Source organism: Phodopus roborovskii, unplaced genomic scaffold (assembly GCF_943737965.1).
Source record: "Phodopus roborovskii unplaced genomic scaffold, PHOROB, whole genome shotgun sequence".
Classification (NCBI taxonomy): domain Eukaryota; kingdom Metazoa; phylum Chordata; class Mammalia; order Rodentia; family Cricetidae; genus Phodopus; species Phodopus roborovskii.
This window is the reverse complement of record NW_026126418.1, coordinates 15,879,313-15,994,261: the sequence shown is the minus strand read 5'-3', so window position 1 is coordinate 15,994,261 and position 114,949 is coordinate 15,879,313. Positions and strand designations below refer to the sequence as shown.

Here is a 114,949-nt window from a genome sequence, read left to right as displayed (position 1 = left end):
AGCTCAGTGGGTTGATGGAAGCTGTCTGTCTAGACAGGATCACAATGATCATCATCGGTGACCTCTCCAGGCTCCAGAAGCTAGTGTCATGGCATGTATACCATGAATCTTCTACTTCTGTTTTCATTCATTAAGGTCTCCTATGCCATAGAACTTGACTTTGCTTTGCAATGATGGTGACCAGCAAAAGTGTCCAACACAGTGTGAGAAATCCCAGAACAGGACTGGCTGTCTCCAGCACCACACATACAAAGACTCCAGTTTTTAAAAAGCTACATTCTTCCAGGCATGGTGATGTACACCTTTGATCCCAGCACTCGAAGGCAGAGTCAAGTGGATCTCTGTGAGTTCAAGTCCAGCCTGCTTTACAGAGCTAGTTCTCAGGACAGCCAAAGCTACATAGAAAAACCCTATCTTGAAAAACCAAAAACCAATTTACCCACTGTATGTCAAAGCTGGAAGAAGACACTCAGGAGCCTATCTCAAGTTCTCTGAGCAGATTATTCCTGTGAAAAGTAGGAAATTTTCTAGTCCTAATGCTATGTACATGTAGAGAGTTTCAAGATTCAATGTTTGATTTTCTAAAGCCTAGACAACATCAATAATTAGGTACCACCCATACCTAAACCACAGTCTCATGGTGTGGAGTTGAGCAGCACCTACATCCCAACCCCCTACCACCTACATCCCAAAAGAACAAGTAGAAGAAAAATGAAAAAATTAAGGACATTGTGTTTAATTGACAAGAGATCTGGATCTAAACCACAATGTATAATTTTCCGTGTTTGGGCAGTGGGTAGGGGTACCAGAAAAAAAAACTTGATGAACTAGTTCAAGGACAACTAAACACTTTCTCCCCCAACATTCTTTAAAAAGAAAACAAAATCCCATAACAAGAATAGAAGGATCTTAGACTCTTAAGGATGAGAGGAGGGTTGAGAATTCCTTGTCCAGTTCCCCAGATACAAAAGCCTGAACCCTTTACTGGCAGAAGATGAGTCTGATCCTAACAAACTATGACTAGGGGTGCAGTTGAGTAAGTAAAGGCCTTGCTTTCCTATGGGGCATGGTGGGCATGGTGGCAGATGTGGTAGCCCGTTCTAGTGAGTTCAAGGCTAGCCAGGGCTACATAATGAGACCCTATTTAAAAAGTGTGTGGGGGGGAGCAAGAATGATGGCATACATTTGAAATCCCAGCACTGGAGAGATATTCATAGGTAATCCTGGGGGCTTATTGGCCAGACAGCCAGGCCTAGTTGGCAAATTGCAGGACAATAAGAACACCCCCCCCCCGTGTGTGTGTGTGTGTGTGTGTGTGTGTGTGTGTGTGTGTGTGTGTTACCTGGATAGCTCATCCTCATTTAGGGTTGACACCCAAGGTTGCCTTTTGGCCTCCATGTATACACATAAACACATACCACAGAATTCTAATAAACTAGACTAGTGGTGGCATGTGTGCCTGTGATCCCAGCATTCTGGAGGCTGAGTCAGGAACATTCTGAGTTTGAGGCCAGCCTGGGCTAGTGAGACTTGTCTTCAAAAATGAACAAAACCGGTTGGAGAGATGGCTCTGCCATTAAGACCACTTCCTACTCTTGTAGAGGACCTGGGTTTAATTCTCTATACACACATTATGACCCACACCATCTATAACTTCAGTTCTAAGGGATTTGACACCCCTCTTCTGGTCTCCATGAGGGCCAGGCACACTTGTGGTGTAGGTAGGCAAAATATCTACCTTATACATATATAATAAAAGTAAATATATATTATTTAATCTCCAAAATGGATTTGACAAATAGCCTAGCTGTTAAGGGTCCTTATTACGCCTGCAGAGGGTCTAGGTTCAGGTTCCAACACCCACATGGTAGCTCACAACCACTGTAACTAGTTCCAAGGAATCTAGCTCTGGCCTCTTTGGGCCAGAAAGTATAGGGTGCACATATTGACACATATATGTTTTAAAATACATATATTAAAAAAATAAAACAAACCTTAACTACATTTTTGCAAATTACATTCAAAATGAAGTCACTGCCTTTCAGTACTATAAGAACAAATGGTGGCGCCTGAGATGAAAAAGTCTGTAGCCTATAGTACATTCCAATGAAGAGAATGTTTATATTGATTTCTTTGTGTATATGTGTGTGTATACAGATGACATTGCCCACATGTATGTGGCAGTCAGAGGACAACCTATGGGAATCAGTTCTGTGACCTGTGAACTCAGGCCATCAGTCCTGGCAGGAAGCAGCTCTACCCATTGAACCACCTCTCAGACCCTGATAAGAAGGTCTTTGTGACAGGAACTGACACTTACCCAAACCTAGGCATAAAGAAAGCTGAAAAGCAGTGAGGAGGGTGAGGAGCATTTGCAAGAGCTAAGGGCGAAAAGAGTACTGACATTTGAAGAGTTCTTGGCCTTCTATTTATGGACATAATTAAAAAGGAAATGTGGTCAACGATCTGGGGGTGTAGCTTAGTGATAGGCCTCTCATCTATAGTGTTCACAAAGGCCTGAGCTGCTCCCTCAACACTGCCACCAAACAGGGGAAGAACAATTGAGTCCTTTTCTGTTTTTTCAAAGTCTATGGCTTTTCCTCACACAGAATGACTTGAGTGTTCAGCCAGTCTCTGTTTCAAAACATTCCCTCACTTGCCTATTTATTTGTCTTCTAGATAATTTTCCTGCTTCAATAGGGGACAGTTTTATTTCCAGTTAAGCCCAAGGTTAAGTTAGTTACTAAGCTAACTGATCTGCTTGTTTCACTCTGTTGGACATAAAGAGCCAAGAGTTCACATAGCCTGCCCTTCCCTGTGGTTTAAGAGCTGGTTGATGGCTAATGAGACTTCTATCTTTCCCTCTGCCTCCTTCCTCTTTTATGAGACTGATGTTTCTGTGGTCAAAGTTCATTGGAATAGTCCACATTTTGGAGGCTGGAAAAATGGGCTATAAGAAAAGGAAAGACATTGTTTAAAAGGTTATTTTTTTCCCTTCATTTAACCAGTACCTATTAACTGACAGAGCATAAGCTCATGATCTTGGAGACCAGTTAAAGCACAAATCCCATAGCCACTTGAGATGTGTATTAGTGTCACCATTATCTCCAGAGGATTATTCAGGAGCACATCGACTGAAGGCAAAAGGAATTCAATCATTGAAGCTATTCCTCTTAGGCTGGAAATAAGAGTCTACATCCCAGGCTTGGGATACTTCAATCAGAATACACTTTGTGATTATAAACAGAATGAGCACCTGCTCCAGTCCTAATGGAGTTTTTAGAAATGCCTAACAGTTACTCAGCAGCCACAGTACTTGACATGAATTTCCTGTTTCTGGTTCCAAGAATACAATGTTCACTTTAATCCCTGATATGAACTGTGCTTTGCTACTCTTGTGGAGGACCATTGGGAGGTCCCTGGGATGAAGTCACAAATAACTCTAATAAGTACACATTTAAGTGTTAGTTAATGGGTTGCCACAGGTAATTTTGGCCAAACACTGAGCACCTGCTATGGGCAAGATACTATATAGGCTTCTACAAGACCTTAAGAGGCCCTGCCACTCCCTTTCCTCCACTATCTGTCAGATTCATCTCCCTCCCCTTCCTATTCATCTGCTCCAGCTATACTGGCCTCCCTGCTGCTCAAACCTGCTTTTGTGTAGCTGTTCCCTCTGCCTGACTCTTACATATAAGCACGACTAACTCCATTACCTTTAAGTCAGCTCTAGTATCATCTCAATAAAAACATAAACAAACAAACAAAAACAACTGTCCTAGGCAGGCTGTGGTGGTGTGTACTTTTAATCCCAGCATCCAGGAGGCAGTGGCAAGCAGATCTCTGTGAGTTCAAGGCCAGCTGCATCTACACAGCAAAGTCCAGGCTAGCCACAGTTGCATAGTCTTTAAGGGGAGCTGGGGAGATTCCTCAAGTCAGTAAAGGGCCCTGAGTTCGATCATTCGTACCGACACCCACGTAAAAAGCTGGGTATGGTAATACATGCTTACAATCCCAGTGCTGGAGACTTGAAGATAAGAGGATCCCTGGGGCTTGCTAGCCATCGAGTCTAGCCAAATTGGTGGGCTCCAGGTTCAGTAAGAGACAATGTATTTAAAAAAATTTAAATTTTGTGGAAAGCAATTGAAGAAGACACTTGATGTCTACTTCTGGTCTCTACAAGCACGCACATACACATGTGTATATAAAATTACAGTGTAAGAACATACTGCATAATTTATTTGTGTTGATTATGTCTCCTCACTATAACAAGAGCTCTTTGAGTGAAGGGAATTTTTGTGTGTGTCTATTTTGTTCATTGACTATTCCAAATGCCTAAAACGGTCCCTCCCCATACTAGGTATTCAATAAATATTTGTCAAATGAGTAAGTGAATGGATTCCAACATCTTAGATGCACACCTTCAACATAATGTTGAAGACAAAAAGATCTTCCCATCTTGTTCTAAAACTCTTCAGAACCCATACGACACAATCCTTTATTGAGCAAATTTGAGGTAACTCTCAACCTTTCTTCTTCAGATTATTTTGATAATTTTTAAATGAACTATATATGTTTATGTATATAAACCAATGACCAATGCCTGAAGAAGACTGTTTCTGCATATTCCTTATCCATTTTCCAAAGGTTACTGTTTGCTTTGACTAGTTCCTCTCCTTCCTTACATGTAATTCTATTCTTACCTTTTACTCCTTCCACTCTCTTCCCCCTGTAGTCTCATTCACTCTATAGAAAGCAATTTCCAAATCAATACCACTTAAGACTTGGTCTTGTCTCCCAGCTTCCATTTGGTATTTCTTAGCCTTCTTAGATGATTCCATTTGAATATCTCATTGGTATAGGAGAGTAAACAAGCATAAAACTAAATTCTCTTTCTTTCCCTTGGGGCAGGCCTCTCCCCACTTCCCACTTCCATTTGGGCAATAATAGTCCTCCCTGTTTCTGGGCTCTAATCCTAGCACTTTGGACTCATTTTTCTAAATAGGATCCACTCTTGCCTTTGCACCTAATCTAATTGGCTGCCAAATCTCTCATTCCTCTTGAATCTAGTCTTATCCTTTTCACTGCTGTTGTATTAGATTCCAAACCAGGATACCAACCCTTACTCAGAAGCTAACTTTCTTAAACTCCTGACTTTTGTCACTCTCTTATTCAGAAACTTCCAATAGTTCCCTATCACCTACTTTATAACATACTCCTTAGCCTGGTTTTCAAGCCCCTCCATGAATTGTTCCTAATTTTCTTAGTCCCATTACTTCCCAACAGAAATATTTTCTTAAAATCAAATTCCTGGACTGGAGAGATGCCTCAGAGTTTAAGAGGACTTGCTGTTCTTGCAGAAGAGCTGGATTCAATTCTTAGCATCCACACAGTGACTCATAACCATCCCACTCCAGTTCTAGGGGATCCAAAGCCCTCTTCTGACTTCCTTGGTCACCATATATATACATGCAGACAAAACATTCATACACATAAAAGGAATAAATCTACTAGGTGGTGGTGGTGCACGCCTTTAATCCTAGCACTTGAGAAGCAGAGATAAGTGGATCTCTGAGTTCAAGGCCAGCCTGGTCTACAGAGTGTGAGTGCCAGGACAGCCAGGACTACACAGAAAAACTCTGTTTCAAAAACAAAACAAAAAAAGAAAAGGTGTAAAATTAAAGACAAAAACAAACAAAACTCTCAAATTCCTAAGTTCAGTCCCATATATACAATGTACTTCTTGTCTCTGTGCCTGCTGATTGACATTCTCCTTGCCCCTTGCCCCATTCATATCACTGGTAAAGTACTAATTTCCCTCCCTTCCATTTCCACTTATATTAAGCTTCTTATGATTCCAGGGATACTATAAACATCTTTAGGCATATACACACTCATACCCATACACTGATAGTTATATTTAAAAAAAAAATCACTTTATGCAACTTTCCTTAAATTTGTCTTTTATAAATTACTAATAAAATTTCTCTTCTACTCCAACAAATATAATCAAATTCTTTTCTGAGAGTATACATGTGTGTCTACCATATGTATGTGTGTGCATCTGTGTGTGAGTGCAATTGTTCCTATTGTGTCTATGTGGAGGTCAGATGTCTGGTGTTTTACTCATTGCTTTTCACCCTTTTTGTTTTCCTTTTTTTTTAAAGATTTTATTATTTTATGTATATGAGTGTTTTATCTGCATGTGTGCCTGGTACACAGAAGAGGGTATTGGCTCTCCTGGAACTAGAGTTATAGATGGTTTTGAGCTGCCATGTAGGTACTGGGAATCCAACCCAGGTCTCTGCAAGAGCAGCAAGTGCTTTTACCGCTGAGCCGACTCTCCAGCTCTCCGCCCTATTTTGAAGCAAGGTCTCTTGGTTCTCATTGTTTAGACTGGCCAGCCAGTGAGCCCTCCGGGTCCACATGTCCCTGCCCCCAGGGCTGGGGTTACAGCTGTACACTGCCACCCCTGGCTTTGACACAAGTCCTGGGAATCACAAGTACTTGCACTTACTGTACCGTCCTCCCCAGCCCAATCCATTGAATTATTTTTGAACAACTGTACAGTGTTCTGTTGATATTCTGTAATTTATGTAAAAGGTTTCATTTTGATGGCCCTATGATTTTCAGATTTATTTTCTAACTTCCGTGTGGCTCAGTAACATTTTTACACATTTTTATTTGTATATTTGTATAATAACATAAATGCTCCTTAATAGCATTACTGGGCCAGAGAATCTGTAGAGCCCAAAAGTGTCCTCCTAAAAATTTACACTCAAATTTAACAATGAGTTTGAGCATTTACGTCTTTATTCTGAGACAGTCTCCTGAAGTCCTGGCTGGTTTCCAGCAGACTACATAGCTGAGGCCTGCCTTGAATTCCATTCTCAGTCAATCCATACAGTGCTAAGAACTGCCATACTCACATCTTCTTCACCTTTTTTCTTTTCTTTTCTTTTTTTTTCGGAGACAGGGTTGTCCTGGAACTCTCTTTGTGGTCTTGAACTCAGAGATCTGCCTGCCTCTGCCTTGTCATAATAAATCCTCATGATAAATTTGTAAGGGAAAAATCAATATTATATTATAACTTAATATTCATAGAATGCTGGATATTTATTCAGGAAATAATTTTAGCTGGGTATGGTGTTGCATATGCTGTAATTCCAGTACTTGCAAGGTGGAGATGGGGTGATGTCACAAATTTGAGGCAGCCTGATCTATAGTGCCAGTTCTAGGCTAGCCTGGGTTATAGAGTGGGCCCCTGTCTCAAAAAAGTAAATAAATAAATAAATAAATAAAATAGAGCAGTTAAGACGGCTCAGGGGGCTAGAGGTGTTTGCTGTCAAGTCTGGGGAACTGAATTTGAGCTCTAGAAACTATATGATGGAAGCAGAGAACCACTCCTAGCAAGTTGTCCTCCGACTGACAGGCACCACTATCCCTCCATAAGACAAATAAATAAATTGTAATAAAATCGAATTTTGATGATCATATTTCATAAAATAAAGCCTCTTGTCTTCATAAAAATAAGAATTTGCAGAAGGTATTGCAGTTCATTAAGGCCATTGCTTGTTGTATTAAATCCTCACATTAAATTTGTGAGGAAAACATAATTATTACATTTTCCACAGGTAGAAACTGAGGTCCAGATTAACTGAGAAAAGCGATTTGTTCAAAAGAAGTCCAGGAGTGTAATTTAGTATCCTGCCTCCATTCGAGGCTCCTTCTACTACATCCCAGTTGCCTCGTTTCCCTCTCAGCACAGAACTGCACAATCAATATTTTCGAATGCAAGCTCTCAAAAAACAAAACAAAACAAAACAAAAGGCAGAGACGTTGACAGTAGTTTAAACATCTGTAGTTAGGTAAAAGCAACGTGATGATGGCTAGGAATGCATCGATTTCCACGCACCTTTCGCTCTTCATTCTGAAGTCGTTGGTAGCCATTGGCTGCCCTCCTGATGTGTAGCCCAAAGAAAAGCATTTGCGCGCTGCCCCTTTAAGGCCGCAGGCGGCGCGTGCCCACAGTCCTTTCAAACGGACCAATGAAAGGGCGATAGGCGGTCTTCCGAAGACCAATAAACAACGAGGACACTGCGGGGTGTGCGGCGGCCCAAGCGGTTTTAAACGGCTTAGAGCAGGCCCCTCGGTTCTGACCCGGCGGAGGTGAGTGGGCGGTAGGCCTCACCTATTAGCCCGGACCCCGAGGGCCCGGCGTCGCGCGCGCCAGGAGACCCACGTCCACGGGTGAGGCCCTCGGCGGAAGCGCGCCGCCGCGGTCTCGCGAACCCGGCAGGGTCTGAGGCGGCGAAGCGGGGCGGAGGCCCGGGAGCCCGCGGCTGGCAGGGCGGGGGGCGTGGGCGCTCGCTTGTGCTAGAGACCCGGGCTGGGATTCAGGTGAGCAGAGCGCGCGGCCCGGCGCTACGGCAGCGCCTGAGGTTGGCGGGCGGCGCCGGGCCGCGCCTGGAGGCTGAGGTTTCCGAGACCGGGGCGGGGGCCCTGCGAGCAGGCCCTTGGTGGAGTGCGCCTCGCGGAATTATCAAATGAATGAACAAGACCACGGGAGGGCTGTGGTGGGTGTGAAGGGCCTAGTCGCCTCAGAGCCGGACCAGAGCGTGGTGTCCGGGCCTGTCTTCCATACCTGCATCCCCTACCTGCTATGGTTTTTCTTTTTAACGATTCTGATCATTCACCGCCCCGCCCTTAGTTTTCTCCCTCAGAAAGTGTCACCAGAGTTTAGGTATTTTGCAGCTGTGTAGGTTTCGGGGACCAATACAATAGCAATCAGTGTAGGTTACCTAGGCCTTGTTACTTTAAGGCTAGGTGAATGCGATTCTCACTTTTAGCAGATCGTTGCTGTTGTTGAGAGCTACCCGAAGTCGTGGTAATTGCCAGGCAAGATCGAATGCATCACATTTTGTTTCTTGCGTAGGAAATGATGACAGAGATGTTGCCAGAGTGGCTGCTGTGTGTTAGAGAATGTATTCGTGTTGATGAATCTTAACAATGAGTTTCTGATTCAGCATCAATAGAGGTTTTGCAGAACTTGCCCCAAATTTTTGCACGGCTCCAATTCTCCTAGGGACCAAGACATTAAACCTTGGCCCAGATAGGATGTTTGTCTTACATTATGCATAATTATAGAACTGAAAACTCAATTTTAGAAAGGTGAAATCCTTTTCTTCTCCATTTCCATAACCCTGAAAAGCCCTTCTATGACCTAAAGAACAAGAATATAAATGAAGCAGTCATTTGAGACTTCTGAAGGGACTGATCAAACTGTATAGAGAAAATCAAAATCAATTTAGTTGCCAACATAAGTAAAATCGAGTTAGAAAACCTATAGTGAAAAAATTTTACTCAACGTTTTTGTTTAAAAATTTTTTTTTTTTTAAATCATGGGTCTAGAGAAATGGCTCAGTACTTTATGGCAGTGATTGCTCTTCCAGTGGTCCTGGCGGGGAGAGCACCCATATGACCCTACTCACAGCTATCTGTAACTCCAGTTCCAGGTAGTCCAACGCCCTCTTCTGGTGTCCATGGGCACTGCATACATGCTGCACACAGACTTATACACAGGCAAAGCATCTATACACATAAATATTTTTAAAGATCTTTTGCATTTATTTTTTGTGTGTGGGGAGTGGGTACACATGCCTGATGGCAGACAACTTGCTAGAGTTTTCTCTTTCCATTGTTGTGTTCTGGGGAACAAACCTCAGTTGTCCGGCTTGGCAGAAAACAACTTTTAAGCCACGTCTCTGGTCCCAAAATTTTACACAACTTTTTAATCCTGTTCGTTTAAGGAGGTGGAAAGCAAAGGTATTCCATGGTAATATGCCATGTACTTTCCTCTCTATTTTAAAGTTTGGATCATTAAGTTTGATGTATGAAAAATGGTGTGTGGTAATTCAGTTTTAGTGATGGATAGATGAATACATTAATATTATGAACCCTTGGGTTTAGAGAAAGCAATTAAAAATAATTAACTTCTGGGCTGGGGAGATGGCTCAGCAGATAAGAGCACTGAATGCTCTTTCAGAGAACCCAGGTTCAATTCCCAGCATCTACATGGCAGCTCATAACTGTCTGTAACTCCAGGATCCTCACAGACATACATGCAGTCAAAACACTTGTGTACACAAAATAAAAATAAATTATATGAAAAAAACTTCTTTAACAGTACCTTTGGATAGTGTTAAAATCTTTTTTAAAAAAGATTTATTTATGTGTATGAATGTTCTGTCTATATGTATGTATGTAGCTGCCCCACAGACTTCAGAAGAAGACAATGGATCCCCTGGAACTGGAGTTACAGATGATTTATAAGCATTTTGTGGGTGCCAGGAACCAAACTTAGGTCCTCTGCAAGAGCAACAAGTACATTTAACTTGGAGCTGTTTCTCCAGCTCCTGGTCATAAAATTCTTGATGAATATGAAAGTTTTTATGGTGGTTCACACCTCTGATTCCAATATTTGGGAGGCTGAAGCAGGAGGATTGCTATGAGCATGAAAGCAGCCTGAGCTGCATAGTGAGCTTCAGGCCAAAGTGGGTTATAGGGTGAGACTCTGTCTCAAAAACAGCAGCAAAAAACAAAGAACAAATGAAAACTTTATGTTCTTATAAAGCAAGGCTATCTTGTTCTCTACTGAGATTGATGTCTGTTGGATGTTAAATATCTTCTAGATGTTAAACTTCTATATTCAAGGAACGCATTTGTGAGCCAGGAAAAAAACCACCCAAGGGAGTTTAACAGATATATCTTTCAAACAATTTACTATAGCAGATTATAGTTTCTATGTCCCTGTGGTTCAGCGCTGGGCCTTGAAGAAAGTAAATTCTCAAGTACATTTACTAGCAGTAGCTAATATTTAATGGATAATCTCTGTGTGTCACATTTTATCTTTTTTAACTTTCAGAATTTTACCCATGAGGGAACTAAGAAAGATTATGCAACTTGCTCAGAGTCATATGACTTATAGAACCTGAATTTAAATCCATAAATCCAGTTTAGTAGCCAGGGTCTATGCTCTTATGGTCGTCTATATAAAGTAATGACTTAAAAAGATTCGAGATTTAAAGTAGAGCCCTCTGCCCTCTTTGGTATATCTACCAAAGATAGGAAATATGGATGACAGGAATGGTTATATTTTAGGGAGTCAGTTGAAAATACAATGTTTACCTTATGGGCACCTGTGAGTATGAGATAAAAATGGCAGTTGTGTATTGTTTTGAGATAGAATCTTGCTATGTAGCCCTGGGTGGCCTGAAATTCACTATGTAGATTAGGATGACCTTGAAGTTTTAATAAACCTAACTTTGCCACCTCCATGCTGGAATTTACAGACGTACCAGCTTTAAAATGAAGATATTGAGATGTTAATCTAATTGTGATTGTTTCTTGGTGGTCAGTGTTAGAGAGGTTTGAAGTTTTAAATGATTCTCATGTTCTTATGTCTTGATCTCAAAGTGTTACTTAGGTTCTTTTTTTTTTAATGTTTAGATTTATTTATTTTATGTATGTGTGTTGCTTGCTTGTATGCATGTATGCATCTCCTGTGTACATGGTGCCACAGAGGTTAGAAGATTGTGTTAGGTCCCCTGGAACTGAACTTTTAGGTGATTGTGAGCCACCCTATAGGTGCTGGAAACAGAACTGGGGTCCTATGCAAGAGCAGTAAGTACTCTTAACTGAGCCATCCCTCCAGCCCTACTTTGGTTATCAGTGCACTTACCCTACCTACTTAATAAACTTTGAAGTTGTAGGTTTCTCCTTTTGGCCTTGACTTTTCCTGTTCTCTGCCTAGAACTTCCCACTCTAATGTGCCTTTATCTCAAGCCTGTGATAATCCACATCTCAATTCATATGGCAACTCCTCAAAGAAGCATTTTTCTAAGTTCCTAATTACAATAGCTGTCTTCTTGCCTTTTACCTCATTTTCCTCTATTTCATTTATAGGTTGATTTTTGTTTGTGTCAGAATTCCTCACAGAAATGAAATAATATTAGTAGGTCAGTTAGGCATGGTGGGACACACCTGCCAGTGCTTAGGTGGCAGAGGCAGGAGGAGCAGGAGCTCAAGGTTATTCTTGACTGTTTAGCAAGTTTGAAGATAGTCTGGGCTACATGCCCCTTGTCTAAGAATAACAAAACCAGGGTGGTAAGGTGTCCCAGTGGGTCAAAGTGCTTGCCACCAAGACTTAGGACCCGAGTTCTATCCTCAGGACCCACATGATGGAAGGATCTCCACACGCATGCTGTAATGGTGTACTCATATACACATATATGCTAAATAAATGGTTTTTTGAGTGTTGTTTCTTAATCCTTTTTATCTTTAAAGCAGTACCAAAAAGCAAGTAAATGGCAAAAAAAAAAAAAAGGTCTATTGGACATATTGAACAAAAGTACTCTAAATTGACATATCTTCTGCATGTAATAAAGTTAAACAATGACAGTGTGTAACTGTGTGTCTGTTCTGCATCCTTGGATGTAAACAGTACAGTATCTCAACAGATTAGCTCAGAAGTCTTCCACTAAGAAAACCAAAAATTCTTGGATTTATATTTGTGTTACTTGTGTAGCTGTGCCTAGGCCCTTGTAATAAAGGCCTTTACCACTGTGAGAACAGAAGGACTGTTATGACCCCAAACTGCTATGTGCATGGGGCATGTGATCTCTTGTGCTGTTGGTACATAGCCACTTGGGTCACGATTTAAAAAAAAAAAAAAGTAAAGAATAGTTTTACTGCCTTAAAGTTTTACTCGGCATTTCATTTATTCTTTTCTCATACTGTCTTTGTAGTTTTCCTCTTTCAGAATGTCGTATATCATTAGAATCGTTATCCCGTAACACTGTGTTCAGACTGACTTATTTAACTTCACTATAAGATTTAGGTTCATATAGATTTTTTTTGTTGTTGTTGTTTATTTTTCGAGACAGTCTTATGTAATCTAGGCTGGAACTGAACTTACTATGTTACTAAAATTCACGTTCAATGTGATGCTCCTGCCTCTGCCCCTGAAGTGCTAAAATTACAGGTGTTCAACATCATACTGGACCTTGGGAACTTATACAGCTTGATAGCTAATTTATTTTCATTGATGAGTGATACTTTTTTTTCTGAATATGCCACATTTACTCACCTTGGGAAGAATTGTAGTCACTTCTGGTTTTTAGCAGTTATGAAAAAAGCTGCTAATAAACATTTTCTGGGCTATATATGAACCTAGTTTTTACATCATTTGGGTAAATAAATTTGTTGCATCATATAGTAAAACTGTGTTTAGGTCAAACTGTCAAACTGTCTTCCAAAGTGACTATATTGCTTTGCAGTCTCATCAACAGTGAGTGGGGTTTCCTGTTGCTCCACATTCTTGACTGCACTTAGCTTTAACAGTGTCTTTCATTACTTATTTATTTTCTAACTATTCTAGTAGTGATGTAGTGCTTCTGCTTTTAAAAATGTTTTGTTTTTTATGAAATTATGTTTTAAGAGTGACAGTTTAAAGGAAACTTAAAAATTAATTTTTCATTTTAAATTTAAGCAAAAATTGCAAAACTGCTGCATAGAGTTAAGTTTCTTTTGTCTACTTTCTTGTTAACATCTTACATGGTACATTTGTCAAGGTAAGAAACGAACAATATATTTTATTATTTTTTTATTTTTGTTTTGTTTTTTGAGACAAGATCTCTACATAGCTCTGGCTATTGTGGAATTTACTTTGTAGACAAGGCTAGCCTTTATCAAACTCACAGATCTGATTGTCTCTGCTTCCCTAATGCTAGGTTTAAAGACATGTGCCGCTATGCCCTGCTATTTTTATTACTTTAATTTCAAGGGTATGGGTTAGTCAGCAGTTCTCAACCTATGGGTCACGACCCCTTTGGTGGTTGAATGATCCTTTCATTGTGGGCCACATATCAGATTTTCCTGCATATCAAGTATTTCCATTATGATTTATAACAGTAATAAAATTATAACTATGGAGTAACAATGAAATAATTTTATGGTTGTGGTCATGTAACATGAGGAGCTGTAAAGGGTCGAAACATTAGGAAGGTTGAGGACCACTGCTCCGTGTATTTGGGTATACACACTATAACGTGCAAGTGGAAGTCAGAGGACAGACTTCAGAGTCAGTTCTGTCTTGTGTCAAGGTGATAACTGGGATTGAATTTGTGTCATCAGCTGTGTTGTCAGGTTCCTTCACTTACTGAGCCATCTCTCTGAATTTCAGCAGGGTGCATACCCTTAATGCCAGCAATTAGGTGGCAGAGGCAGGTGAATCTATGAGTTTCAGGACAGCCTAATTTACAGAGTAAATTCCAGGACTGCCAGGGCCCTATCTTGAAAAGCAAACAAACTAAAAGCAAAACAAACAAAAAACCATAAAAACAAAAATCGCTGAATTTCATTTGGATTTCAACAGATTTTCTATTCATACTCTGGTTGTATTTCAGGATCCAGTCCAGGGCAACACATTACATTTAGTGGTTATCTCTCCTTGGTACCTCTGGTCTTTGGCAGTTTCTCAGTCTTCCCTTCTTCCTCAGGATCTTGATGATTTTAAAGAAACTTCTGTGTTGTTTTTCAAGACAGAGTTTTTCTGTGTTAACAATTCTGGCTGTCCTGGAACTAGCTCTGTAGACCAAGCTGACTTGGAACTCACAGAGATCCACCTGCTTCCGCCTCTCAAGTGCTGGAATTAAAGGCTTGTGCCACCAATGCCCATCAAGAAAAGTTTTCTAAAGTTTCTTTGTAGAATTCTATTTCCTCTGTGTTTGATGTTTTTCTCATGATTAGGTTAGGATTATATATATTATTGAAAGGATACCATCATATCAGTGGTACCATCCATGTGGCATTGTTATTGGTCCACTAAGTAGAGTTCTTTTGGCTCTACTGGATAGACAGCGTGGGTAAGCAAGGAGAAATTTTACCTCTGACAGTTTTTGTATCTCTAGGTGTTTGACAGCAGCAGAAGGCAGCTGCTTGTAGACAAGAGTACAGTAGGTAGTACAGACTGGCCTTAGTAATTAGGACCTTACTATAAAGTTTACCAAGGCTTTAAAAAAAGATAGAAACTGAAACATTCCTAGTTAGGGTTGCATCTTCAGTGGTTAGCGAAACAGCTGTTGATTATCATGTAGTTTCTTCAAAATGTGTTCATGCCTGGTGCTAGTATAGGGGTTGTAGTCACCTACCTGTTTGACTGTTTTGTTTGTTTGTTTGGTTGGTTTGTTTTTCGAGACAGGATTTCTCTGTGTAGCTTTGGAGCCTGTCCTGAAACTCACTCTGTAGACCAGGCTGGCTTCAAACTCACAGAGATCCTAGCACTCAGGGCAGAGGCAGGAGGATCTCTGAGTTGAGGCCAACATGGTCCAGGACAGTTAGGATTACACAGAGAAACCCTGTCTTGAAAAAGGTTATAATGGTTCATTTGCCATCACTTTTATACCGAAAATGTATAACCATTTTAAAAGAATGCAACTCTAGACCAAGGAGACAGAGGCATGTGGATCTGAGTTCAAGGCCAGTCTGGTCTACAGAGCTAGTTCCAGGGGCAGCTAAGGTTGTTACAGAGAAACCCTGTCTGGGGGCAGGGAGGGGGGGTTTAAATGGTTTTTTTTGTTTTATTTTATGGGTATAGTTGCATGGCTTTAATTCCCAGCTCTTGGAAGGCAGAGGCAAGCAGATCTTTGTGAACTCAAGGCTAGTGTGATCTACATACTGAGTCACAGGATAGCCAGGGCTATGTAGAGACTCTGTTTGAAAACAAAATTACTATTTATTTGTATGGGTGATATGCCTGAATGTGTGTCTGTGTACCGTGTGATAATTGTGGAGGACAGAAGAGAGGGTCAGATCCTCTGGAACTGGAGTTACAGATGATAAGTTGCCATGTGGGTGCTGGGAACTGGACCTGGGTCTTGTGAAAGGACAAATGCTTTTAACTGCTTAGCCATTTCTCCAGTAAGTTTCCTGCCTCTTCTATGCTGAGCTTCTAGCATGGCCTCTTTTTTTTTTTTTTTTTTTTTTAACTACAGATGAATATGCCTCTAGATACATTTTTTTGGGCTTCTATTGCTGTACCATATATTAAGCAATTAATGCCCCCCCCCACTGTGGATTGTTACTAATAGCTATTTTTCTGGCTGTCCTCAGTGGTAGAATATCCTCAGTGTGTATGCCATGGTTTTTTAAAAATTGTCTCCTGTTAGTAAACTATTAAAGTATAATTTCTTGTACCATAAAACTTATTTTGTGGCTTTTAGCATTCATAAAATATGTTAACTATCACTGTCTAATTCCAAAATGTGTTTATCACTCCACCAGAAAAAAATTCTGTACCTATTAGCAGTCACTTCTCATTCCCTAGCAAATCACTTTATAACGCTTCATAACAGTGGCATCATACAACATATGTCCTTTTGTATCTTACATCTGTCACTTTGAATAATATGTGGGGTTCATACATGTTGTAGCATGTATCATTGCTCTCATTACTCTATTCCTTTTTGTTTGTTTGTTTTTTTAGAGCAGGATTTCTCTGTATTCCTGGCTGTCCTGAAACTTGCTCTGTAGACTGACTAGGTGTAGACTAGGCTGGCCTCAAACTCACAGAGATCTGCCTGCTTCTGCCTCCCCAGTGCTGGGATTAAAGGTGTGTGCCACTATTGCCAGGCTGATCTGGTTTTTGTTCTTGTTGTTATTCTGGGTATAGAACCCAGGGAGTCAGACATGATGAGCAAGAGCTCTGCCATTGAGCCACAACCCCAAAGTTCAGGAACCAATTGGTGGTTACCTAGGAGTGAGGAAAGGCATTAACTATAAAGACCACAAGGGAAATTTTGGGGCTGTTGGAGCTCTTGTTTGTGGTAATGGCTATGTAGCTCTGAATAAATTTTACTGTTGATTATATTTTTATAATATTTTTATGATATTTTACTGTAGATTGTATTTCAGCAAGCCTGACTTAAATAAAAGATTTTATCTCAGGATATAGTCTCTTGGCCTTTCTGGACACCAGTCATGAATGTGGTGCATATAAACTCACAGATATACATACATACACATAAATAGTAAAAGTAAATCTTTTTAAGAATCAGCTGAGGAAAACTAAAATACAAACCCTTAGAACAACGTTAACTTCATGGGTATATAATGAAGTCTTGATTACTTAATTCAGGAATGTCAGTAAATGTATTCTAGAACCATCTTGGCTGTTTAGTCAGTTTCTCTTCAATTCTCTTAAAACCTTCAGATTAAGGGTAACCTGAGTCTACTCTCAGTCTTCATGCTTGTCCTCTAAGTCTAAATTTCTATTTGAACTCCTATTCACATTGGAGATGTTAGTTTATAAGTAGACATTGCTTCTCACACTAATTTGATGGCTTTGTAGGGTGTTTTTTATTTAAATTATATTGTGGGCCCAGTGTGCAAATCTGTAATCTAGCTATTGGAGACTGAACCAGTAGGATTACAAATTCAAAACCTGCCTAGAATTCATGGAACACTTGCAGTTTATTTTATTTTTTCAAAATATAAAGTAAGTTTTTAAGAAGGGAAGACACGGAGCTCCAAAGAGTGGTTTTGGCAAACATTTATAAAGACCCTTTGTTCAATCCCTAGTGCTGCAAAATTAAAATAATTCAATGTTGTAATGTCTTTCTCATTCAGTGTAAAGAAAATTGATAATCTTTGAAGATCTCAAAGACCATGTATTTATTCCCTGAGTTTATTTTAATTATGTGCATTAAGGGTGGGGTGCACATGCCATGGTATTGTTTGGAGGTCAGAGGACTTTAAAGAGTTCTCTCCTTCAATCTCTATGTGGTTTCCAGAGATTGAACTCAGGTTGCTAGGTTTGTTCAGTAAATATCCTTAGCTGCTGAACCATCACTCTGGCTTAGTCCCTGAGATAGTAATACAGTTTCCCTACAAACTTATCAAGAACTTCCTTTTAAACTAAATTATTGTATATCCCAATTATATTTGTATGCACTATTCCTTTGCGTAGACTTGTAGTGAAGTCTTGGTGAATTTTTGGAAGGACATCTTTTATTTACAAAAGGGGGAAGTTATTTTGCTTTTTGTCTCCTGTTAACCTTCCTACCTATCTGATATCCTTACGGAGGAACCTTCCCTTTGCTGCTAAGAAAGTCTGTGAAAGGGCAAGAGGAAGCATTGAAAGCTGCTGGAATTTCTTTGGTTTTGTGCCGCAGTTTGAAGAATTGCTGATTCTAAGAGAGGTTAATGGGAAAAAGCAGCTTCCATGATGGTATCTGAATATTCTGATTTGACAAGTAATTTTTTTTAACACCCTTCAAAGACTTAGAATTATGTTATTGAAAACTAGTCATCTCCTTTATTTCCTTGACATTTTCTGTATTACTGCCAAACCATAGATCCACTTCCAAGTTGATACATCATTTACATGCTTTGGAAAACCTTTGAGAGGGAAGTAGCACCCTGGGACTGCAGACCTCTTGGTGAAGGGCGCAGCGGTCCCTTTAAGCATTCTGTGGGCGTGCAGAGGGTCACTGAGGGTGGGGCAGGCACTCTTGACTGCCGTGCTTCTGTCCCCGCCCCCAGAGGAGGCGGTTCCCAGCAGCTGACTTGCCAATGCGGCTGCCTCCCGCCTGCTACCTGGTATTCCTGCTGGCCTGACCTCTCCCCGCTAGGGTAGCGTAAGTGTCAAGACTACCGAAAGGGGGCAAGCATTCCATGCTGGGCCGGAAGTCCTAATGGACAGACAGTTCAGGGGGACTTAACCTGCCTTTCAGAGTCTGTCCGGGAATGAAAACAATGCCGGCTGCAGTGTGCTAAAGCCGGGATATCCGCTCTACCTCTGGGTGGTGCCAGCAGACCTAGAGTGTTTGTTTGGATGTGTTGTGTTTAAGTCATGCCGATGACCTGACTTTTCCCAGCCTAGTTCCTGCTTGGGGTGAAGAAAGGATTGATTTTTACCAGAGTTTAACCTTGTAGGGCAGAATGGGTGGAGCTGAATCTAGTGCTCTGGGCCTTGGGTTATTAGACTGGGATTTAGAGACCTGGCTAGCCTCCCGCAAGAATAAGCTTTAGGTTTTCAGTCTCCTTGGTAGTGTTGAGCAGTAATTCTCAAAGTTGACCTAATTCTCAGCGGCTTTAGATTTCCATCTCCCCAGAAGCCTATGTTGGTGTCTAGTACCCCTTTTGGAAACATTGACAGTGACCATCTCTCAGGGAGAGTACAGCTAACCCTCTTTCCTGCTGATAGAATAGTACAATGTAAATGATATAGCTCTTTACCTGTTTCAGTTTCTTAGGGAATATATGAAAGGTCATGATCCCAGAACAAGGAAAGCAACCATTGCTGAAGTTTGATGAGATAACTTGCTAGAGAACAGTTCAAATTTCTACCCAGAGTACACAAGCAATGCTTGTTCTTGTTAATGGTGACATTTGGAGGCAGTGAAGGTGTTTTCTTGTTTGTTAGAAGGAAAGTGTCATTGTCTTTGTGATTTCCACATAGGTGAGATTTTTTTGGGGCCTTGGATAAGTAATAATAATCTTAAATATTCTATGACAGTTAAATAATCTTTCTCTTTTTTTAGTCCATGTCCCTTCCTAGATGTGGTTTGAGTAAAGATATCTAGACACATATATTCATAATTTTGTTTTATAATTGCTATCTTTTTTATAAGATGAGATCATTGCATATCAGCGATCATTTAAAAGGTTTGATTTTTTTTTTAATTTCTGGAGCATTTATGTATTTAAATGGAGCTGTGGACATGTGGATGTCACAATCTATATGTGGATACCAGAGGACAGGTTGCAGGAGTTGGTTCTTTCCTTACATCATGTGGATCCCAGGGATTGAATCAGGCTTGACAACAAGTACTTTTACACATTGAGCCATCTTGCTGGTCTGGTTTATGTTTGTTTGAGATTGGTGACACTGGTGTGATACCCAGGCTGGCTCCCAAACCTTTGGAGTCAAGTTATCCTCTTGTTTTAACCTTCCAAATAGCTGGAATTACAGGTGTGAAGGTTAGGGGTTGTGTTTTGAGTAGGCAGAATCTTCCCTCAAGCTTCTCAGACCCGTACTGTAATTCTGCAGTAGCATTTTCTTAGCCAGAGAGAGCGTCCAGGAATGGTAATCAAATTCAGAACTCTTGTATTGTGATAGTGAAGAGCTTTGTAGGTCAAGAGCTTGGAAATTTGCCATAGAAGAGTTGAACTGCCAACAATTCTTTCCAAGTAAAATGCAAAACCAAACTGTTTACTAGCTCTCTGGTCATTCTATACTGTCAAAACACAGGAATTTAAAATAAAAGGATACTACATTTGGGTAGTTGGGAAAGAGTAATAAATATACTGTAAAGTAGGAGACAAGTTCTAAGCACATCTCTAACATTATTATATAATCTCTTCACCTTAGTTTTAGGTGGTTGAATAATAGGAATACTAGATTGCTGAGGTCTGTGTTTTATGATTGGGTTTTATGTTCTCTCTCTCTCACACACACACACACAAGAAAATTTGTTATTTAAACACTAAGCTGAAAAATGGGAATGTTTGAGATTTCTTCTAAGTTCTGCCTTTATGTATAATCTTAAACATTTCTTAATTTCAGATCTAAAAACAAGCAATTATGTACAAACCTTTACTAGCAACAGTACAGACTGTGTCATATTTGAGGTCTTCAGAGACATTAGATATGTCAGGATTATAAGATGAATAATTCTCTGATAGAACAAAATTCTTTTCATTGACCTCTTTGCCTTAGTTATAGTTAATGGTAAAAATCTCTTAAGAACATCGAACCACTTGAAATTTCTGAATATTTTTATAGATAGGAGCCACAGTATCATATATCTTTCAGAAGAGTTGTATTAATATTTAAAACAAAACATCAAACTGTTACTTATTAAACATCTTCATGTTTTTTTGTATATAAAATCCAGAGTCCTCTGTTCAACCCTGGTGTTAAATTTTTAGTCACTTGAATGTGTTCCTGTCTTTTTATTTATTTGTTTGTTTGTTTGTTTTTTGTTTATTATTTGGAGAGAGAATTTCTTTCTCTGTGTAACTTTGTAGATCAGGCTGGCCTCCAACTCATAGATTTGCCTGCCTCTGGGTGCAGGGATTAAAGACGTGTGCCCCATCCCCCTTGAAGATCATTTCTGTAGTCTAAAACCAGACTCCTATTTCTAGCTTCTCTTTCACTCCTCCAAAAACAAATAACTCAAAACCCATGTTTTTCTCTCATTGGTACCTTTTTTTTTTTTTTTCCCCTATCTTAGATACTGAAGCCTCCCTCTCTGCATTAGACTTTTCCCTCAGCTTTCACCTCCTTCAGCTGTAAAGACTTGCTGGTTCTTTCTCTTTAATACAACTCCTTCAGTATCCCTGCTCACTCTTTCCATTCCTGTTGATAGGATCTTTAATCCTGGCTCCTGGAGGGTTATTATAATAATTTCCTATCAAAACTCTACTTTTATTGTGTATGGTGACGCAGCCTGTAATTCTACTACTTTGGAGGTATAGAGACAGAGTTGGGAAATGAAAACCAGACTGATATATAGAAAATAAGCCACTCCCCAAATGAAACCTCTGCTTTCTCTTTATTTGTTCTACTAAGTGTCTTTTTTTTTTTTTTTTTTTTTTTTTTTTTTTTTTTGCTTTGCTTTGTTTTGTTTTTGAGATAGGGTTTCTCTGTGACTTTGGAGGCTGTCCTGAAACTTGCTCTGTACACCAGGCTGGCCTCAAACTCACAGAGATTCACCTGCCTCTGCCTCCCGAGTACTGGGATCAAAGGCATGCACCACCAACACCTGGCTTATACTGAGTGTCTTTTAAAGTATTAATTGATACCTGCATGCTCTGACCTTAATCTCTCTGACTTTACTCTTAGGGGGTCTCTGTAAATGTGATTAGTACTTTCCTGTCTCTAAGGCTTTGCCTTTAATGTTTTCCTAAATATAGAATTATTTCTTTTTTACCTGTTCCTCCTCTTTTTTGAGACAGAATCTTTGTAGCCCATGCTGGCCTCAAACTCACAATCCTCTTTGCCTCAGTTTCTCAAATGTTGAAATCACAAGAATTTACCACTATTCCCTGCTAGTACTCATTTAATTTTTTTTTTTTAATTTACTATTCATCATTGAGTTCAAATGCCATAAGGTTGTAACTGAGAGTTTCTGAATTCTTGTATTTGCCCTTGTTTATGGCACTTTCCACATATAGTATATTTTATTTTATAGTATAGCTGTTTGTTTATATATGTTTCTTGTGCTGTTCTAAACTTGAGGACATCATGGTTTTTATCCTCTCAAGACTTTTGCTAGTAAGCTTGATCAGTTTTTATGTAGCTATCACCACAGTTTAAGAACATTGCCATTACTTTCAAAAGAGGCTAAGGGATATAACTCAGTGGTAGAGTGCTTGCCTAATATATTCAACCAACACCCCCCACCACCACCACCACCCTCAAGAAAGCCAAAAAATACCTTGGAAACTTTTGTTATCTCCAAAAGAAACTCTTACACACACACACACACACACACACACACACACACACACACACGAAACTTTCAAATATTCATGTTCTAGGCATTTACTAATTTCACTTAAAAAACAAAATAAAACTGTTTGGACATTTTATAAAAATGGAATCATACTATATAGTCCTGTGATTTAGCATAATGTTGTCAAGGTTTATCCATGCTATAAGCTTTATCCATATTTTGTTTCCCTGTATTCCTAATATTTCACTGTATTAGTTTACCACATTTTAGTTATCTGTTTAACAAAGTATGGCTTTCCTATAGTTGCTTTAATGGCAAATAAATAACAGTTAGATGTGGTGGCACACACCTATAATCCCAGAAAATGAGAAGCTGAGTCAGGAAAATTGTGAATTTGGAGGCTAGCATGAGCTGTCTGGTGAGACTGTCTAAAAAGGGGGCATGGAACTGGTTTTATTTCTTTATTTAGCCAATGCACCAGTAAAAATAAAGAAAGTAGCCTAGTAGTGGTGATACATGCCTTTGATCACAGAACTTGGGAGGCAGAGGCAGATGAATCCCTGAGTTCAAAGTCAAGCTTGGTCTCTAGAGCTAGTTCCAGGACAGCCAAGGCTACACAAAGAAACCCTGTCTTGAAAAACAAAAACGAAAATAAAATGACTATAAAACTATTAAGGGGTCTTATGTGTAGCATACTTTGTTTTTCAGATGTTCAGTTTGATTTATTTGTTAAAGTATCACAAGCAAAATTTTTTAAAACTAAATTCACTTTGCGTGTTTGAATTCTACAAAATTATAAATTAAAGTCAAATAAAATTTGGAGTGAAATAATTACTTTCAAATTGTGAGTGGCAGATGATAACAAATTTTACTTTTGAGCCTTTGGGCTAGATGCTAAGTATTTTATCTCCAGGAGTTTTGTGTAAACTAACTCATACAATCCACACAATAATGGCAAAGTATTATTATTCTTACTTTTCTACTTATGTTACTAACTCAGCATGTTTCAACTTATGTTTCTTATTCAGCATGTTACCTAAGAAACTTATCCCTGTAAAACTTTTCAGGTTTACAGTGGTTTTGAAAATAACAGAATAGTTTTTAAATTTAGATTCCAAGACAAAATAGAAGATCATAAAAATTTTCTCAAGAACAAAAGCTAAAATTTGATGAATTACTATTTTGGGGTTGAGTGTGTGTGTGTGTGTGTGTGTGTGTGTGTGTGTGTGTGTGTGTGTGTGTGAGATATATATATATATATATATATATATATATATTTTTTTTTTTTTTCTCCCTTAGCTAATGTTTATTGGTTGTATGTGCTAGGCAGCACTGTACATGGTGAACTGTAGGGCTCATTGGTTGTATGTGCTAGGCAGCACTGTACATGGTGAACTGTAGGGCTCATTTTCTGGATTTTGTTGTTGTTGGACCTGGAGGGTTGTTCCTTTTTGTTTGTTGAAATAGGATTTGTAGTCTCAAACTTACAGTTTTATTGCTTCTGCCTCCTGAGTCCTGGGAGTATAGGCATGCAATACCAAGACTATCTGCTAAATGGCTAATTTAACCTTGGTCTTTTCACTATGTACTCATCCTCAGTGTTGGAATTCACTCTCCTTGTTTTAGTTACATATGTCTTTGACCCTCCTACTTTTGATTCTCTGGCTCATATGTCTCTGTGGTGCTCCAAGCTTGAATCCCCCAACTGCTGCCTACATCTATACTGCCATATCTCCTAATAGTGCCATTCCCTGAGATTATGGAATTATGGGATTATGAGGGCCAATTATATTCAAACTACCACAACATGTATGCCTTTTAAATAAACCTGCTACAGTAAAAGAAGTTAGAATTAATGCTACACAAGTTTCTAATTGTTTATTTCCATGTCTGCTTATCTCTTAGTTTGTAGACATCTGCTTATCTCTTAGTTTGTAGACAAGCACATGACTCTGAACTATACTTTGTTTTCAGGGCTGAGAAAGAACACAGGGCTCAAACATACTAGACAAGCACTCTAATACTGATCTATACCCAACCTTTGAATCAAAGTTTGACTAGCATATATAAATTATACAAACAAAATGGAGAGATACCAGCTCATAGACTCGATGAGTTCAGTCTATGAACATTAATAGGAGTTTGTTACATAGATTGTGATTGAACTAGGTAGGGCATAGAGGTGCAAACCTTTAATCCCAGCACTTGGGAAACAGGCAGGAGGATCTCTGTAAGTTTGAGGCCAGCTTGTTCTACATTCAAGTTCCAGGCCAACCAGAGCTGCATGATTTATGAGACCCTGACTCAGAAGAAGAAAGGATACAGATTTAACCTGGGTGTGGTGGTGCATGCCCTTAATCCAAACTGTTACCCTAGTTCACTGTTGTCGAATTTGAGTTTCTACAAATTCTGTATAAAGATTTAACTTCTGTTACAAAATATTGCCGTTTCCCCCAGACATGGAGATTTGGGAAAGAAGTCTTACATATAGCTCTACTTATTCTAGGAAACTATTATGATCTAGTCTTTGTTTTTAAGCTTTTCTTTTTCTTTTTTTCCTGGGGTGTTTCCTTCTGTTTGATGGGAAGGAATAAAGTGTAAAGAAAAAAGACTGAGTGTAGTCCCACTATGTACCAGTTTTGTTGTTTTGGCACATAACCTAATCTTTGTGTATCTAGTATATAAGGGGGGGGGAATACATTTTTTTCCCTCACACAGTTGGTGTAAACACAGATGGATTAATACGCTTTAAGGACTTTGAGAGGCTACAGAGGAGTCTCAGTAGTTAAAAGCTTAGTAAGATTACTGATTGTGGTGTTTTTACAGAATGAAATGCCATGTGGGTGTTGAGTTATATTCTCAAAAAGATAAATATTTGCATTTGCAAAAAAAGGCCTTACCTGGGCATAGTGGCATGTACCTAAAATGTCAGCATTTGAGAGGTGGAGACTGAAGGATCAGGATTTTAAGATTATCCTCAACTACATAGTGAGTTTAGGGGCAAACTAGGCCAAAAACAAATAACAGAAGATTAAAAGGAGTATCCTTGTTTTTTTCATGTGATTTATATACTGTGCTCATTTTAATTACTAACTGGTAGAAGTTTTCATTTTAATACTTTATGTATTTTGTATAGTAAATGGTAAAGATTCTTCAGAAACATATTTTCACAATCAGAAAGAAAGGTGTTTCCTTAATGGAAAGCATGAAATTGTTAAAGGTATATTGACTATAAGCCTTGCTAAAAATTGGTTAAAATACGAGGCCAGAGAGATGTTTCAGTGACACGGCTCTTCCAGAGGGCCTGATTTCAGCTCCCAGCACCAATGTCAGGCAGTTCACAGCTGCCTGTAACTCCAACTCTAGGGAATCTGACTCCTTCTTCTGATCGCCACAGAGACACACACATCCACAACACAGACTCATAAATAAAAATAAATGTTTTTAAAATGGTTTAAGCTACACGTGGTGGCTCACACTTTTAGTCCTAGCACTTATGAGATAGAAGGCAACTGAATCTTTGTGAGTTGTAGGCCAGCCTGTCTATGTGCTTGCCAAGGCTACATTGTGAGATCGTTTTAAAAACAACAGCAGAAAAGGTTTAAATATATAGAATATTTACAAGGGAATAAGTCATTTATGGATTTAATCATTTACTAGTTTGTATAAGCTCAGGTTAGATTTGTATTTAACAGGACTAGGTAGAAAGCTAGGTAGTATTGAGATTTATCTGTAATGATATTGCCCACCCTCTCTCCCTGCTTCTCTCTTTCCTTTCTAGAAGTCTCAGTCTAGTACAGTCTGTTTTCAAACTCACTCTATAGCCCAAGCTGGCCTTTATATTTCAGTGATTCTCCTGCTTCAGCATCACAGGTGGTAGGATTACAGGCTTGAGCCACCATATCCAGGTTCTGCTTTAGTCTGTTGTTTTGTATCATTTTAAGACAAAGTCACATACCTCAGATTCCCGAGGGCTAGGATTACAAGTGTGTATACCATGCCTGGCTCATATAATAAATAAATAAATAAATTTAGGAGCTGGGTGGTAGTAGTGCATGCCTTTAGTCCCAGCACTCAGGAAACAGAGGCAGATGATCTCTTGAGTTTCAGGACAGCCAGGGCTACACGGAGAAACTCTGTCTCTAAAAACCAAAAATGAAAAAGAGAGAAAATGTCTTTATATTTAAAAGCATATGAAACCAATAATAGACAAATTATCAATAAGGAATATGTATTTCTTAAATGATAAGAAATTTTTATAGAATTCTAAATTATAGAAAGGAATAGAGTTTTGACATTTTCAAGGAAGAGAGGAGGAATGCATAATAAATAAATGCTTGATTGATTACACAAATAAAGTCAGATAAACTGTCCTCTGAAGAATAGATGACAACTGTGACAATCTGTGTGTGGCCCAAGTGTGGAACACTAGTCTCCTCTATGAGAAAATCCAGTATCCTGTTTTGGGCAGAGATGGGGACCTCCAAAGGTGAACAAATTCCTCTGTTTGTTTGCTAATGTAGGCTTCCTCCGTGGATGGAGATTTCTTTTATAAAAAGATGGCAGCTTTTCAGAGCTGTTATATGTCTGAACCTTTTTTTAGTAACTGAATAGAAATGTGCCAAAGAAGTTGATATGGGGGTTGATATTTTGGTCTTCCATATAATAATAAGAGCTATGTGTAGCTTGCTCCTTCTTTCCTTCCTTCTTTCCTTCCTTCCTTCCTACCTTCCTTCCTTCCTTCCTTCCTTCCTTCCTTCCTTCCTTCCGATTCTTGGTCATATATTTCTCACTTGAAAAAAATTAAGTGGCTCTTTTTTATTGTTGTTGTTTTTTGAGACATGTCTCAGGTAACTCAGGGTGCTCTCAAACTCACCAAATTTAGCTGAGACTGATCTTGAACTTTGGACCTTCTACATCTACCTTCTATTTTTTATCATTAAGAAAATGTCTGTGCTGGTTAGTGGTGGTACATGCCTTTAATCCCAGCATTCAGGAGGCAAGGCAGGCAGATCTCTGAATTTCAGGTCCCAGCCAACTCTAGATTGAGTTCCAAGACAACCAGAGCTACACAGAGAAATACTATCTCAAAACAAAACAAAACAAAAACAAACAAACAAAAACCACACAGGTTTGATGGCATATGCCTTTAATTCTAGCTAACAGGAGGCAGAGGCAGGTAGATCTTTGAATTTGAGAATGGCTAGACATAGTTTAGTTAGATCCTGTCTTGCACTGCCCCTCCCTCCCAAAAAAGAGGAAGAAAGTGTTCTATTAATAGAATTGAGTAGTAGGCATCTGATCAAAGAAACTTTAACTCTTATTTATAAATGCATGATAATAACCCATGAAAAACGATTTTTGTTTTAAGAGACTACTTGGTTATTAGAGTTAATGAGTATCTACTATCTACTTTTACCTGACTAGGAACTACTTTTAACTCCGAGAAAAAACTAGAAGCACAATGGGAGATGACAGTGAATGGTTGAAACTACCAGTTGATCAGAAATGTGAACACAAGGTAAGACTTCTAGAACTTAAATTTTATTGTCATTAACTTGTTTTGTCGGCAGTTATATTATTACCTTACTTAGAATGTATAACATTGATGACATGTTATTTTATGTCATTAGAAATAGGAGTCTCCTACGTAAGTGTGGTGGTGTACACCTGTAATCCTAGTACTTGAGAGGTGGAGGCAGGAGAATCAGGAGTTCAAGGCCAGTCTTGGTTAGTTACATAGCAAATGCTCGTCCAGCCTTGGCTACATGATCCAATCTCAAAAAAACAGGGAAATGGTTGAGTAAATAAGAACACTTGCTGCTCCAGCCTAAAGACCTAAGGTCTAAACTCCAAATCCATGTAGAAGGCTGGGTGCCATGGCTTGAATTTGTAATCCTAGCACCTAATGGTTTAGATGAGAGATGAAGAGAGAGATCTTCCAGAAGCTTGAAAGACAGCTAGCCTGAAGTATGCAGTACAAAACCAAAAAAGACTGCTTCAAAAACAGAGTTGGGGCTGGAGAGACAGCTCAGAAGGTTAAGCAAGCACTGACTGCTCCTCCAGAGATCCTGAGTTCAATTCTTGTGATCTCTGCACATACACCCTGGCACATGTGTACCCTTATTCACACAGGTACCCATGTACCCCCCACACACACATCCACAGACACAAAATAAGGTTTCTCTAGCTTGATAAAATATTTTTTTCATTTATTCCCAGCACTGGAAGGAAGAGGCATTTGTGTCTAAGATCAAGACCAGTCTGGTCTACAGAGTGAGTTCCTGGGCAACCAGGGATACACAGAGAAACCCTAGATCTTTAAAAAGTGACAAATATGCCAGGTGGTTGTGAGGCACACCTTTAATCCTAGCACTTGGAAGGCAGAGGTAGGCAGGTCTCTGAGTTCATAGAGTGAATTCTAGGATGGCCAGGGCTACACAGAGAAACTCTGTCTTGGAAGGAAAAAAAAAAATGTTTCAAGTTGGGTAGCTTTTTCATTAGCATATTTTATTTTATGGAAACCGATTTTTGCATTTGCAGTCTGGTTTGGCTCTGGATGTTTAGCATTTTTTAGATTCTCTGGTGTATATATAATGTATATTTCAGTATCTGCACCTTCTGGGGCTAGCCACCTTTTAATTATGGATGATTTTAAACTAATAGATAACTACTTTTCAATTATTTCATTTTCTCTTGCTATACTGGAATTATAGGTATGACTCACCATGCCTTTCCATTTTTAAAACAATGTCTACCAGTTAGTAGAAAATTTCATTTCCTTTCTTACAGATTTCTACTTAAAATGTACAGGTTAGTTGTTTTCCTTCTTTCTTTCTTTCTTTCTTTCTTTCTTTCTTTGTTATTTTTTCCTACATAGTCCTGTCTGTCCTGGATCTCAATGTGTAGACCAGGCTAGCCTTGAACTTGCAGAGATATACCTGCCTCTGTCTCCCGAGTGCAGGGACTAAAGGCATGCATCACCAGCACCCAGCCCTGGGTAGACTTTTTAATGTTAAGACAAGATGAGGCTTTTATTCTATACATTTTTATATTGCCATGTCCCCTCTTCTTTTAAAACTTAACACTGTTAATTTTAAGCTTATTGGTATGATTGTGTGATACTTGTAAGTGACTCCAACACTTGAGAGAACCACCTAAAGAAGAATTTACTTTCAAAGGAATCAATCTGTGGTTCCTGGCCCCATTCACTTGGGCAACGATCATGGCAGTAGATTATACAGTAGAGGAGCTTCTCACCTCATAGCAGTTAGAAAGCAGAAAATGAGAATATACAAAGGGGCCAGGGCAAGGTATAGCACCCCCAGAATAAACCTCCAAAAACATTTTCTCCAGCTAGGCCTTACTTGCTAATGTTTCCATAACCTTCCAAAATAGCTATATTAAAGGTTCCCAGTATTCAACACACAAACCTGTGAGAGACCTTTATATTAGTAATAATACTTGAATATAAATTGAGAAACATTTGTAATGACTTGAGGGTTGTATTTCATATTATCCACCCCAACACACACACAGAGAGACCAAAGTTTCTCTGTGTAACAGTTCTGGCTGTCCTGCAAGTCGCTTTTTGTAGACCAGGCTGGCCTGGAACACACAGAGATCTGCCTGCCTCTGCCTTCTGAGTGCTGGGAGTAAAGGTGTGCACCACCACCACCCATCTGTAGTTTATTTTTAAATTAAAAAAATTTTATGTGTGTGTCTACACCATAAATGTGGAAGTCTGGGAACACCTTTGAAAAGTTTATTGTGAGATGAACTGAGGAATCAAACTAAGGTCATCAGACTTGCACATCAAGTGTCCTTACTCACTTACTCTGGCCCTACTGTGAATTCATATTTAGATAGCCTTGGCAAAATATTCTTAAGCTTGTTGAAGTTGGGCATGGTGGCACATGCCTTTTATCCTAGCACTGGGGAGGCAGAGGCAGGTGGATTTCTATGAGTTAAAGGACAGTCTGGTCTACATAGTGAGTTCTAGAGAGAGACCCTGTTCCAAACAACAACAAAAACCAAATTGTTTATTGTCAACCATTTTTTAAAATTATTTCATTTTTTAAAGTGAGAACTTTTATTAGAAGGGGGAATGAAAGAAAAGAGGTAAAGAGACACAGAGAGAGGCCAGAAGAGGAAGATGAAAAGTCCTGTCTGCCCCCTCCTTTGTTTTTTTTAATTGCCTGAATTTCTTAAATTTCTTTTTTCTTTTTTTTTTCCTGTTGTAGGGTATTTTGTTCAGATTTCCTGGTATGGAATATTCTTACTTCTTTTCCAGATTATTACTGAATAATATCATTAACTTTGTTTCAAAATGCTAATTTTCTTTTAGCTGTGGAAAGCGAGATTAAGTGGGTATGAAGAGGCTCTGAAGATCTTCCAGAAAATAAAGGATGAAAAAAGCCCAGAATGGTCCAAATACTTAGGATTAATCAAAAAATTTGTCACTGATTCCAACGCTGTGGTTCAATTGAAAGGGCTAGAAGCTGCACTTGTCTATGTTGAAAATGCCCATGTTGCAGGAAAGTAAGTAGTTTTTTCCTAATATTCTATAAACATCTCTGTTTAGTGCTACATAGATAAATTTATGTGTTTATAGAGCCTCTGTTATAGTTTTAAAATATACTAAAAGTCTTTCAGTGTCTTTAATTAGTCTGAATGGCACATGAAATCTCTAAAGGAGAATAAATGTTTATTTCTCTATGTGTTTGGGTACATGTGGAATCAGTTCTTTCTTTACCACTGTGTAAGTTTCAGAGATGAACTTAACGTCTGCAGGCTTAATAAACAGGTATCTTTACATGTTGAGCCATCTAGCTGGCCCTGTTTTTCCTTTTGAGATTTTTAGATGAGCATTATTCAAAATTTAAAGTAACCTTAGTAACTTTTAGAAGTAGTTACTATAAGGTCATTGCAAAGGAAGTGTGAGAGCCTCACTGAAGACAACTGGGCATTATGAAAGAAAAACTTCTCTGAAAACTTAGGATCACAGAACTGGAGAGATGCCTCACCAGTTAAGAGCATTGACTCTTCTAGAGGACCCAAATTCAATTGCCAGCACCCACAACTGTCTGTAATTCTAAGATCCGACACCCTCACACAGACATAACATGCAGGCAAAACAACCAATGCACATAAAAAAATGAATACAAAAAATAATTATTAAATTCCAAACTTATAATAACCTTTTTTTTTTTCCTCCAAGAACTTTTGTCTCTTGGGGTAGTGAATTCTAATTTGTGTTTCCTGGCCCAATAGACTTCAAGTATGGATGATAGAAGTTTCCAGGCTGGAGAGATGGCGCAGTGGTTAAGTGGTTAAAAGCACTGACTGCTCTTCCAAAGGACCCAGGTCCAATTCCCAACACCCACATGGCAGCTCACAACTGTAACTTCCAGTATCTGACACCTTTAATGCATATAAAATAAATTACACACAAAGTTTCCATTCACTCACTTTCCTGTATCTTATTAACTTGATTTTTCTAAGTCTAGTCTCCATGTCATCCATGAGAAAGAGCTTGCATATACAAACAGTTGAGACCTTTAATTATGTAAGAAAGATGTGTTTACTTCAGAGACCATGCTAGTGAACATCATCAGTTTGACAGTTTGGTTAACTGTAACCAGTGTTAATAAAATGTTTGCTCTTTTACTTAATTTTTCTTTTCATATTAGAAACTGCTTTTTGACAAATGCCCCCTTTAGCCGTAACCTATTTGGTTCCTCTTGCTGCCAGAATTACATAATTATTTAATTTACATAGCACTCAGTACAAGGCAGTTACTTTGACATTTTGCTAAAAGTTGGAGTGTTTCCGTATTAAAGGTATATTCCCTCCATCGTGTGAATAAATTTTCTTTAAAAATGTCTGAAATAAGTATTTGAAAAAGCAAGCATTCTATAATCCTGCTTTATAGTGTATGTTTGTGTATCCACATGTAAGACAGGCACACATACACACACTCTAAAGAATGTCTGCAAGGACAGATGTATTTCTGTATTGTAAGATTACAAGGAATGGCCGGGCAGTCGTGGTGCACACTCTTAATCCCAGCATTCAGGATGCAGAAGTAGGTAAAGCTCTGTGAGTCCGAGGCCAGCCTGGTCTACAAAGGGAGTTTCAGGACAGCCAGAGCTGTTACACAGAGAAGTCCTATCTCGAAAACGAGAACAAAAAAGATTGCAAGGAATGTCTAGGAAAAATTTTCCTATTTGAATTTTCTATACTTACAAAATGAAATTATAGTGAAGCATGTCTTTTGTGGACTGTTTAGGGTTTATCTCTTTTTACTTAAACATGTGTATGTGTGTGATTTACAGAACCACAGGAGAAGTTGTGTCAGGTGTTGTAAGTAAAGTCTTCAACCAGCCTAAAGCCAAAGCCAAGGAGTTGGGCATAGAGATTTGCCTCATGTACATAGAGATTGAAAAAGGAGAGTCTGTACAAGAAGAGCTCTTAAAAGGCCTGGATAACAAGAACCCCAAGATCATAGTGGCCTGTATAGAAACACTAAGGAAAGCCTTAAGGTAAGACTTTTTTCCCTTGTTTTTTTGCGGCAGGGTTTCTCTGTGGCTTTGGAGCCTGTCTGAAACTAGCTCTGTAGACCAGGCTGGCCTTGAACTCCCTGAGATCCGCCTGCCTCTGCCTCGCTAGTGTTGGGACTAAAGGCTTGTGCCACCACTACCTGGCTAAGGTAACACGTGTTTCAGTTCTTCAGTGTGCTGACTGAATTTGAGTTCCAGGTTTAAATAGAAATGGAGACTGTTGAGCTTTTTTTTGGTGTGTGTATTATATCTTTAAAAGTGTTTTTTAATTTATTAATTTATTCTTTATATTCCAATCCCAGTTTCCCTTCCCTCCTCTCCTCCTGCTCCCCCCACTTACCCCATACCCTACCTCCTTGAGGAGAGGGTAAGGCCTCCCCTGGGTAGTATACTAAGTCTATCCCATCTTCTCGTTAAAGCAGGACCAAGGCACCCTCCCCAACCCGCCTAGGCTGTCCATGGAATGGGCCTCATATATTGCCCCAGCCACACCATTGTCATCTATATTCAGCGAGTCTAGCTCAATTTCATGCAGGTTCCCCAGTTGTCAGATGACTGTTGAACTTGTAATTTCAGCCTTTAAGCATGTTGTTTGGTTATTTTTCTCTAAATTCCTTCTTAGTGAAGGTGAGCAGGGAACATTTCTGTTCTGTTTAAGAACTGCCTTTTTTTTTTTTTTTTTTTTTTTTTTTTTTTGGAAAAGTGTTCTTAATATATTTAAGCAGTTTTCTCTTGCTGGCTTCAAGAATAGACTTATGTTATCTATAAAGACATAGTTGTTGGTTCAAGCAAACCTTTGTTTGAGGTCTTTTTAGTAAACATCAAAGTAACTTGTTCTAAAGTTGGTTTGGTCTAAAAATAATAATAGCTTGTATGTGCTGTGTTCAGCCCTAGAGTTCTTACTGAACACTGAAATTCTTTATATATATACTGTACTTGCAGAGACAAGTGGCTAAGATTTGGTAGAGAGCTCTAACTTTGGTAAATCAGTAGTCCTTCTCTTCCAGGGAGAGGGCAAGCATTCTACCACTTAGTTATATCCTGAATCTAGGCAATTCTTAAGCCCCATATCCTGTCTCCAGTTATTGTCCAGTGTTAGCTATGTTAGAAAATAGCACTAATGAAATCTTAGAATAAAGATCATTCCTTTGAAACTATTGTAATTTGGTTTATTACTTGCATCTTGATGACATTGTTGCCTTAACATGTTTATTTTATGTGAAAGTATCAGCATCCTTGAATTTTGTTAAGCTATCCTTGATTTATGTTCTCTTTTGCCTGTTTTATTTTGTTACTACACATGTATACACAATGCATGAGTGGGAATGCAGTACTACAGTGTCAGGGCATACACGGACGGAGAGGACAGACATCAGGATAACTTTAAGGAGTCACTTCTCAGGCCAGGCAACTGCTTTAAACCCACTGATCCATCTCGCTATTCCAAGGAAAGTTTCTTTGTTCCTACTCTTTTATGGTATGGTAGGCATGCGGAGTTTTTCCCTTTGGCTTGTTTTGTTTTTAAGACAGGGTGTCTCCCTGTAGCCCAGGCTCATCTTAGACTCTTGGCATTTCTCCTACCTCTGTCTTTGGAGTGCCAAGGTAACAAGCATAATCCACCATACCTGGCAGCATGTGTCTTTGTGGATAGTAAATAGTTGTCTCAATTTGCCATTTTAGAAATTCATCAGATTAGGCACAAGCACTACTCTAGATACTGCCAGCCCACCCTCAACTGTGTGCTCAGTAAAATGTTCTTTCTTTAAAAGAAAAAAAAAAAAAAAAAAGATAGATTATAGATAAATAAATTTAATGAATTTACAGACTGGTACCAGTAGATGTATTTTCTAATTTTTTATGTTTTATATTTTTGTATGCTTGTATGTATGTGTATAGTGTATATCATACTGTGATCTTCCTTTGAATTAAAAATTTCTATTTTATAGACTATTTTATGTATATATAGTAATTTTACCTTTAAACTGACTAGGAGAATAAGGCTAGGAAAGAATAGGTTACATTTATTTTCTTTGTATATTAATATTAATTATCTGTACTGTCTAGATAGTCATTATTATTTTTAGTGTATAGGGAAAAAAATCTGGGAACTCCCATGTCCTAGGAAAGCATACCTCTAGGCTTGTCCTTATTGATGATGATCTATAATCCACCTTTGTAATTGGTTTTTTTCCTAAAGCATTTCAGAATGTGAAGTAGCTGTTTAGGACTTACAGGCTTAAGTATCATAGCCTCCTAAAGTTATAATTAGGAGCCAGAAAAACACTCTGTCATCCCTACAACAGGCTTATAGAGACTTTTTTTTTTACTTTTAAACTTATATTCATTCATTCATTTTTAGTGTTTTGGTCAAGGACTCAGGTCTTGTTGGTCTGAAACTTGCTATATAGCTGAGGATGACCATGAGCTCCTGATCCTCCTCCTCCTACCTCTCAAGTTCTAAAATTACAGGTGTGTGCTAAGATACCTAACTTTTTTTCCTATCATGTTTACTATCAAAATTAGACTCTGTTTTTTTCATGTATCTATTTTCCATGTGAACTCGCTTTATCTCTTTTATTCTATCTGTTAAAAGTAAGTCATGATAGAGAAACAAAAAGGAATTAGATGAAACTATTATAATGCATTTCTTTTTGCTTGTTTGTTTGTTTTGTTTCCCAGTGGTACTGGGAATTGTGCTCAAGACTTCAGATGGTGGACAAGAATTTTACCACCGATATACAGTCCCTAAAGTAGTAATAATAGGGAAACATCTACCTTCCATTGTCTGTGCTATAGGAATATGTAAGAATCCTGAGTATTAGGTCCTTCAGGCATCAAATTAAATTATTCTCAAACAAAATGACTTAAAGGCACCATAAATTCTCATTTGTTCTTTAGTATTGTAGGTCAGCTGAACAAGATAAATGTTCTCTTCTAATAATATAAAGTGGCTGTGTTTGTACATTTGGGGCTGGAAATGGCTCAGTGGTGAAGAGAACTTGATCCGCTTGTAGAAGATATAGGTTTAGTTCCCAGTTCCCAGCACTCACATGGTTTCTTACAGCCAGCTGTTCACAATTTCAGTTCTAGGGAATCTGACCCTTTTTCTCACATCCTTAGGCACTAACACACGCATGGTACAAATTATACATATAGGCAAAACACTCATACACATAAAAATAAAGTAAATCTAAGAGTAGTTTAATTTTGTTTTGTTCTCCATGTTGAAACAGGGTCTCATTGTTTAGTTCAAACTGTCATAGAAATTTCTATAGAGACAGGGTTTCTCTGTGTAGCTTTAGAGACTGTCCTGGAACTAGCTCTTGTAGACCAGGCTGGTCTCGAATTCACAGATCCTCCTGCCTCTGCCTCCAGAGTGCTGGGATTAAAGGTGTGCGCCACCAATGCCTGGCCTAGCCTCTGATTCTTCTGTTTTGTTTTTAATTTATTTATTTTTATGTTGTGTGCATTGGTGTTTTGCCTGCATGGATGTCTGTGGGAGGGTGGTGGATCCTGGAGTTACAGACAGTTGTGAGCTGCCATGTGGGTGCTAGGAATTGAACCTGGGTCCTCTGGAAGAGCTTTCAGTGCTCCCAACCACTAAGCCATGTCTTCAGCCCTGGCCTCAGATTCTTGATCTGATTACAGATGTGAACCACCACACTTGGTTTATAAAGTCCATTTTAGAGGAAATATTAGAGATCCAGTGTATTTTCATGTTATGTTATCTATATAATGTATCCGTATGCCTTGTTGAAAAATCACTTTTTGGGAAAAGAATTTCACAACTTAATTTGTAGTATGCTATAGTAGCTATTGTTGAACAATTTTTTTTACATTCATGCAAGTGAGGTAAATTACACACATGAGTTAATAGTATATTCTAACTATTGATAGTAAGTACTATCACCTAAAGTCCTAGCATTCCTAGACAGGAGAATCACCACCAATAGTGCTTGGGCTTCAGAGTGGGACCCTTTCTTAAAAACTAGAAGAATGGAAAGCCCCAAATATATTTGAATTCCATTACTCATTCTAAAATTAAGTATTTTATAATCAAATCCTTCCTGTTCTAGAATTTGCTATTCATAAATGTTAAAAATCAGACTTGGTGGTGGTGGTGGCACACTGCTTTAATCCCAGCAATTGGGAGGCAGAGAGCAGCCAGATCTCTACTGGTTCGAGGCCAGCTTGGTCTACAGAGCTAGTTCCAAGATAGGGCTGTTACACAAACCCTGTCTCTAAATAAATAAATAAAATAAAATAAAAAGAAATGTACATTGCTTTAACTCAATCTGTCAGGTTGAGCATATTTTTCTTTGGCTATTAGAAAATTCATTTTAAAATGTTAATATTATTTTGGGTTCTAGATACTAAACAATCTAAGAACAATAGCTTAATATTTTATCTATGTATGTATTTGTGGATGTGGATGGATAGAGAGATAAATGGTTGTGAATCCCATTTGTTGCCTTAAGGAAAATTTAACCTGTTTATATATGATTGATTGGTTTGTTTGTTTTGAGACAGGACCTCCTTACATAGTCATGGCTGTCCTGGAACTCACTCTATAGACCAGGCTGTCCTGGAACTCAAAGAAATCCTCCTTTCTCTGCCCTCTGAGTGCTGGGGACTAATGGCTTTAAACACCACACTTAGGTACAATATATGATTTGGAGCTGTACATGCTCAATGAAACATGGCATGTTGACTGTTTTCCCCAATTTTTCACTTATAGTGAATTTGGTTCCAAAATCATCTTACTTAAGCCAATTATTAAAGTGTTGCCAAAACTATTTGAATCTCGAGACAAGGCTGTTCGAGATGAAGCCAAACTAATTGCTGTAGAGATTTATCGATGGATTCGAGATGCCCTGAGACACCCATTACAAAATATAAATTCTGTCCAGGTAAGGCACAGATTTCTTTGTTATTTTTGCATAAGGTTAATATAGAGGTGTATTTCCTACTTGTAATTGTTAGTATCCTTAACTAACACACTTTACTTTTTTTTTTTAAGATTTATATAAATTCCTGAGCATAGACTTTCTGCTGTTACTGTCTATCTCTCTGTCTCTGTCTCTCTGCTAGGGAGGAAGTCCTGAGTCTTGCACATACTAGACAAACCTATCCCAGCCCTGCTAGTATTAAATGTATATCAGTTTAAAAGGATCCCTTTATAATTCTGTTGAGTAGCAGGACTCACTTGCTTGGATAAAACAGTTCTATCATGTAGTTATTTTTGGAGCTTTTTTGATAATATAGCATATTTGAATTCATAAACTAGTGGTAGTGTCTTAAAATAATGGATTTGGGAAGCTGAGGAGATGTTTCAGAGGTTAAAGGCACTTGCAGCTCTTGGCAGAGATAGCCCCTGCATGGCTGTTTAAAACTCTATGACTAGTTCCGGGGGATCATTAGTTCCAGGTGATCATCTGGCCTCTGCATGTATCACACACACGTGAAGTACACTTACATGCATGAAGGCAAAAAAGAAATCTTTTTTTAAAAAAGAATTTTGTTTTTAGTGCTTAGAAATAAATCTTCAGTGTGGTAAAATCTCTTATGCTGCAAAATGCAGTTTAAATTTATCTTTTATTAGTTTCCCTATTAGTACCACATAAACAGAAAGTAAGTCCCAATAGATCAGTTAAGTACAAGCATTATGTTTTCTAATAATGGGTTGTAAATTTTAAAAAAAATTATAAGATATTTTGTTCATGCTTGCAGTTGAAAGAATTAGAAGAAGAATGGGTCAAGTTGCCAACAGGTGCTCCTAAACCAAGCCGGTTTCTTCGTTCCCAACAAGAACTAGAAGCTAAATTAGAACAACAACAATCTGCTGGTGGAGATGCAGAGGGAGGTAAGCCAAGTTTTAAACGCTAGTTTCTATAAAAATTAGTGAGAATTATTGCTGCCACACAAATTCTATTGACTGGGCATATTTTAGAGAACTGCTTTTAATAAAATCTGAGAGCCAGGAGGTGGTGGTGCATGCCTTCAAGACCAGTCTGATTTATAGAGAGAGTTCCAAGACAGTCTTCAAAGCTAAAAAGAAAACCCATCTCAAAAAGAAAAAGAAGATGATGATCTTGAGTTTTATGTGGTACTAAATATAAATAACTCTGGTATCTGTTCTATAACAATTTCATCCTGGGAGCTGGGGAGATGGATCAGCCAGTAATCTTCTAGAGGACATTTCAGGCAAAACACCCATACATATAAAATACATTTCTAAAAACTTTTATCAGGAATATGAAAAGATAACTGATAAGTAAAACTTTTATTTTGGTATGTGAGTATGTACATAATACATGTATAGAAACTAGAGAACAACCTTTAGTTGTTGGTCCTTACCTTTCCAATCCCCCCCCCCCCCCCCCCCTCCACACACACAGGGTTTCTCTCTGTAGCTTTGTTTACCAGCTTGGCCTCGAACTCACAGAGATCCATCTGCCTGCCTCTCGAATGCTGAGACTAATGGCATGTGCCACCACTGCCCAACTAAGTTATTATTTTTAGGTTACTTTAGTTTTTTTAATTTAAGCTGTGTGAGTCAGTCAGTCAGTCTGTCTGTCTGTCTGTCTGTGGAAGTGTATGCCACATGTGTGTTGGTACCAGAAATCAGATCTCATGAAACTGAACTTAAAGTCAATTATGATCTACTCACTGTGGTTGTAGGGACTGAGCTTGGGTCCTCTGCAAAAACAGCAAGCACTCGAAACTGCTGAGCTATCTGTCCAGCACCCCAGCTGATTTGAAGGCTCAGTCTCTTCAGCTAGGCAAGTGGTCCATGAGCTTCTGCTATCTCAGCTTTCCATACCTGTAGGTGCTGAGATTGCAGATTATGCTTGCACTCCTAAGTCTAGCTCAGGTCATCAAGCTAATACAGCAAATGCTTTTGCCCACTGAGCCAGTTCCCAAAAAAAAAAAAAAAAAAAAAAAAATATATATATATATATATATATATATATATATACACACACACATACACACATATATGTGTATATATGCATGCATATATTTTAAGACCTATTTTTTGTCTTCAAAGGTGGTGATGATGGTGATGAGGTACCACAGATAGATGCCTATGAGCTTTTGGAAGCAGTAGAGATCCTTTCCAAACTTCCCAAAGACTTTTATGACAAAATTGTAAGTAAAGGTTAAGCTCCTTTAATTTATTTTAAATAGTAACTTAGGTAAAATTAGAAAATGTTCTGCTGAGCCCTTGCTTGGTGTACCTTCCCAGTCCATCCATGTCTTCCTAGGAGAGTAACCTAGTTGCTTCTTTTTCTTTCTTCCCTTACTATCTTCTGTATGGAATCATATTATGGTATTTAAAAACAAAACTACTTTTTTTTTGTTGTTGTTTTGTTTTGTTTTTTTACATGTTAATCCCAGTTCCCTCTCCCTCCCTCACTTTTATCCTCTCTCCTCCCTCACATGCACACTGACCACCCTCCCATCCCCCATCCCCAATTCCACATGTAGGGCAATGCCATCCAGGTGGGGTCATGTAGATCTGTCAGGTCATTTGAAATAGGGACTAGGACTTATCTCCTGTCTCTAGGTTAAGGTAGTATCCCTTCATGGGGGATGTGTTCGCAAGGTTCTGATACATCCTGTTTCCGCTGTCTGAGGTTTCTTAGATTGCTCAGTCCTTCTGGCTGAGACCCATATTCAGGGGGTGGGGCTGAGTCAGTTCCATGCTGGATTCCGAGCTATCAGTCTGGGGGCCATTAGCTCCTCCTTGTTCAGGTCAGCAGTCTCTATGCGTTTCTGCAACCTGGTCTTGTCCTCTCTGTCTGCATCACCAAAAATCAGAACAATGTTTTCAACTTTTTCTGCATTTAGTCTATGGTTTTATCTTTAAGTATCTCTATATATTACGTTCATTTCTTTTTGGGTGGGCAAAGATGGCTCAACATGTAAAGGTATTCGCTCCCAAGCCTGATAACCTGAGTGGAAAAGAGAAGTGGCTCCTACAAGTTTAAAGTTAACTTTGATCAAGATTTCTTAACTTTCATTTATTTGTTTGTTTCAGAAAACTGTCTTGGTGGACCTGTCTTATACATTATAGGATGTTTAGAAGTTTATGTGGCTTTTACTAGACATCATTAGAGTCAGTAATACCACCTTTTAAATCTGTGCCAATCAATGTCTCCAAACATTTCTAGATAGCCCAAGAGAGACAAAACTATTCCCATTTGAGAAACACAGTCCTACCCCAATTACTACCATTTGCTCTTGTCTTTTCTCCATCAAATTTTATAATGTATTTATTTATAGGCATCATTTTTGAAAAGGGGAAAATTTCCCATATTGAAACGTAATCCTCTGTAAGTCCTCTGACAATGTCTGAAGTCATCCTATAGCTATCCTTCCTCCTGTCTGACAACCTGAAACCTCAACTTACCTTTCAGCCACATCTCTAATCATTTTCAATTTCAGATATGCTATGCTGTATTTCTCCTGGTAGCATATAGACCACATGTTTATTTATTTAGCTCTGAATCTTAACCTGTGCTGTTCTTTCTTCCTATAATATTATTCTTTCAATATTTATCTAATAGGTATCACCTTAAGCATCATCTTTTGAAGGATCACATCTTACTATTTAAACTTCATTAAATCCCCTGAGTCAGCTGATTGTGAAGGCACCTGTCTATAATCCTAACGCTGGAGAAGCTTAAGTAGGATTGCAGGTTGAAGCCAACCAGACTGGAGAAAAGAAAAGAAAAAAAAAAATTTTTTTTTTTGCTCTATAATATTGGTTTTAGGAAATAAGATCCCACTATGTGACTCAGGCTGGCTATTGATCCTCTGTCTTCTTCCTCCCAAATGTTAGAATTATAGGTGTGCCTTACTACAGCTGGCTTGCAGTAATTTTGCTTAACAAATATCTGATAGGTCATTTCCCTATGACCTGGGCAGACCTGACCAGAGCCCATCTACCTGGCCAGTATTTAATTAAAGTTTGCTTCAAATTTGGCTTTTAAAAAATGTTATATATATATATATATATATATATATATATATATATATATATCTGATAAACTGAATTGAATTGGATTAGTCTTTTGCGAGAGAGTAAGTTTATAATCTTCTGTGGGTCACATGTTCTTACAAATAATGGGCATTCAACTTATTGAGTGATTATTTGATCTCTAGTGAGGCATATTCTCTTTATAGACGTAAAATAGATGTACCAGCATTATACTCAAAAGCAAAAAACTAGTACACCAGGTCTGGATAGTGTAGGTTGCTGGTTCTGTGATTCTTCTTCTTTTGCATTTTAAATTTTATGATATAATGACTTCTTTTCTATAATTGTGCTGCTGTGGGATGAGCTAGAAATGGTTGTTTTCTGTTTGATACTATGTAACAGAAAACAAAATGGAAAACCATGGCATTCTTTTTTTGGTTAGGGCTATAAATAAAAGTTTCATATGTGAATAAAAATTCTACAAACGAAATAGTACTTCTTAACTATATTTTTTTCCATTTTGTCTTTTAGCTGACTTTAGAAAATGTTTCTGAAACAAACAACAACAACAACAAAAATAAACCCAGGTTTTTAAATTGGTTGAGTCTAAGAAAAGGAATTTATTCGACTCTATTTTATGTTCTGTAGTGAATTATATTCTCTTTTCAGGAGGCAAAAAAATGGCAAGAGAGAAAAGAAGCCCTGGAGGCTGTAGAAGTTCTAGTGAAAAACCCCAAACTGGAAGCAGGCGATTATGCCGATTTAGTCAAAGCATTAAAGAAGGTAAGTCGAAAGAGCTTCAGCACTGATGTCCCAACAGGCGGGCCACTGAAATTCTGTCAGGAATCCAGTGGGCTTTGGTTTGTCTGTTTGTTTATCACAAAATATTGCCATTAGGAAAACCTTAGTAATAGTATTTTAACCAGAGGTATTTTTATTTTTTCCTTTTCAAAAAGATTTATTTATGTAGTGTTCTGCCCACGCACCAGAAGAGAGCACCAGATCTCGTTACAGCTACCACGTAGTTGCTGGGAATTGAACTCAGGACTTCCGGAAGAGCAGCTCTTAACCTCTGAGCCATCTTTCCAGTTCAGCTTCTATATTTTTTAAGAATTTAAAAACTTTACTGTCCTATGTTACAGGAATTGTTTGTATCTTAATACTTTAAATTTAATAAGGCATTGTCAACTTCTATTAAATATCAAAGAAAATAGGATCTTGCTTGTCTAGAACAAAGTTTTATACCTTAATACTTTATAAGATGAGCTATTTTAATAAGGCATAGTTAATCATGCAAATATGAAGTATTTTGTTATGTAGTAAATGATACCAGACTGTAGTACATCGGAATGCCAAGCAAAATGTGGGGAACTCCTTGTTATATTTTCACCTACTATTTACTATCTCACCTATGTTTTCATTCTGTGTGAAAACATCTCATTAATTGATTGACAAGAGACAGGGTCTCACTATGTAATCTTGACTGTCCTTGGAGCTTGTTGTGGAGACCAGGCTGTCCTGAACTCAACGTAGATCCACCTGCCTGTCTGCCTCAGCAGTGATGGGACTGAAGGCATGAACCACAGTCTCCACTATCAGATTCCTGTCTTAAAGAGCCACTAGTTTAGCCACCAGTTAGTGGGAAAAGAACAGTTCAAGCGACCTGAATCCTAGGAGGAAAGAATGGGAAAGAGAGATAGCAGGCACTAAAAAAAGGAAAAATATTTTGATAGCATGTTATTTTTCCCAGTAGTCTATTACTCTGTCTAATTCTCAGAATGTCAAACAAAAAGCTTTGCTTTCCTACATGATAGGACATTTCAAGAAAGGCTTTAAAAGAAAGACTATTTTAGGACTTCATGGAGCTTTGGATATAGATGTAATTTCTTCCAGTTTTTTTTAAAAAATATTTCAAAATTTGAAGCATCAACATTGATGTCTAAACAGTACAGGCCATGTAAATTGTGTATAACATGTAATCTCTCACTATTTTGTGTAGAGTGTGAATGTTTGTTTCTCCACCCCACCCCCACTCCTTAATTCTACATTCCTGCTGGGTGTGGTGGTATTCCCAGGGGCAGAGGCAGGTATTGAGTTTTAGGACAGCCTGATTTATATATAGTGAGTCCCAGGACAGCCAGAGTTATATCTTTTTTTGAGACAAAAAACAACAAAACAAAATAAAACCCAGCTGTCCTGGAACCCACTCTGTAGACCAGACTGAGCTGGAACTCACAAATATACACCTGCTTCTGCCCTCTGCCTCCCAAGTGCTAGAATTAAAGGTATGCACCTCCACTGTCCGACTCATTCAGCACTCTTGAACACTGGAATTACATGTGCTACCATGTTCAGCTCAAGAATTTTTTAGTATGTTCCATCAAGGTCTTGAGTGTCAGATTGGAGAGAGCTCAGCAGTTAAGAGCATGTGTTGCCCTTACAGAGGACCCACCTGTGTTCAGTTCCCAGATACCACATGGTGCCTCTTAACTATAATTCCAGTGACAGGGGATCTAAAAATCCTCTGACTACCTCAGACATTAGGAATGCACATACATACATGTAGGGAAAGCATTCATCACTATCAGCTGGCCTGTGCTCCCATCTCTTACAAAGAAAATGGAGTTGCCATACAATATTGTTTTAGAGATAGAGCAATTTCATAATGATATCAAAGGCTATGAGTTTTGTCTAGGCCTACATTTGAATCCCTACTTTTGTTAGATGATACCATGGAACAAATTAATCTCTTATTTCATTTTTAAAGCTTCTAGAATTAAGCTGATAATACCTACTCCATTCACTTTTGAAGAAAATTAAATTTTAAAACATTACAAAGCATCTCCAAAATTGTGGCAATAAACTAGGGAATATAAGTGTCAACTATTAGCATGTGTGTTGTATATTAAAGATTGTTTGACACAGAGACTTGAGTGAAGCATTCTGTTTATGGAACTAAGGGACTAGGTAAATTTCAAAGCAGTTGTTCTACTGGGGAAAAGAGTGGAAAACAAAACAAGGATTTGTGGGCACTTTAAAGTAAAACAGCATTTTAATACTAACTGAAATGAGCAATTGCTATGGCAAACTGTTAACAAGAAAGGAACCTAGTCACTACTGTTTTGCTGAATTGACGCATACCTATGAATTTAGATAAGTGTTGGGTTTGGGGGTTGTAGGAAGGCAGTAATATAAACTGCTGAAGGAGAGTCTTCTAGGAGAAAGAAAAGGAAAACTAAAAACTAGTGTGACTAAAAGGTTACTGTGAGGCCAGAAATCATTACAGGAATGGTTACAATGGTATTTATTTGCAATTTAGAGTCCTCATGGACTTGACAGTACCTACAGCAGTTTCTGCTGGTGCTTCCTTGGTTATAAATATTACAGAGTTATTGCCCTGTTTCTTTCAGAAATGTTTGTTTGGTTTGCTTGTTCCAAAGTAATGGCAGTAGACTTCCAGCTTCTCTGCTACCTTTGTACAATACAGGCAGCCAGATGGCGTTATTGGAGTTTCAGGGATTTGAAATTGTGGTGTGTTGAGCTACACCCCAGTCAGTGTGTGTCTCTGTCCCCCCCCCCCCCTCTCTTTTAACCTTCTCTTTTCCCTTAAAAAGAAAAAAAACAAACAAACAAAGTGTTACCACATAGTGGAGACTTATTACTAAAGAAAATTAAGATTTTCCTCTTATAAGAAATAAAACTTATTATCTGTTGGATCTGTTGGCATAATATCTTTCAAGAATTCTTTTGAGGATACATTTCATTTCTAGTACCCCTTTCTATAGGGTTATAACTACTTTCTTTTTACCTTTACAGGTTGTTGGAAAGGACACCAATGTCATGTTGGTAGCTTTGGCGGCAAAATGTCTTACTGGCCTGGCTGTTGGGCTAAGGAAGAAATTTGGACAATATGCAGGACATGTAAGCAACATTCTTTATGGATATAAATCTGCAAAATTAAAGCTAAAGACCAGAGAAGAAAAGCAGCCAGCCTCTAGCTCTTACCAAAATGGCTGATCCTGTCTCCATGAATCCTCAGAGATAAATGCTAGACTGCTGCCTCTCCTCAATGTGGCTGGAAACTAAACCTCCACATGAGACCCTTTCTTCCTCTTCTATCTCCCTAGTGCTGGGATTAAAGGCATGTGATCCCAAGTGCTGAGATCACATTTGTGTGAGCTGTTTCTTTTTAGAACAGCATCAGTTTCTTGTAGCTCAGTGTGACCTTGAACTAACAGAGCTCCATCTGCTTGTGGCTCCTGAGTCCTAGGATTAAAAGTGTATGCCACCACTGCCTGGCTCTTTGGCTTGCTAGTAACTCACTAGTGGAATATCTTAACATGCATAAGGTCCTGGGTCATCTTTCCAACCCCTCTGACCCAAGGGGAAGTAAGTTTTCAATAACCCATATCAGAATGAAAATGAGAGTAGGAAAAGTAAAACTGTAAGTGAAGGTAATACATGAAATGCATTTCATATTTTTTTTCTATTTAAAAAATAGTGCTATACTTGAAATATTTTATATAGGTTATACTATATTTCAGTTTAATTTATTCTAAGGAAATATGGAAGCATTTTGCTCAATATTTGTATAAGTTAGGTAGTAATCAAGTTTAATAATAGGGTTAATAAATTGAGATTTTTCCCTTAACTATGGAAGGTACGGATTGCCTCTAAATTTGGTCTGAATTACTTGGAATGAGTTCACAATCCTGTGCATGACCAGCATGTGTATTCTTAACTACTAAGCTAGCTCTCCAGCCCTAACAGTACTTCATTCATATTTGTCAGAATATTATTCTTGCTGTTCACTTTTACAGGTTGTACCAACAATTTTGGAAAAATTCAAAGAGAAGAAGCCTCAAGTAGTACAAGCCCTGCAGGAGGCAATTGATGCAGTCTTCCTCACTGTAAGTTGATAGAATAAAACTTAGGGTTTTGTCTTAATAAATGTTGTCACTATAATAATTTGATTATTTATAGTTGAAAAAAGCTCATTGGCATTTTCTTCTAAAGACCACACTACAGAACATCAGTGAGGATGTTTTAGCAGTGATGGATAATAAAAATCCAACTATCAAGCAGCAGACATCACTTTTTATTGCAAGAAGCTTCCGTCACTGCACTGCTTCTACCTTGCCGAAGAGTTTACTAAAGCCCTTTTGTGCTGCTCTACTTAAGGTAATTAGGGGGAGAGCTTATGTATTTTTTCTCTACTACTTATATACGATGACTACTTGACATTATGTCGATTGTAACCTTTTAAGGAGCAGACACTCTGAACCCAATTTTTTGTAACTGACATGTTCTACTTTTGAAGGACAACAAAGTTAGCCAAGCATAAGTGTCAGTGGGGATAGGGCATTTTAGACAGAAGGTAAAAAGGAAAAGGAAGCATTTATGGGCGGGCGGGATGATTTAGAGGCCATACTAGCAATCTGAGTTAAATCCCCTGATCCCCTTTAAAGGTAAAGGCAGAGAACCAACTCCGTGAAGTTGCCTTCTGACCCCCACATCATTGTACACATGCATATGTACACATATAGTGTGTGTGTGTGTGTATAATTTTTTTTTTTTTTTTTTTTTAAGCATTTACAGGGGCTGGAGAAACAGCTCAGCAATTAAGCTGCTCTTGTAAAGAATCTTAGCACATACATGGTGGTTCACAACCATCTCTAACTCTGGCTCTAGGGACTCTCTTCTGACCTCTGTTGGCACCAGGCTTGCACTTGATACACATACATATATGCAGGCAAACACTCTTATACATCAAAGACAATAAATTACATGAAAAGAAAACAATGACATATCCTTGGTGAACAGATTAACCAACGATCTCTCCAACCTAGAAAGAATTGTGAAAGATTGACTGTCAATTGACAAAAGAAAATGTACATTTAACTTTGGTAACTTTTAAAGGGAAAATTCTTATCCAGCACATGTTGTTCAGAATAAAATTAGTAATGACTAGCATTCTTTGTATTAAATATCATTTACTTGTGTATAGCACATCAATGATTCTGCTTCTGACGTCAGAGATGCTGCATTTGAAGCACTGGGTACTGCTTTGAAGGTGGTTGGTGAGAAAGCGGTAAACCCATTCTTAGCTGATGTTGACAAACTCAAACTTGACAAGGTAGGTTAGTCTTGTGTCTTTGTATTGCCTTTTGCAGACTTACCCTCTCTGTTGAATGATTGGCTACTGATAGATTCTGAAGGAGGGGCAGACATTGTCTTCAGTTCAGCCCACAATGCTCTAATGGATAGTTCCATATCTGTGGTCACACAGATGACGCTGGTTAAACTCAGTGACTCAGTGGGTCAAAGAATGATGCCAAAAGACATAATCGTAGAAAGGGAATTGTATGGAGTGTGGTATGAGTAATGGGGATAAGAGACTTAAGTGTGCCAGGAATTAGAATGCACTGTATGTGTGCATGTGTATGAATTGTCAAAAGATGAACTTAATAAAAGATTGCCAGTTTCTGTGAGGGAAAAAAATATGTTGAAATCAGTTTTGGAGGGTGCTCTCTGGGCATTTTTTGTAATCAGTTTTGTTCTTTCTATATTACTAAAAAAGAAAACACTGATAATCAACTTAGTGTTATTTTATTCTCTAATGATAGAGCAAAGTTTGTAAACAACTTCTGCTTGTTGAAATTTGAAGCATCCTTCAAATTATAACCTAACCAAAGCTGAATAACCAATTTTTATAAGATGTTATATAGAAATGTACTTTCCTAAACATAAATGTCTTTCATCAAAATTGTGTCTGTTATTAAGTATTTTTGTAATTTTAAGTTGTGAAGAAATAAAACAGAATTAAAAGAAAAATTGAGGGGGGGTATTGAGATAGGGTTTCTTTTTGTAACAGCACCAGCTATCCTGGAACTCACACTGTAGACCAGGCTGGCCTTGAACTCAAAAAGATCTGCCTGCCACTGCCTCACGAGTGCTGGGATTAAAGGCGTGTGCCACCATTCCCTGGCTTTTTTCTGAATTTTTGTGTGTAGTTCTGGCTTAATGATTTCTAAGTGATAATGTAAGGGCTATGTTTCAAAGTTTGTTTTTGAGCATAATGTTCATATTGCTTTCTCTAGATCAAAGAGTGTTCAGAAAAAGTAGAGCTGGTTCATGGTAAGAAAGCTGGTTCTGCAGCTGAAAAGAAAGACTGCAAGCCTGTACCTGGAAGGGCTGCTGCATCAGGGGCTGCAGGGGACAAAGACACAAAGGATGCTTCAGTACCCAAACCAGGACCGTTAAAAAAAGCACCAACTACTAAGGTTAATAGATTTTTGTGACAAGGTCTTACTCTAATCCTTGTAGGTCTGAAACTTAATGTATAGCCCAGGCATGCCTTGAAATCACAGTTCTTCTGTGCCTCAGTTTCCCAAGTGCTGGGATTACACAGATGTGTGCTACTACACTTGGTCTGAAGAAGGTGGAGCTTGTCACTAGCTAACAGACAGAAAGTGAGATGGTTGGATGGAGAAAGGTTTATAGCTGGGAAGAAACAAGTACTTTTTTTTTTAAGGGAAGTTGGCAAAGTAAGGTATGATTGTGCCTTTCTCCTTCATCTCTAATCTTTCAGCTTTTACCCCTATATCTGACTCCAGCCTTTTATTTTAGAACTCATGTTATAAGATGGCTTAAAAATTAGAATTTAGTAAGACGGAGCTTGAGTTTCATATTTGTGGCTGTTCTTCCAGTATGATTTAAATCAAGAAATGGGTTTCTTGACCATATTGCAAATAGCACAGCTCTTAATAAAGACATAGTACTACAACAATATAGTTTTCTCTTTAAAACCTGCCTGGAAGATGGCAAGGTGACTCAATGGATAAAGGTGCCACTTCCAAGCCTGATAACTTGAATTCAATCTCTGGTGTCCATATGGTGGAAGGAGGGAAAAAACTCAAGTGCATCCACAAGGTACACATAGATACACATGAAATAGATAATTTGATAGATACATACATACATTAATCATACATCAATACATAGATGTAAAAATTTTATTTTTTAAAATTCTGATTAGGAATAAAAGTAGTAATAACATGCCTTTTTTTCCTTTTTTATTGTGGTAAGCATTTTTAACTATTTTTAACTTTACAGTTTAGGCCATAGAGATAACTCATTAGGTAAATACCAGGTCTTATCACCTGATTCCCAGGACTTACATAACGGAAGAAGAGCATACACTCTTCAAATTTTCATCTGATTCTCAAATAGTGTGTGTGTGTCCCATCTGTCCTGTTCTGACCCATGCTTCCTTCAATTCCCAGAGTAAATAGGGTTGGCCAACCTGCTTATCACGTTGAAGATGTTTGCCACAAACACTGACAACCTAAAGTCAGTCCTTAGATCCCATGGTAAAAGGAGAGAATGAAATCCTGAAGGCTGTCATCTGACTTCCATATGTGTGCTAACAGTAGTAATAAATTAAAAATTTAAAAATAGAATCAGAGGCATTGAAAATCAGATTATTGATCTCAAACTAATCTGTAAGTTTAGTATAACTTCAGTTCTTTTTTGTTCTTTGAGAGAGAGTCCCTTTACACAGCCCTGACTGGCCTAGGGCTTACAGAGAACTACTTGCCTCTGCCTACGTATTGCTGGGGTTAAAGATATGTGTCACCACTGCCCAGCTTCCAGTTTATTTTTTTAAGACTTATATGTGGATGATGTCAGTACATGGAGGCCAGAAGTAGGCTTCAGTACCTCTGGAGCTGGACTTTCAGGCAGTTACCCACCTGATGTGAGTGCTTAGAACTGAGCTTCAGTCTTCTCCAAGAGCAGCAAATGCTTCTCCAGTAAGGCCCTAGTTCATTATTTTTATTTTTTTGTTTTATTAACCCATTATGAATGAGAGATTTTTAGTATGCAACCTGAATATCAGCCAGGTAGTCCATGGATGGTCTTTAAGCCTCTCTGTTTAACGTTTGGTAATTCTATGGGAAATAAAAATATGTTCATTTTTGAGGTGATCTCATTTTAATAAAATTGTCAAAATTCAAAAATGTAAAAACAAAAACTACTTTTATAAAATTTTAAGTGGTGTTTGGTTTTAAAATTTTATTTTAGGCTGGTGGACCACCTAAGAAAGGCAAAACAACTACACCAGGAAGTTCAGCAACTACTGGAACAAAGAATAAGAAAGGATTGGAGACCAAAGAAATAGTGGAGCCAGAACTCTCAGTGAGTATTAGACATGAGAAACCACAGAAAGTTAAGGCCTTGAAGGGAATTGGAGGCCTTCTTTTGCTGAATTCTTTAACATAAAGTAAATTGATCTCTTTTAGCTACTGATGGATACTTCCTTGAATAGAATTTCCTTTATGGAAGAAGACTCGGATGCTGTAGTATACCTGTAGGGTTATTTTAGTTTTGCTGGGTAACTTTTATATTCATGCCATTTGTTCCTTAAATAGTTTCTCATTATGACATTGCCATCTTTTACAGATTGAAGTATGTGAAGAAAAGGCTTCAGCTGTTCTTCCTCCAACCTGTATTCAGCTTTTAGACAGTAGCAACTGGAAGGAAAGGCTAGCCTGTATGGAAGAATTCCAAAAGGTATATGTACAAGAATGAAATAAAGAGTGTAAAATTTATATTATGTGGATATGTGGAAACAATGAAAGTACTGAATTAAGCAGTTGTCTTAATTGATGTATTTTATAATTAGTAAATGTTTCACAGTATAAACTTAACATGACATTTGGACTTTTTTTGTTGTTCTGTAACTGTTTAGTAGTTATCTTTCAACATCCTCATTCTGAATTCTCTAAGCTTGAAACTTAATACTTTTTCAAGAAAATTAGGTTCTTACTCTTAATGATAAGGTTTAGATGAACTTTTAAGTTATTAAATGTAATAAGCAAACAGAACTTGCCACTTAAATTAGACAATCTTTGTCTATTTCTATACTTCCTCCATTGTCATCATGATTTATTGATGGAAAACACATTATTTATTGGTATAAGGAACTGTCTAAACTTTTGAAATTGTATTAGAGATCTTCAGAAGAACAGAATGGATAGAGTATGTGTGTATGCATAAACACACACACACACACATATAAACACACACGCACGTGGGAGATGTATTAGAGTAGTTTACTAGCTGTGGTCCTTCTAGTCCAACAATGGCTGTCTACCAATGGAAAGTCCAGGGATTTAGTTGTTCAATCCATGATGTTGGCTGTTTTAACTGGTCTTCACTATCTGCTAGAATCTCAGTGAAAATAAACTCTAATGCTAGTGAAGGAATGAATATGATAGTGAGAATGGGGGTAAGCAGGCCAAGAAGCTTTCATCTTCTATGTCCTTTATATACGTTGTCAGCAGAATGTGTGGCCCAGATTAAATAAAGGTAAATATTCCCACTTCAAAAGATCTGGACTAAAGGACGTCTTCCAACTTTAAATGATTTAAAAAAAAAAAATCCTTCATACTAAATAGTGAGACAACTGTCTCAAACTAACAACAATAAAAGAATTTAAGCAAAGTGTAAGCCTTTAATCTCTGCACCCAGGGGCCAGAGGCAGGTGGATCTCTTTGAGTTTTGAGGTCAGTCTGGTCTACATAGTATACTTCAGGACAGCCAGGGCTATGTAGAGACCTAGTTTCAAAAAAAAAAAAAAAAAAAAAAAAAAAATCCCTCACAGATGTGCACAGCTGCTTAGGTTTTAGTTAATTCCAGATGTTGTCAAATTGACAACTGAGAATAGCCAGTACAAGAATGATGCATGCTAGCTCATTTTAGCATATATTATGATTATGATTATGAGTCTGTGAGAAAGATGTAGAAAAGGAATGTGAAATTTGAGACAGGAACATTTTAGCCCTACATCTTCCACCCCTGTAGTTTAGATTGAACTTGTGTATCCTTGAAATTTAATATTAGCAGGGCAGTGGTGGTGCAGGCCTTTAATCCCAGCACTCAGGAGGCAGAGACAGGCAGATCTCTGTGAGTTTGAGGCCAGCCTGGTATACAAAGTGAGTTCCAGCACAGCTGGGGGTGTTACACAAAGAAACCCTGTCTCAAAAAAGAAGAAAAGAAAAAACTAATATTAAACATCTATCTTACTTTACTGTTTTTAGGAAAATCAAATCAGACGAACTATGTATAAGTGGAAAATAGCACACACTGGGCAAATGGAAAAAATGGGAATTTTTAAGCAATAACCATGTACTTGACTTTAGGATCTACCCTTCTCTTGGCACTATAACCCTCTAACTTTCTTGTCTTACTTTATAGGCTGTTGAACTAATGGAGCGAACTGAAATGCCATGCCAGGCATTAGTGAAGATGTTAGCCAAAAAACCTGGATGGAAAGAAACTAATTTTCAGGTATCTTTAAGATGTACATTTAATGTCTTTTATTTAAATGATTTCTATCATAGCAATCTATGAGATGGCCTGTATAAGTAAGAGTTTAACAATATTGTTACTCTTAAAAATGAGTTTAGGGAGATGTATAGGAAACTGATACAGGCCAGGGATAGTAGCACATGCCTCTTTAATCCCAGTGGTTGGGAGGCAGAGGCATGTGGATCTCTGTAATTAGAGGACAGCCTAGTCTATCTACATAGTGAGTTAGGACAGCCAGAGCTACATAGTAAGACCCTGTCTGGGAAAAAAAAAAAAATCAAAGAAAAAAAGACAAATGATACAGCAAGCCTGAGACATGAACTTGATCCTCAGAACCTATGGTAGAAGTTGTCCCACGTATGCTCCATCTCTCTCTCTCTCTCACACACACACACACACACACACACGGACACACACGGACACACACACGGACACACGGACACTTATACATATATACTAGTAATAAAAAAAAGTTTTTTTAAATTGATACATGATTTATTACTAAGTATGCATATAATAGACCTCATCCTAAATAATCTTAGAATGTATTTGTTTTATTCTTGGCATCTTGTTAGTCCTGTGTTTGCTACTCTATCTACCCCCTCCTTTTTTTCCTGTGTTCCATAGTTAACTCCTTCTCTGTTACCACATTAGTATCTTCATAAAAGCTGAATAAATAGGTGACAAAATCCCTGATTTTTGCCAATATTCTTCTATATTAGATCCATATCAAGGACTTTTTACTTATCATGTATGTGCATGTATACATTTATATATTTACACATACATATGGAGGGTAGAAAACAATCTTAGATGTCATTTCTTAGGTACTGTCTACTTGATTTTTGAGATGAGGTCTCTGAAACCTGAATGTCACTGAATAGACTAGGGTATCTGGCTAGCAAAATCATGCCTTTGCCTCCCCATTACTGAGATCATAAGCATTCACTACTACATCTGGCTATTTACATGGATACTTGGAATTGAACTGTTTCTCATCTTCTGCAATTACCAATTTGCCTAGGAACTGAGGCATTTCCCTGACCCTATTTATTTTTTGAGATAGGCTCTTGCCATATGCCTCAGACTAGCATTGAAAACTCTTGTCCCCTTCCTCAGTTTCAATTATAGGTATTCATCACCACATATGACTTAACAAAAAAAAAAATTAAGTTAATATATTTTATAACTACTTATTGAGCCTGTGTAAGTCAGTTTTAAATTACAGAATGGTAATAGTTCTACAATACTAGATTTTGAGCAGTGGTCCTCAGCCTGTGGTTCATGGCCCCTTTAGGGGTCAAATGACCCTTTCACAGGGATTGAGTATATCCTGTATATCAGTTATTTACATTATGATTCATAACAGTAACAATTACAAAGTAGCAGCCAAAATAACTTTATGGTTGGGGATCACTGCAACATAAAGAACTATATTAAAGGGTGGAAGTATTAGGAAGGCTGAAAACTAATGATTTTGACTATGTTCATCTTCCTCAAGAGAATTCCATTCTTAGTAGCAAGGCCTCTCCACTCTACTGTAGCTCACATTAATTCTCTGTCATCTATTAATTAATTTTCTGTCTCCATGGATTCACCTCATGGATATGGCACTTCATATCAATGGATTCATTCTTTTTGTGTTGACTCCCCCCCACCCCCCATATTCATTGTCAGTTAGCTACTGTAATAGATAACAAAAGATAAAAATTACTTTGGTTGTCTAAAATCTTGTTTATCATTTGGTTATCTTTACAGATGTTACAGCTTCAGGTTGCTTTGTGGGGAACTGAATGTTGTTGACTCCCTGATAATGTTCTGATATTTATCCATGCTCAGGTGATGCAGATGAAGCTTCACATAGTTGCTTTGATCGCCCAGAAGGGAAATTTTTCTAAAACTTCTGCTCAGATTGTATTAGATGGCCTTGTAGACAAGATTGGAGATGTTAAATGTGGGAACAATGCAAAAGAAGCTATGACTGCAATAGCTGAAGCGTGCATGTTGCCATGGACAGCTGAACAGGTTAGTTCCACAGAGCTCTTTCCCTCCATTGTCCCAATTTTTTCCCAAATTTTAGTTTACGCCTGCCAATTCCAGTTATTTCTTAGGTAAAGTTGTTTTATGCTGTGGTTCCTATTTGTTTCTTTGTTGTGGTTCTTGTTTGTTTTTGTGTTGCCTTTGGGACAGGTCTCATTATGTAACCATTAAGCTGTCCTGCAGCTTACTATAGAAGATGATGTTAATTTTTTTCCTAAGACATTATAATTCAAAATGATCAGTAAATGAAAAGTTTAAAATAGGAATGCTTTTAAAACTCTTATCACCCCAGTTGCGGGTGGTGCATGCCTGTAGTCCCATCTACTCAGGAGGCTGAGACAGGAGGATCACTTGAGTATAGGAGTTCTGGGCTGTAATGCGCTATGCTGATCGGGTGTCCGAACTAAGTTTGGCATCAGTATGACAACCTCCCGGGAGTTCTGGGCTGTAATGCGCTATGCTGATCGGGTGTCCGAACTAAGTTTGGCATCAGTATGACAACCTCCCGGGAGTGGGGAACTACCAGGCTGCCTAAGGAGGGATGAATCGGCCCAGGACAAAATTCTGTGACTTCTGAGGCTGATGAGATAGCTCAGTGGTTAAGAGCACTGACTGTTCTTCCAGAGGACTGACCCAGGTTCAATTCCTAAACACACATGTGTCAGCTCATAGCTGTCTGTAACTCCAGTTCCAGGGGACCTGACATCCTCATACAGATGTACATGCAGGCAAAACATAAAAATACTGAGCAGAGGCAGGTGGATCACTGTGATTCAAGGTCAGCCTGGTCTTCTGTGCGAATCCTAAGACAGGCTCCAAATCTTCCTAGAGAAATCCTCTCTCCAAAATCAAAAACAAACAAAAAACCATAGAAATAAATAAAATCATTAAAAAAAAGAGAGAGAGAAACATCATCTTGTTTTTAGGGTAAATTAAATATTTTTCATAGATCCATGTAGTTTAACATCTGAAAAATCATATTCGGTACATATATGCCTTAGAATCGTAATTTATTTCTATAAGAAATATGAGAGAAAAATGGAGATCTGATGCCATGTTTTTGATTGTTTCAGATGATGTCAATGGCCTTCTCACAAAAGAATCCCAAGAATCAGTCGGAAACTCTAAATTGGTTATCAAATGCAATAAAAGAATTTGGTTTTTCTGGGTAAGTTGGGGGGGAGGGATGTGGAATATAATTGAGTTTTACCAAGTCCTTGGTCTTAATTTCTTTTCACTATCTTTGCTTATTTCTGAAGCACTGAAATTGGGTTGTCTAGTTTACATAAAAGAAAGATCTGTTGACTTGTATTGTACATTTTGATATCTAGTAAAAGAAGAGTATATATATATATATACATATACTAAAATGTTCATAAATGGTTTCTGTGTGTGTTTATTATACATACACACATTTAAAGATATAGATTGTGTGTGTCTATCTGTCTTGTGGGATGTGTGGATGGCATATGCCATGAAATACACATGACAGTCTGAAGACAGCTTTGGGGAATTAGTCTGTCCTTCCACCATGTGAGTTGTGGGAATTCAAACTCTAACCCTTAGGCTTGGTGGGATAGAAGCCTATATGCACTAAGCTCTTTAACTATCTCCTATGCCCTGCCTTTCTAGAGGTTCTGGAGAAGGCCTTGAACATGCTAGGTCAATACTCTCTCATAGAGCCACGTGTCCAGTCCCCTCCAAAGATGGGTCTCTAAGTTATTTTTTTAATAAGTGTTAATAGCTGTCCACAGAAAAGCTAGTTGCAAGTATTTCTAGTCAGATACATTTCAAAAATTACATAATTTAGTGCCTGAAAGGGCTCTTTTTTGGATTAAATGTTATCAGTATTCCTACATATAAAATTTTTTAATTGCTGCCATGTTTATATGAACATAGTTGTTTGTTATTTTTTAATTCCATTTAGACCTACCAATTATACTTTTGTGTGGATTTGGGTGTGTGTGCATGCCACAGAATGCACATAAGGTCAGACAATAACTTTCAGAAATTGGTTCTTTCTTTACACCATGTGGCTGCTTAGTTTTAAATTCATGTCACCAACCTTGATAGCAAACACATTTACCATTTAAGCCATCTTACTGGGGCCACAGCTGTTTTTTTTTGTTGACTTAGGCAATCTTAGATTCCTGGAAACATTTAAACCCTCCTGTTGTGGCTTCCTGACCTGGGTCTGTCGGTGTTTGCTAGTTATCCAGGACTTTTTAGAGCAGTTTTCATATAGCAGTATGTTGTCTTTGCTCTGTAGATGAAGAAATGAAAGCACAGAAAGCCAAGGCTTGAATCCAGGCATTCTGGGTCAAGCAAGGAAAAAGATGCTATATTGTGTTGCTTTCTCTATGCCTTGCTTTGGGGTTTTTGTTTGTTTATTTGATAATAACTACCACTTACTAGCTTACAAAATGTTGCAATAAGGGCCAGGAATGGTGGCACCACATCTTTAATGCCAGCAACACAAAAGACAAGCAGAGACAGATTGATGAGTTCAAGGCCAACTAGGGCTACATAATGAGACCCTGTCTCAAAAATAAGTAAAAATGGTGACTAGTATACGCTTTTCCAAGTATAGCTAAAGTAAATTGTGCTTAGAGAGTGGTAGGAAATAAGACTGGAAAAAGGAGAGCAAGTCACCTAGGCCCTCAGCATATGTAATAAATTAGGATGACAGAAGCATTTTTAAGCAGGGAAAGAATGTAATTTTATGGTAAAACACTTGTCTAGTATGCATGAGGTTCTGGGTTTATTCCCCAGAACTGTCAAAATTTTGATGTAGAAAGCTTTGGCAGAAGAGTATCTGACTGAAGTCAAAGATAGATAGTAAAGCATAGGGAGCCTACTTAATATGTTGTTCAAATAGTGCTGTCAAGAAATAGTTGTTTGCAAACCAGGCAGTGGTGGCACATGCATTTATCCCAGCACTCAGGAGGCAGAGGTAAGCGGATCTCTGAATTCAAGGCCAGCCTGATCCCTGAGTCCCAGAACAGCCAATACTACACAGAGAAATGTTGTGTGTGTTTGTTGGGGGAGGGGGAAATCACAGAAGTGGAAGTTTTGTACTTAGGATATATTTTGAAAGTAGAACTATGTAGTTAAAGGATATTGAATCAGAATGATTCTGATGTTCAAGGATGGGTTGAAGAGCTGGGGGACTTTAAGTGTGGATCTGAAATGAGTTACAGAAGACTGAAGGCATAAGCTTGGGAGTAAGTGTATGTATAAGATGTCTGCTAGTCATAGAAATTGAAATGTGACCAAGGCAGATGTGTACATGAATCTAGAGTTTAATACTGGATACAGGGTACCAGTACAATAAGATGGTTTAGCAAGTAAGTCCTGGTGGCTGAAGTTCAGTCCTTGGAACCCATATAAAGGTAGAAGAAAAACTCTACAGAGTGGTCCTCTGGCTTGGAAAGATGACTCAGCAGTTAAAGAACACTCAGTATTCTTTCAGAGGACCTGAAGTCAGTCCCTAGCACCTATATTGGGTGGCTCACAACTGTCTGTAACTCCATTTCCAGAAGATCCAACCAAGTTCTCATCTGACCTCTTCAAGTGGCCTGTACCACCAAAATGCATACCTGTACACTGATGGTAAATCTTTAAAAAAAAAAAAAGTTTTAAGAGTGGATTTTGAAGTCTTAATTAAGCATAGTAGGATTTATCAGCATATTTAGGAAAGAGGATACCTGAGGACTTTTTCAGTGGGAGTCAATCCTTAAGTCTGGTTTAAGTTCTTAATAATTTGAAGATTTTAGATTTTACTTGTTTATTATTAGTTTTCAGTGATTTGTTTTTTTCTAGGTTGAATGTCAAAGCTTTCATTAGCAATGTGAAGACTGCTCTCGCTGCAACAAATCCAGTGAGTACACTCCAGCATGTGTGGAAGCATTATAACCATTTTTGTACTTCTGCTCTGGTTTAGAAAGTTCTTACTGTTTCTCTGGCAGGCTGTGAGGACTTCTGCCATTACCTTGCTTGGTGTGATGTTTCTATATGTTGGCCCTTCTTTGAGAATGTTCTTTGAGGATGAGAAGCCTGCCCTCCTATCCCAGATAGATGCAGAATTTGAAAAGGTAATGGTTGTAAAAAATGGTTCATTCTAAGGGGTAGTCTTGAGAATTTCACATTAGTTAAAACTAAATTTTAACTGGGTTTAATGGCGTGCATACACATGTAATTCCAACACATTGAGCTTGGAAGACCATGAATTATTTCAGACTCAGCATAGGCTATAATAGCATTCAAGGTCAGCTCTGGATACAGAATAAGACTCTTGTCTAAAAAAAACAGTAAAAACAGAATCTAAGTTCCAGTACAGCCAGAGCTAGCTATACACAGAAAAACAGAGCCTAAAGAGATAACTGCCAGTTAAGAGCTCTTCCAGAAGACCCAAGTTAATTTCTTAGCACCACTGATGTTGACTGCCTCACATATACCTGTAACTCTAGCTCAAGAATACCCAGTGCCTTCTTCTGGCCCCTGCAAGTACCTACACTTACAATGTACATACCATACCATACACAGACATACATAGAATTAAATATAAATCTTTTATGAAAATTCAAAATGACTACATTTTTAAATATTTGAAATAAAGAACAAATATGTGCTTGGTTTTATAGACATAAAGTATTCCTAGAAGAATTCATAAGAAACTCAATTTGACTTTGTGAAGAAGAAAACTGATTATAGTTTAGAATGAGGAGTTTGTTTCATTTTTTACACGTTCATAATGTCAGACATTATGAGTCTTCTACCTACTCAGAAAAAATACATTAAGCTAAAAGAAAAACATAGGGTAGCCCTAATTGGTCTGTAAATTGCTACATAGACTAAGCTGACCTCAAAGTTGTAGCAGTCCTCCTGCCTGTGCCTCTTGAATGCTGGAATTATTGGCCTACACTACCACATTTGATCAAAATGCAATTTTAATGTATTTTTTTCTTAATTAAAAACAAAACAACAAACTATCTTTTCTTGAGTGGCTTTTCTGACTGAACATGCAAAATGTTCACAGCTTGCTTGCTTTTGTTTTGGAAATAGAAGTCAAAAGACAACTTAGTGACTGAGAGGACACATTCTAGTAGTTTTCCATAAAAATAACTTGCTGTTTTGTCTCAAAATTAAAATCTAGCTCTCAGTTAAAGTATGTTTTATAACACTGTATGTAAATATTTTATGAGTTAGGAATAAAGTTCAGTGGTTGAACTTGCCAGCATGCATAAGGTCCTAAGAGTCTATTCCCAGCACAGCCACAAACAAAACAAACAAAAACAAGTATTATAAAAGAAACACTTTTTCAGATTTTATTTATTTGCTTTTTGTAAATGTGTGCTCTCTCTACATGTATGCATTTATTCCATAAGAGGGTATCAGAATCCACTATGGATGTTTGTTGGGCCATCCATGTGGTTGTTGGGAATCAATCTCAGGACCTCTAGTAGAACAGCCAATGATCTTAACTGCCAAGCTATCTCTTCAGCCCTAAGATGAGAACATTTTACTTTAGGTAACTTCTCTAGTTCATTAGTTTTATTCATTTGTGTGTAGATGCAGGGACAAAGCCCACCTGCTCCAACCAGAGGGACTTCTAAGAACAGTACAAGTGGTGCAGATGAAGTGGAAGATGGAGATGAACCAGATGATGGGGGCAGTGATGTGGTTGATCTTTTGCCAAGGGTAGAGATCAGGTAGGTTTACCCTAAGAAATTGTTTTTTGTTTTGTTGTTGTTGTTTTCTTCTTTACACTGTTTCAGAGTTTGGGTTTAGGTTTTTGTTTTTATTCTATTTCAGACGGGGTCTTGCTATCCAGTTCTCTATGTAGACCTCATATGTAAACTCACTAGTTGTAGACAAAGCTGACTTCAAACTCAAGAGATCCCCCTGCTTTTGCCTCCAGGATGCTAGGATTAAAAGAGTGTGCCACCAAGCCCAGCTGTTTGTGTGTTTGTTTGCTTTGTTTTGGCTTTTTTTGTGGGGGGGAGGGGGTTAGAGAGATAGGGTTCCACTGTATAATACAGACTGGCCTTGGCCCCACTGTCTTCTTGTTTTAGGTTCCTAAGTGCTAAGATTGTAATTATGCACTAGTATATCCAAATTCATTATAATAAAATCTTAACGTTTTAATTCAGTATAGGGAATTTTGGTGACATTTGCTTTGAGGAGTCTAGAATTTAAATTATGCCTTCTGTTTTTCAGTGACAAAATTACTTCAGAGTTGGTGTCTAAAATTGGTGACAAGAATTGGAAGATCAGGAAAGAAGGCCTAGATGAAGTGGCAGGTATTATCAATGAAGCAAAATTTATCCAACCAAATATAGGTGAACTTCCAACTGCCTTGAAGGGTCGACTCAATGATTCAAATAAAATCTTGGTACGTGAACCATGTGCCTTTTCTCTTTCTTCCCCTCCCCTGCTTCTATAGAAGGTTCGTTTTCATTGTGGCTTTCATTAGCAAAAATGAGTATTTGTGTTATATGCTTTGAGCTACAAAAAAGTTCTATTAAATATCAGAATTTATTTTTATAGGAATCCAATACTAAATATTTTTGTGTGGAACTATTTTAATTTTAATATATGTAAATATACCTAATCATACTTTTTTTTGTTTCCGTTTTAAGATAGAGATCTACTATGTAGTTCAGGATGGCCTTGAACACACTATGTCTCCCAAGCTACTCAAACTCCAGGCAGTTCCTCTGTATCAATCCCTTCCAGTACATAGTGTATCACTATGCTTTGTTTAATTTCTAATTTAAAAAAAGTAGTACTTACTTGTTTTTATTTGGATGGAAGATAGTGCATATGGAGGTCAGAGAACAGCTTGCAGGTCTCAGTTCTCTCCTTCTACCACACTAAGGTTCTGGGATTGAACTCAAATTGTCAGCCTTGATGAAAGGTACCTTTACCCACCATTCCATCGTGCTGGCCCTATTTTCTGTATTTTAATTGTTTCTTATGTCAATGCCTTTTAAACTATAGAATAAAATTCTAGTACTATAGTTTGTTTTTTTTTTTTTTTTTTTTGAAAGATTGTTATTTTTTTGCCAAGCATGGTAGAGCATGCCTTTAGTCCCAGCACTCAGGAGACAGACCAGTGGACCTCTGTGAGTTCCAGGCCACTCTGGCTAGCCAGAGTTATATAGTAAGATCCTATCTCAAATAAAATGTGTATGTGTGTGTGTCTGAGTATGGATTTGTGAACACAAGTGCCGTGCCCAGAGACTAAAAAATTATTCATAATCCAGGTAGATTTGTGTTACAAAATACTGCTGTATTTTTAATTCAGAACCCTGTAATATTGACCACTTAACAGCATTATTTACAGTTTGAACCTGTGTTGGATCTTTCTACCTCAGGTCCAGCAGACATTGAATATACTTCAGCAATTGGCAGTAGCCATGGGTCCAAACATCAAGCAACATGTAAAGAACTTAGGCATACCTATCCTTACTGTCCTTGGCGATAGCAAGGTAAATCTCTTCTCATCATATTTCCATTCTGTAATAAGTCAGCCACATTCTTGTGTTAAGGATAATTTTATGTTTTACAGTGTAGGTAATTGCTTAAGAATTTATAAAGATGATACTATTAGAAGAAAAATATTAAACATGCTTACCTTTCAAGCAGAATTTATGTGATAACTAGATGTATAATTATTTAAGCTTATGATCCTTAAATAGTTATGTCCTCTAGGTTTAATTTATGAACTTTTCTTTCTTACAGAATTGAAATAAATTTTAGTAGTTGATATATTTGATTAATTAGTTGAAACATTTTCTTATTTCTGCTTGTGTGTATATATATATTTTTTTTTTTTTTTTCAATAAATGATTGCTGTTAAGGATTATGACATCATTAATGTTTTCTTTTGGGTAGTTTTTGGGGGTTTTTTTGTATTTTTGTTCTTGAGGCAGCGTTTCTTTTTATTTATTTTTCTCTTTTGTTAATGCATTTACTTTTTAAAAATTTTTCTTTTTTTTTTTTTTTTTTTTTTTTTTTTTTTATTTTACATATGGATCCCAGTTCCTTCTCCCTCCCTTCCTCCCTCTCTCCCTCTTTCCCACTCTCCCATTCCCTCACCACCACCACCCTCACATCCCATTTTCCCCCCACTCCACAGATAGAGTGATGCCCTCCAGGAGGGGGTCATCAAAATCTGTCAAGTCTAGACCCTCCATCCTGCCTCTAGGTTAAGGGTGTATCCCTCCATAGGGAATGTGCTCCCAAAGTCCTTTCTTTCACCAGGGATACATCCTGTTTCCACTGTCAGAGTTCCTTTAGACTGCCCAGGCCTCCTGAGACCCATGTTCAGAGGGTCTGAGTCAGTCCAATGCTGGATTCCCAGCTGTCAGTGTGGGGGCCCAGAGACTGGCTGTTTTGGAACTCTCTGTGTAGACCAGGTTCACTTCAAACTCATGAGAGTTTTCTGCCTCTGTGTTCCAAGTGCTGGGTTAAAAGTTTATGTCAACATACCTGGCTTAAAAGTTTTGATATAATGATTAAGTATATGGATTTGGATCTTGAAGTAATTTTCTATATCCTTCCCACTACTGGACTACTATAGCATGCTTTTCTTCAGTAAGGTGTTTATAATTTGACAATATTAGAAGCCATTGAAAATTGCAAGTGTTTTTTTTTTGGGGGGGGGGTTGTTTTGTTTTTTAGCTCTATGCTAAATATTTTAATGTCCCTTTTGTGTAATTCATTTAATTTGAGAAATTACATTTATTTTTCAATTTGTAAATCTTTGTATTCTATGATTATACAAAGTATCTTAATTCTTAACAATTTGAAGTCCCTAACATAGAATTCCATTCTTTGTCCATTCTTTATCAGATAAGGACATAAAATTCAGAAAGCAAAATATATGTATTCCAGATATTCTTCCAAAATATATTTATTATTCATGCAGATTAGCCTGGCATGCCAGCACTCAGGAGGAACAGGCAGGCCTGTTTTACACAGTGAATTCCAAGACAGCCAAAGCTACATAGAGAAACTCTGTCTTAGAAGACCAAAAAAAAAAGAAAAAAGAAAAAAATTGTCCAGATTATTGTTTTACCTAACAGAGTATAGGATTTTTTTCTTCCAGCTTTGTGTTTTTTATTTCCACCTTCTTTTGAAGTCTTTAATACAACCACAGCACTAGTTTCTATTTCAGAGAAGATGATTCAAGTATGTACATGGGACTTTAGAGGAAACCTCCATTGTTCACCCCTCCCTCCAAATCGTACTTGATATTTTTGCCCATTCTGTTCTCACTTCAGAACAATGTTCGAGCTGCTGCCCTAGCAACTGTGAATGCTTGGGCAGAACAGACTGGCATGAAGGAATGGCTGGAGGGAGAAGATCTTTCTGAAGAACTCAAAAAGGAAAACCCATTCTTGAGGCAAGAGGTTAGTACCATAAGTAAATTGTGTATTTTACTCATACCTTTAACCTATTTTACATGACCTCCATAAAAGCTATATATTTGTGGTTAAAACAAACTTTTGGGATGGGGGGAGAGACGGGGGGGAAATGGGAGGGTTGTACCAGGATCTCTATATGTGGTCCTGGCTGTCCTGGAACTCACTGTGTAGACCAGTCTGGCCTTGAACTAAAGAGTTCTGCCTGCCTCTGCCCTGCTGGGATTAAAGGTATGTGCCACCACCGTGCCCAGCTTAACAAACTTTATTTTAAAGCCAAAAATGGTGAGTTACTCCTATAGTATTAGTACTTAAGAGGCTAAGGCAAGAAGGATCAGCACAATGTTTGAAGCCAGATTGTTCTGTATAATGAATTTCAGGGTAACATGACTTACTGTATGACAACCTGTCTTCAGAAAAATAAACTAAAGCATAAACTTATCATAAAAGTATATAAAGATGATACCAAATTGCTAGAGCTCTCTGTGTTCTTTTTTTTTTTTTTTTTTTTTTTTTTTTTTTTAATTCATTGTCTGGGTGGGTGGGTGCACATGTAGAGGCACCAGTTCTGCCTCCTAGCACTAAAGGCTTGTTCCATTTCTAGTACTGAAGAAAAAAACAATTCAATGTCTGAGACCAATAAAAATCATTAGTACTTATTCACTTACAGTGTTTGACTAATCTTTTTTTCTTTTGATAGCTTCTGGGCTGGCTGGCTGAGAAACTACCTACCCTTCGTTCCACTCCCACAGACCTTATCCTTTGTGTTCCTCATCTGTATTCTTGTCTAGAAGACCGAAATGGAGATGTACGAAAGAAGGCCCAAGATGCTTTGCCATTCTTTATGATGCATTTAGGATATGAAAAAATGGCCAAGGCTACTGGGAAACTAAAGGTACTAGTTATTGTGGCTAGCATTGTTAAAATCTATTAGGAAAATATTAAATTAATTTATATAAGCAGAAGATCATGCCACCTACCATAGGACTCAATCTTAATCTCCCCCACCCCCACCTCCCCGGAGACAGGGTTTCTCTATGTACAGCCCTGGCTGTCCTGGAACTCACTCTGTAGACCATACTGGCCTTGAACTCAAAAAGATGTACCTGCCTCCGCCTCCCAAGTGCTGGGATTATAGACCACTACTGACCACTCAGCTCAATCTGAAATCCATTTTTGTTATTTTTGTTTTTTGAGACAGGGTTTCTCTGTGTAATACATCTGGCTGTCCTGTAGACCAGAGGATCTCACAAGAGATCCACCTTCCTCTGCATGATGGGAATAAAGGCATGTGCTACCACTGTCTGGCTTCAATCTGAAATTCTAATGAGAGCAAAAACAAAATTTTTAACAGTGTAGATCTGGAGTCTGGTGACTTATAGGAGTGCAAATTATTACCTTCTAGAATGGTAGTTACTCAAATGTGACTTCATAATGTGTGCTACTTTTGTGCTTTGTGCTGACTCCATTGGTAAATAAAAAGTAGGAGTTCAGACCTGTTAATAATCTTAGTATGAATGTATCATTGTGTCAACTTTGATTTGCTTTGTTTTTCTAGCCAACTTCTAAAGATCAAGTACTGGCCATGCTAGAAAAGGCCAAAGCTAACATGCCATCCAAGCCTGCTGCACCTGCTAAGACAATGTCCAAACCAATGGGAGGTTCAGCTCCAGCAAAATTCCAGCCTACACCAGGTAATAACTTTGAAAATGACTTGAAGGAACTCAAAACACAGCCAGCTTATTAATCTTTGCATTTGTTTTCCTCACCTCTTCCTTCAGACATTTAGAATCCATGCTAATAGTGTGATCATTATTTGTTTTCTGTGCCATAAATTTATTTTGAGTTAAAATACTTCTTTCAAGAATTATTCCATGGCTATCTTCTATCATTGGACATTTTATTTAGAAGTCAGGAACATCTAGCTTAATCTACTTTTACAACGGGAAACCAGTGCGGTTAGTGATTTTTTTTTTTTTTTTTTCAGAAGCCAGTACTTGAAATCAGGACGCTTGACCATTAGGGAATGAACCTAGGGCTCATGCTAAGCTCCCACACTATGACTGATCTTATATTCTTAGTCAAAAATTATTATCTGATAATCTTGATTTTAATTGGGTTTGTTTTTAAGGTTTCAAATTTTTTTTAATATTTATTATAATATATACATAACAATGTCTGCAAGTACACCAGAAGAGAGTACCAGATCTCGTTACAGATGGTTGTGAGCCCCCATGTGGTTGCTAGAAATTGAACTCAGGACCTCTGGAAGAGCAGCTAATGCTTTTAACCTTTGAGCTGTATCTCCAGCCCTGGTTTGGTTTGGTTTGGTTTGGTTTGGTTTGGTTTGGTTTGGTTTGGTTTGGTTTGGTTTGGTTTGGTTTGGTTTGGTTTGGTTTGGTTATGACAGGGTTTCTCTGTGTAGCTTTGGCTGTTCTAACTTGTGATCTGTGTACATGACTGGCTTCGAGCTCAGAGATCTACCTGCCTCCGCCTCCTAAGTGCTGGGATTAATAATCCTCATATTAAAAGTTGATAATATAACCATCAGGTGATGGTTTCATGTGCCTTTATTTTTTAGTATTTATTTATTTGTGGCTTTTCAAGACATGGTTTCTCTATTGCTTTGGAGCCTGTCCTCAAACTTGTTCTGTAGACCATCCTGGCCTCACACTCACAGAGATCTGCTTGCCTCTGTAAATTTGTGGTCAGTCTGGTCTACAGGGCAAGTTCTGTGACGGCCAGATTACACAGAGAAACCTGTCTCAGAAAAAAAAAAAAAAAAAAAAGTCAATCCTATATATAACCTATAACCACTTGATTTCTAGACTTCTTGCCTTCTTTAACAAAAATAATTTTCTTCTGTTTACTGGGATAGAACTTGAAGATGCTATAAAGTCAGAAATTTTACATTATGTTAAACTTGTATCCAAATGTGCTGGGCAGTGGTGGCACATGCCTTTAATCCCAGCACTCAGGAGTCAGAGGCAGGCGGATCTCTTGAGTTTGAGACAAGCCTGGTCCACAAGAACTAGTTCAAAGCCACAGAGAAACCCTTGTTATGAACACTTTCCCACTAACTTAGTCCCAGAGCCGCGTCAGCCCCAAATAATACGCAGAGATATTGTATTAATTGTGAAACTGTTGGCCAGTTACTAGCGTTTCTTATGGACTAGCTCTTTCTTAAATATTAACCCATTTCTATCAATCTAAGTGTTTCCACGTGGTCTTATCTTACCAGAGAGAAGGTCTGCACCTCTTATTCCTCTTGGGCCTGCATTTCTGCTCCTTTCTATTACATCTCCCAGAATTCTCCTTGCCTCCTAGTCCCGCCTATGTTGCTTTGCTATTGGCCAACAGGCTTTTATTCGTTAACCAATAAGAGAAACATATTTACAGAATGACATCTCTCGTTATCTTTTCTGTCTAAAAAAAAGGGTTTTAACTTACATAGTAATATATGTAACAAAACAGTTGTAAAATAAGAACTATAATAATAACTAACTATAGTTAACAATATTTAGTTCATTAACATTTAGCAAGATTTAAAATATTCATTCCATCATCTATCCTATCTTTGTGAGTCTAAGTCATATATGTAACTTATCTTTAATCCTAAGGAAAACTATAACCATAACTATCTGTCTTCAACTCCATGAAAGACCACAAAAGGATAATATAGAAACTCTAGAAATGATAAAGACAGCCCACTGTCCAGTCAGTCACCCAAAGTTCATGTGTAATGTTTCATCTTCAACCTATAGGCCATAGTGTGTCTGGCAGACTCCTCAACAAAGCAGGCAATTTGAAACTGTCCACCTGTGTTGGCAGTTTGTCAGTCATTTTTTTCTCTGTGTCCTGTAGAGTGTAGGCAGACTCTTCCATGAAGTAGGAACCTGTAGCAATGTCCATCTTGTATCAGCAGTCACTTTTCTGTAGGACCTGCATATCTACTTTATAAAGCATATAGTTAAATAGAGAGTTAAAACAGTCTAGACAAGAGCGGTATCTTGCCAAAATAGCTAGTCTTGCCATTTCCTTTCTTCAATGTCCATATTCCTTTCTGATGCAGGTGGTGTTGCCAGGAGCAATTATGTCTCACTGTCAAGAAAAACCCTAAACCATTTTAAATGCCATATTCTGTAGATCTTTGAAAGGTTTGAAGAATGCCTATCCAATTGAAATATATCTCTGTATATCTATAAAAACCTAACAAACCTAACTATAAGTTTTGACTATAATTTGTATTTAATTATACATTAAATTTTAAAATGAGCTATATAAACACAATACCTAGATAAGAGGAGAAATATACATACCACAAAACTGACCTTAAATTTGTATAAATAAATGAAAATCCATACTAATACAAAGTATTCATTTCTATAACCTATTCTCCTTTTTCCTTTAAAGAGATTGACTGTGATCATTAACCATTTATAAGCTAACCCCAATTAAAGGAAGAGAAGCATTTATAAACAATATTTGGGAATGTGGGCCTCATTTTCTCCAAACTGCTTCCTGCTGGTTGGGAACTGTAATACCATGGGGTCCTAAGAAGACGCAGAAATCCTGGCTGTAGTGGTCTGCAAGGCTGCCTTGTCCTGGCTGTTTTGAATGTTGGATCACCTGGGTCACTGCTTCACAGGATTTTGCTTCATCAAACCATATTAGTCTAGAAAAAATCCACAACTTTTCATTTTCTGTGAAAATGTAAAATCTCTTTTCCAAAGTAACATATCCTTATACTTAAAATTTGAAGTCAAGGTATTTTTAAAATATAAAAGTTGGATTAATTTAGCAGCATTGATAATCAAGTATATTTTAACAGTTGTTGTTCCTTCCTTAGCATTGAGCAATTCAAAGACAACACGATAGCATACAATATCCAAACTCTCTCTGTAATTCCCATCTTTAGGTGACTTTTTTATTACTCTATTTCTTTTACTTCTATTTTTTCATTTTTTGAGTCAAGGTTTCTCTGTGTAACTTTGGCTGTCCTAGAATTCACTCTGTACCCCAGGTTTGCTTTGAAATCAGAGATTTGCTTGCCTCTGCCTCCCAAGTGCTGGGATTAAAGGCATGTGCCACCACACTCAGCTACTCTCTATTTTTTTTTTTTTTAACCAGTTTATCCTGTTTTTTTTTTTTTCCTCTCCCAAGCCTACATATATTTTAAAACATACTGTAAACCTTTAGAGGTTTCTCTTTATCTTAATTTATCTTTACTGTAAATCTTTATCTTTTTCTGGCCATGAGTTTTTTATCTTCTAAACAACACCACATAGCTTTCCCGTATGGCAGGGGTACATTTACCTACAGCAGGGAGAGCTGTGCTTACTGCCTTGGTCTATGCTGCCACTGCCAGCTGCTTGTAAACACCATTCAACTGTTAGCAGTGCCTCTTAAAAGATCAGTGCAATTTTTTGCAATGCTGAGTCAGGAAACCTCTCTTAAAGGAGTCGAGTTGTGCAAGTCTCTGCTTGTCTCTAGCAAAACAGAGCCCAATTGAGAAAAATGCTGCAACCAAGAAGCCTTGCTTGTCTCGGTTCTTCTCTGTTTCTAAAATCCCTTTTTAAGCTTTTGTCAAGTTTTAAGTGGAAGTTCTTAGTACCCACATTGCAGGCTCCATTTTGTTATGAAGACTACTACCAGCCTGGTGTCAGAGCTGCATCAGCCCCAAATAAGAGAAACATATTACAGAATGACAGAATGACAACTACCATCAAACTCTGTCTTGAAAAACAAACAAAAAAATTGTATCCAATTGTATATTCAGGTTTAACATTTATTGGAGTCTTATTTCAGTGATGACAAGTCCTACATTTAAAGAAGTATTAATCTGGCACAAAGTATTGTTGTGTGCTATTTAGAATATAATTTTCAAAATTACAGTTCAAATATCATTAAATTAGAATTAGATTCATTGAATTAAATTTGTAACATGCCTAAAAAGAATTTTTCAAAAAATTATATTATTTTTTTTGGGGGGGGAGGGTGGGGGGGGTGATAGGGTCTCTATATAACCCTTGACTATACCAAAATTCAGTATGTATGTAGGTCAGGTTGACTCACCTATCTCTCTGTCTTAGTGCTGGGACTAAAGATATGTGCCACTATATTAAGCAAAATTTATTTTTCTGTTGTGAAAAGTAAATAGCCACTACTATACAAATCTGTGTTCTGTTTGTGTCAGTATGACAAATTATACTGGTGTATTTCATGAAAAAAATGTGTAAATAAAAACTATGATATACACACTAGAATACAAAGAGAATATTGCTAATTAAATTAGAGTAATGTCTTGTTTGGAAATGAAAAGGGCAGAGCAAACTGCTAAAACAATGAAAATCATTTAAAAGATAAACACTTATGTGCACTTATATATTTGAATTCTTATTTTGGAAACTAGTTCAAATTGGTATAATAACATTATTCAGTGTTTATTATTTTAGGTCTTATTGACTTCCACTTTAATTTTCCTTTTTTTTTTTTTTTTTTCATTAATTTATTTGTTGCATTCCAATCCCAGTTTCTCCACAATCTTCCCTCTCCCTTCATCCCCTCACACCTCCCATCTGTTCCTCAGAGAGGGTAAGTCCTTCCCTAGGAAGTCAACTAAGTGTATCCCATTATCTTGTTGAGGCAGGACCAAGGCACCTCTCCACCCCCCATACACCTCTGTGACTAAGCTGAGCAAGATCTCCATGTAGAATGGGTTCCACTAAGTCAGTCTGTCATTGTCTTCATATATTGTCTGAGTCACACCATTATCACCTATATTAAGGGAGACTAGTTTGGTCTTAGGCAGGTTCCCCATTTGTCAGACCTGAGTCAGTGATCTCTCACTAGCTCAGGTCAGCTGATTCTGTATGTTTTCCCATTTTGGTCTTGACTCCTTGTTCATATTATCGATCCTCCCTCACTTTGGTTGTACTCTAGGAGCTTGGCCTATTGGTTAGTTGTGAATTTCTGGATCTGCTTCCATCTGTTTCTGGAAGATGTTTCTAGCTTCTCTGGGGTTGTGGATTATAGGCTGGGTATCTTTTGCTTTATGTCTAGTATCCACTTATAAGTGAGTACATACTATATTTGTCTTTCTGGGTCTGGGTTACCTCATTCAGGATGATTTTTTCTAGTTTTGTACATTTGCCTGTGAATTTTAGGATATCATTGTTTCGTACCAATGAGTAGTACTCCATTGTGCAAATAAACCACATTTTCTTTATCCGTTCTTCAGTTGAAGGGTAGGTAGGTTGTTTCCAAGATTTGGCAATTATGAATAATGTTGCTATGAACATAGTTGAGCAAATGTCCTTGTGTACCTCCTTTGGGTATATGCCCAACAGTGGTATTGCAGGGTCTTGAGGCAGGTTGATCCCTATTTTTCTGAGAAATCTCCATACTGATTTCGACAGCAGCTGTACAAGTTTTCACTCCTACCAGCAATGGAGGGGTGTTCCCCCTTCTCCACATCCTCTCCAGCATAACCTGTCATTGGCCTTTTTTAGCTTAGCCATTCTGATGTGTGTAAAATGGAATCTCAGAGTGGCTTTGATTTACATTTCCCTGATGATTAAGGATGTTGAGCATTTCCTTAAATGTCTTTCCATTATTTGAGATTGTTCTGTTGAGAATTCTCTGTTTAGATCTGTACACCATTTTTAATTGGATTATTTGGTAGTTTGATGTCTAGTTTCTTAAGTTCTTTGTATATTTTGGAGATCAGCCCTCCGTCAGATGAGGGTTTGGTAAAGATCTTTTCCCATTGTGTAGGAAGCCATTTTGTCTTGTTGACTATATTCTTTGCTTTACAGAAACTTCTCAGTTTCACAGGGTCCTATTTATTAATTGCTGTTCTCAGTGTCTTTGCTACTGGTGTTTTATTTAGGAAGAGGTCTCTTGTGCCTATGCATTCAAATATATTTTCCACTTCCTTTTCTATGAGGTTCAGTGTGGATGGATTCATATTGAGGTCTTTGATCCATTTGGACTTGAGTTTTGTGCATGGATCTATTTACATTCTTCTACATGTTGACAGTCAGTTATAATAGCACCATTTATTGAATATGTTTTCTTTTTTCCATTTTATATTTTTAGTTTCTTTGCCAAAAATTAGGTGTTCATAGGTGTATGGGTTGATACTGAGGTCTTCGATTCAATTCAATTGGTCTACCTCTTTGTTTTTATGCCAATACCAAGCTGTTTTCATTACTAAAGCTCTATCATAGAGCTTGAAGTCAGAGATGGTGATGCCCCCAGATGATCCTTTATTGTACAGGAATGTTTTGGCTATCCTGAGCTTTTTGTTTTTCCATGTGAAGTTGAAAATTGTTCTTTCAAGGTCTGTGAAGAATTGTGCTGAGATTTTGATGGGGATTGCATTGAATCTGTAGATTACTTTTGATAGGATTGCCATTTTTACTATGTTGATCCTATCTATCCAAGAGCATGAGAGATGTTTCCATTTTCTTTAATTTCTTCCTTTAAAGATGTGTAGTTCTTGTAATACAGGTCTTTCTTTCACTTGTTTGGTTAGATTTACCCCAAGATATTTTATGTTATTTGTGGCTTTTGTAAAGGGTGATGTTTCTCTGATTTCCTTCTCAACCTGATTGTCATCTATATATAGTAGGCTATTGATTTTTTGTTTTTGTTTTAACTTAATCTTGTATTCTGCTGCCTTACTGAAGGTATTTATCAGTTGTAGAAGTTCTCTGGTAGAATTTTTGGGGTCACTTAATGTAAGCTATCATACCGTCAGCAAATAGCAAGTTTGACTTCTTTTCCAATTTGTATCCCTCGGACCTCCTTTTGGTCTCATAGTGCTCTATTTAGAACTTTGAGTACTATGTTGAATAGATATGTAGAAAGTTGACAGCCTTGTCTTATTCCTGATTTAAGTGGGATTATTTTGAGTTTCTTTCCATTTAATTTGATGTTGGCTGTTGGGTTACAGTGTATTGCCTTTATTGTGTTTAGGTATGTTACTTTATGTTACTTTTATCCCTACTCTCTCCAAAACCTTTATCATGAAAGGTATTAAGTTTTGTCAAAGGCTTTTTCAGCATCTGGTGAGGTGATCATGTGTTTTTTTTTCCTTTCAGTTTGTTTATATGGTGGATTACATTGATGGATTTTTGTATGTTGAACCATTTCTGGGATGAATCCTACTTGGTCATGGTGGATGATTTTTCTGATGTGTTCTTGAATTCAGATTGCCAGTATTTTATTGAGTATTTTTGCATCTATGTTCATGGGGAAATTGGTCTGTAATTCTCTTTCTTAGTTGTATCTTTGTGTGGTTTGGGTATCTTGGTAACTGTAGCCTCATAAAAAGAGTTTGGCAATGTGCCTTCTATTTTTTATTGTGTGGAACAACTTGAAGAGTATTGGTATCAGATCTTCTTTGAATGTCTGGTAGAATTCTGTATTGAATCCATCTGGGCCTGGGGTTTTTTGTTTGTTTGTTTGTTTTTTAGGTGGGAGACTATTAATAACTGCTTCTATTTTCTTAAGAGTTATAGATGTATTTAAGTTTTTTATCTGTTCTTGATTTAATTTTAGTATCTCATGCTTATCTAGAAAATTGTACATCTCCTTAAAGTTTTTCAATTTTGTGGAGTATAGGTTTTTGAAGTATGACTTAATGATTCTCTGGATTTCCTCAGTTTCTATTATTATGTCCCCCTTTTTGTTTCTAATTTTGTTAATTTGTATATTCTCTCTCTGTTTTTGGTTAGTTTGGATAAAGGTTTGTCTGTTTTGTCAAATTTCTCAGAGAACTAACTCTTTGTTTAATTGATTTGCATTGTTTTCTTTATTTCTATTTTGTTGATTCCACCCTTCAATTTATCTATTTCTTGCCGTCTTCTCCTTCTGGGTGAGTTTGCTTCTTTTTGTTCTTGCACTTACAGTTCTGTTAATTCACTAGTGTGGGATTTTTCCAGCTTCTTTATGTAGGCATTTAGTGCTATAAATGTTCCTCTCAGCACTGCTTTCATTACCTCCCCTAAGTTTGGGAATGTTGTAAGGTCATTTTCATTAAATTTTAGGAAGCCTTCTCTTTCTTTCTTATTTCTTCCTTGACCTAGTGGTGGTTCAGCTGATCATTGTTCAATTTCCATGTGTTTATGGGCTTTCTGAAATTAATGCTGTTGTTGAATTCTAACAGTGGTGATCTGTTAGGTTACAGGGGTTTATTCCAACTATTTTGTATCTGTTGAGGTGTGCTTTGTATGTTTGTATGTGATCTGTTTTTGACAAGGTTCAATCCATGAGGTGCTGAAAAGAAAGTATATTCTTTTGTGTTTGGATGGAATGTTCTGTAAATGTCTATTAGGTTCATTTGAGTCATAACATCTGTTAGTTTCCTAATTTGTCTGTAAATTCTGTCTGGCAGATCTATCCAGTGGTGAGAGTGGGGTGTTGAAGACTCCCACCATTAGTGTGGGGCTTGATTTGTGATTTAAGCTTTAGTGGTGTTTCTTTTATAAAAACAAGAGCCCTTATGTTTGGGGCATAGATGTTCAGAATGGAGATTTCCTCTTGGTGGATTTTTCCTGTGATGAATATGAAATGCCCTTCTTTATCTTTTTTGATTTATTTTAGTTTGCAATTTATTTTGTTAGATATTAGGATATTTACACCAGCTTGTTTCTTAGGTCTATTTGATTGGAAAAAAATTTCCCCAACCCTTTACTCCGAGATAATATCTGTCTGTAAGTTTGAGGTGTGTATCTTGTATGCAGCAAAAGGATAGGTTCTGTTTTCATTTCCATTCTGTTAGTCTTTGTCTTTTTTATAGGTCAATTGAGACAATTTATGTCAATGGATATTAATGACCAGTGATTGCCAGCTCCTGTTTTTTGTTTTTGTTGTTGGTGATGGCATTGTGTGTTCAATTCCCTTCTTTGGGATTTGCTGCTTTAAGCTCATATATTTCCTGTGTTCTTGTGGTTGTAGGTTATTTATTTGGATTGGTGTTTTCCTTCTAGTACTTTCTTTAGGGCTGGGCTTATGGATAGGTTTTGTTTAATGTCCCACGCTACCGTCTTGCCAGCAAGACGCGGCACACTCAGGATCCTTCTGCAGTAAAGCTTTAATGCATCTTGAGAGGGAGAGCATAAGCTTACAGAGCGGAGACTCCAAACTCCCAAAACCCATCCCTTATATAGGATGGCAACCGCCGCCTCGGACGTGTCACCCCCTGACTGGCTGCAGCTCCTCGGACCATATGACGCCACGGGAGAGGTGGAGCCCAAGGGAGGGAAAATCACCCTGCACCTGCGCATTGACTTGTTTACTCTCAATGCCAGCTGGATGCAGGCGCCATCTTGTAATGGAAAATGCAGGGACAGCTCCCTACAGTTTAAATTTGGTTTTATCGTAGAATATCTTGCTTTCTCCATCTATGGTTATTGAAAGCATTGCTGGGTAAAGTAGTCTGGGCTTGCATCCTTGGTCCTTTAGTGTCTGCATAACAGCTGACCAGGACCTTCTGGCATTCATTGTTTCCATTGAGAAGTCAGGTGTAATTCTGATAGGTTTGTCTTTATGTGTTAACTGGCCTTTCTCCTTTGCAGCTCTTAATATTCTTTTTTTTTTTTTTTTTTATTCTGTCTGTTTATTGTTTTGATTATTATGTGGCAAGGGATTTTTTTTTTTTTTTTTTTTTTTTTTTTGGTTCAGTCTTTGGTGTGCTGAAAGCCTCTTGTGTTTTCATAGGCATACAGGAAATAGATTCATCAGTTCAAGAAAATTTTAAATCTAACAAATCCTTAACAGAAAACATTCAGGAAATCTGGGACACCATGAAAAGACCAAACCTAAGAATAATAGGGATAGAAGGAGAAGAAGTCTAACTCAAAGGCACAGAAAATATACCCAACAAAATCATAGACAAAAATCTTTCCCATACATAGGAAGCTTCTAGCTCACTTCCAGTGTGATTTCTTTACATCTGCATCTGAATAGTATGGCATTTTCAGCCCTCAAGGTTTACCAACTAATCTAGCTCTTAGGAGCAACCAAGAACAATGGTAATTGCCTGTTTGTTTTATTTTAGGTTAATAACCTATGGCTTCTAGGAATAACTTTACTCACCTGTGCAGGGTACCTCAAACTTCTATTATTGTTTGTTTTTGTTTTTAATTAGCTTATAAAGTTGCAAATTTCTTTCCTCCCCCCCCCCCCCCAAATATCCTTAGTTTTGTTCACCTTACTACCTCCTCTCATCTCACTGTGTAGATCATATCCTCAAACTTGCAGCAATCTCCCTGGCTCTGCCTCCCAAGTACTAGAATAACAGGCATGTGCCACTATGCCCAACTTCTAAAGAGAAACTTGAAGAGAAAAGGACTAAGGAAAAAAAAAATCTTTAAATGCCTTATATATTGATACATTTAAGGCTATGGAGTTGTTTTTAATCATTATGTGTTTCTAGGATAACTGATAGGAATTTAACATAGTATATGCTTTTTCCCCTTCAAAGCACCTGTTGAAGATTCTGTTTCCAGCACCACAGAAGCTAAGCCTGATCTGAAGAAGGCTAAAGCTCCAGGAGTTTCCTCCAAAGCAAAGGTATGTTAACTCTGCACACTTAAATAGTTCTTTTGTCTCAATTTTATACACTGAAGTCACTCTGTTAGGAAAGGTCATAGCATGTATGAAAGAATGTTCCCCCTATTGATAATATGAAATTAAGTATTTATAGAAGTTTCTGTAGCTTTTATTTGTTTAATTGATTTTAATTGATTTGATTTTTTTCTTTCTTTTTTCTTTTTTTTTTTTTTTGCACTGTACTTGAGATAAAACTTAAGACTTCTAGGTAGAGAAGCCCTGTACTTGTTCCTGTGCCCATGGCTTGTTATTAATCAGATCCCAAAACAGTCATTCTGTTCCCATAAAATGTCATGGAGAGCTCTGAATATTTGCACTAGAGAAAAAGAGTCTGACATGGTGGTACACACATTTAATCCTAATACTAGGGAGGCAGAGGTAGTCAGATCTCTGTAAGTGTGAGGCTAGCCTGGTCTACATCTCAAGATCCTGTCTCAAAAATAAAGGAGAAAAAGTATATGCTCTGTCAGCTCTGGGAATAATCAGTAGCATAGGATGGTCTGTATTTGAAAATAATCACCTTTCTCCATGTGCCATCATGCCCAATTTAAATGACTTATTTTTATTATTTTATGTGCATTGATATTTTGCTTGCATGTATGTCTGTATATGTCAGGTCCTCTGGAACTGGAGTTACAGATAATTATGAGCTGACACTTGAGTGTTGAGAATAGAACCTGGATCCTCTGAAAGAGCATCCAGTGCTCTTAACTGCTAAGCCATTTTTCCAGCCCCAAATTCCATTAATTTTTTTTAAAAAAAAAGCTTGCAAAGCACTTTTACATAAGTGATCTCTTTTTTGACTGAATAATGTCAGTATTTAGAAAGAAATTCTGGACAACTAGAAAAATTAACTTTTGCTACATATGTAATAATTTCAGTGATAAGATTCAAATTTTACCTTAAGCATATGTACTATTCATCATTTTTCTGATAAAAATATATTAGTCATTATATTTGAAAACTAAGTATTTAAAATGTATACAACAATTTTCTTTAGAAACAGATTTAGTACCTTAGTTACAGCACTGTAGTAGAGATACATTAAAGAAAGATACAAGGAGAAAATAGAACTTTCTCCACTAAGTGATATGAGGTGTACAAGTGCCATTCACTCAAATGACATTAACATGAAATATAAATAGCCTTGAAGAGACAGGTGTGTGCCTTTAAGCCCAGCACTCAGGAGGCTGAGACAGGCAAATCTCTTGAGTTTGAGGCCAGCCTGGTCTACAGAGCTAGGGCTATACAGAGAAATCCTGTCTTAAAAAAAAGAACTAAAGGTATTGAAGATTTCAAGGAAGAAAACTTAAAAAATTGTCTGTGACCCAGACTAATTAGAGTTAATAGCAATATTTCCAAATATTTGTAGCTCAATAAATAACAAAAATTCACATAATATAATTTAAGATTTTTTATAGAATACATATGTAATCAAGGTCTATGGCCAAGGTGGGAGTATTGCAGGTTTGAAGACCAGCATAGTCTACATGGTTACATAAAAGATTAATGACTCATCATTTTCTTTCATGTTGGAATATAATGTAGAGTGATTTCTCTGGTGTTTGTAAGGCTCTCTTGATAGGCAATAGCATTCACTCCCCAGAAGTGGCCTACCTAATCAATATTCTCTTAACTCTGGTTGTAGAGTGCACAAGGGAAGAAAGCGCCAAGCAAAACCACCTTAAAGGAAGATGATGATAAATCTGGGCCCATTTTTATTGTTGTTCCAAATGGAAAGGAGCAAAGGATGAGAGATGAGAAAGGATTAAAGGTAAGGAAGTAAGAATCTTTGGGAGTTTTTGCTTGTTTTTATCTTGTTAATCAAGGACTTAGCCTGCTAAGACATGAAAATTACTGTGAATTCAAGGCCATCCTGCTCCCTGTATTCAATGCCAGGTCAGTCACAACAAAATGCCAAGACCCTATCTCAAAAAAAGCAGGCTAAAGAGCAAAAAGGATCACATTAAGTTGGGTCCTTCAGCTGTACCAGGTGGCTCTCAACTTTGTTTCAGTTGAACTGTTTATACTCACTACCTTTCTATTTTCCCTCTCAGGTGCTAAAGTGGAATTTTACTACTCCACGTGATGAATACATTGAACAGCTGAAGACTCAAATGTCTAGCTGTGTGGCTAAATGGTTACAAGATGAAATGTTTCACTCAGACTTTCAGCATCACAATAAAGCCCTGGCTGTCATGGTTGATGTAAGTCTTCAAATAGATAAATGTCTATATGTCTCAGGAATATGAAAATAAGGAGTACTATGAAATGGTCAAGTTTGAATACCTTGAGGAAGACATAAACTATAATGTTCTCTGTAGAGCTGTCTCATTTTATAAAATAAATGACGGTATATTTGGGGGGGGGTCTTATTAAAAGTCTAAAAATCTTAGATTTTCTTTGGGGCACCAGTACAATTTAAGAAATATGGGCCTAATAGAATTTAAATATGCATACAGAATTACCTGTGGGTTTTTATTTTTATCTTAAGCACTTGGAGAGTGAAAAAGAAGGTGTCATTGGTTGCCTGGATCTTATCTTAAAATGGCTTACCCTCCGGTTTTTCGACACCAATACAAGCGTTCTAATGAAAGCACTGGAATATTTAAAATTGCTTTTTACTCTACTGAGTGAGGAAGAGTATCATCTTACTGAGAATGAAGCATCTTCCTTTATCCCCTATCTCATCCTCAAGGTAATGTGATCTTATCCTGTGAGGCTTCTTGAGTTCCGAGCTAACTTTAATTTTTACACCTTTATCCTCTCATTTATGGTATGATGGTACCTGCTTTCAGTTCACCCTCAAAATCCTTTCAGAATACAGTAATGCATGAAATAACCATAACACTCAGAAAGGTTTTTTATCATTTTTTGTTGATCAGGTTGGAGAACCAAAGGATGTCATTCGTAAAGATGTCCGTGCCATCCTGAACCGGATGTGCCTTGTCTATCCAGCCAGCAAGATGTTCCCCTTCATCATGGAAGGGACCAAATCCAAAAACTCTAAACAGAGAGCAGGTGAAGCAAAGCATCTCTGTTTGTCCATCTGTCTTTCTAGAGTTGCTGAGAGCTGAGCTTATAGCCATACTTGCTAGATAAGTACCTTACACTAAACTTTATGTCTCTAGCCTCCAAAATTAAAGTTAAGGTACAAATCTTTGCATAAGTGATTCTCAACAGTCATTTATAAATGAACAATGACTTAAACTGTGAGAGTGATGAGTTGCACACTGGTGGAGCTAAGTATCAGGTGATACAGGCATCACTCAGTACCACCCTGGTGACAAAATCAGGTGCACAGGGGCCATCTGACTCACAGCCATACCCTGTTATGAACACTTGTAACACACAGTGTAAAAGGAAAAAGAAAAAAATCTAAAAGAGGCTAGAATAAGATTTTAGCACTTCATGTGTGTTCAGTTTGTAGAAGCTGCTATACCAAACATTTTTGGGTCTCATTAATCTAGTTATTTCTTCCTCAATAGAATGTCTGGAAGAGCTAGGTTGCCTAGTTGAGTCATATGGTATGAATGTTTGTCAGCCAACCCCAGGAAAAGCCTTAAAGGAGATAGCTATTCACATAGGAGACCGAGATAATGCTGTACGAAATGCTGCCCTCAACACCATCGTAACAGTGTACAACGTACATGGAGATCAGGTCTTCAAACTGATTGGAAATGTGAGTGATGTTTATATATACCTTTCAGTGTGCTTTGAAAAATATTCCCAGATTTCTTAGTTGTTGGGTTTCCTCCATCTCAATCTACCTGAATTTCATCAGTTATAAACTTAGCCTCTCAAGATATCCTAGAATCCAGGTACATTTAATGTTGGATATTTCTGCTGGGCTTAATTGAAAATCATCTTTTTTTTTTTTTTTTTTTTTTTTTTTAGATTTCCATTTACAGAGCTTTGCTTAAGATAGGAGAATGTTTTTGAATCAAGAAATCTCAGCTAGTGTGGGTTTTAAATTCTGTATGGCAGTCTGCTCTGTGTGGTTTGTTTGTTTGTTTGTTTTGTTTTGTTTTTTTTTTTAATACACTTTGATTTTAGTTAATAAGTCTGCTCTTGGGAACAATGTTGGATAAGGGCTAAAGAGTCTCAAGTTTCAGCCATACACTGCTGCTTTTCCAAGCACATTAGTTCTGCCTCTTGACTCCTTGCTTCCTTTGAGCCAGTCATTATTGTGGGTTAACCTCAGTCCTTTACTCTGGTAACTCTGTAGTAGCACCATTTTTAAATCAATGTCTTTCCATTATTTAATGAAATACTATGACCAGTGAAGTACAAAACAGAAGTTTTACAAATAACTAAAAATGGAAAGTCTTGCCCGTAGACAGTTTTTTTTTTTTTTTAAAGATTTATATTTATATGTATACAATAGTCTGCCTCTATGTCTGCCTGCATACCAGGAAAGGGCACCAGATCTCATTATAAATGACTGTGAGTGAGTTACCATGTGGTTGCTGGGAACTGAACTCAGGATCTCTGGAAGAGTCATCAGTGCTCTTAACCTCTGAGCTATCTCTCCAGCCCAGACATAATTTTTTAGTAGCAACAAACAAAGGAACTTTATTCATTTGTTTAAGATAGTTTGATGTATCTCAGGCCAGTCACAAACTCACAACATAGCCAATGAATACCTTGAATTTTTTAATTTTTTATTTATTTAGAGACAGGTTTTCTCTGTGTAGTAGTTCTTGAGCTCAATATTTTGATCAGGATGACCTAGAACTCACAGAGATCCTCTTCTTCCCTTACCTTCCACACACAGTGCTAGGATTAAAGGCATGAGCTACCATGCCTAGCCTAAGACCTGGAACTTCTGATTCTGCCCCTGTGTCCTGAGTGCTAGAATTACTAGTGTGCCACTATGTTCAATTATATATGATTCTATGTCAAACCAAGGCTTTGTGTATGGAGGTGAGCCTGCTATCAACTTAGCAACCATCACTACACTAATATTTTAGCATATTGGTTATAATTATTAATATTTCCTTTCGTGTCCTTTTCATTAATATGTTGTTGTTATAACTATGCAGATATTAATGGTAGTTGACTTAATAATATAGTGATTTGAAAGCTAGCAAGATAATTCAGTGGGTAAAGTAATTTTACACCAAGCCTGAATACCTGAGTTTGATTCCTGAAACCAACACAATGGAAGATTCAACTCCCACAAATTCTCCTGTAACCTTTATATGAGTGCTGTAGTACTTGTATGAGTGCATACACACAAAGCACACACATACCAAATGATTAAGTAAATGCAAAGAAGCACGTTTTAGAAATAATGTAGTAGTAAGCCAGGCAATCATGGCTCACCCCTTAAACACAGCACTCTTGCAAAGGCTCTTGTTTCAGTTTCCAGCACCCAGTGGTGGCCCACAATCATGTAACATCAGTTTTGTTTTGTTTCTTTTTTTTTTTTTGATTCCTGTTTTCAAGATAGGATTCCTTTGTGTAATAGCCCTGGCTATCCTAGAACATGCTTTATAGACCAGGCTGGCCTCATACTCAGAGATCCCCCTGCCTCTTGCCTCCCAAGTGTACCACTATGCTTAGCTATAATTCCAATTCTAGGAGATCCTAACCCAGTTCTGGCCTCTGGACACCTGGCACACATGTTGTAAATATAGGTATATGCAGGTAAACACATACATATAAAAAGATAAAAATATTTACCTTTAATCTTATCACTTGGGACACAGAGGCAGTCAGATATCTGTGAATTCAAGGCCAGCCTAGTCTTCAAAATGAGTTCCAGCACAGCTAAGGCTAAGCAGACAAATCCTGTCTTGAAACACTTGCCCCCCCAAAAAAGATACAAATCTTAAAAACAAACCAAACCTGCCTTTGTTTGGTATTAAATCCAGCCTGTTGTATTATGAGGAAAATATTCATAAAAGAACACTGACACATAGTTGAGCTTCAGTTCCCAAGAATAGTGAAGAAGATATCTATAAAAGAGACCAGCCTGTTAAGTGTTAGGACCTCAAGCAAAGTGAAGAAATTGAGAAGTAGCATTTAGAGTGAGGAGTCACAGCTAAACCAGAAAAGAAATATCATGGGGGAAGGACTGGAGGCAGAAATAGGAGACTTGTTATATATAGACTGGTTAAATAAAAAATACAAAGAAAAAGGGAGCCTGGTGGTCATGGCACATTCCTTTAATCCCAGCACTTGGCAGGCAGAGGCAGGCAGGATCTCTGAGTTTGAGACCAGCCCTGTCTACAGATCAACTCCCAGGACAGCCAAGGCTACACAGAGTAACCATGTCTTGAGGAGGGGGAAGCAAAACCAACCCAGTACTCCCCCCACCCCCTTGTGTTTTTGGAGACAGGGTTTCTCTGAGTATCCTTGGCTGCCCTGAAACTTGCTTAGAAGACCAGGCTGGTCTTGAACTTAGGAAGATCTTGCCTGCCTCTGCCTGCCAGTGCTGGAAATAAAAGCTTGTTCTCAAATACTGGGCTTGCAGTGAATAATTCTGGACTCCTCCTATTAGGACTTGTATTTTAGTAAGTGGATGTGCTAATAATTTGGATTTTTACAGCTTTCAGAGAAGGACATGAGCATGCTTGAGGAGAGAATAAAGCGGTCAGCAAAGAGACCCTCTGCTGTACCAGTGAAACAGGCTGAAGAGAAACCTCAGCGCATACAGAATATAAACTCCAATGCCAACATGCTACGCAAAGGACCTGCTGAAGACATGTCCTCCAAACTTAAGTATGTGAATATAAATAGTTGTCTGCTCAATGGACTTAGCTTTGTGTGCTCAGAGTTTGTCCTGTAACATAATCGTGAGTTTATGTCATTGTCATGCATGACAGAGTGTCTGGATAAATGTCTTATAAGCAAATGTTTAATCTTTCATTCTTCATTGTCTTTGTCTTTGTCTCAAAACCACTTCTAAATGGTCTTGTGCCTTCTTTCACTGCTTTTCCGTGGACAGAATTATGTATCGAACTTATAGGATGTAAGTACTGCCTGCTAATTTCTCATTAGCAGGGCTCTTATATCTTTCTAACTTCTGACATGGATTCATCCCCTCTGGAAAATGAGTAGCTTTTACAATAGGGCAGCAGAAGGTGGCCATAAATATCAGACCTCCCTTGAAAGTCGTCCTTATATTTGGTTGTGCTCAGGTTTCTGGTTTGTGTTGTTGTGGTTGTTATTTTGGTTTTCTGAAACAGGGTGTCTCTATGCAGTTCTGGCTGTCTTGGAACTCACTTGATAGACCAGGCTTGCTTATGCTTTCCAGAGTACTGGGATTAAAGGCATACACCACATAAGGCATGAACCCCAGTATTGCCTTTTAAACAAGACAGCACTATTTTTTGGCTATGCCACAAGTATATTTTTAACCAATTTGAATTTGAAAATTTTGTATAACTTTATAATGCTGACTCTGTTGCTGGGTGGTGATAGTGCACACCTTTAATCCCAGCACTCAGGAAGCAGAGGCAGGAGGATCTCTGCTTGGTCTACAGAACAAGTTCCAGGACAGGCTCCAAAGCTACACAGAGAAGCCCTGTCTTGAAAAACAAAACAAACAAACAAACCAATAAACAAAAAAACTGATTCTGACCTATCAAGAGTAAATTCTTTCCAAAGTAATGGCTATCTTTCAGAGTATAAAATACACTAAAAATTGCATAAGATACCTATGATTAGAACTTAAATACTGGTTAATTTATGGAGAGGGTACGGAGCACCCAGTCTACATTGTTAATACTTTGGCTCATAGTAGTTTGGAGTCTGTATAAGTATTTTCTTTCCCAAGTGGAATAGAAGTACAAGTTTTGTCCGTTTTTAGCAAATTAGAGATAATACACTTAGCCAGTAATGTAAGCACAAATTAAAGTTACCTGCTCTCCTTGGATAATCCTGAACCAGTGTTGTTACTTCAGGCACTTTCTTGAACTCAAGAACTTAAATCCTTAAGAGGGGCTGAAACCAGAAGTTGAACATCTGTCTTGAAGCTTTGAGGCAGCTAGCAGTGCTAATAGTAGTATCCTTATGTTTAAAAAAAATCCCTCTTAGTTCAGGAGCCTCTTTTTACTTCCTTTAGCCAAGCTCGAAGCATGAGTGGGCATCCAGAAGCATCACAGATGGTTCGCCGAGAATTCCAGCTGGATTTAGATGAGATTGAGAACGACAATGGTACAGTCCGATGTGAAATGCCAGAACTTGTCCAGCACAAACTTGATGACATTTTTGAACCCGTTCTTATTCCTGAACCTAAGTAAGTTTGGCCTCTTCATTTACATACAAACAGCTCATAATCATTAGAGCACATAACTGAAAAGAGCCCACTGTGGAAGTATGCCCTTAAGATGATTAAAACCTGGATCTTGTCAGAAATTGCATAATTGCCAGTCATTGAATGTCTTGTAATACATATTGAATTTTTCCTTTTGGTCTGTTCTCTAGGATCCGGGCTGTTTCTCCACATTTTGATGATATGCACAGTAATACTGCATCCACTATCAATTTCATTATCTCCCAAGTAGCCAGTGGTGACATCAACACAAGTATCCAAGCTCTGACACAGGTAATGGGAATACTTCCCATAATAGTGATCCCGTTGATGGTTTAAGAGACTCAGAAGGATAATGGCCCCACACTAGTGGGGTCACAGTGCCAAACCATTAGGCAGTGTTCAGTATTTTGTTGATTTTTTTTTTTTTTTTAAAGGACACAGGGGCCACTTAGTTATCATTTGCATCAGATTCCCCTGGAACTGGAGTTACAGTTGTAAGCTAACATGTGGGTGCTGGGAATCAACCCAGGTCCTCTAGAGAAGTAGCCTATGCTTTTAATTCTGAGCCATTTCTTCAGACCCCCAGAAGATAGATAAATATAGATATATAGATTTTTAAATCATTTTCTTCACCTAATAGTTCAGTTTTAAAGGTATAGATAAGGAAGAGCTAGGTTTGCATCTACTGTGGTAACAATGGGTGGGAGTGGGGAACCATGTTAGCTCAGAGTAAGGAGGTAAAACCAGAAAAAGGAAGGACTGGAGACAGAAATAGGACTGTTATGGGCTGGAGAGATGGCTTAGGGGTTGAGAGCACTGGCTGCTCTTCCAGAGGTCCTGAGTTCATTTCCCAGCAACCACATGGTGGCTCACAACCATATGTAGTGAGATCTGGTGCCCTCTTCTGGCAGGCAGACTTGCAGGCAGAACAATATATACGTAATAAAGAAATCTTTATAAAAACTACAGAGAATATGGGAGTCACATTTCTTATAATTAGAGAAGGGAGTCTGGTGGTGATGGCACATGCCTTCAATCCCAGTGCTTGGAAGGCAGAGGCAGGCAGGATCTCTGTGAGTTTGAGGCCTGCCCTGTCTACAGATCAAGTCCCAGGACAGTCAGGACTGTTAACACAGAGAAACCATATCTTGGAGGAAAAAATGTAAAGGGAACTACAAATACATAGTAAAATAAAAAGAACTCTGCATATTCCAACGGTATGTGTAAAGTGTTAGTAAATTACATTAAGGAATATACTGTTTATGCTGGGTGGTGGTGGCGCAGGCCATTAGTCCCAGCACTGAGGAGGCTGATCTCTGTGAGTTCGAGGCCAACCTGGTCTACAGAGTGTACAGAGTGTGTTCCAGGAGAGGCTCCAAAGCCACAGAGAAATCCTGTCTCAAAAAAAAAAAAAAATGCTGTTTATGTGATTCAAAATTAGAAAGGTATCAGTTATGTAATAAATACATTAAATATATTTCTTGTTTGTTTTTTATATTTGGCTTTTTGAGACAAGTTTTCTCTGTGTAACCCTGACTAACCTGGAGCTTGAGCTATACACCATTCTAGTCTAAACTCAACTGACATCCGCCTTCCTCTGCCTTCCTTGTGCTAGGGTCAAAGGCCTACAACACCACCGCCCAGCCGATTAAAGTGTATTTCTAATCCAAATCACAATAGTCTAAAATTTGAGAAACTGAGAGACAGTTATAGCACATGTGCAGAAGTCAGAGGACAGCTTATGAGAGTTAATTCTCCTGCCAAAAGGGTCCTATAAGAACCATGATCTAATCCAACAATTTTGTAATAGGAATGCTGGAGATGGGGCTGGAGAGACGGCTCAGCGTTTAAGAGCACTGACCACTCTTCAGAGGACCTGGGTTCAATTATCAGGACTCACATGACAGCTCACAACTGTCTGTAACTCCAGTTCCAGGGGATCCAATACCCTTATATAGCATACATATAGGCAAAACACTAATGTACATGAAATAAAAATAAATTAAAAAAAAAGAATGCTGGAGACTGAGAGTAAAGGAAGGGTGACAGCACTCAGTAGGTGGAGGCAAGAAGATCAGAAAGTCCAGTGCTGTTCTTGGCTACCTGGCAAATTTAAAAGGATGGGTGGTGGTGGTGCACATCTTTCCCAGTACTCAGAAGGCAAAGGTAGATCTGTTAGCTGGAGGCCAGCCTGGTCTATATTGAATTCTAGGACAGCCATGTAGAGAGACCCTGTCTCAAAAAGCAAAAAAAAAAAAAAAAAAAAAAAAAAAAAAAGATAAAATTGAGTGTTGGGTGTGGTGGTATACACCTTTAATCCCAACACTTGGGAGGCAGAAGTAGGGAGAGATCTGGTCTGCAGAGGGACTTCCAGGACAGTCAGTGCTGCTACACAAAGAAACCTTGTATCCTTGTATTGTATAATAAAATAGAAAAATTGAGACGAGTTGTTACTGTAGTTTTGTGTGAGACAGGGTCTCTGTCTGTTCTAAAACTTGCCATGTGGACCTTGAACTCAAAGATCCAAATACATCTGCCTCTGCATACTGGTATTAAAGGCATGTGCCACCATGCTGGGTGCATTAATGCATTTGTAAAGTACTGTATGGATTGAAAGTGTGGTTCATTGATACAGTACATACTTAACATGTGCAAGGCTCTCAGTTTAGTCTCCACCAAATGTAAACAAACAGAATGCTTCCTCTAAGAAATGACAATCTTTTCTCGCCCAGAAATAAAAATACAAGCAAATAAGGACATATATCCACAAAGATTTTAATTTGTTCATTGTAATATACAGTAGATAAATGTCTAAACTGGAAACACTGGAAATTCATCAGTAAAGGAATGATTGAACATTTTGGTAAACTCATAAACACTTATGCTGTTTGGGTTTTGTTTTTTTGGTTTGTTAACAGTTTTTAATTTTACCTTAGCAATTCTCAACTTGTGGTTGCAAACCCCCACAGGGATTGCATATTAGATACTTATATTCCAATATATAACTAGCAAATTACAGTTAATATGAAAGGGTTGCAGCATTAGAAAGGTTGAGAACCACTGGGTTTTTTTTTTTTTTTTTCTTGGTTTTTTGAGACAGGGTTTCTCTGTGGCTTTGGAGGCTGTCCTGGATGTTTTGTTTTTTGAGATGAGGTTTCTCTGTTACTGATGAAGTAGGCATACATGAAGGATAAATGAAAGTAAGGCCAATACCAGAAGGCATCATTCACCTTGAATTGTATATAAGTAGTACCCCATTGGAGTTGTACAGCATAACAATCCTGCTAAAAATATTTATTGAAGACCAACATACAGTATTTATGTCTCAGCATTATTTATGCAATTATAAAAATCTGCCTAACATACACAAGGCCCTGGGAAGATACTTTTATATTAGTATATAAGAGATAATTGTTTTCCTACAGAACACTTTTACCATCACCACAACTAATGTACTAAGTTAGAAAAAACACTGGTCTTGAGAAAACTGAGTTTTAGGTTTTGACTGAGTAGAGCTCTCTAAGCCTCATCTGATAAATGGGATCTTTTGTTTGTTACTTTCTTTCCATTTTTGTTGTTGAGATTGTTTTGTCTTTAAATTTTATTTGGCAATATTGCAGATCAAATTTCAGGACCATAAGCTTGTTTGGGGGTCTTGTTAAGGCAGAGGGTTACTTGTAGCTCAGAATATCATGGAACATGGCTCTGTATCCTAGACTGAACTCAAATATAAAATTCTCTTGCTTCCTTATCCTTCAAAGTGCATAGATTACAGATATGTGCCACTACTTTTGATTTTTTTCTTTTTATGGAAGGTTTAATATTAAGGCTGTCTAAAAAGTACCAAAAAATTCCTTTTAATAAATTGAACATTTAAGCATAGGGCTTATTCCCTGAACTAGTAAGCCTCTTAGAGTAGAGTCTCTGACTAATTCATTTAATGCTAAGTTGCTCAGTAGATAATACATTGAATAGTTAAATTCCTAAGGACTAGTTATTTATAAAGTTAGGCAAAGTAAGTGCTCTGCTAATGAATTTTCCTATAGAAATATGTCTTACAATGTCTTTCTGCCACTCATAAAGCTTAGAAACTACAGCTTGGAATTTTTGTTATCAGATTGACGAGGTCCTGAGGCAGGAAGACAAAGCTGAAGCTATGTCTGGCCACATTGATCAGTTTCTGATCGCAACCTTCATGCAGCTAAGACTCATCTACAGTACACATATGGCAGATGAGAAGTTGGACAAGGATGAAATCATCAAGTTGTATAGCTGTATCATTGGCAACATGATTTCGGTAAGACATTTCTGAAAATCTGGAGTTTCTCTTAGCGCTTTCAATCCACCCAGGTTCTCAAGTCAGTGCTGATGTTCAAGTGAGACCTGTGTCACTTGGTAGAATTATCCATGAGTCATGTATCCAGCTGTTCACTTTTTGCATTTCATGTTGACTAATTGTTAGGTGCTTCATCCAGCACAACTGGAGTAGAAGGGGAATGGATAAAAAGCAGAAATATAACCACAGAAAAGCTGGAATCCAGTGATTGTACTTTTGGATGGGGAAACCTCAGCACTCCAGAAGCTCAACATATTTATTATATAGAATTGAACAGAGGAGAGTTTTTGTGTACAAGATAGGAGTTATGTTACATGGCTAGATAAAGGAGAGGTTTCACTAATCTCTGTAGGAGCAGTCTCTATAAGGCAGTAGTGTTCAGGCTGTGAACATGGTTGATGAGGAGCTATAGGGGACATTTCTGCGCACACTATCAACACCCACACTTGGACCCCTAAGGAAGGCTTTGCCATTTCCCTCTTTTTCTCACATGGAGAAACTTTACCTTCCCTTAGGGCTGAGGCTAGAGTCTTTGATGTGGACCATGTCAACAGCATACATTTACTCAAAAATTTCTTCATTTAGAGCTTTCTCACACCTCACAGTTTAGCTGTAAAGTAAAATGTTTAGTTGCTTCCTAGTATTCTGCTTCCTGCCAGCTTTTTCTACAGGCAAGGCAGGCCCTATTTTGTTTTTCACAGATATCAAAAATACAGCAGAAAGGAAGCATACCAATTAATTCTTGTTATTACTGAAATGTGATAGTTGGGGTTTTTGGTTTTTTTTTTTTTTTTTTTTTTTTTTTTTTTTTTTTGATGCTCTGGGGTTTTAAAACTGCAATATAATTGTGCCAGGTACAAGCATGTGATCCTAGCACTTGGGATTTAAAGCTTAAAGTATTGGCCATCCAGGCCTATGTCAATATATAAATATAGCTGAATATTGACTAGAATATGCCAACTATGTTTTTCTTCTTTGTCCCATATATTAAGTTTTAACCTCCCTAACACACCTAACACACTTAGGACTGGATAGCTATTTCAGATAGAGAGCCTGGCCCGGGAGGCCTCCACTGGAGTACTGAAAGACTTGATGCATGGCCTCATCACGTTAATGCTGGATTCTCGGATTGAAGATCTTGAGGAAGGACAACAGGTGATTCGTTCTGTGAACCTCTTGGTGGTGAAGGTTTTGGAGAAATCAGACCAGACCAACATCCTCAGGTATATTATACCCTCATCAGTAAAGCTTGGGAAAGCATCTCATTTATCTACATAGAAATCAGGAAGTCGGGGTTGAGGGTGTGGCTCAGTGGGTAGTCTGCCTAGCATGCACAGAGTCCTGAGTTTGCTCCATAGCTCTTGTTAAAACCCAATATGGTGGCACATTCCTGTAATCCTAGCACTGAGAAGCATTCCACTCAGGTGGAGACAAGAGGATCAAACTTTTAAGTTTACATAATAAAATGATTTATTACTTTTTTCTAAACGAATCAAGTGTATTTCAGCCTAAAACTAGTAACAATATCTGACTTTTTTCTAGAGTAGGACAGTAAAATGTACTAGTTATAGTCCTAGCATTACATTTTTGTCTCTCAGAAACCCTGTGGAGGAAGTAGATTTAAGATTTATTAATGCTATTTCTTTTTTCAGTGCCCTGCTTGTTTTACTTCAGGACAGCCTGCTAGCAACAGCTACTTCTCCCAAATTCTCAGAGCTTGTTATGAAGGTAAAGTTGAAATGATTTCACCTCTTTCAAAGATATAATCACTTTTTTGTTTTTGTTTTGTTTTCAAGACATTTTTCTGTATCACCATGGCTGTCCTAGAACTCCTTCTGTAGATCAGGCTGGCCTTGAACTTAGAGATTCGCCTGCCTCTGCCTCCCAAGTGCAAGGATTAAAGGCATGTGCCACTAACCCTGGATTCTCCCTAAAAAAATTATTGCAAACAACAGGAAGAGCAAAGCCATCACAGTGCTTCACACCTGTAATCCCAGCACTTACAAAGTAAAACATAAGGACCAGGCTCAGGTACATAGTAAATTCATAGCTAGCCTTCCTCTAGAAACTAGAAGGCAAGAAGTTTGATTAGGCATATTTCATTTTGAGGGAGAGATATGTATGTATAGTCTTATAATAAGTGTGTGTGTATGTATAGTCTTTCGTGGAACTCACCAACATATTTCTGGTACTGTAGTGGTGTAGGATTTTGCTTCCTTAGATTAGATACGGTTAAGCAATCTGAACTACTCTGTTCTCAGGTACTAAGAAAACTGAAGACAGAATTTAAACTTTTTTTTTCAATATTTATATGTCCTTTTCCCCAGCACATACTCAGAACAGATAAGGATGATTCCTGGGACTTGCTAGCTAGCCAGCCAGCCTGAATCAAGAAGGTCCAGGTTAATGAGAAACTGTCTCATAATAGGAAGTAATAGAAAAAATTACCCTGTGTCCATCTCTGGTCTCCATATACATGCACACACATAATAAATTGGTACACACATAGATTACACACACACATCTAAAAATGAACCTTGAATTTAGAAAGAAGGTGATTAACCCATAATTCTTATCTGTGTTTAGCCACCTGGCTTAGTACCTTTTCTCAGTAAGGCATTCTCATATTGCTTCCTCTGCATCTGGTTGGCAACTGTGTCTTTGCCTTTTATCTTCCCAGAATTCTGTTTCTCTTCTTTTTTTTTTTTTTTTAATGGTTTGTTTGGTTTTATTTTTGGGGGGGGAGGTTCCTTTTTTTTTTTTTTTTTAAGATTTATTTATTTATTTATTATGTTTGCGGTATTCAGTCTGCATGTATGCCTTCAGGCTAGAGGACAGAGGAGAGCACCAGATATCATCATAGATGGTTGTGAGCCACCATGTGGTTGCTAGGAGTTGAACTCAGGGCCTCTGGAATAGCAGCCATTGCTCTTAACCTCTGAGCCACCTCACCAGCCCTTGGTTTATTTATCTTTATTTTATGTGTGTTGGTGTTTTTGTCTCCATGTAAGTTTGTGAGGTATTATATTAGATCTACTGGAACAGACAGTTGTGAGCTTTCATGTGGGTGCTGGGAAGTAAATTTGGTTGTCTAGAAGAGCAACCAGTGCTTTTAATCACTGAGGCATCTCTCCAGTCCCTTGTTTATTATTTTTAATAGTGTCTATGGAGAATGGTTCGACTATTGCCTGACACCATCAACAGCATTAACCTAGACAGAATTCTTCTGGACATCCACATTTTCATGAAAGTCTTCCCCAAAGAGAAACTGAAGCAATGCAAAAGTGAATTTCCTATAAGAACTCTAAAGACCCTTCTGCATACCTTATGCAAACTGAAAGGACCTAAGGTGAGTGAGAACAGCAATGAGTTTCTGAGTGAATTTTCTGTAAGGGTCATTGCTAGCATTTACATGTGCTCGTCTCCCTCAGATCCTAGACCACCTTACAATGATTGACAATAAGAATGAGTCTGAGCTGGAGGCCCACCTGTGTCGGATGATGAAGCACAGTATGGACCAGACTGGGAGCAAATCTGATAAGGAAACAGAAAAGGGAGCCTCTCGAATAGTGAGTAGCCTGATTCCCAAGGGGAAATCTTAGGAATTAGAGTGGTCAGTCTCTTGGTTTACACCTATAACCGTTTTTTACCTAAAAGTTTCCAAACACTCAAGTAGTGAACACATGCTTTTTGATCTCCAAGAAAGACTTCTGTGGCTATGCCCAAAAGCATCAATTGATCACTAGGTAAGTCCACTATGAGCTCTGCTTAACCAGGGAGGAAATGGGCCAAATGGTTCTCAAAGTTGATTTGAAATCCTTAGACTGGAGTTGATTTGAAATCCTTAGGCTGGACGTACTCATAAGAAGAATACTAAGTTTTGCAGCTTAGGGCTTTCTATACCAGTAAGGCCCATACTTTGAAATATTTTCTGTTAGTATCCATCCTTTCATTTGGTTTCAATAAATCAACTTTAACCAGTCCTCTGTGTTTTTCAATTTATTAGGATGAAAAATCATCAAAGGCCAAAGTAAATGATTTCTTAGCTGAGATTTTTAAGAAGATTGGTTCTAAAGAGAACACTAAAGAGGTGAGAATGAAAAGGTTAAGGCTAAGACTGGGTACTATAGCATGTAGTGGTTATAGCACTTGGAAGGCTGAGGTAGGAGATTGCAATTTTAAGACTAGCCTGAAATATAGTGAGACCCCCTAAAAGCAAAAATAAACAAAAAGGCAAGTAATGTGGTACACAGCTATAACCTCAGCACTCAAGAGACTGAGGCAGAGGGATTGCTGTTAAGTTTGAAGCCTATATGATCTACATAGGAAGTTCTGGGCTAAGGCCTTGTCTTAAAAAAAAAGGTGGAAGGACGACTGGATGGATGAAGTGAGGAGGAAAAAAAGGGGAGTGATGGCTCACGCTTTTAATCCCAGCAGAGGCAGGTGGATCTCTGTGCGTTCGAAGCCAGCCTGATTTGCAGAGCAAGCTCCAGGACAGGCTCCAATGCTACACAGAACCACCCTGTCTCAGGGAAAAGAGAGAGGGTGGGGAAGGGAATGAAAGGGATTAAACCAAATAGGTGGTGGTCTGCTTTGTGGAAAAGGAGCTCTAACTTATACCCATCCCCATCTCTTCCTTTTTCTTTTTACCAGGGCTTAGCAGAATTATATGAATATAAGAAGAAATATTCAGATGCGGACATTGAACCATTTCTGAAAAACTCCTCACAATTCTTTCAGAGTTATGTTGAGAGAGGCCTTCGGGTGATTGAGATGGAAAGGGAAGGCAAAGGCCGTATTCCCACTTCGACAGGTGTGGTTTCCTGTTCTCCTTCCAGACATAGGCTAAAGTAGTTGCAAACTATCTACTCCATTGGAATTCTTGTGGTTACCAACATTATCTTAGTTTGGTGAATACTAAAGGTTTTGGTCTTCTCTTCCTCTGCCAGGAAGCTCTGCCTGAAAACCATGTACAGGAGCCACTCACAACTCTTCTTGCCTTCCACTCTCTTACCTGTACTGCAGCAGTTCCCTCCTGATGTTCTCCCTACTTCCATCTTCATTTTTCTGTGGTCATTTGCACATAGAGCATCAGAAGTTGCCAGCTGTATTCCAGAAGGCAAAAATGTCCTGTGTTGTCTGATCCCTGCTACTTCATCTACTGCTTGCTCTCCAGCCCCACCAACTACCTCGCTGTTTCTGAAATACACACACATATGCATGCCTTAAGGCCTTTGCAATGGGTTTATCTCTCTGTTGCTGTTTTTTGTTTTTTTATGTGGGAAATGAAGCCAGGACTTTGTACATGCTATACATACACTCTACCACTGATACATATTTTAGCCCCTGCACTGATCATTTTATATATATATATGGTGCTGTTGGTTCTAAGAGAGCTTATTGGCCAATTCCCTGTTCAGATCTTATTTGTATACAATAATCTCAGTGAGTTGTTGGAAACTTGTGAGCCTATTCTTTACCCTACCAAATATCCCCTCCCCCTTCTGGAACTCACTGTGTAGATTAGATTAGCCTTTAACTGGAGAAGCTCTTCTTGCTCTGCTCCTTGGTGCTGAGATTAAAAGGGTATGCCCCCACACCTAGTACATTTACACACACACAAAAGTTCATGATCATCCTTGGCTACATGGATAGAGCCCATCCTGTAGATAGATACCTGTTGGAAAGAAAAGATCTGCTTGAGAATGTTTTTTATCTAGTTTGTTGCCTAGAACGAAGTTGGCACTCTACAGTTATTTTAAGGGTTAGGATTAGAATGAATGCATATCCTAAATTCAGGCTGAAATATGACTGTCCCAAAAAAGCTACTCTGAAAATTGCTGCTTGCAAAATCTAGAGACAAAAGGAAGACAGAGGAGGGCCTAGTTTTCAAAAAATATTGATCACAGCTTTAAACCAAAGACAGACCCAGCTGCAAAAGTTCAATTGCCAGGACAGAGCAGAGCTGTCAAGATGTGCCCTATGTTTACCTTTTCAAAGTTCATTGACGCTTCTCACATATTTCATTCTAGAGTTTTGTGCCTGTCAAAAGTGTACACTGTATGTAATTTAGGTTCTCTCTGCATCTGTCTCGATCAGCCAAAGCTCTCAGTGACATTGCTTTCCCAGCCAATTGGGTTTGACACCATAAAGTACCACTCTCCAACTGGTTTAGAGTCCTTCTGCAAGGGTGGTAAACAGAACACCAGGTAACAGTTTCTCTGGCCACAGGAAAACCTCCTTTTCACATCTCCAAAGTTTTCTGGTGATGTTCAACATTTGATTGATACTTGCATCCTAAACAGCACATTTTCTGCACGTTTTTGCCAGTTTGCTTTGCTTTTATGGTGCTGGGAATTAAACACTGGACCTCATGAATGTGAGAAATACCTTTCTTTTTAAGCTTTATTTTTATTTTGTGTATGGGTCTTTTGTCTGTATGTCTGTGCACCACACGCATATAGTGCCCTCTGAGGCCAGAAAAGGATGGGCATCCAATGTCCTGGAACTGGAGTTACCGTTTGTGAGCTAGCCATGTGGGTAGGTGCTAGGATTTAAACCTGGGTCCTTTAGAAAGAATAGTTGGTACTCTTAATGGCTGAGCCATCTCTCCAGCACAGAGACTCTAGCACTAAGCCATATCCCAGCCCCAGATTAGGTTTGCATGTGTGTATGTCTGTCTGTATGTGTATGGGTGTAGGAGCTTGTGGGATCCCAGGAATAATGTTAGATGCCTTCTTCTACCACTCACTGTTCTCTACTTTATAGATTGAGTTTAGGGTCTCTTACTTGAACTTGGAGCTATTCTATCTATAGCCATCTCCCATCTCTGCCTCCTACATGCTGAGACTTCAGGTGGGCACTATGCCCACCCAGAATGTATTTTATTTTGAGTTCTGGTGATTCAAACTCCAGTCTTCACACTTACATGGCTAATGCTCTATCCACTGAACCATCTCTCCAGCCATGTGAGTTAGGTTTTTTGTTTGTTTGTTTGTTTTGGTTTTGTTTTTTTTTTTTTTGTTTTGTTTTGTTTTTGTTTTGTTTTGTTTTTTCTTTTTTCTTCTTCTTGAGACAGGGTTTCTCTGAATTGCTTTGGAGCCTGTCCTGGAACTAGCTCTGTGCCTCTGCCTCCCGAGTGGGATTAAAGGCATGTGCCACCAATGCCCAGCCTGAGTTAGGTCTTTTAAATGTTACATTTTATGACTGATCCCTGTTAGAAATTTAGGGATCGAGATGAATTCTTGCTCTTCTCAAAGAATATTGATGGGTAGTTCCTATACCTTGAGCTCCTTCTTGTTGTCCTCTATAGATTTTTTAAAAATCTTTTTTGTGTCATCCAGGCCAAACATAACTGATTTTTCCACATATCTTCATTTTTTAGTTGGGTATTCAATATATACTTAGAAGTAGCTTAGAGATTTCAAATTGCCCATGTCAGCCCTGTGATTTTTGGTATACAGACAGTCCTTCACATAAATATGGTTTAGACAGCCCTTTTGTATCAATTTTTGACAAGGTTCTAACAAGGTTTAGGTTGTATGTTTGAGACCAGCCTGTATGACTGAGTCCTTTGTTATTGTTGCTAGGGACTTGTATAGTATACTAAAGGTAACTTATGCCACTGAGCCCTAGAAATAACTGGTTGTCTTTGGTAGCAGATTGGCCATTGCAACCTGGAAGTTGGAGTATGCAGATGTCTACATGTGCTTCCTTCATTTTTCTCTCTAGGCATCTCCCCTCAGATGGAGGTCACATGTGTGCCCACCCCCACAAGCACAGTGTCCTCTATAGGTAACACAAATGGAGAAGAAGTGGGACCATCTGTCTACCTGGAAAGGCTAAAAATTCTCCGACAACGATGTGGTCTTGACAACACAAAGGTACTACTCTTTTCTTTCTGTGTGTGTATAGAAAACAGTGACAAACAGGGAAGGGCTCACCCACAGCAGAGTAGCATGACCTTGGTATGCCCTGAGGCAGAGCTGCATCTTGATTGCTTCCCCTGAAGCCTTGTCTCTCTATCTTCTCTCAATAGCAAGAAGACCGACCTCCGCTGACCTCTTTGCTCTCCAAACCAGCAATCCCTCCAGTTGCCTCTTCCACAGACATGCTCCACAGTAAGCTCTCACAGCTGCGGGAGTCCCGTGAGCAGCACCAGCACTCAGACCTAGATTCCAATCAGACCCACTCTGCAGGAACCATGACCTCCTCCTCCTCTACAACTAACATTGATGACTTGAAAAAGAGACTGGAGAGAATAAAGAGCAGTCGCAAATGAAGCTGCCCATCCCTCAGCACTCTGCAGCTTTAGTTTACTAATCTAGAAGTCCTATAGTGTGAAGTGGCCACTGCAGGCCTCATGTACACAAACTGGTTGTATGTATCAGACAGCAGATGGGGAGGGGCAGTGGTGGCACACGTCGCACAAGCTCTGCTCCTCCCCATCAGTGCTGCCTCTAGAAGACTGACTGTGGCTTAGGTTAGTGTACAGACTTCTAAAACAGCTGCGCCCTCAGCTCAGACTAGGTTCCATATCTTTTTTTGTTTTGTTTTAATGACTCATTTGTAAAATTGTCCTAATTTTTCCTAGCTTTCAGCCATTAGAAACTCTTCTAATAGTTCCTTCTGAGTTGTGAGCTCTTCTTCTGTAGCCCTGGAGGGACACTGTATTCTGTATGAATGCATGGCATGAGACAACTAATTTAAGAGTCTTTTATAAATAAAGTTTGCATTAACTATACCCATTTCCCAAGATGCTCCATGTCTGGGAGTGCTGGGTATCTGTTTCTGTCACCTATTTAAGGAAATCTGGGTACTGAGCCCAGGTAGGGCTTGTTATGACCTGCTGAGGTCTACTTTTTCTTAACTCATGGATTGGGGCTGTAGTTCCATTTAACAGGAGACACTTGCTGGCCTGCTGTCCACATGCAGACTCAAAGAAGAGAGAAAGCCCTCCTTGTTTTGAGGTCTTGGTTCATGACCTCCAGTTGATGGAGGAAAATTTAGTGTCCTACTACTTTGCTGCACAAATGAAGAGATTGTTTTCAAGGTTTGACTTGAGCCAGCAGTTCCCACACCAAGGGGTTGGGTTCACTGGTGCATCTGGACAGCTTACTGTTTTTCTGCCTGAATATCTGAGCTTCTTTGAGTCCAGACTAATTGCTTCACACATGGTATTGAGTGAGGACAAAATGTGAGCTGAAAATTCCAGAATAAATCCCACAGGATCTTCCTCCATAGTTAGAAAACTGCTTCAGAACTAAATTTCTGGGTTCTAGGGGAGACACCAGCCAAGCTCCAGGATAGCTCAAAAGAACTTTCTTTTCGAGTCCACCTTCTACTCAACTGGCATTCCACACAATGAAAGATGGAAGGAAAATGAATCTTAATTTTTCCATCAAGTGAACCCTCTGTTGGTTCCAGTTACCATTTTCCATTGAGCCCAACACTGCCTGAAATTAAACTTGCTTTTCTCTAGGCGGAGCATGGGTGTTCCCTGCAGGGAAGGTGGAATCTGTTGCTATAGGAAGACATGTTTGGAAAGTGAGGTCTAGAATGGCACCATTCATCTGAAAACTAATTCAAAGTTTATAACCCCAAAAGTGATGTTGAGAGTGCTCTGAGCATAACAGTGATTTGTTTTGAAACAAGGTCTCACTATGTAGTCCTTGCTGCCCTGGAATTCACTTTGTAGACCAGGCTGCCCTGGAACTATAGAGATTCCACTTGCCTCTACGTCTCCATTGCGGATATTAAAGATATGCACCACCAAACCAAAATACAATGCATTCTTACCCTTCCTCCTAAAGCCCAGAGTAGCTGAGGTATTGTAATGTTACTGAAAACTTGTACCCACTTTGGTCCAGCTTTCAAGTCAACCAGAACCATAGAGTAAGTAAGTAATTCTTCCTTAATTCTCTGTTCCCTTGTTCTTCAAATATGAAAAACCAATATAGTAATGGCATATGCCTATAATCCTAACTAATCCTAGCATTTGGCAAGCTGACACAGGAGGAGCTCAAGTTGGAGATAAGCCTAAACTTACAAGGAGACTCAGCAAACAGAGAAGGGAGAAGGGCTTGGAATTAAGATAAAGATAGAGGTCCTACCACCTTTAGTTCTTTTGTTGTTTGTCAAGATAGGATCTCACAATGTAGCCCTGGCTATATATATTTCAGGCTATATATACCAGGCTGGCCTCAAACTCACAGGGATCCATCTGCCTCTGTCACCATCCCTGGCCTTCCCACTTTAAATTTAAACCATGTATATTGGTTGACCAAAGCTGTCAATGGTAAGCGCATGACTCCTTGCCCTACTCGTGTCTTACACCTAAAGCAGACCTTCAGTCTTCATTCTTGCCTTGCAGCTCAAGGAAGCATGCATCTTCTCAACACAGTTCTGCAGTGTCAACAAATTTCACATCAGCTGAAATTTACTATCACATGTTACAGGCTGTGGTGCCCACTTACTGTAAATATCTCAAATGGGAATAGTGCTTTAATGCTGTATAGATAGGAACTTTTTCATCTCATTCCAGTGGCCCATTAACAGTAACTTTGAAGACTTAAATTTGTCCAAAGTTTACAAATTTGCTTAAATATCTTAATATTTTTTTTTTTCTTATTTTACATGTCAATCCCAGTTCCCTCTCCCTCCCATCCTCTCATACCCCCTACTGGCCCCCTATCCACTCCCCAGGGAAGGTGAGGTCTTCCATGAGAGATCATCCAAGTCAAGTTATTTTGGGTGGGGCCTAGGCCCTCCCCCATGTCTCTAGACAAAAATGAGAACTCCTCATGGGGAATGGGCTCCTGAAGTTCACTTGCACTAGGGCTACAACCTGGTTCTACTGCCAGAGGTCCCATGATTGCCCATTCTTCCTAGCTGACATTCAGGGGACCTGGTTTGGTCCTATGTTGCTTCCCCAGCTGTCAGACTAGGGTCCATGAGTTCCCACTTGATCAGGTCAGTTGTGTCTGTGGGTTTTCCCAGCATGGTCTTGACCCCTTTGTTCATCACTCCCTTTCTGAAAATTTTACCCTTCTTTACTACAAATTGCTCTGAATCTGGTAAGGAGAAACCTGGGGAAAACTCCTTCCCCCCAACATATACATCATTATATGTTCTATGGGGGCCAAAGGATGGACGAGGTGACCAGAAAAGGAACTTTAAATATGCTAGACTAGATGCCCATTCTAGGTAGCAAGCATTGTGTTCAGTACACTACAAACACAATTGTTATAAATTTGTGCCACTATATGTGTCTTAAAATCTAAACAGGCTTTGGCTGGTCAAATTACCTGTTCATAATTACCCTTTTTAAGAGAGGCAGGGCCAGGCAGTGCCTTTAGTCCTAGCACTTGGGAGCCAGAGGCAGGCGTATCGGCAGTTTGATCTACAGAGTGAGTTTCAGGACAGCCAAGGCTTCACATGGAGAAAGCCTGTCTCGAAAAACAAAACACAAAACAAAGACTAAAGACAGAAGGTGCTTTAACCATTGAGGCTTTGGATGCATATGTATACCATTTTGATGACATGATGAAGGATGTAGGATGTGATGACTAAAATCTTGGTTGTCATCTGGAATCAACTAAAATATAAGCAGATGGGCATGCCTGTGAGAAATTTTTATTTTCCTTTTTTATGGGGTTTTTCAAGACAGGGTTTCTTTGTTTGGCCCTGGATGTCCTGGAAGAGAATTTTTATTGATTAGATCATTTGAAATGGAAAGTCTGCCCTAAATCTGAGCCATACCTTTTGGTCCAGCCTGTGTAAAAAGGACCCAGGAAAAGGAAGGTTTTGCTTTTTGCCTGTTTGCCCTCACTTTTCTCTGGCAAGATTGTTAATTGATCCTGCTTTTGAGGCATTCCTTCACTAGCATCAGAACCTCCTAGTGATTCCAATGTAGAATGAAGACCAGCTGAGGCATCCACCCCAGAGTCTAAACAGACACAGAATTCTTGGCCTTTACCTATCCAGAGATACCCATTGTTGGACTAACTAGATCACAGCCTGTACACCACTCTAATAAATCGTGTGTGTGTGTGTGTGTGTGTGTGTGTGTGTGAGAGAGAGAGAGATATTTGCAATTCTGTCTATCCAGCAAGCATTACTTCCTCTTCATAGCCCAGTCCAGAGAGTTGCCTACCAACAGCACTAGGCACACTGAAATTTAACTGCCACTTTTATTGAGAACAGAAACAAACCACAAAAATACTTTTGACTGGTTTCTGTGATTTTCCAATGAATGTCCTGTTCCACACACAACACATCTATCCAAATCGATCAATGACTTTCTGTATCCACTTTTTCAGGCGGAACACATGTGTGTAGAAGCCATACTTCCCATTCCGGTCACAGCCTTCACCCCATGAGACAATGCCCATTTGATACCAGCGGTTGTTATAGGGACTCTGAGGAAGAAAGGTGAGGATTCCAAAAGTCAGGTCCAGGCTGTTCCTGGAAACAAGGTTTTTTCCCCAACCTTCCCTTCCACCTGGAGATTACCCACCAGCCCCAGCCTTTAGAGAAGCTTACTTTCATGACAAAAGGTCCCCCACTGTCACCTTCGCAAGCATCTCCTCTCTTGGTGTCATTTACCTTGAAACCTTGAGGAAGAACAGCAGGTTCAGGAGTCACTTCTTAAGGTACTAAAGCCCAAGAGTATCCACTTGACCCCAAGATGATTATCTTGAACTCATTTCCTCATTCTAGATAGCTAATCCTTTATCAAACTTGTTGGCTCTTTAATGGCCAAGGTTGTCCCAACACCAGGCACTTCTCACTATTTCCACTCTGGCCAAGTCACAGATAGCCCCCCTCTCCTGTACTCCCAACCCACACCTTCAAATAAATAGACTACAGAAACACCCAAACCTCAATTTAGTGTACTCAATTTAGTATATATATATATATATATATATATATATATATATATAATTATATATATAATCTAAAACACGTATAGGGTGAGTATGGAAACATATCTTTCAGTAGAATCAAATTAGGAATCTTCAGAACTCCTATGCACAAACACATGGAAACTTACCAGACCCATAGAAAGATAGTAAAGCAATAGACCTTAGCTAGTAAGACAGTCAACTACAAAACTATGTGAACAAAATATCCTCAAGAGCCAGGCAGTGGTGGCACACACTTTAATCCCAAAAGAAGGCAGAAGCAGGCAGACCTCTTGCCAGCCTCGTCCATGGATGGAGTTCTAGGACAGCCTGGAGGACAGTAAGTACACAGAGAAACCCTGTTTCGAAAAAACAAAATCCTCAAGCAATTCCTTGCATAATGGGGGAGGGGGGCAACTTGGATTCACAAACCTAAAAATTAAATGAAAAAGTTAAATGCCATGGTATGTGCTTATAAAATCAAGAATTAAAAGGTTAAAGGCAGGAGGATCCATTTAAGAGTAATCTCAGCTACATGGTGAGTTGGAGGCTGGCCTGGGGCACATGAGCCTGTCTCAAAAGACCAAAAACAAATGGGGGAAAATGAAGAAAAGTGGAAAGTATGAAGTTAAAATGGTTGAGTATGTTGTCAGGAGGCTGAGATCAAAGCATCACAAATTCAGTATGAGCCTGCACTATATACTATACAATGTGGTAGAGTATCTGTGCAGCATGCATGAAGCCACATGTACTAAACTGGGCATGATGACACAGCACATGCCTGTAATCCTAGTTCTGGGTGGGCAGTTGGGTGAGGCAGGAGTAACAAAAGTTCAAGGGTATTAACTACATAGTCTGGGTTACATAAGAGACCCTGTCTGAAGAAAACAAAAAAAAGCATCGGATAGCAGTGAGGAAGGAAGGGAGGCAAGGAGGAAGGAAGGGGGGGGAGGGAGAGAGGAAGGAAGGGAGGGAAGGAAGGTAGGCAGGCCTTAGTTAGCATCTGGAAAAAGTATAAGTCCAGAGATAAGATAGTCACTTAGCAAAATGCAAACTCCTAAATACACAACCTTTAAAAGCAAAGATCACACAGAGAGAATAACAAAGCAAGTGAAACACAATAATTACAAAATACTGAGTTAATAGTAACCAGTTCCATAAAGTAGGACTATTACAATCTTCATCACAATGCAAAAACATACCAAATACCAAGGGAGCCTTAAACCCAAAATCTCAGACTGTCAGCTGGGATGTAGTTGAGCAGTTGCCTAGCTCAAAGCCTTGGGTTCAATCTGCATCACCACAATAATAATAAAAGTTTTAAAAGAAAAAGTAAGCTGAGTATGGTGGTGCACTTAGGAGGCTGAGGCAGGGATACTGTGAATAGTGGATCAACCCAAGATACATAGTAAAACCCTATCTCAGAAAAAAAGAAGGGTTTTTGTTTTGTTAAATATCTACTAAACCAAGCTGGAAAAATGGCCCAGAGGTTAAGAACACTGGCTGCTCTTCCAGAGGTCCTGAGCTCACAACCATCTATAATGAGATATGGTGCCCTCTTCCAGCATGCAGGCAGAACACTGTATACATAATAAATAAATCTTTAAAAAAAACTAAACAACTCAGAGCCATGCATGCCTTTGACATAGGCACAGGCAAATCTCTTGAGTTTGATGCTAGCCTGATCTATACAGCAAGTGCCATGTCAGCCAAGATTACAATAAGTAAATATGAAGAGTGAAGAGTGACTAAGACAACCCACTTCAACCTCTGTACTCCATACAAATTCACATACATGTATGAACTCACACATACACACACACACACAGCCTTGTAAAAGATAACAATAGGAACTAATGTTACAGAACAGACAAATAATGGGTCAGTTTTTTCCTTTTTTGGAGGGGTGTTAATTTTCAAGACAGGGCTTCTCTATGTTGCCCTAGCTGTCCTGGAACCAGCTCTGTAGACCAGGCTGGTCTTAAGCTTAGAGATCCACTTTCCTCTGCCTCCCAAGTGCTGAGATTAAAGGCATGCACCACCACTGCTGGGCTGGGCAATAGGTCTAATTATTTAACTAGTCAAATTCCTAGATAGTCTTTGTTTTTGTGCAACTGGAAAACTACTTGCTAACTCAAGAAGAGTATGAGATGAAACACAAGTATATAAAATAAGCTGCCACAGAACAAAAAGATCATAGACTACATCCCAGCATTCCAGAAAGATACCTAAGTAGACCTGAGGTAATGGGAACACTTCTCATAACAAACATTTCTGTTCCTTATTTTGAATGGAATTATAGTCAACATCAAAAAGAGGTTTTATGAGCATTATACAATTCCAATAAAAATACCAAACAAGCTCTTACTTGTTTGCTTGGATTTTATTTTGTTTTGTTTGAGACAGGGTCTCTCTATGTAGTCCTGGCTGTCCCATACATAGCTTGTTATATAGACCAGGCTGGCCTTGAACTCACAGAGATCCTCCTTGCCCTGCATCCAGAGTGCTGGGATTAAAGGTGTGAACCACCATGCCCAGCTTGTTCTTTGAATCAAGGTCTACGGTAGCCAAGTAAGCCTCAAGCTCACTATAATCCACCTGCCTCCACTCCCTGAGTGCTGAGGTTACAGATGTATACCACTCCACCTGACCTCACACCTCCTTCCCCAGGATTGATGGGTTTACAGCACTCCAATCCCATAGGCCTCCCTGCTACTCCTCAGACCTACCAAGCATTTGCCTACCTCAGGACCCAGTCTGTCCAAAAACCAGAATCATACTCCCCCTCTGTGTCCAACTCTCATTCACTTCTTCCAGTCTCTGCTTAGCCTCCACCTTCCTGAGAAAAGCCTTCTCCAACCCTCTCTGACCACTGTATTTGGTTGATGTTGTTCCTTGCAGTCTCCTTTACTCTGCTCCTTTCCTCTTCAAAGCTGTTATCAAGAATTGGTGCTCTAGATATTTTATGTATTGGCATGTACCCTTCTAGAAAGGAAGTTTCCTCAGGACCACCCTATTTGGGTCTCTCAAATATTATGTACCCTCAAATATTATCTTGGACCCAATATGCATTCAAGAAGTATGTGATGGGTGACGGGATGAAAGCCCTTTCCCTACCCAGGACCTCCACTGAGCTACATATGTTGAGCAGGAATTAATGGCCTCAGGCAAATCACACTCTAACTTCACACCTCATATCATGGGAACTTTCACCTTCCTTTTACTGTCAAAAGGTTCAGCCACTTGCCTAGAGTCATCTGACTTGTACCAGCTGAGGTATGTGCTCATACCACATCCCAAGTCTACCAATCCCTGCCCCAGCTGTATCCCTGACCCAAGACATAAGGCTTACCAGCACAGAACATATTGTCAGTGATGCGTATCCGGGTGGAAGCCTTGCACACCGGCCGTTCTACAATGGGCAGATTCACTACCTGCAGGACGTTGGGCTGTATCTCGCTGATGCTGGTTGTCCATGTCTCCCGAAGGTTGCCCCAGCCTGTCACCCGCCCTTTATACCCAGCCTGGAGCAAGCTTTAGGGAAAGAGAGGAACCCAATGAGAATTGTCCCTGACAGCATCCAGGCCAAATCACAGCAGAGGCCCTGCTGCTGACCTGGTTGCTGTCTGCTTGTCCGGCAGGCACACGGGGTGAATGTAGTCGCTGAAGGGCACAGGCTTCTTGAGTTTGAGCAGGGCGATGTCACGGTCCAGGTTCTCCCGCCAATTGTATCTGGGGTGAATGTAGATCTTTTCCAGCATGGAGATCTTTTCAATGTTCCGCTCATACCTGTGCAGATCCCAACAGAAAAGAGCGGTAGTCAGTGAGAAGGGCACAGTCTGCCCTGGGAGTCTGGGAGATAGGATGACCTCTGAGCCACCACATCTTCCTTGGCAGCCCTCCGACAGCTCCCTCCCAGTCCAGTATCCACAAGAGACTTTGGAGCCATATAGGCCAGCGGACATAAATGGGCACAAGCCACATGTACAACTGAAAGCGACTACCACCTGGACCATGAGTGGGTCAGGACATTGCCCAAATGGGCTTTTCCAGTGGGGATGCTGAGAAGTCATACAGTGGGAGCTATACAGCCACATCCCACCTAAGGGGCCCTCAGATCCCAGCCCATCGCCATCAGCCACCAGCTTCATACCTGGTGCGAGAATGCTTGCCAATGCGTACCAGAAGGTCATTCTCAGTGAAGTTCTTGTCCCAAGGTGGGTACAGAAGGCAGTGAGCAGCAGTGAGGACCCACCGGTCACTGATAAGGCTGGCCCCACACAGCAGTTCTTGGGGACTTTTCCGGAAAAGCATCACCTGCCTAACAGGAAGCAGAGTACGTTAGAAGCTGGGGCCTGGTCCTTCAGCAGCCCTAGAAATGAAAAAAGAGCCTGGATTAAGAGTTACTGGGCTAGGATGGTGGAACAAGCACTTGGGAGGTGGAAACAAGAAAGATCGTAAGTTCAAAATCAGCCTCTGCCACATGAGACCCTGCCACCCTCACCCCCCTAAAAAAAAAGAAAGAGAGAAAAGAAAGCTTGTGAGATAGTGAAATAGGGCTGCCTCCAGGTTAGATCGACTCGACTGTCCTAACAGACCAGAGCTCTTCATGTAGACCACACGATTTAGCACAGCTCAGGAGTCAGAAAACTTGGGTACAAGTCCTGACTACATTACACTGTGTCTGGGAGTGAGTCACTTAAGCTCGCTGGGCCTCAGCTCCACCATCCATATCTACTTAGAAGATAAACCTCAGTCGACTGAGGTTGCTCTGGGAATAAGTAGAGGGTGATAGTGTCATTTGTGGAGCCAGAGCTTGTGAGTGCCAGGGACTGCAGAGGCTGTGGGTGGGACAGGCCTTCCAGGGGCCTGCAGATCTGTCCAGGACGCACCAGGGGGCGATACCCATCTCAGCGTCCCAGCCCTCCACGATGCGCCCATCTATGTAAGAGTCAAGAAGCTCCTTTTCTGTTTTGTCTTTCCGTGACTTCTTCTCGAACAGAGGCCGAAGGCCACAGTCTGCAGAGCAAGACCGGTGGTGAGGGGTCCATCTTACCCTCCAGCCCCGCGTCCCACGGACACGCGGATACCTCACCTGCCTCCCCCAAGCCAAAGGTGGTCTCATCGAAGAAGGTGTGGAACTCCCCATCGGTAGTGCGCCCTCCGATGGACTCCTCCCCATCATGGATCTCCTCTTCCACCGCATCCTCTGTAAAAGATTTGGAGCTTAGACCTTCCCAAGCCACCAAGGGCATTGGAGGGATTTTGAAGAGCCTAGGAACTCCTCGAAGACAAGGTAACAACAATCTCTCAGGACCTCCGTTAACTCATCTATGAAATGAGAATAGGACCTACTCCTAGCCAGGTTTCTGTAAGGCTGAAATGAACCCACTTGTCCTAGGCCCCTGAGCTCTGCTCACCGCAGTAGTTGAGGCTGCAGTACTCAAAGTCGCCAGGTTGCCCGGCAACATAGCACCACACGCCCTCCTCATCCCCATCTGGGTTGCGGCAGAAGTTTTCCACAAGTTTCACCTCCGGGTCGAAGTCTTGGTACTTGCTCAGGTCCTTGGCTGGTGAGCTGGCCCAGGCTAGGCAGGGGGACCCAAGTGCTGTCACAGCCAAGCTCCCCTGGTACAGGCGGCCACGCTCAGTGATACACGGCTCCAGTGGAGGTGAGAGAGCCCCCTTGGAACCTCCAGAGCGAGGAGTCATCTCCACAGTGGTACGGCCTTCCTGGCCTGGTGTGGAAGGATACAGAAGCCAAAGTTGGGGGGACCACAAGCAGACCTGCGGAATATTTGAATCCCTGACCTGGTGAATTCCATCTGTGTGACTTCAGACAGCTTCAACAGCACCAGCCTCAGCAACCTCCCTTCCAATAGGCCACATATGCCTATCTTCTCTGTCAGTGGAGAGGAGAATGTAAAATACACAGCACAGGTGTGGGCCATCCCAACACTCCTGGAACCTTTCTGTAGCCCAGGCTGGCCCTGAACTCAGAGGTCCACTTGCCTCTGCCTCCCAAGGGCTGGGATTAAAGGTGTGCATCACCACACCCGGGTAAGGTTTTGTGCTATAATTGGACACAGCAGAAAGACTATAGGGTCTACAGGTCAATTTCAGCACGCCTACAATGGATTTCCCACAAACTGGGGCAAAGGGTACAGTCTAGGCAGCTGTTTTTGTTAAAAATCATTTAAAATTATTGGTGATTTAGCCAGGCATATGCCTTTAGTCCCAGCACTCAGGAGGCAGAGGCAGGCGCATCTCTGTGAGTTCCAGACCAGCCTGATCTACAAGAGCTAGTTGCAGGACAGCCTCCAAAGCCAGAGAAACCTTGTCTCAAAACCCCAACCACAAACCAAAAAACAAAATCTTTGGCGATTTGTTTTAAGACCTGTCTGGGGTAGAACATAGCTGACAATGAGCAGGGGACTGACCTGCAGCTTGGGAAGGAATGTTCTCTACCACTCAGTTACAACCCCCAGCCCTCTTTTTTCTGTTTGGACAGGATCTCACTAAGTTGCCTAGGCTGGCCTTGATCTCACTGTTGTCTAAGCAGGTATTAAACGTTAAGACAAAGATTTATCTTTTTTCATTTTTATTCATGTCTCTTGGTGTGTGTGGGTGTGTGTATGTGGAGGGGGTTGTACATGTGCAGTTTTTGTGGGGGCCAAAAGAGAGTATTGGATCCCCTGGAGGTGGAGTTACAAGTAGTTGTGAGCCACCCAACATGGATGCTGGGAACTGAGTTCTGGTCCTGAGAAAGAGAAGCAAATACTCTTAACTGCTGAGCTATGTCTCCAACCCAGGCTTGAACTTTCGACCCTTCTGTCCTCCTTCCTCAGCATCTCCAGTGATTGGGATTATAGGTCCACACTTCCAAAACAGTTCTCTTTCTTTTTTTCTTTCCTTTCTTTTCTTTTCCTTTTCTTTCTTTCTTTCTCCCTTTCTTCCTTTCTTTCTTTCTTTCTTTTTTGGTAGGGATTTTGAACCTAGGGCCTTAGGTGGCTCCGTGGCACAATGGATAGCGCACTGGACTTCTAGAGGTTGAACCTAGGGCCTTATGCATCCTAGCCAAACTCTCTACCACTAAACCACATCCCAAGCCCATGGTATGGATTCACCACTCTGCTTATATTCATATTCTTTATTCTGGTTTTATGTTGGACAGTACTCCACTTCCTGACTTTGACCTTTGTCATGTGGCACATGTGACAGATGGCCCATTGGCAAGTCAGTCCTACCAATGGGACGCAGGCCGGGCTGGCTGCCAGTTCTGAAGAGGCCTCAAACAGCACTGCTGTTTATTGCTCTACACTGCCACCATCATCATGGGCGGGAGGGACTTTCTCAAGAACCTGCTCAGCCCCAGCATGAGTACAAGTGGGGCAAGGAATCCACCATTCACAGTGCAGGCCTTAGGCAGGCCCAGCACACATGGATGGGACATTCTCCCCAGCCCAGTCACACCCGGATGAGTGCAGCTCAGTGTAACGAGTAGTTTTTCCTCCTGCTGCTGCTGGTGTTTGGAAAAGGCAAGTGACTGAAGTGACCTAGGAGGACTTCCTGGGGAAGAGAACCTTAACAGGACACAAAAAGTTGTTTGAAATGAACCACAGAGTGAGGAAACCAAGACAGGGAAGGAGAAAAGACCGGCTCTCTCTTTCTGCCATCTCTATTAGGAGGCAGGCAGCTCTGTCTCTTTGTCTCTGTCTCCCTGGGCCTCGGCCATGGACTGCTCCCAGGCCCCAGCTCACCACAAATGGGAACACTGCATTCTTCTCTTCGCACAGTGGGGTCTGTGGTGTAGCACCAGGGCCCCTTGGTGCTGCTATCTGGATTGCGGCAGAAATTCTCCTGCAGGTCGGCCCTGGGATGGGTGGTGGAGTTGATGCTGGAAGAAAAGGGTGTACATGGACCTTGTGCCTCCTGAGTATGCCCTTGCTTCCCCTCCAAGCCTGCTGGTAGACAGGCCTGCCCAGCACTCACTCAGGTTTGTGTGGGTAGCGGCTCCTCCATAACTGGCACTCGATACCAGAGTGGGTGACACTCACAGTCCCATGGTAGTTCATACCCAGATCCAGAGCACAGTGACCTATAGAAATACACACCTGAGTGTGCAGCAGCCTCTGAGGACTGTCCCCAGATCTTCTATTAACGTTTTGTCTATCTCCCTGCTCCAGGCTCTCTCTGGTCCACCATCTGTAACCCGCATGTCTTTGCTCCTTTGCAGTAGGTCTGTCCACTCCACAACATCCATGTGACAACCAGATGACAGGCACAATTCTCAGCTGGGCCCAGTGTCCCTGCCCCTGTTGCTGTAGCCTTTGCACACAATCTTCATGGTTAGAATTCCCTCAGATTTGTTCACCAATTCATGCCACTAGGGCAGGTACACAGCTCTTCTGGGACACCATCTCTGATTCCACTGATAAGCCAACTGTCCCTCTGTTCTTCCCTGGCTTTTCCAAGAGTACCTTAATAGTTGTCGGTATTTCTGATTTCCTGAGATTGTGAGTAAAACCCAGAACTATTCCATGCTCTTAAAGTCCCCAGCACCTTATGGTGGCTCTGTTCTATAATCCTAGAGCTCAGCCAGCTGATGAAGCACAAGATTTCAAAGCCAGTTCATCTGCACTTAGATACTTCCTACAAAAAGAAATCCCCAGCACCCAATATATATATGTATGTATGTATGTAATGAAAGGAAGGAAGGAAGGAAACTCTGGCACTTAAGGAGTTCCCTGTGGATAGTGAAACCTATTGCTAGACTAAAGATATATTGAGAATTCTGTGATGGAGGCTGCTCCCTAAAGGCTCTGAGGTGTCCCTGAAGGACAGGGTTTTCTTCAGTGGGGAGTGTTGGTTTCTCCAAGGGAAAGTAACAAAGTAGGCAAGGGTTGAGGCTTCTTGACATGCTTACTGTCTTAGATCAGCTCACTATCAGTGTAGGAAGAGGGTTTGGGAGTCTAGATAGAAGAGAGTCAAGGCCAGACATGCAAATATTTCCTGGGTAAGAGCCTGTGGATAATGGGGAATCACTAGCAGTATTGGAGAATGAAAGCTGGCCATGGTGGCACACGCTGCAATCCCAGTGCTGGGGAGGAGGAAGTAGAAGGATCAGGGTTTCAGGGTCATCCTCAGCATCTAGCAGACTAGGAGTCCCTGTCTCAAAAACAAAGCAAAAAGTTTTGGAGAATGAATTAACCAGTCAGAGCTCTGACACAGGATGGACAGAGGCTTAGTCAGGCATGAAGAGCAAGGCCCCCAAGATTAATTAATTATCCATTCATTCCTCCATTCCTCTGGCTGTCTGGCTGACTGCCAGACACAAGGCCACATGCAAAGACATCCTTGACCACAGAACAAAGCGGCAACATCAGGCACTGGAGACACCGCTACAGCTGTGGCTCCTAACCAGTCACTAGTTTTCCTTTTCTCCCAGGCTTCTCCCACCCAAGTCTGCCCCTCACCTTCCATACAGTCCATGAAAGTGTCCCGATGTTTCCTCACTGAATCACAAACTGGGAGAGAAAAAAAAGAGAGAGAAAAAAAGAAAGAAAGAAAGCAGAAACACCCGTGGTGCTGCTGTGGGGCCAGGTGATTGGGATGGCGGAAACAGGGATAACAGATGGGAGGGAGGAGAGGGAATGGACGCCTGGGTGTGTTATACAGCAGGAAATTCTGTAGGAGAGACTAGTCTCTGCCTCAAGTCCCCCAGCTTCCCTTCCCAGGGCAAACCCTGTTGGCCACTCACCTCTGTACTTGGCCCAGAACACCTCCTGCAAATCAAGGGCTGCGGATGAGACTAGCAGGACAGAGCTCTGCTTCTGTTAGTAGGCTTTATGTCCTTCCCTCACCACCTCAGCCTGGCTTTAATCCCCCATTTTTGGCTTCCAAAAGGAGAGAATATGGAGAGAGTGAGTGAGTGAGTGAGAGAGAGAGAGAGAGAGAGAGAGAGAGAGAGAGAGAGAGAGAGTCACCCAGCACACATAAATGAACGGGTCTCCTCCAGGCTGGAGAAGACTGGAGAAGAGGTCCCCACCATCAGGGAATGGGTTACAACAGAGCCCCAGGGCTGGCATGTATACCACAAGGCAATACAGAAATGGCAGAAAAGCTTTAAGCAAGCTCCAGGCAACCAGACAGCCCCAGTAGCGCCCACTGCTGAAGCTGAGGAGGTCCCCTGATGTCATGAGCCTCACTGTGACAGCCCAAACCTACAGTCTCCAAGACAGACTTTGGGCACCCATCTTGCACCCCAATGAGATGGGGGTCAGAATGGAAGTGAAAGTCTGAGGAGGGAAGAGCCAGATGTCTCCTGCTCATGTCACCCATGGTCCCAGCATACCTCTGCTAAGGGAGTCCCGGCCTTTTCCTTACCCACCCACCCTTCCTCCCAGCAGCCAGTGTAGGGCTCACCGTGGCACTGGAAGACTCCAGGGCCTCGAAGGCCTCCTCATAGCTGCACTGCTCCTCCACACACTCCCGCTCCAGGTTGCCCCTTCTTAGCTCCTCCAGTAAGCCACTGTTGGCTCTCCTGACTCGCTGGAGCAGCGACAGTGCTTGCTGAGGGGCCAGGAACACTGCAGTGGGGGTGGGGGTGGGGCATGGGAAATCGTCTCTGGAAAGGCTGGCTACCTTAGCCATTAAAGGGTAGGAAGCAAGCCTGGCCTAGCCATATGGCTTCCAAGAGGGGACATAGGGGATGCAGAAGTACCCAGAAGGCCACTGTGAGTTGCCGGCCTTTCATTGGTTGCCCCAGCCCACTCGCCATTCTGGAATGGCACCCCTTTCCTGCCCCATGCATCTGACTCCTCTAAGCTGGACACTCTGGTCTGAGGTCCACCTGGGGACTGACTGTCCCTGTGTTCTCTGGTCTTAATCAGGAAATCCCAACCCATAGGCCTATCCCACATCCTCCACCATGCCCAGGCCTCCAAGGGTCCCTTACCATGCTGGCTGTGTACCAGGCTAACCAGGGCAGTCAGCGCCAAGCAGCCAGGTAACCCCAGGCCTCCGACGTGCAACATAGTGTGTCAGCTCCTGGAATCTGAGGGATTGTCCCGACTCTCTCTGAGTTAATATTGAACCAACATGAAGAAATCAGTGGCAAGGGAGAGGTCAGGGGGTCAGGGCCTTGGGGACAAATGGGTAGATAGTCCTAGGGTCCACCCCTCCACACCCGCCATCCAAGAGGACAGGTTCTCCCGGAACCAGAGACAGATGTTCTTAGGGAGAAAATCATATTGAAAAGACTGTCATCCAAGCCCGTTCACCATTTAAATGGGTGAATTAATCAATGAATGCTTCCAAAGATCCTTCTAGTTGCAACCAACGGAGATGGTGCCAGAACTCTCCATTTCCACGCACCAGCACCACAGTTCCCCCATCTGTGCACTGGGCATAACACTTTGCTGTGAGAACTACCCGAGGCTGTCAGTGTAGAGCACCTACTGACTAGCAGATGTGTGCAGACATAAGGAATAGAGACAGGTAAGGCCAGGTGAAAGCTCCCGCATTGCAGGGGGGTAACCACCAGACAGGGTAGCTCTAAGCCAGGGGGTGACTCCTCTTTCTTCCCCTCCAAGGGTGCTAACCTGTCAGGTGCTGTGAATGGAGGCTGTCTTCTTCTGTCTCCTGCCCCAGAACAGGCACTGGTCCACGACTCCAGATTTCCCTGAGGCAGCCCTTCCCATCCAACCTGTCTGCACTGGGCCAGCCTCTGGAGGTTTCCAATTCTACACAACAGCTCTGGACTGGCTTCCCACCCTCCCCCATTTCCTGTTTACAAGGTAAATATTAGTCCTGGGTCTAAATAGAACAGAGGGACAAAGAGCATGTACACCTGGGAATTAAGGGGCCCTTGACTTCACCAGGGCTAGCTGTTTGGGGTCATGTACAGT

At 39.4% G+C, this 114,949-nt stretch overlaps 2 protein-coding genes and 1 non-coding gene across 6 annotated transcripts; 2 read left to right on the top strand and 1 right to left on the bottom strand.

Moving 5' to 3' along the window:
- Nucleotides 1–8,037: 8,037 nt before the first annotated feature.
- On the top strand, nt 8,038–98,878 carry Ckap5 (cytoskeleton associated protein 5). Of its 3 annotated transcripts, none has more exons than XM_051184201.1 (45): nt 8,038–8,169; nt 27,948–28,041; nt 30,868–31,061; nt 32,858–33,064; nt 37,821–37,992; nt 38,813–38,945; nt 40,134–40,234; nt 42,738–42,851; nt 45,885–45,989; nt 46,889–46,978; nt 47,085–47,249; nt 48,076–48,204; nt 49,169–49,351; nt 51,153–51,266; nt 51,531–51,641; nt 53,328–53,420; nt 55,281–55,466; nt 56,555–56,649; nt 59,304–59,361; nt 59,450–59,575; nt 61,053–61,192; nt 61,701–61,875; nt 62,861–62,974; nt 64,772–64,900; nt 65,613–65,807; nt 66,471–66,606; nt 77,406–77,494; nt 79,182–79,307; nt 79,591–79,740; nt 80,028–80,231; nt 80,419–80,554; nt 81,022–81,215; nt 84,090–84,262; nt 84,489–84,512; nt 85,608–85,781; nt 85,970–86,090; nt 89,917–90,096; nt 91,171–91,358; nt 91,788–91,863; nt 93,296–93,484; nt 93,567–93,704; nt 94,142–94,225; nt 94,789–94,948; nt 97,867–98,018; nt 98,174–98,878. In XM_051184201.1, exons 2-45 carry the CDS (start codon nt 27,985–27,987, stop codon nt 98,414–98,416), a joined length of 6,123 nt encoding a protein of 2,040 aa, XP_051040158.1. In that variant the 5' UTR covers nt 8,038–8,169; nt 27,948–27,984; the 3' UTR covers nt 98,417–98,878. The 3 variants fall into 3 exon arrangements, with proteins under 3 accessions (XP_051040158.1, XP_051040160.1, XP_051040159.1); XM_051184202.1 differs by lacking the exon at nt 8,038–8,169 and adding an exon at nt 8,276–8,400; XM_051184203.1 differs by lacking the exon at nt 84,489–84,512.
- Nucleotides 80,745–80,854, top strand: LOC127222873 (small nucleolar RNA SNORD67). The gene has a single exon (XR_007834566.1). It is a non-coding gene; the product is annotated as a small nucleolar RNA SNORD67 (small nucleolar RNA).
- A 3,429-nt stretch (nt 98,879–102,307) lies between the features above and the next one.
- Nucleotides 102,308–114,740, bottom strand: F2 (coagulation factor II, thrombin). 2 transcript variants are annotated; one of them, XM_051184198.1, is made up of 15 exons: nt 114,644–114,740; nt 113,998–114,119; nt 113,466–113,629; nt 112,801–112,825; nt 112,517–112,567; nt 111,033–111,138; nt 110,801–110,937; nt 108,461–108,778; nt 108,136–108,249; nt 107,933–108,059; nt 107,194–107,361; nt 106,656–106,829; nt 106,393–106,574; nt 102,679–102,749; nt 102,308–102,554 (listed from the first exon to the last, which is right to left on the bottom strand). In XM_051184198.1, the coding sequence occupies exons 2-15, from the start codon at nt 114,074–114,076 to the stop codon at nt 102,414–102,416; spliced, it is 1,857 nt and encodes a 618-aa protein (XP_051040155.1). In that variant the 5' UTR covers nt 114,077–114,119; nt 114,644–114,740; the 3' UTR covers nt 102,308–102,413. The 2 variants fall into 2 exon arrangements, with proteins under 2 accessions (XP_051040155.1, XP_051040156.1); XM_051184199.1 differs by having other exon boundaries at nt 113,998–114,096; nt 114,644–114,724.
- Nucleotides 114,741–114,949: the final 209 nt, after the last annotated feature.

Coding starts and splice junctions, on each gene's coding strand:
- F2 (XM_051184198.1), bottom strand. CDS start 114,076: ATGTTGCACGTCGGAGGCCTGGGGTTACCTGGCTGCTTGGCGCTGACT. Junction 112,568..112,800: donor GTTCTGGGCCAAGTACAGAG/GTGAGTGGCCAA, acceptor TTTCTCTCCCAG/TTTGTGATTCAGTGAGGAAA. Junction 106,830..107,193: donor GGCAAGCATTCTCGCACCAG/GTATGAAGCTGG, acceptor GGATCTGCACAG/GTATGAGCGGAACATTGAAA.
- Ckap5 (XM_051184201.1), top strand. CDS start 27,985: ATGGGAGATGACAGTGAATGGTTGAAACTACCAGTTGATCAGAAATGT. Junction 53,421..55,280: donor GGAAAGAAACTAATTTTCAG/GTATCTTTAAGA, acceptor ATCCATGCTCAG/GTGATGCAGATGAAGCTTCA. Junction 86,091..89,916: donor GTATCCAAGCTCTGACACAG/GTAATGGGAATA, acceptor TTTTGTTATCAG/ATTGACGAGGTCCTGAGGCA.